The 144179-nt window shown below is 44.0% G+C and overlaps 7 protein-coding genes and 1 pseudogene across 12 annotated transcripts in view; 5 read left to right on the plus strand and 3 right to left on the minus strand.

Annotated features, from left to right (window-relative positions):
• The window catches only part of LOC148507996 (uncharacterized), a 31301-nt pseudogene extending 26206 nt beyond the window's left edge, over positions 1–5095 (minus strand).
• Positions 5096–13091: 7996 nt separating this feature from the next.
• On the plus strand, positions 13092–22898 carry LOC148507997 (uncharacterized). Of its 4 annotated transcripts, none has more exons than XM_088445120.1 (5): positions 13092–13183; positions 14681–14834; positions 15037–15225; positions 16535–16661; positions 20884–22898. In XM_088445120.1, exons 1-5 carry the CDS (start codon positions 13167–13169, stop codon positions 21891–21893), a joined length of 1497 nt encoding a protein of 498 aa, XP_088301246.1. In that variant the 5' UTR covers positions 13092–13166; the 3' UTR covers positions 21894–22898. The 4 variants fall into 4 exon arrangements, with proteins under 4 accessions (XP_088301246.1, XP_088301249.1, XP_088301247.1 ...); XM_088445123.1 differs by lacking the exon at positions 13092–13183 and adding an exon at positions 13241–13306; XM_088445121.1 differs by lacking the exon at positions 13092–13183 and adding an exon at positions 13254–13389.
• A 6113-nt stretch (positions 22899–29011) lies between these two features.
• On the plus strand, positions 29012–40681 carry LOC148507998 (uncharacterized). The gene is made up of 2 exons (XM_088445058.1): positions 29012–29043; positions 38408–40681. Exon 2 carries the CDS (start codon positions 38552–38554, stop codon positions 40679–40681), a length of 2130 nt encoding a protein of 709 aa, XP_088301184.1. The 5' UTR covers positions 29012–29043; positions 38408–38551.
• A 2037-nt stretch (positions 40682–42718) lies between these two features.
• LOC148507999 (uncharacterized) lies at positions 42719–51605 on the plus strand. Its single transcript, XM_088445096.1, has 5 exons — positions 42719–42800; positions 43542–43659; positions 44335–44517; positions 44948–45008; positions 49604–51605. Exons 2-5 carry the CDS (start codon positions 43582–43584, stop codon positions 51196–51198), a joined length of 1917 nt encoding a protein of 638 aa, XP_088301222.1. The 5' UTR covers positions 42719–42800; positions 43542–43581; the 3' UTR covers positions 51199–51605.
• A 4247-nt stretch (positions 51606–55852) lies between these two features.
• On the plus strand, positions 55853–63300 carry LOC148508000 (uncharacterized). 2 transcript variants are annotated; one of them, XM_088445115.1, is made up of 5 exons: positions 55853–55899; positions 57129–57246; positions 58076–58255; positions 59172–59253; positions 61652–63300. In XM_088445115.1, exons 2-5 carry the CDS (start codon positions 57169–57171, stop codon positions 62977–62979), a joined length of 1668 nt encoding a protein of 555 aa, XP_088301241.1. In that variant the 5' UTR covers positions 55853–55899; positions 57129–57168; the 3' UTR covers positions 62980–63300. The 2 variants fall into 2 exon arrangements, with proteins under 2 accessions (XP_088301241.1, XP_088301240.1); XM_088445114.1 differs by having other exon boundaries at positions 55874–56003.
• A 5297-nt stretch (positions 63301–68597) lies between these two features.
• LOC148508001 (oocyte zinc finger protein XlCOF7.1-like) lies at positions 68598–80506 on the plus strand. Of its 2 annotated transcripts, none has more exons than XM_088445124.1 (5): positions 68598–68671; positions 70411–70603; positions 75651–75818; positions 75901–75982; positions 77602–80506. In XM_088445124.1, exons 2-5 carry the CDS (start codon positions 70454–70456, stop codon positions 78681–78683), a joined length of 1482 nt encoding a protein of 493 aa, XP_088301250.1. In that variant the 5' UTR covers positions 68598–68671; positions 70411–70453; the 3' UTR covers positions 78684–80506. The 2 variants fall into 2 exon arrangements, with proteins under 2 accessions (XP_088301250.1, XP_088301251.1); XM_088445125.1 differs by lacking the exon at positions 68598–68671 and adding an exon at positions 68696–68778.
• Positions 80507–93540: 13034 nt separating this feature from the next.
• On the minus strand, positions 93541–126642 carry LOC148508002 (uncharacterized). The gene is made up of 4 exons (XM_088445149.1): positions 126560–126642; positions 121196–121395; positions 101826–103312; positions 93541–96044 (listed from the first exon to the last, which is right to left on the minus strand). Exons 3-4 carry the CDS (start codon positions 103195–103197, stop codon positions 94048–94050), a joined length of 3369 nt encoding a protein of 1122 aa, XP_088301275.1. The 5' UTR covers positions 103198–103312; positions 121196–121395; positions 126560–126642; the 3' UTR covers positions 93541–94047.
• A 12577-nt stretch (positions 126643–139219) lies between these two features.
• The window catches only part of LOC148508003 (uncharacterized), a 10172-nt gene continuing 5212 nt past the window's right edge, over positions 139220–144179 (minus strand). Inside the window, exon 3 of the mRNA XM_088445140.1 lies at positions 139220–142568. Within this exon, the coding sequence (XP_088301266.1) occupies positions 141595–142568 (974 nt within the window). The 3' untranslated portion in view covers positions 139220–141594. The remainder of the gene's footprint in view (positions 142569–144179) is intronic.

Genomic DNA, 144179 nt, shown 5'->3' on the forward strand with positions numbered 1-144179 from the left:
GGGACCGAGACAGCAATTGAATTATAGGGAACACTCTGCGGGTATTATCAGAGGCTTGTCGATCCAAGACAAAACCAACCTGATCAGGATGTATAAGCTGTGGGAGAAAGGGGGAAATTAGATTTGCTATAAGCCGGGCAAATACTTTGACATCCGTATTTAATAACGCTATTGGTCTATAGTTCTTAACATCTGAAAGATCTTTACCCAGTTTAGGAATAGTAACTATTTGGGATTCCAAAAGCTCAACAGGAAGATTGCCTAGTTTAGTTGCTTCGGTAAAAAGATTTACTAGGATAGGAGCTAGAACAGCAGAAAGAGAAGTATAAAAGGTGTTAATAAAACCATCGGGACCTGGAGCTTTGCCCTTAGGGAGATTTTTAATAACATATTCAACTTCATCAAGAGTCCAAGAGGCATTTATTGAGACACGAAACACTTAAGATTCTTAAAAACAACAAAAATGTCAAGAAAGTTATTGGACTCAGACATTGTTACTTATAAAAAATAAATAGAAGCTATACTGTATAGCTGGCTGAGTGTAAGCCAGTTATTTAATGCAATGAAACCTGGCAGCGTCACAGAGGGGCTCACACACACAGATACTGGGCTTTGTTCAGAGTTGGACCTAATGCTGAAGTTTATGCGGTTGAGCGATTATCGGTGGTCTGCGCATTCGATGTTCAATCTCCATTGTCGCTCGCAGAAAGGTTTTATTCGCAAGGTGATAACAGGCAGAGACCGTTTGTGGGCGGCAGCGTGTGGGGTAGTGACAGGCATGTTGCGACCATTTTTGTGGGACATGTCTCAGCCTGTGGCTGCGATCCCGTATGGCGTGAAAATGGCTCCAGTATCTCAGTTTCCGCAGCCTTTCTTTGCATCCATAAGGTTACTCAGAAGTCCGATAATCTACTGATCTGCAACTAATGCCACGTCTTTCTACACAGTCGCTTGGATTTACCACCGGCAGAGATATTTGCATATTTTCGCACAGCCGCTGAGTACAAATTCGCAGCTGCAGCAGCAATAGTGTCCATCGCTGAATCAGGCCACTATCACTAGTTACAGAGTTCTAGAACTTCAACATTTCTTACTAATGGTGCATACACACGGTCAGATTTTTCTTCAGATCTGAACGATAACGATTTTAAAAATCATTCATATCTGAAGGAAAATCTGACATATCTGACATGTTTGTCAGATGAACGATGCGCGTTCCCCCTTGTCAGATAACGATATCTGACATCTGATGTGTTTGCGGTGAGATTTGGACGATTCCATTCATTTAAATGCAGTCAAAAATCGTTCGTAGTTCAAATTGTTCATCAAATCGTTCATCTGACAAATCTGACCGTGTGTATGGACCTTTAGCCTCAGTATATTGTACTACACAATCCAGCTTCTGACCATATGCAGTGGATCTGAGGGTCCGTCCTGGTGATATTGTGGCTCGCTCCCAGGTCCATACTAAGGGCCTGATTCAGACGCATTCGCTAGCAAGCGATTGCTCGGAGCGAGCAATGTTTTGCAATGTACGCATGCGTATAATTCGTAGTGCGCGTGCGCAAGCCAGTATTTGCGAGGGGAAATAGACCGCTTGTAGTACAAAGACTGAGCGCTACTTTGAGTGACAGCGCCGTTTGTGGGTGGTAACAGGGGAAGGTGCTTGTGAAGAGGGGAGTGGTGCTGTGGATGCAGGCATGTCTGGCCGTCATAATGGAGATTTGTGGGTGTGCATAATTAGCAAAGAAGCGTCAGAGTATACGTCACTTGGTTGTTTTTTACACTGAACTGGTCGCATTGCTTGCGGGTGGGTAGAGTCTACCACAAGTGCTGCGATTCCGATGGTCCTCGATGTACCAATGTTTACACACACTTCCTGGAGATGACGTGCGCTAGTGGGCGTCTCTAGACACGCTATTGGGCGTATATTTACACAAAGTGATCGCTCGCCAAGACATAGTGGGCGTTCTTATGACTTGTACTGCGAGCGGAAGCCTTGACGTCACTTAGCCAAATTTGCATACGCCGGGAGGGAGCGATCGCATCTAGCGAACGGGTCTGAATCAGGCCTAAAGTGTCAACAGTCCCGTTCACCCCGTCTGATGAGACCGATGTCTCTACCCAGCGGGGAGCAGTGTCCGTCAGACACGTGCAGTAACCGGAGCTCCCATGTCTTCTCTACGTGCTGTGGGAGAGTGGGTGGTGATAAGCTGAGCTTTGTATCCGCTTGTTATTACCGCAGTGTAGCGGGGTGATGAAATGTACAATCACACTACAAGCTTCCTTCCTGGATCTCTGTATTAGATGGCAATATGCAAAGTAGAGGATGTGAAAAGCAGTCTTCCTTCATTCTAACGCGTTTCTTTACGCCCTGGTAATTTCATCAGAGGAATCAGTATGACAATCAGATACAGGGCCTGAGTCAGGGTTACACTCACATCCGTCTGTGTATGGATCTCATGATTGTTAGCGGTCTGAGCATACGTAGGGCCAACATGCACAACTTACAGCTAATACGGGCAATTCATAGTCAATGCATCTCGGTCTGATCCCCACTTGCAACTGGGTGGGTGTAACTGGGTGATAACAGCATTCGCACATAGGGCAAGTGTTCCGTGGGCATGCAGGCAAAACATTTGGGCTATGAGTGGATGGATGTCCTGCACTAGGGATAGGACTGGTACAAATGCGTATAGATGGGCCAGTGCGGTCACAATGATCCGGCCGACTCTGAAAACCGACGGAGATCTGCATTTATTTCTGATCAGTCTCATTACGTACAACATTGGATCAGGACCACAATGCTTCTGGGTCAGCCCCAGTACAGTTACATACGTGGGGTAGAATACATGTGACTAATGATAGTGAGCTTTGTACACAATACAGTGCCATGTGCAGTAAGCGGGCATTGCCAGCATCTGATATTATGTTGCTTTGTAGTCTATGCCTTAAAGCTATTACAGCAGTGGTTCCCAAACTTTCCTGAATCACGGCGCCCTAGAGTACCAGCATTTATGTCACACCAGCCCTAGGCCAAAAGTTTCTTATTGAGAGATTCAGCAACAAGGATTAAATTAAGTAAATTGTACTGACCAGACATCCTTAGGTTAGTTAACTGGTGGTGGACAGGGCGGTGCTTAGGTTTGCCCACATATTTTGATTGGCAGACACCAACCCCTGCAAGTTCAATTCAGCACCCCAGGGTGCCCTGGCACCCAGTTTGGGAATTACTGTATTACAGAAAGCCTCTAGCCTTACAAAGTACCTTTGTTTCTGGGGAAGCATGGCCTATCAGTAATGTACATTGTCTAGTAACAAACATATTATATAAGCTCCTAAAACTATGATTAACACTACAAAGAGCATATTCATTATGTACTCATTCTATGTATAGTTTCAGCTACTATTACTCACCAATTGGTGTACAGAAGTCTAACAGAAAACCATCTCAGTAATGTGTATTTCATGGTAATGCCTACAGTCAGTATAGTAATATTATAGCAACTATTACCACCAATTATAACTGCCTGTAGCCAGAGCTAGCACAAGACCTGTATCCAGTGGCGGGCTTGGCCGGGGGGCAGGGTGCCATGTGCCCCCCGGGACCCAGCGTCATGCGGGCCGCGGGCAGTCTGTGTCACTGTGACACAGACTGCACCGCATGTGTAGCGCTGACCGGACGGAGTTCGGTCAGTGCTACACAGCACAAACACACAGCCGCCGGAACCGGCAGCTGTGTGTTTGCTGTAATCAGCAGCCGCTGAGAGTCTGTCAGACTCTCATCGGCTGCTGCTGCTCCCACTGCGGGAGCCATCTTCCAGCTCCCGCAATGGGTAATGGGAGAGACATCGTCATGACGACGTCTCTCCCATAATGCAAAGCGGCCGGAGGAGCTGGTAGAAGCGTCGGGACCAGGAGCGGGAGTTTCATCTAAGTGTTTTTTTTATTTTTTATTAAGTCTCTCTCTACTGGGGGGGGGGGGAACTACTACTACTGGGGGCACTACAAGGGGGGGAGCTACTACTGGGGGCACTACAAAGGGGGGGGACTACTACTACTGGGGGCACTACAAACGGGGGAGTACTACTACTGGGGGAACTACTACTACTGGGGGCACTACAAGGGGGGGGACTACTACTACTGGGGGCACTACAAGGGGGGGGACTACTACTACTGGGGGCACTACAAGGGGGGGCTACTACTGGGGGCAGTACAAGGGGGTAATACTACTACTGGGGGCACTACAAGGGGGGACTACTACTAGGGGCACTACAAGGGGAGGGGACTACTACTAGGGGCACTGCATAGGGGGAGGGGACTACTACTAGGGGCACTACATAGGGGGAGGGGACTACCACTGGGGGCACTGCATCGAGGGCACTACATGGGGGGAGGGGACTACCACTTGGGGCGATTCTGGGGGCTCTGTATAAAGGGCAATACTGGGGGTACTGCATAGGGGGGAGACTACAACTGGGGCCACTATTTAAGGGGCATTGCATAAGGGTTACCACTATTGGGGGCACTGCATGGGGAGTGGACTGCTACTGGGGGCACTATAAAAGGGGCACTGCATAGGGGGGTACCACTATTGGGGCACTATATAAGGGGCTTACTACTGGGGGCACAAGGGGCACTGCACAGGGGGGACCACTACTGGGGGCACTATATAAGGGGCTTACTACTGGGGGCACAAGGGGCACTGCATAGGGGGGGATCACTACTGGGGGCACTACTGGAGGCCTGCATAAGGGTGTTCTCTCCTGTGGCACACGGGGGCACTGCATATGGGCACTGCGACAGGGGGTTGCCCCTAATCTTTATTTTTACCTTACATTAATCCCATATGGACCCGCCTCCTCCCTGAAACACTTGAGGGGGGCGGCGCCGTAGCACGCACGTTCTTCGGGCATCCTGGCTACACGCTACTCCTCTGCCAGGGCCGCCTGCATGCATTTGCCCCCCAGGCTTGTATCCATCAGCCATCGGGAGCCAGGAACTAACACCGTGCCTGTATCCATCACCTACCTCAAGCCAAGAACTAGCACAGTGCCTGTATCCATCACCTACCTGCAGTGTCGGACTGGGGCATGAAGGGCCCACCAGGAAAATACAGTGTAGAGGCCTATGCTTAAGGGGTGTCGCCAGCCACCAGAGAGGGGTGTGGCTAGCCACCACAGACACTTGGCTAACCAATAGGGAAATCTTTGTGTAGTTTCTATAGAAAGGAACCAAGCTCCCATGTTGATCAGTGGTATTACTCCACCAGGTAACTGACCATCTAATAGAGTAACAATGTATGATTTGAGGTCTGGAACCTGACACCTAGAGGACACCTCCCCAGTCAGGGACTCCCTCACCTCCCCAGTCAGGTCCCTGTGTTAGTAATAGAGATAATAGTGATGTCACTGTGACACTCCCAGACTCCCTCACCTCCCCAGTCAGGTCCCTGTGTTAGTAATAGAGATAATACTGATGTCCCTGTGACACTCCCAGACTCCCTCACCTCCCCAGTCAGGTCTCTGTGTTAGTAATAGTTGTGTTAGTAGTGAATCTTATGTCTCTCCTATTGACAGTACTAACAACCAATATAAAGTGTATCTTATAGAAACATACAGGGGAACCAAATGGAATATGAACCTGATTCACGGTTATGCGCATTGCGCAACTCACAAAAAAAGGAGCAATTTGCCCCTGGAACAAGCCATGTCGCAATGCAACTAGGCCAACTGCATCTCATTTATTTCTTTTTGCATTCATGGAAAATACCAGCTGCTTTTGTATATAATGAACAAATACTGGGCAGCTTTGTTTTTGTGCTGAACTCTAGAATTAAGCTACGACACTCCCCAATTATAATCTCTCTGCACATATTCATTCTGCCCCACCTGAGTGCAATATCGTTTTATCAAGGTGCAAATTGCTCTTTTTTTTTTTTACTTACTTCTAACTCTGGATCATGTACTATACTGTACAGTAGTTTATGCGGGTAGCAGATGCAGGGTTAGGATTAGTGTATGCAGGAAGTGGGTGAAGGGTTAGGGATAGTGTGCGGGTAATGGGTGCAGGGTTAGGGATAGTGTAGTGTGTGTGGAGAGCGGGTGCAGGGTAGACGGTAGTGTGTGCGGGGAGCGTGGGCAGGGTTAGGGGTAGTTTAGTGTAGTATTTGCGGGGAGAAGGTGTAGGGTTAGTGTAGTGTGTGCCGGGAGAAGGTGTAAGGTTAGTGTAGTGTGTGCGGGGAGAGGGTGTAGGGTTAGAGTAGTGTGTGTGGGGAGAGGGTGCAGGGTTAGTGTAGTGTGTGCGGGGAGAGGGTGTAGGGTTAGTGTAGTGTGTGCGGGGAGAAGTTGCAGGGTTAGTGTAGTGTGTGCGGGGAGAGGGTTTAGGGTTAGTGTAGTGTGTGCGGGGAGAGGGTGTAGGGTTAGTGTAGTGTGTGCGGGGAGAAGGTGCAGGGATAGTGTAATGTGTGTGTGCAGGGAGAAGTTGCAGGGTTAGTGTAGTGTGTGCTTAGTGTGCCGGGAGAGGGTGCAGGGTTAGTGTAGTGTGTGCGGGGAGAGGGTGTAGGGTTAGTGTAGTGTGTGCGGGGAGAGGGTGTAGGGTTAGTGTAGTGTGTGCAGGGAGAAGGTGCAGGGTTAGTGTAATGTGTGCGGGGAGAGGGTGTAGGGTTAGTGTAGTGTGCCGGGAGAAGGTGTAAGGTTAGTGTAGTGTGTGCGGGGAGAGGGTGTAGGGTTAGAGTAGTGTGTGTGGGGAGAGGGTGCAGGGTTAGTGTAGTGTGTGCGGGGAGAGGGTGTAGGGTTAGTTAGTGTGTGCGGGGAGAAGTTGCAGGGTTAGTGTAGTGTGTGCGGGGAGAGGGTTTAGGGTTAGTGTAGTGTGTGCGGGGAGAGGGTGTAGGGTTAGTGTAGTGTGTGCGGGGAGAAGGTGCAGGGATAGTGTAATGTGTGTGTGCAGGGAGAAGTTGCAGGGTTAGTGTAGTGTGTGCTTAGTGTGCTGGGAGAAGATGCAGGGTCAGTGTAGTGTGTGCGGGGAGAGGGTGTAGGGTTAGTGTAGTGTGTGCGGGGAGAGGGTGTAGGGTTAGTGTAGTGTGTGCGGGGAGAAGGTGCAGGGTTAGTGTAATGTGTGCGGGGAGAGGGTGTAGGGTTAGTGTAGTGTGCCGGGAGAAGATGCAGGGTCAGTGTAGTGTGTGCGGGGAGAGGGTGTAGGGTTAGTGTAGTGTGTGCGGGGAGAGGGTGTAGGGTTAGTGTAGTGTGTGGGGAGAAGGTGCAGGGTTAGTGTAGTGTGTGCGGGGAGAGGGTGTAGGGTTAGTGTAGTGTGTGCGGGAAGAGGGTGTAGGGTTAGTGTAGTGTGTGCGGGGAGAAGTTGCAGGGTTAGTGTAGTGTGTGCGGGGAGAGGGTTTAGGGTTAGTGTAGTGTGTGCGGGGAGAGGGTGTAGGGTTAGTGTAGTGTGTGCGGGGAGAAGGTGCAGGGATAGTGTAATGTGTGTGTGCAGGGAGAAGTTGCAGGGTTAGTGTAGTGTGTGCTTAGTGTGCCGGGAGAAGATGCAGGGTCAGTGTAGTGTGTGCGGGGAGAGGGTGTAGGGTTAGTGTAGTGTGTGCGGGGAGAGGGTGTAGGGTTAGTGTAGTGTGTGCGGGGAGAAGGTGCAGGGTTAGTGTAATGTGTGCGGGGAGAGGGTGTAGGGTTAGTGTAGTGTGCCGGGAGAAGATGCAGGGTCAGTGTAGTGTGTGCGGGGAGAGGGTGTAGGGTTAGTGTAGTGTGTGCGGGGAGAGGGTGTAGGGTTAGTGTAGTGTGCGGGGAGAAGGTGCAGGGTTAGTGTAGTGTGTGCGGGGAGAGGGTGTAGGGTTAGTGTAGTGTGTGCGGGAAGAGGGTGTAGGGTTAGTGTAGTGTGTGCGGGGAGAAGTTGCAGGGTTAGTGTAGTGTGTGCTTAGTGTGCTGGGAGAGGGTGCAGGGTTAGTGTAGTGTGTGCGGGGAGAAGGTGCAGGGATAGTGTAATGTGTGCGGGGAGAGGGTGTAGGGTTAGTGTAGTGTGTGCGGGGAGAGGGTGTAGGGTTAGTGTAGTGTGTGTTTAGTGTGCGGGGAGAGGGTGTAGGGTTAGTGTAGTGTGCGGGGAGAAGGTGCAGGGTTAGTGTAGTGTGTGCGGGGAGAAGGTGCAGGGTTAGTGTAGTGTGTGCGGGGAGAGGGTGCAGGGTTAGTGTAATGTGTGCGGGGAGAAGGTGCAGGGTTAGTGTAGTGTGTGCGGGGAGAGGGTGCAGGGTTAGTGTAATGTGTGCGGGGAGAAGGTGCAGGGTTAGTGTAGTGTGTGCGGGGAGAGGGTGTAGGGTTAGTGTAGTGTGTGCGGGGAGAGGGTGCAGGGTTAGTGTAATGTGTGCGGGGAGTGGGTGCAGGGTTAGAGTAATGTGTGCGGGGAGAGGGTGCAGGGTTAGTGTAGTGTGCGGGGAGAGGGTGTAGGGTTAGTGTAGTGTGTGCTGGGAGAAGGTGCAGGGTTAGTGTAGTGTGTGCGGGGAGAAGGTGTAGGGTTAGTGTAGTGTGTGCGGGGAGAGGGTGCAGGGTTAGTGTAATGTGTGCGGGGAGTGGGTGCAGGGTTAGTGTAATGTGTGCGGGGAGAGGGTGTAGGGTTAGTGCAGTGTGTGCGGGGAGAGGGTGTAGGGTTAGTGTAATGTGTGCGGGGAGAGGGTGTAGGGTTAGTGTAGTGTGTGCGGGAAGAGGGTGTAGGGTTAGTGTAGTGTGTGCGGGGAGAGGGTGCAGGGTTAGTGTAGTGTGTGCGGGGAGAGGGTGTAGGGTTAGTGAAGTGTGTGCGGGGAGAGGGTGCAGGGTTAGTGTAATGTGTGCGGGGAGAGGGTGTAGGGTTAGTGCAGTGTGTGCGGGGAACGTGTGCAGGGTTAGTGCAGTGTGTGCAGGTAGAGGGTGTAGGGTTAGTGCAGTGTGTGCTGGGAGAGGGTGCAGGGTTAGTGCAGTGTGTGCTGGGAGAGGGTGCAGGGTTAGTGTAGTGTGTGCTGGGAGAGGGTGCAGGGTTAGTGTAGTGTGTGCGGGGAGAAGGTGCAGGGTTAGTGCAGTGTGTGCGGGGAGAGGGTGTAGGGTTAGTGTAGTGTGTGCGGGGAGAGGGTGTAGGGTTAGTGTAGTGTGTGCGGGGAGAGGGTGTAGGGTTAGTGTAGTGTGTGCAGGGAGAAGGTGTAGGGTTAGTGTAGTGTGTGTGCGGGGAGAAGGTGTAGGGTTAGTGTAGTGTGTGCGGGGAGAAGGTGTAGAGTTAGTGTAGTGTGTGCTGGGAGAGGGTGTAGGGTTAGTGTAGTGTGTGCGGGGAGAAGGTGAAGGCTTAGTGTAGTGTGTGCGGGGAGAAGATGCAGGGTTAGTGTAGTGTGCCGGGAGAAGATGCAGGGTTAGTGTAGTGTGTGCAGGGAGAGGGTGCAGTGTTAGTGTAGTGTGTGCTGGGAGAGGGTGCAGGGTTAGTGCAGTGTGTGCAGGTAGAGGGTGCAGGGTTAGTGTAGTGTGTGCTGGGAGAGGGTGCAGGGTTAGTGCAGTGTGTGCTGGGAGAGAGTGCAGGGTTAGTGCAGTGTGTGCTGGGAGAGGGTGCAGGGTTAGTGCAGTGTGTGCTGGGAGAGGGTGTAGGGTTAGTGTAGTGTGTGCGGGGAGAGGGTGCAGGGTTAGTGTAGTGTCTGCAGGGAGAGGGTGCAGGGTTAGTGTAGTGTGTGCGGGAAGAGGGTGTAGGGTTAATGTAGTGTGTGCGGGGAGAGGGTGCAGGGTTAGTGTAGTGTGTGCGGGGAGAGGGTGTAGGGTTAGTGTAGTGTGTGCGGGGAGAGGGTGCAGGGTTAGTGCAGTGTGTGCGGGGAGAGGGTGTAGGGTTAGTGCAGTGTGTGCGGGGAACGCGTGCAGGGTTAGTGCAGTGTGTGCAGGTAGAGGGTGTAGGGTCAGTGTAGTGTGTGCGGGGAGAGGGTGCAGGGTTAGTGTAGTGTGTGCGGGGTTAGTGTAGTGTGTGCGGGGAGAGGGTGTGGGGTTAGTGTAGTGTGTGCAGGAAGAAGGTGTAGGGTTAGTGTAGTGTGTGCGGGGAGAAGGTGTAGGGTTAGTGTAGTGTGTGCGGGGAGAAGGTGTAGGGTTAGTGTAGTGTGTGCTGGGAGAGGGTGCAGGGTTAGTGTAGTGTGTGCGGGGAGAGGGTGTAGGGTTAGTGTAGTGTGTGCGGGGAGAAGATGTAGGGTTAGTGTAGTGTGTGCGGGGAGAGGGTGTAGGGTTAGTGTAGTGTGTGCGGGGAGAGGGTGCAGGGTTAGTGTAGTGGTGTGTGCGGGGAGAGGGTGCAGGGTTAGTGTAGTGTGTGCGGGGAGAGGGTGTAAGGTTAGTGTAGTGTGTGCGGGGAGAAGGTGTAGGCTTAGTGTAGTGTGTGCGGCGAGAAGATGCAGGGTTAGTGTAGTGTGCCGGGAGAAGATGCAGGGTTAGTGTAGTGTGTGCAGGTAGAGGGTGCAGGGTAAGCGATAGTGTAGGTAGTGTGCGGGGAACGTGTGCAGGTTTAGGGGTAGTGTAGTTTAGTGTAGTGTGTGCAGGTAGAGGGTGCAGGGTTAGTGCAGTGTGTGCTGGGAGAGGGTGCAGGGTTAGTGCAGTGTGTGCAGGTAGAGGGTGCAGGGTTAGTGTAGTGTGTGCTGGGAGAGGGTGCAGGGTTAGTGCAGTGTGTGCAGGTAGAGGGTGCAGGGTTAGTGTAGTGTGTGCAGGGTTAGTGCAGTGTGTGCAGGTAGAGGGTGCAGGGTAAGCGATAGTGTAGGTAGTGTGCGGGGAACGTGTGCAGGTTTAGGGGTAGTGTAGTTTAGTGTAGTGTGTGCAGGTAGAGGGTGCAGGGTTAGTGCAGTGTGTGCTGGGAGAGGGTGCAGGGTTAGTGCAGTGTGTGCAGGTAGAGGGTGCAGGGTTAGTGTAGTGTGTGCTGGGAGAGGGTGCAGGGTTAGTGCAGTGTGTGCAGGTAGAGGGTGCAGTGTTAGTGTAGTGTGTGCTGGGAGAGGGTGCAGGGTTAGTGCAGTGTGTGCAGGTAGAGGGTGCAGGGTAAGCGATAGTGTAGGTAGTGTGCGGGGAACGTGTGCAGGTTTAGGGGTAGTGTAGTTTAGTGCAGTGTGTGCAGGTAGAGGGTGCAGGGTTAGTGCAGTGTGTGCTGGGAGAGGGTGCAGGGTTAGTGCAGTGTGTGCTGGGAGAGGGTGCAGGGTTAGTGCAGTGTGTGCTGGGAGAGGGTGCAGGGTTAGTGCAGTGTGTGCAGGTAGTGGGTGCAGTGTTAGTGTAGTGTGTGCTGGGAGAGGGTGCAGGGTTAGTGCAGTATGTGCAGGTAGAGGGTGCAGGGTTAGTGCAGTGTGTGCTGGGAGAGGGTGCAGGGTTAGTGTAGTGTGTGCTGGGAGAGGGTGCAGGGTTAGTGCAGTGTGTGCTGGGAGAGGGTGCAGGGTTAGTGTAGTGTGTGCTGGGAGAGGGTGCAGGGTTTTTGCAGTGTGTGCTGGGAGAGGGTGCAGGGTTAGTGTAGTGTGTGCTGGGAGAGGGTGCAGGGTTAGTGCAGTGTGTGCAGGTAGTGGGTGCAGTGTTAGTGTAGTGTGTGCTGGGAGAGGGTGCAGGGTTAGTGCAGTATGTGCAGGTAGAGGGTGCAGGGTTAGTGCAGTGTGTGCTGGGAGAGGGTGCAGGGTTAGTGCATTGTGTGCTGGGAGAGGGTGCAGGTTTAGTGCAGTGTGTGCTGGGAGAGGGTGCAGAGTTAGTGCAGTGTGTGCTGGGAGAGGGTGCAGGGTTAGTGCAGTGTGTGCTGGGAGAGGGTGCAGGGTTAGTGCAGTGTATCCTGGGAGAGGGTGCACGGTTAGTGAAGTGAGGCCCTGATTCAGAGCCGGACGCTCTGACAGAGCGCTCGCCCTGAATCAGGGCCGTCCCTCTTAATTTTTAGAGCGGCCTGTTGGCCGCTCGTATAGCTGTGGGTGACCACCCACAGCTATAGCGAGCGGCCAGGAAGATGGTCGCAATGGTCAAGACCATCGGGCTTGCGACGAGACCCTTGTGGGTCTCGTTGCCGCAAGCCCCAGGAGAGCCGAAAGCTCTCCCACTGACATCACTTATGATGTCAGTGGGGCCGGCCCCAGATGGTAGGCGTTCCCATGGGAACGCCTCCATCTGGGCAGCCACGCCCCCGCCCCGCCCACCAAAGGGGGCGTGCTGTCACTCAACATCAACAGCACGCCCAATTTGGTATGAGACCCGAAGCGACGGTTTGCCCGTCCCTATACGGGCCTCGCGCATGCGCACAACGCCGGGTCCGTCGTTGTGCGCATGCGCACTGGGCCACCATCGACCCGCTTGCGAGCACATAGCGCTCGTGAGCGGTTCTGAATCAGGCCCTTTGTGCGGATAGAGGGTGCAGGATTAGTGCAGTGTTTGTGGGGAGCAGGTGCAAATATAGGGGTACAGGTTCTCCCATATCCAATATGCTTGAGTCCAGGTGTATTTTGGATATTGGAATATTTGCACACCATAATGAAATAACTTGGGAAAGGGACCCAAATCTAAACACAGAATATATTTATGTTTCATATACACCTTATACCAAAGCCTGAAGGTCATTTTATAGAATATTTTTAATAATTTTGAGGCTTTAACAAAGTTTGCATACATTGAACCATCGAAAAGCAAAGGTTTCACTATCTCAGTTAATCTAAAAAAATAATCCTTATTTCAGAATATTTCGATATGGGAGACTCAACCTGTAGTGGGGTGCCACCTACACCTCCACAGAGATAGAGGTAGGTGTCTAACAAACAAGTGCCCTCCCTGTCACACCAGGGTAACAGAGGCAGAGGAATGCCAGGGCATGCTGGCATCAGGTCATGGACTTCAGGGGCTGGTAGCCTGTGGTGGCTCTCAAGATTTTGTGGAACTACAAGTCTCATAATAACCTGGCAGTCTAGTAACGCCCTGTCTAGCCATATCCACCTAGCTGTTCTGGAACTACAGATTCCTGCATGCCCAAGTCTAGCCTGCGACTTGTAGTTCACCAGAGAAGACGCAGTCACGCAGAGCCCATGGAGAGCCTCTCCCACCTGTTGGGTCATGTGACACACACTCTTTAAATAGAGAATTGGGGCGGGGGAGAGGGAGGGTTGGAACGCAAACTCCGGGAGAGAGGAGTCGCCGCCATGTTTGTGACGTCCAGCGCTCATACATTCCTATGTGGTAGACGGGAAGATGGCGGCCGCCTTGGAGTGAGTACAGGTGTAAGGAAGTATATGCTGTTAGTTATGATGAGAATAATGATTCCGGGTGGCTGATGATTTCCGCTCCTTGTGTCTGCTGGCCGGTGATCGGGGGGAGAAGAGACGCTGCAGGTCAGTGTGTGCGTCACCAGGACCCTCTGCGGTCTGTGAGGTGTGTAATCCTGACCAGCAGAGTCCTGGGCTCATTAGACACGGTAAGGCCTGTGACCTGCTGACATGGGGGCCTTCCAGCTACTGTCATGGATTCTCCAGAGCCCTGCCTCTCTTTGCTGACATGGGACATCCCCAGCCCCCCCTCCTCATCACACATGTGATGCCCCCAGCTGATATGGGGTCTCTGGTTTCCCCCTCCTGCTGATCTGGCACCTCACCAGTTGCTGACAAGGGGTCTTCGCAGTACCATACCCTCCTGCTGATATTTAAGTATCCCCAGTACTTCATACCCCTCTGTTTACATAGTAACCCCCAGTCCCCTGGAACCCACAGCTGATCTATCACCCCAGACCCACCTCTTCTGTTGACTTGGTATCACCCCAGTCTCCAATTTCCCCTCCGCTGATATATATGCCCCTTCATTCCCCCCTCCCTCCAACTTCCCCACCTTTGCTAACATAGCAACTGTCACCCTCTCCCTCCTCCTCTCCCTCTCCTACTGTTGACATGGGTCCCTCTCCCCTCCTTCCCTAACCCTCTGCTGTTGTAGAACTACAAATCCCAGCATGCCCTGCCACAGTTTTGCTATTTGGCCATGCTAAAACTGGTGCAATGCATGCTGGGAATTGTAGTTAAACAACATCTGGAGGGTCTGCATATTGCCCACCCCTGCCCTACAGCCTGGTGCACCAGGCAGACCTAAGTCAAGGTTACTGTTACTGTACAACATAAACTATGTGGGGGTCTCTTTGAAATAAGATATAATTTATTTTAAAAAAATAAATGATTGGGTGTGCACACATTACAAAAATTGGCATGCAAAAACATGGTTTATGGTAACAGCAGCCAAAACATTGGGGCTGCTCACACATCTACGGAACTAGTTCCTATACTCTTGACATCAGTTATCCAGGGAGCTGGAGAGTGATCGGTTGTGGATCAGTCACCACTGTTTATTCGATGATTACAGTGTGCACTGGGAAGAATGAGTACAGGCTGATCGGTAGAGCTATTTAATGTATAAAGCGCCAACATATCCGACTATACTGTAAGAATGATTAAAACAGAAGAATAATGAGATATGGTAAGTCTGTCCAAGCTTGAAATGTATGAATGCTCCCATCTATTCCACTTCATGTCCATATGTATCCAATTTTGAAGTAGGCAGATTAGAAGAGCCTAACCAGAGTGTTGGAATCAGAGTATTGATAGTAGGCTTCTGTCGCACTTGTGGGAACATTGTGGTGTTACACACATTTATATGGAACAATGTTCATTCGTCCAAATTGTATTGTATTTTCTATTCCATTCATGTATTTTCTGTTGCTACAGGTGGAAGAAACAAAAGTGTAGTAGACTTCAGATACCTCAAGGGGAAACATCATATACGGGTGGTCCCAATAACTTACTGAGGATGGATAAGGGTCAGATTCCTGAGAGGATATTAAACCTCACCCTGGAGATCATCTACCTGCTAACTGGGGAGGTGAGGAAGTGTCACAGTGACATCACTCTTATCTCTATTACTAACACAGGGACCTGACTGGGGAGGTGAGGGAGTCTGGTAACTTCAACGTATTTATATTGCAGTGAGTGGATGTACTTGCATCCAGAAAATAGAGATGTTTTTAATTACGCTGTCTGTTTCTTTGCACAGTTTATATTTACTAGTGTTTTTCAATACGTAGGATTATATTGTTGTGAAGAAATTTGGTGACAGTATCACACCGAGCAATTGTCCCCGTGTATCAGGAGGACTGAGCAGGACCCAGAGCCCCATCATGGCGCCTCCACCTCACTCACTGATGCATGAGAGACACAATGACCAGAAGATCCTGGAACTCACCAACAAGATCATTCAGCTGCTGACTGGAGAGGTGACTGCTGGGAATGGGACATTATACAGTAACACCAGGGGATGTGTCTGGGTGATGACTGGAGAGGTGACTGCTGGGAATGGGACATTATACAGTAACACCAGGGGATGTGTCTGGGTGATGACGGGAGAGGTGACTGCTGGGAATGGGACATTATACAGTAACACCAGGGGATGTGTCTGGGTGATGACTGGAGAGGTGACTGCTGGGAATGGGACATTATACAGTAACACCAGGGGATGTGTCTGGGTGATGACTGGAGAGGTGACTGCTGGGAATGGGACATTATACAGTAACACCAGGGGATGTGTCTGGTTGATGACTGGAGAGGTGACTGCTGGGAATGGGACATTATACAGTAACACCAGGGGATGTGTCTGGGTGGTGACTGCTGGGAATGGGACATTATACAGTAACACCAGGGGATGTGTCTGGGTGGTGACTGCTGGGAATGGGACATTATACAGTAACACCAGGGGATGTGTCTGGGTGATGACTGGAGAGGTGACTGCTGGGAATGGGACATTATACAGTAACACCAGGGGATGTGTCTGGGTGATGACTGGAGAGGTGACTGCTGGGAATGGGACATTATACAGTAACACCAGGGGATGTGTCTGGGTGATGACTGGAGAGGTGACTGCTGGGAATGGGACATTATACAGTAACACCAGGGAATGTGTCTGGGTGATGACTGGAGAGGTGACTGCTGGGAATGGGACATTATACAGTAACACCAGGGGATGTGTCTGGGTGATGACTGGAGAGGTGACTGCTGGGAATGGGACATTACACAGTAACACCAGGGGATGTGTCTGGGTGATGACTGGAGAGGTGACTGTTGGGAATGGGGCATTATACAGTAACACTAGGGGATGTGTCTGGGTGATGACTGGAGAGGTGACTGCTGGGAATGGGACATTATACAGTAACACCAGGGGATGTGTCTGGGTGATGACTGGAGAGGTGACTGCTGGGAATGGGACATTATACAGTAACACCAGGGGATGTGTCTGGGTGATGACTGGAGAGGTGACTGCTGGGCATGGGACATTACACAGTAACACCAGGGGATGTGTCTGGGTGATGACTGGAGAGGGGACTGCTGGGAATGGGACATTATACAGTAACACCAGGGGATGTGTCTGGGTGATGACTGGAGAGGTGACTGCTGGGAATGGGACATTACACAGTAACACCAGGGGATGTGTCTGGGTGATGACTGGAGAGGTGACTGGCGGGAATGGGACATTATACAGTAACACCAGGGAATGTGTCTGGGTGATGACTGTATCATTGTGTGCGTCAGGTTCCCAAGGGAAATGAAGATGTCACTCTAAACTTTTCCATGGAGGAGTGGGAGCGATTAGGAAGAGACACCATTAATCATATGGATGACATGATGATGGATAATCACAAGACTCTGAGATCACTGGGTAAGACAGGATGTAATTATTAGTCATGTGCATGGATTTATTTGTTGTCTTCATTGTCTCCATGTTCTATTTAATGCAATAATCTGAATATTTAGCATACATACCTAATTAGATACCTGTGTGTACAGGGAAGGGAAACCCACAACATAGAATCACATGGAGCATTAGATACACGCCCACAACACACCCACAAGTCAGGGTGGTTACGCGCGATCACATTGTCACCGCCTAGTTCCCGCCACATCCTGGAGAAACAGATGTGGCCATGTTGAGTCCAACTCAACAATGCATAAATTTGTTGTTTGGCAGAATTCACAGTTTGCATCCGTGGTCAGATATCCGCCTGTATCTGATTCAATTAGCTGTGGGATAACTGCCTGCAGCTATTCAATGGCTGCCCGCCGGAAGCCCACAAGTAACCCGGAGGGTGCACTTTGTGGTATATCCAATTAGGTGCGAGGTAAAAAAAACCTTGTGCCCAATTTTGGATTAAAGCAAGTATGCGCGCTTCCGATACCCGTGGTATTTAATTAAGAAACAAACTGGTCGCAGGGTTATCAGTGCGTGCGTGTAAAAAAAAAAAAAAAATACAGAAAATACTTACATGTCCAGGGGTCTCTGCGTCTCCTGGTGGCCTCCCTTCCATCTTGTCACTGGGGAGGGGGCTGTTGGGAGTCCCGGGGGCTGCTTGGAGGCTGCAGGGGTGCTGGGAGGTGCTAGGGCTGCTGGGAGATGTAGTTCTCCCAGCGTCCGTTACGTTTTTGTATTGCTAGAACTCTGTCTGTGGCTTCCTGCTGCCTCCATTCCCTTTCCAATATCCATCACTAATCTGTGCTGCTGGGGACCCTGCTCCTTTCACTAGATAACTCTGGGCCTGATTCTGACCACTGCGCTCGCAACCGGGTCGATGGTGGGCCAGTGCGCATGCGCACGACGGAGCCGGCTCCGTCGTGCGCATGCGCGAAACCCGGATAGCGACGGGCACTCCGTCGCTCCGGGTCTCGCAACAAAGGGGGCGAGCTGTCGATGTTGAGTGACAGCTCGCCCCCTTTGGTGGGCAGGCCAGGGGAGTGGCTGCCCAAACGGAGGCGTTCCCATGTGAACGCCTCCGTTTGGGGGCTGCCCCACTGACATCACGAGTGATATCAGTGGGAGAGATTTCGGCTCTGTTAGAGCCGAAGTCTCTCCTGGGGCTTGCGGCCACGAGACCCTATCACAAGGGTCTCGTTGCAAGCCCGATGGTCGCAATGGTCTTGACCATCGCGACCATCTTCCTGGCCGCTCGCTATAGCCGTGGGTGGTCTGTCAGAGCGTCCGGCTCTGAATCAGGTCCTCTGTCTTTAGTTTCCTACTAACCCCATTCACTTCCTCACATCACTAATCTGTGCTGGGGGACCCTGCTCATTGCACTCATTTAAAAAACACAGAAATGGAGCGCTAACTCAAATAAAGGCTCAATCAGTGCACTTGAGTAAGGATAATAATAAACAATTTAATATATCAGTGATAGACATAAAAGACAAAAACTAAAAATAAGAATATTAAATTGAAATTAATTACAGGATTATAAAGACCCAGAAAAAAACAAAAATGGATGGATGAAAATAAAACAAAATAAAAACAAAAAATAACATACACTTGTAAAAATCAATACAAATATGTGGAATTGAAATTAAAAACCACTAGTTTCCCATTCATGGTGGAATCGAACCTGTGTAACCTTAAATATCAGATCTGTATTGGTATGAAACACTGTTGCCAGTTCATGTCAATAATTATGAAACACTGTTGCCGGTTTGTACTAATAGTGTCCTGGAATAGATGTATTAGGGTAATTAAACATCCTCTAGTTTGGCATGAACACTTCTGAACATCGAATAACTGGTTGTATTTAGATGCATGCAGTGGCCAGTGATAAGGTACCAGTCTTTTTGCACAGGGACCTCTATGATAAAAAGCACTAGTCTGTGTTTTACAAGGGAGGTGAGTAACAATGTCCCAATATGACACAGCTGTTAAGTCTTCTCTCAGAAATGAGTCACCTCAGAGGGCTCGGCTGTGCAGCAGGAAGCAGGTGGGGGAGGCTTCACGCGTTTCTCGGCAATTGCCGTCTCCTCAAAAGCAGTCCTTTTTATATATGGAATTTTGGACTTTCCTCTGCAGGTGACATAGGATCACACATTGCTATATCCCTTTTGTCACAGTTGGATAACAGGGCAGTGGGATATTGTCTGTCAGGGAACTGGAGCAATAGCAACATAAAATGGTATATGTATCCAACAGTGTAGGCCTGATGAAGTGGAAGAGCGTGGGTGGCAACGTATAAGATGCAAGCGTAGACTCTCCCACAGGGGCATATCTATAATGGGTGCGGGGAACACGGGCCCCTGGGTCCAGGGGGGTCTTGCAACGAATACCCTGCACCCGTAATATTACTTACCTCTCCGGAGTCCCACGTTGGCGCTGGGGTCTGGCGCTGTAAAATGACTGGAAAATGTCCGCGACCGCCATTTTCCCATCGTTTGCGCATGCGCAGTACAGGGAAAATGGCCGTCGCGGCCATTTTCTCGGTGACCTGTGCAAACATCATAGACTCTGGGCACACTCTAGCGCCCAGAGTCTATAACTCCGGCGCTGGGCCGCACAGCTCAGTGCGCTGCCGGGCGCAGAGGAGGGGGGGCTCGTGTCGGAGACTGCACACGGGCCCCCTCCTCTCTAGAAACGCCCCTGCTCTCTCATCTATGTAACATGCGGGCTGAGCCTGGACAGCCCTATCTTGAAGGCTAATTAAGTTAAACAGCACCACAAAATTTTACCTACCTGTGTAATAGTAGGCTGTAGCTAATAGACCACAGCAGATCACCTGTATAATACCTCTTTTCCACCAGAAACTCTCGTCCGACCTGGGCTCTCAGACATGGTTCCAACCCAGGTCAGACACCGTTTACACAGCACCATCGATCTGGGTTATTCTCAGGTCAGCTCTGTTCACACTGAACCTGGGTCTGCCCTGCTAAACTTGTGAGGTCATAAAAAGTGGGAGGTGACTGCACCACAACCACCAATCGGCTAATTTTAGGCATGACCCAGGTCGGATAACCCGGGTTGCGCCGTTTACACTGCACCATTACCCGGGTCCATCCTGGGTCCAACCCTGGTAGCTACCTGGGTTGGATTGTCGGGTCACTTGACCTGGGATATTTTTCAGGGACCCTTTTACACTGCGCTATGACCTGGGTAGACCCAGCAAAAACCTAGGCTTTTGCTCTGGTTTAAAAGGGGTATTACTTATCTGGAGGAAGGTTTGGACAGGGTAATCGTTTGAGTTGACTCTTGGTTCTTTATCAGCGGAGGGAAAACTAAAACAATGTAAACCACATTTTAAACCCTAATTTTCTTGATTTTCTTGAGTTCATTAATGCTCGGATATACTTCCAGTGTCACATGACTTGAGCTAAAGTGCGTTGGACGTAGGTTTCTATGGTATATTTACTAAAGTGCGGGTTTATAGAAGTGTGAGATGTTACCCATAGCAACCAACCAGATTCTACTTATTTATCTAGCACTTTCTAGAAGATAATAGCTAGAATCTGATTTTTTACTATGGGCAACATCTCCACTTCTATAAACCCGCACCTTGGTAAATATACCCCCTAAACTCTGTCCTCGAGGCACCATAACGGTCCGGGTTGTAAGGATAACTATGCTTTGGCACAGGTGACTTCATTAATACCTCAGTCAGTTTGATTTAACCATGTGTGCTCAGCCATGGATATCCTTTAAAACCTGGACTGGTAAGATGCCTTGAGGATCGAGTTTGGGAATCAAGGGCATAAGAAATGCAGTAGTTCTTTGTTAACTGCAACTGACTCCTTTTTTGGAGGTAGCCATTTTGTAGCTTTCCCGTTATTGAGAGATGGGTACATCAGAGGCGCAAACAGAACGCCTCAGTGGTGCCACTAGGAGCTTGGCAATCGATTGTATTGCATTGAATATTTTTTTCAGTTCACAAAATGGCTGCCCTCGCTGTTTGTCACCACAGAATTTTGTTTAGCGTATTTTATCCTCCTGTCCTAGACCCTGCTTGTTAGGAAAAGCTAATGAGATCGAGCACATGAGGTTGAGGTATTGGCCACAAGCCGTGTTTCCGCTAGAAGATTGCAGCGCCTCTTTGAGCTTCTATTTTTATGTACTGTAACTATTGTTGTTGTGTCTTTGTCAGATTTCAGTGGGTCCCTCGATGCAGGAGCTTCCGAAACTAAAAGCATTGTTGATATCAACCAAGGTGGACAGTGTGCAACGATCTGTAAGCCTAGAAAGAGGAAGGGGCAGCCGGTGAGATACGTAGCAGAGAATTCCGGCTCCAGTGAAGATAGAGGAAACCTCACGGACTCTGACACCCGTACGGAGCACACGCAGACAGAATGCAGCACCGCTTACATTAAGAAGGAATACGGCAAGATTTACACGCGCTCGGAGCACACTCAGACCGACTTTACGTTGCCCCGCGTTAAAGGAGAACCAGCAGTAGACGGCGCTAAAGATCCACAGGCAGACTTTACGCGTATTGATTACGATTCGATATTTGTCAGCAATTCGGCCTCTACGCCCCCAGAAACCACCAGGAAGCTGTACGACTGCACTCTGTGCGGTAAAACGTTCACCAGCAAGTCGGGAATTGTCAAACATCGGCGAATGCACTCCGGCAGGGTGGTGACCTGTGCCGACTGCGGTAAAGAGTTCACCTGCAACTCTGAGCTAGTAGCGCACCAGAGGACGCACACCGGGGAGAAACCGTTTCCCTGTTCTTCCTGCGGAAAGTGTTTTTCAACCAACACAAATCTGGTGGCGCACCAGAGAATTCATACCGGGGAGAAGCCGTACTCCTGCACCGAGTGCGGGAAATGTTTTACCAGCAGCTCGGACCTCGTCAAGCACCAAATAATTCACACCGGGGAGAAACCGTTTTGTTGTTCAGACTGTGGGAAAGGTTTCACCAGCAAATCGAATCTGGTTAAACACCAGAGGATCCACACCGGGGAAAAGCCCTTCCTGTGCTCCGAATGCGGCAAGGGCTTCGCTATTAAATCCAATCTGATCAAACACCAGGTCGTTCACACCGGTGAAAAACCGTATCCTTGCCCCGAGTGTGGCAAATGTTTTTCCAATCAGTCTAACGTCTCGAAACACCAGAGGATTCACTACGGGGCAAAGAGGTTACTTGTGGAATAAATAGAGATCCGGTGCAATCTCCTTTTTCATGTCGGTGGTCGGTTATTGGGGGGGCATCTCTTCTTACAATTCTTTATCAAAGGTGTGAAAATGCAAATAACATTTTCCCTAATAATGAAATGTCACAGTATTGTACTGTAGTTTATCCTGGGCTGATATTATACAATATCCACATTTTATTTTAATTTTTTTTAAAAACACCAGTGATGTGCTATATATGAATCATCTGACGGCTTTAATTCCTGATTAGAGGCTTGTGTTTTTATAGGATTAACCTGGGAAATAAGTTATATGTTGCCTTTTGTCGCATGTACTGTGGTAAGTGGACATAAGGACTTTAGGCCCCCCCAAAACAGCCCCTGACATTTGGACGAATACAAATCCTGTTGAAGTTTATAAACTTTCCTTCTAAAACGCTAAGGATTGCTCCTAATAAAGACTAAGGAAGCAGTGCTGTGCATTCAGTCATAAAATACACGACTCCCACCTTTCACGGACAAATACAAGCGCTTTCCTCCATGTCTGTGTTTGCAGACAATCGTGGCCATTACTGTGTGAAATCATGTGATATTCTACTACTGCTGCTGCCACCTCCGTCACTTCAGTGGATGTAATTTCAAGTGGTGTTACCTGAGAAATTGGCATCTGATTCTACTTTCCAGCTGTTAGTGTAATCTCTCCCGTAAACTAACTTACGACGACACTGGTTGCCTTGTAATTTTTGCGCCTTATGGCAGAAGATCGCCATAAATGTCGGAACACTTCATTGATCACCTTTAACCTGGTATCTGGACATTAGAAAGGTCCTGACCTCAAATCATGTAAAGTATAATACAGGCTTCTAGTGAATTTTAAAGTTGGTGTGATCTTTCCATCTCTCTGTCTGTATTATCTGAAACAAGCAACTTAACCCATACTTGTACAATTTCAATATTATTGAGCCTTCTACAGAATGCCAATTCCGCCGCGTGCGACATGCAAAAATAAATCATGCATGAACTATTATTTCTTCATGTAATTCCCAATATTCCTATTCTCTGCACAGGTTTTAAATTCATACCGTATGTTACATTTTGGTACAAATCTGGTAAGGAGACTTGTAGCTGTATATGTCCGCTTGACGTTGGTCAGCCACTCACTGGCAATTCTGCAGACTCAGCTTGGTCCAATGGTCTCTGCTGAAAGTAGCTGCACCCGTTATCTCACTGATATACCATGTATTACACATTATGCAACCACGTCCCAGTATGTTTGATTTTAAATTTAAGACCTTGTGTGTCTGGTGCGGAATTGAACGTACGCCTGTTGTGTGTTTTCGCACTGCGTATGCCCAAAAGCTGGGCATATGCAAGAATGGGCGATGAAGATCCCTCTATGCGTTTCGACAAGGTGCTAATGTTCACTGTGAGCTTACAGGGCCCCTGAGGCCGCCAATGGTTGATCTCTGCTCTCCCCTCTGCAGATAAGACAGGTCTGGTTAAAACGCATTGTAGTAGTGTCAGAGCACCTCTCCTGTGACTGGCCAGGAAGGAGCTTTGACAACACCTGGGCAGCGAGCTTGGCGTAGTGGTTAGCGTTACTGCCTCACAGCACTGAGGCCATGAGTTCAATTCCCATCTATGTGGAGTTTGGATGTTCTCACCGTGCTTGTTTGGGTTTCCTCCGAGTGCTACGGTTTCTTCCCACACTGCAAAAACTTACTGTTAGGTTATTTGTCTGATGACACAAAAAAAATAAAAATAACCGTAGTGTGTTAGTGTGTGTGTGTGTGTGTGTGTGTGTGTGTGTGTGTGTATACATGTGATAGGGAGTATAGATTGTAAGCTCCACTGGGGCAGGGGCTGATGTGAATGATTAAAATATTCTCTGTAAAGCGCTGCGAAATAGATGTGCATAAGCACAGCTGCCATTTTTAATGAGGCTGGCGGCTGTAGGGGCGATGACAGCGGCACTGGAATACTGAAGCCTTTAGGCAACTTTTTTTTTTTTTTTTTGTTCCGCTCTTTTTGTTATATCTTCTAGGGGTCAATTTGCTAAGCAGTGTTAGGAGACAGAGTGAAAAGTGATAAGGTGCCAGCCAATCAGCTCCTAACTGTTATCTCACAGGCTGTGTTTGAAAAATGACAGTTGGGAGCTGATTGGCTGGCACCTTATCACTTTTCACTCTGTCTCCCAACACTGCTTAGTAAATAGACCCCCGAGTCTGTTAGAGCGCCCCCTCCTGCTGCTGCTGCATACTTTTTGTTACATGGTCAAAAACTGAGCAAATGAACCAATAAAGTGTGTGTGTGTTACACAGTTGTATAACTTGTATGTTATCGCACAGTTTTGTTATCCTAGCTGAGGTAATGTGGCTTATACCCCTTTTACACCAGAGTTAAAACCTGGGTTATTGCAGGGTTAACCCAGGTAGCTCCTTGGTGTAAAAGGAGAGAGGGTTGGATTCCCGGGTGGGCAATTCAAACCAGGTACCTTGCAGGGTTTAACATTGGAATATCCCGTGAAACCCTGCAGTGTAAACGGCGTGATCCGGGTCACGGTGACCTGGATAGTGCCGCATGCCTGCCGGCTTCAGTGGCGCTTGGAGATGACGTCATTCACAAGCGTCCACTTCAACGCCGGAAAAGCTGGGTCTCTGCAGACTCGGCGCCAACTCAGGAATATCCTGGATCGGCACCGGGGAAATTCCGGGTCTGATCCGGATTGGAACCCTGTTCCAGCCTCCGGGTCAGACCCGGAATTTCGGTATAAAAGCAGTATTATGTTCTGGAGATCCAACATGGAGCCTCAGGACAATGATGACTCCTAGTAATTAAAAGATTGTGTAGGAACCCGGATAAATATAAATTAGTGTGAATATGCATAAATACATTTTATCACACTATGAGCCGTATTCAGTTTGAGCCGAGACGCTTTAAGTTAACGCCTCCCGAACTTAATGCCGACTTCGTCTGTTTTGGAGGCGGAAAAGTATTGCGCGCGTGCCCGCTTTACCCTGTATTCAATTTGAAAGTACGCATAGACGGGACCCGGCGATACTGTAACAGGCGGAAAGTACTGTCAGTTTTGGGGAAATCAGTCTGACACCCCCCAAATGATGCTCTGACATGGGGGTTCACTATGGTACCCCCCGATTTGGCTTGCTGTAGGTATTTGGGGTTTTTAAATGGGCTCAATTGCTGCTAAATAGCATTTTTCTATACCAGATGCAGAATAGTATTCAGGATATATTTTCCAGAAAATAAGTTATCCCAGCAAATTTGGGGTACTTGAAAATGGGGGTCAGTATATTTAAAGTTGAAAAATCCACCTGTCGCAAGCACCTGCAATAAAAAAAAACACTTGGGGCATACTAGGGACCCCCCCAGAGTCAAGTTCGCTAGTTTAAGTTTGTACCCCAACATTTTTTTTTTTGCCCCTTTTTTCAAAGTACATTTTTGGGGTGTCCTTAAGTTTGTTTTTTTTTTTTTACACAGATTACCTTTGGGGGACTGTCTGAAGGCCGCACCCCAAAACCCCAATTCTGCACTTTTTTCCGCCTCCCATTCAGCCTATTACATTGCATTCGGAAAGTCTTTCAAATTGAATACGGGGTAAAACCAAAACAGGCGATAATGACGTCATCGGCGGAAACTTAACGCGGATCCGGACTTAACGCTTCAAATTGAATACGGGCCTAAATATGCTGTATTTTGTCCTCTATTCGAGCAGGAATGAGCTTAATTTCTCTGGAACTGTGTGAGCTAATATATATTTGTGTGTAAAGAGCCTAATGTAGAGCCGCAGGCTCGCGGACCGGTCTCCCTGGTTTGCGCGCTGCGCTTGCTCTGTAACGCAGTGTCCGCCTCTATGGTCAGTTTGGAGCCATACACAACGCTGTGGCATCTCCACTTGCAGCTGGGTGGTATTTAGGCATTTGGCATGTAGGCTAAGCATAGTGAGGGCGTGCTGACGGAAATGCGGCCTATTCCCAGTTGTGCGTACTCAGAGATCAGTCTGATTGCAGATGGGTCTCCTGCATCAGGGATAGACCTGGGGCAAGTGCGCATTGAGCCTGATGGCGGTTATGAACCTAAAGATATGGGCAATGGCTGAGCCGTGGCATAGATGCATGCATGGACATTTGCATGTGAGCCCCCATACATCAGCAATCGATTGTGGCAATTCTGCAATGTATGGGTCCCACGGATCGCAGATTGCAACCAAAAAGTGATTGGAATTGTTAAATCAGATTGTCCAACATGTTGGATGTTACAGATGGATGGGGGTTGTAGATTGCTAGTGTATGGCCATGATCAGCAGATTTGCAGGCCATTACTAGTAAAATGGCAGATCTGTATTTGCTGCAATCGATCTGCAAATCACTGAAAAAGATCTGTATTGTATGGGCGCAGATTGCTAGATTGGGAAATCCGAAGATTGGGCAATAAATCTGCAAATTGTTCAATTGTGGTTTTCAGATTGTTGATGTATGGGGGGGAGCCTTAAGTCTGTGTAATGGGTATGCAGTCGGGAAGCCGGCGGACCTAATCCCGACAGCCGGCTTCCTGACTGCTTAATCCCGGCGAGGGTTAAATGACAGGCGTCTAAATCTAGACCGGCATCCCTATCGAAGGGACGCCGAGCGCGGATGGCTGCGTGGGGGGGAGGGTTAGGTTTAGTGTTCCCGGGGGGGATTTAGGGTCAGGCACCCCCCCGGGAGGTTAGGTTTAGGCTAGGGTAAGGGGGGGTTAGCGTTAGGCACCCCCGGTGGGGACTTAGGGTTAGGCACCTCCCCCGGGGGACTTGGGTTTAGGCGGCGGGAAAGGGGGGGTTAGGGTTAGGCACTGGGTGGGAAGGTTAGGGTTAGGCACACCCCTAAGGGAGGGTTAGGACTAGGGGGTAGAATTAGGTTAGACAATACTTACCTTGGACGATCGGGATTTCCTCCTCTGCCGGGATGCCGCTGTCAGGATTCCAACCGCCGGGCATGGGTCTGGTGTTAAATCATACCGATTCCGTGCAGACAGTATATACTGGAAACTGTGTCTGTATACAGTTAGAGAGGCAAAACTGGAAAGGGAAGGGGCTGGTTAGTGTAGGGTGGGCACAGATGGAATGTTTGGGCACCTTGTGTATACAATGCAGTGCTGGCAGCATCAGAAGGTAAAGCAGAAGTGCCGATACCAGTAGGGGGGAGCCGCAAAACAGGGCAGTGCCTCTTACCCTAGGCAAAACCAGCATAATGCTGCTGGAAGTAGTAAGGCTCTGCCCACATCCCCTGCTTGGTGAGTCCGGGGTTATAGATGTTGTACAATGTAGATTACAGCATTTTTACATGGAGGACTATAGGTACCTACAGTCCCTGGCAGCTATAAAGTGCTCTTCTGTGCTCATGCTTGTAGTTCTACACGTGCCTGTTTGTCCACAGCTGCTAGAGCATGCTGATACTTGTAGTACTTCAACCTCAACTAATTTTATGTTTCAGATGGCAATCCATAGGTTAAAAGTATGTGTATATAAATGTATGTATGTCTATATATACCTCGGCCCTCACCACATTCCCTGCACCCAAAGTATACTTATCTTGCTTTGGTAAGTGGGTCCCTTCTCTACGGCGCCATCTTCTCAGTGACGTCTTCGGGACAGATGGCGCTGCGCAGTGATTGCAAAGACTCATTGTGCCAGAGCCTTTTCACTCTCTAGTGCACATGTGCCATCTTCCTGAATATCACTTAGGACTATGGCGGAGGAGAAGGAGGAACCCACTTGCCGGAGCACGGTAAAATGCCTGGTTCGGGGCCATTGATTAGTTTAGAAAGTGTGGTTAAATGCCAGTGCTAGGCATGTAATGGTGGCAGCAAATATGGGACCATCCGATGCCACCCTTTGGATGGCGATCTCTACTGTGGGGAGTGCATCACCATCCACTCACAATATTGGCAGGGTGCAACGCAGACAAATCACAAAGCATACGTACACTGGAAGAAGAGGTGTAGTCAGTGGATACAAAGTCTTCTCCCCCCCACCAAGATGAATGAGACCTTAAACAGGGTCTGCAATGACAGCAATAAAACAAAGTGGAAAACGAGGAATATAACTGAGGTTTGGGGCAGTATTCAGATTGAAGCGAAAACTTGTTATGAGTTTGATGACGTCATTTTCGCCTGTTTGCATTATCCCCGTATTCAATTTCAAAGACTTTTCGCTGGTGCGAAAAGTCTTTGTTAAAAAACGGGGATAACTTCTCACCATGTTTTACATGGCGAAAAAAAGTGCAGAATTGGGGTTTAGGGGTGCAGGCTTAAAAAAAAAATAGCCTGCACCCCTGGGAATGGCCCCTAAAAATAATCTGTGTAAAAAAAAATATATATGGGGGCCAAAATCCTAAAGTAGCTATATAGATTCCAGAGGGGTCTCCATGTATGCGGCAGGTGTTTTCTTCATTGCGGGTGGTAGCGGCAGGTGCATTTTAAGAATTTTAAAAAGTCACTTTAGGGACTTAAAAATATTCTTGCACCCGTTTTAAATGTACCCCAAATTTGATGGCCATCGTTATTTTTTTTAAAAAAAACTAAATGCTATTCTTCATCACTTCCTTACAGGCGCAAAAAAACGCCTGCTGACGCTATTTTAGAACCCCTAATTAGCTTCAGCAGTGAAAAACGGGGGTACCCATAGTGATCCCCCATGACAAGACATCTTCAGAGGGGTCCTAGGAAGAATTCCCGTAAATTCACGATTTTTTTTTTTCGATACTTACCTTTCCGCCGGCTCCCGTTTTCGCTGGATCCTAATTGAATTCGGGGATAAAGTGGGCGTGCGTCCAATACTTTATCCCTGCAAAACCTCTGATGTGGAGCGAAAAGTCCAGCCCGTACTTTTCGCTCCCAAATTGAATATGGCCCTTGGACTGGAAAGCGTATTCAATAAAACTAATACTATGTATTGTACAGTCTGCTGCTGCCACCTGCTGGTGACCATCGCTCATAGCGCATGCTGCAAGGGATCTCTACTAGTGCACTCACCCCCCCCCCCTTCAGGACTGCGCAGTGCATGCTGGGAGGCTATTGTGAAGATAGACAGGTTTCAGCAACCCGGAAGTGGAATGGAAATCTTCTGTAACTTCTGCTCGGTATCTTTATCAAGAAGGGAAGGGAAGGATGCTGAAGTCAGTACTAAATCAGATTTATTATCTCGCCTGTATTACATGGGAGCTGTTATTATATAGAGTATACCTGTATTATTACATGGGTATTGTTCTATATTACATATAAAAGATTATTAATAGGGGTTGTTAATATATATATATAACATATTATATAAAACATTATAATATGGGACCTGTTATTATATATTACACTGATAGTATTACATGGAAACTGTTCTACCATAGTTCATAGATCATTATTTGAGATCTGTTGTCATAGATTTCACAGATTATTATATGGGATATTTTATTATATATTGCAGTAAGATTATTAAATGGAAAAAAAATTATATGGTACAAAGACAAATTACAGATGCCGTTATCTTTCACACAGGCCATTACTTGGAGGTATTATATATTGTACAGAGATTGTAACATGAAAGATAACAAATATTACATCAAGATTATTACATAGAATCTGTTATATATTGTATAACACAGAATAGTACGTTGGAGCTGTTATTTTATATTATACTTATGCCGGCCATACACTGTGCAATTTTCTGTTGTTAAGATATGTTGTACGATTTCCCATGAAATTCTACATGCGATGTGGTCAAAATGGTGTATGATCGTTACAATCATGCGATCCCCATATGCATATGTATCACACTGTACATGATAGATCGCAATCTTACGGTTTTGCCGTAAGATCTACGATCCAGCTCTAAGACGGCGGGGACGCGCATCAGCATCGTAAATGGACACAAACAACACACGATGTGCACGATTGATAGTTACGATCGATCGCAATCGTACACATCGTGCAAAAAATTGCATCGTGTATGGGCTGCTTAAGATTATTACATGGGACCTACTGTTATGTATTAAGGTGCAAACACACGGTCAGATATGTCAGATGAACGATTTGCAAACAATTGAACGATTTCAGCCTGTATTAAAATGAATGGAATCGTCCAAATCTGACTGCAAACACATCAGATGTCCGAAATCGTTATCGTTCAGATCTGAAGAAAAATCTGACTGTGTATGCACCATTACACAGAGATTAATACACAGGAGTTGTTAGATATCTCATAGAACGGTCATTATATGTTTAGGAGATTATTGTCATATGTTTAGAATATTATTACATCAGAGCTGCTGTGATATACACAAATTATTAGATCTGCTATTACATAGATATTATTACATTAGAGCACTTATAGATTACACAGTGGTTATTACATGACAGTTGGTATTGTGTATTACACTAAGATTATTACACAAGAGCTGCTGTTATGTTTTACATAGAGATTTTTACATGAGAGCTGTCATGAACTGTTGTTTTATATTACACTGAGATCATTACATGGGAGCAGTTAACACACACACACACACACACAAAAAAAACTGGGGTTATATAACAGATTATGGGGGAATCCGGTCAAAATACCGACAGTCGAAATGCTGGTGCCGGCATCCCAATGGTAAGTCATACTAACCAAAATTCTGGCTGCCAGGTCGGTGCAGCAGAGGGTGTTTGGGGCAGCTTAAGTGGGCGGTGCAAGGGCATGCCAGCATTGTAAAACAGGGGGTGGTGCTATATTGACACAATTCAGCATGAATCGCGTCATCACCCAATGGACCACCCACTTTCGCTCGCGAAGTGGGTGAGGGTGCGGGAGGAGGGCATCGGGAGCAGCGGCCATTCTTGGAGGCTTGCCTACTCTTGCGGGGGGCGGGAGCGTCACCTGATGTTCGGGAGGCTTCCGGCAGTCCCAGGAGAGCAGGCAAGTATTCGGTAAGTACTAGGGTTAGGCACTAGGGGGAGGGTGTTAAGGCACGTGCATGACTCTTTGTATAGTCCAGCTACAGCCTTGAGAGCTGGAATTCTTGGCTGGATGTGGCCGTATAACAGCTTTGTGAGCTGGAGGAAGACTTGGGTTGTTGGGCCTAAAGGCCGTAGATGATGAAGCAACGTTTGGGCCGTGCCGCAACCTTGAGGGCTGGTATCACTTGGCTAGTTGTGGCCAGAGGGCCGTGCCGCAACCTTGAGGGCTGGAATAATTTGGCTGGATGCAGCCAGTGGGCTGTAGAATATGAAGCGGCCTTTAGGCCGTGTGGCAGCCTTGAGGGCTGGTATAACTTGGCCAGATGCAGCCCGTGGGCTGTTCAATATGAAGCAGCCACTGGGCTGTGTGAGTGCCGGAGCAACTTGGTTAGATGCGGCAGAAGCCGGAAATAACAGAAGCAAAGTCACTGGTGTAGGAGCGCAGGACTGCGCACTGATGTTGCTGGAATGCGGCCTGTGCCTCCGGGTTGACACAAACGGCAGAACAACAATATACCATAAGAGACGAGACAAAGCCAGAACCGGAAACACGAAAACTCTATCACCAGCATCGGAGTGAAGGGCTGGCTGTAACTTAACAGATACAAGGTCCAATCAGAGGAAGCCCTGCAAGCCTCCCTAATGACAGACCAGTGTGCAGCTGGCCTGTGCAGCAGCTGATACTGCACACAGGCACAGAAAAAAAAGAGATTTGCCCCCCAGCACACTGCAGCAAAAACAATGCTTAAATCCTACATGATAATAGATATTTAGAGGTATTAGTTACACACATTTGCAAATATATGAATAAGCGCCAGGCCAATCGTCAAGGCACCTCTATACTGGCGTCCCTAGCATTAGGGGGTTCACATCCGAGAAGCAAGGCACCCCAACATTTTTACTAATACATCTCCCCCATAGTATTTATATTGGAAAACAAGAAATGTCTAGGAGCTGTTATATATGTAATGTGTGATTGACTAGAGCAGTGGTTCCCAAACTGTGCGCCGTGGCACCCTGGGATGCCTCGGGACACTTGCAGGGGTGCCTCAGCTTGGTGGTCTAGAACAGAATCTAATTATTTATGGTCAATGTAATGTAAATATGTGGACAAACAGAAGCTCAAACCTATCCACCACCACATAACTGACCCTAAGGATGACAGGTCAGCACAATTTACTTAATAATTTTTGTATCTGAATTTCTCATTAACAAACTTTTGGCCTAGAGGTGCCATGAAAACAATCCTGATACTCTAGGGAGCCGTGATTCAAAAAAAGTTTGAGAACCACTGGACTATTGACTAGGAGGAGTTATCCTATGCATGTTAGGTGTGATTTATTAGAGACTATCTAGGAGATGTTGCTATTATTTAACTGTTAGGTGTGATTGACTATAGAATATATTCTGTATATTAGTATTAAAATAGAAGCGAATATCATATACATTTAAGGTGTAATTCATTAATATATTATATTAAATAGAGAATATTATCTAGGAGCTGTTATTATATACTTTGTTTGGTATGATTGGCCACAGAATATATTACTATATTTATATTACTAGCTGTTTTCCCCTGGCACTGGCTGTTTCTTCCTCTCTCTCTTCATTGGTCCTCTCTCTATTTCCCCTCCTCTCTCTTCCCCTCTTACTCCATTTATCTCTTCACCAACTCTCTCTTCTCTTTATCCCTATGACACTCTTTCTACTCTCTCTTGCCTCCTTTCATCCGACCTCCTGCCTTGCTCTACCCCCCTTTCTCTCTTTCCTGACCCTCTGTGTCTGCTTATGTGTTTCTCTCCATCCCTACTGTTTTTCTTCTTTCCCCTCTTTTTTTAATATCTCCTCCACTGCAGACCCATCTTCAGTTCTTAGAGTTGTTGCCACGCCGATCAGACATTGACTGTGATGTGTGCTGTGCACTCCACCTCGTTTTAAGCACGCTCGTATGTGTGAATTATTTTTAAACTATATGGAAGGCTAGTGTAAATATTTTGCATTTGTTTGGGGGGTGATAGAGCGGGGTACAGGGTGATCAGAGTGTGTTTAGTGCTGGCTACACACTGGCCAACATATTGGCTGTTCAATATGAAGGGGAGTATTTAGAGGGACACGGATCTGTACAAGAATCAGAGGTTGAGAATCACCATCCCCCAAGGTCACTGTTGTGAAGACATCTGGTGAGTTTGTGACTCCCAGCAACACTGTGTACCACGAGTCGAGTTAGCGTTGGCCATCAACCATTGAGGCTAGCTGATGATTGTCCGTGGTTTTACCATCAATGACTGAGGGCTGAAAACTCTATAACCCTCTGTATTGCACATGCACGACTGTGCTCTTCTTCCTCTGCACATGCATGGTGACTGACCATCAATGGTTCAACCATTGATGATTTCTGCTGATGGTTACTATTGATAGTTACAACATCTATGCAACTCAGGCCTCCGCTCACTCACTGATACATTTATTAAATGATTAAGCTATCAAAGAACGCCTTGTGGAGACCTGTAACCAAGGAACACATAGAGGTAGTTGGATAGTCTAAGATATCTAAAGCTCGAAACTCTTCTGCAGGACTTATGGCACATACTCACTGAATGATATGCTCCATGAGCGATATCGTTCAGTGTGTCCCCCGACATTGAGCCTACACAATTAACAATATCGTTCAGTGGTGGCACTCTCCCTCATCCCAGAACCTGCACAACCTGACGATATCATCAGGTTGGACAGCAAGTTCGGGCGATGAGCGACATCGTCAACAACCAGCGGAATCGCGCATCGCTGGTCGTTGACAACATAAACACTGGCCGATATAATGAATTACTGAAAGATAATGATATCGTTATTGTTCAAAATATCGGCCAGTGTATACGTGGCTTTATGTAACAAATTTTTCTTGGGACGTCATTTTTGATTATTCTTGAATTCCGCCATAGACAGAATTTCATTGTATCTTCCATAGTGGAGAAATGTTCTATTTATAATTGTTATTTTTTTATATATATATATATATATATATATATATATAATTAAAAAAAATATATATTATTTTATTTTTCTTTCAATCTTTAGGAATGTAATATTTAAAAAATAAAATTACTCTTGAGAAATGTAATATTTATATATTAATATTTATATATTTTTAAATATAATATTTTATTTATCTGTGCCACACCAAATGCTTTTTTTGTGTGATCCCGGAAGCTTTGTAGGGTTTTCTGATTTAGAAAAATTATTGTTTATCTCCCATACGCCATTCTATTCTTAGCTTCAATAAACTGTCGGCCTTCTTTATTTTCACACTGTTTCCAATTTGCTAAGTGTCTTTGTAATAGAAATCTGAAGTACTTAATCCACATTCTTTTGATGTCATAGAATCGCTGTACTGAAGGGCACTTTACATTTTTTATTATATGAAAGGCGTCCGTATCTATTTTTTTTTTTATATATTAACGAGACCTCTTCTCGAGCTGGTTCTGGATTTGTTTTTGTACAAAAAAGTTATTTTTTGTCAACTATCTGCATCTTCTCTCAAAACATTTTGATCAGGCCAAGCAGTCAACCAAGTTGTGTGTATGTGCGAGTCATTAATGGTGATTAATGGTAGTCTTCCTCTGGCACCTTTGACCACAAGAAATAGTCCATCATCCCGGGTTAGCCGTTGTAATGCTCTTTCCGTTGTCCAAAATCTCCTTAATGAAGCTTCCCTTCTTGACTTTATTAGACATTGGTGATCTAATTTATCCAACTGACTTTTCTCATTGTCAACATGGTAAAATTGTCCTGCAATATTTTCATTGAAATTGTCTAAAGGCTGTAAAAACAACATAAAAAGCTTTTTCTTGAACAAAAAGAAACTCTCAACCTCAACAATATCCATGGACCATTTCTGTTGATAATTATCATATCTTTGGCTGCTCTCAAAACAGTCCGAAACTCTTTGATTCCTTCGGGAACGTGTCCCCAGCATTCTCTGCAAGCAATAATGTGATGTATAATCATCATCGAATCACAGTACCTGATTCAGACATGGACGCAATACCGATATTTATGCAGTTAAGTGATTATTGGCAGTCCGAGCGTGCCTCGGAGTCACACTGCGCATGCGTCAAGTGTCATTACCGATGTCACTTGCCGTGAGAATTTATTCGCAAGTTGATTGTCATTGCAACAGGGAGGTGTTGACTCAAACGCAAGTGTGTCGAGACCGTTTAAGGGGGGGGTCTCTGCACGGCGTCTCAGTTTTGGTGGCCATTTTGCACGACCATAATGTTACTCAGAGGTCCAATTATTGAGTGATCTGCAGCCGAGTCTCTGTACCCAGATGCTTTGATTTCCGAAGCCTTTGGTGGACGTCTCAATACAAATCCTGTCAGCTGCGACATTTGTATATTTTCCCACAACCGCTGCGTGCAAATTTGCAGCTGTGGCAGCATCAGCCTCAATCTCTAAATCAAGCCCGCAGGACGGTGTTTTGGGCTGATGTAGAGATACAGGCATCTAGTGCCCATCAATTAGGGAACGATGTCACAGTCACAAGGGGACTCTTCTCAAACTAAGCCTGTGTCAATGAAAGAGAACACTGAGGGAGCGTGGAGAAGAGTGTGCATATCTATGTGTACTTTAGATAAGTCATATCACTTTGAAGCCATTGGAAAGTCAACTTGGAAACTGGCATCACTTAGGTTCTAACTCAATGGATTATTGATATAACATTGTATTGAAATTCCGATGAAAATATTGGCCAGTATAGACAAGCCCTACATCCCCTCCCTCATCTGTTGTAGGGCCAATATAATACTTACTGTCAGCTAGACAGCTAGCAGTGTTGCCTTCTGTTATCGGTAAATGACAGCTTTCTGGGGAGGGGGCATGAAATGGAATTGGCCACCTTTTTGTTACGGAGCACCAAATGTTTTTGGAACCAATGCATAACAAAAAATAGGAAAATGTATTGATATAAGGAATGTAGTGGTTAAATTAGTGAAAGAATCAACAACCGGGTTTTTGATGTTTGGGGGGGGGGGGGGGGGAGTAGTTTTAGAGGTGACCTAATTCTTGTCTACAGATATATTCAAGGACACTGCAAGATTTCTATGAACCGCTTTTAAACACCAAGGACTATGCATATGATCGATACTACTGGCGGAATGGATGCATCTCTGGGAGGTGGTTGGGCCCTAACATCATTAATTGGAATATACTGCTATGCTCTGCCTTGACAGCAAGGGATTGTGTGACTTTGGTAGCATTCAGTTGGGTTGGGGCACTCAGCAAGCGTTGCCCATTGTTCATTTAGGAGTTAGTTGGACATACAAGGTCTAGACATAGAGGATAGGGGGGAAGTTCTACCATTATAGGCTGACGACAGGTTCCTGTTCCTCATAGATACATGCTAGTTTTTAAATGCCCTGATACAAGCGTTTGATTATAAGACCTGATAACTGCCCGAATCTCTCAATCAGACAATGCTTAACAATTTTCTGATTAAGGCTTTGCCGATCTTCTCACAACAACGCATCTTGTAGTGGACCCTTGCATTCATGTACTTGGACATAGGGTGATCTAATAATCTGATCAATTATATATGGCATACATTTTTCCCTTTCATTATCTTAGACTTGAAGTGTATGCAATACATACTTGCCAACCCTCCCTCATTGTCAGGGAGACTCCCTGAAATAGTAGTAATCTCCCTGAAGAGTCTACCAATCTCCCTCATTTCACCTTACCCCCATTACGACACTTATATAAAAGAAAAACAGAGATATATATACATTCAAAATGGGATCATTAGTATAATTTCCCTGCATTGGTTATAAGGCACAATGATCCCTATGGTTACATGTATTTTCTGAGAAGTATCAGTGTGTTTTCATGAATAAGTAGATCTTACTAACTGCTTTGGGGCTCATTTACATGTGGATGTAAGTCAATTTTAGGACACGCCTCTCAGATATAGCAGTACACGCCCACTTTACCGCCACGCTCACAGGTGGTGCTTTCACAATCTCCCTGAAATGCTTTTTCAAAAGTAGGCAAGTATGATGCAATATAATAGTTATTATTTAACAATGACTGGTAGAATTAATCTAGGTCTCTCAAATCTGAGTGCAAACAAATCTATAATTACATTAAGCACCTTCAGAAGACCCAGGCTATCTTGGAGGCTGCCTTAACCTAATTTTAAGCTGCTTTAACAAGTAGTGCACCTTTGAGAATGAATGAGGGTAACGCCATACATATTATCCTAGTGGGCAGGCAAGTGGATACCGTACACCAGTACAGGCATTGATGGTGGTAGAGCTAAGAAAACCGATGAGTCTCTCATACTGCCGCTGTCCTTATATGGAATACATCACAACTAATGTGGGAAGGGACGCCTGTTTACCTGGAACTCTGCTGTAGTGTACTGTAAAACATATTAAATGATCAAAAGAAGTGGGGCAGTTGCATGTGTTGGATCGATAAAAAGTCCTTTGATGATTTTCATACCAAGCTTGGAATCCCAGGGTGCGACTTCGGCAATGGTTTGGTGCCACATTTGGAGGAAGGGTGGGTTGAAGCCTTTGAAACTGGGGCTAAATAAAATAAACTTTGTTAGTTATGCTTTATTGATCTATAAAATGGATAGGGGTAACTTGTCATGGATACAATCAGAGAGGGAAGATGATTTTGGTGCCTCTCGGATGGAGAGTTGTCTTGTATCCTAGGGGGTTGTGGGTTCATTATGGCACTTGTGGCAATGTCCAGCAGTACAGATTTTTGTGATCGCTGTGCTGAATTGTGTACGTAGGACCTATACTTTTGTGAAAAGCCTGGTGGAATTGCTGGAAGAAGTATTTAAAACATTATATTCTTTTGTGTATAACCCAATGCTTTATTCTGTTTTTTGGGCTGCTCCTCCACATGAGGATCTAGGGCCTCATTCAGAGATGGACGCTAATGCGATCGCAGTTGCTATTCTGCGAATATATGCTAATAATTCCAAAGCTTCATAGCCCACTGCTGCCTTCTCCTCTGCGCCCTGCGTCGTGTACTAGCGCTAAGGTGTGACCTGTCTCAAATACAGCGGCTCTCCTGACACGCAGAGAGTTCTTGTGCTGCCTAGGAGATTGCAATGGATAATGTATGCACGCCCATATAACGGCGTTTAAACAGTAAGACACACCTTCATTTTTTTTAGCCATCCCCCCATTACCTCACCCCAAATGGTGATTTTTCTGTCACTGACTTTGCAAATGGATCCTCTGTGCAGGGGTAATCGCAAAACAATCGCTATGCAGGCGCAATGGCAAACATTCGCTCGATCTGCATAAAAATCGCCATTGCGTAAATCTCTACATCAGGACTCAAGCCGGTTTGCCCAGTCTGTCATATGACTTCTTTGTGCTAAATAGTTACGAGACCTTTACGCATACTTTGTAATTGTTTTACTTTTATGTTGTGGGTGCTTGTCTTTTTGGCTTATGTTGTCCTGCCTTTTTCTCGATAATAAGAATAATAAAAACAGTTGACTAGTCTAATCAGTCTAACCTTTTTCCGCAGATACACTGGTGTAGTGATGTTGAATGGAGAATTCTGGTACTCTACCACCTCATAATGTCCGATAAATGCAGATGAAGATATTATCAGACTGATGAAGTAAAGTATTTATTGAAGACTAAAACTAAAAATCCAGCTACTCATATTATGGCGGAACCATTCTTGAGTGATGGAGGAAACCTCACACACACTGACATATATACACCCACAGATCATATACAGTATACATCTTCTCTTACTAAGGAGGAGTCAGTCTCATGTGATGGAAGAGACCTCACACACACTGACACTCCAAGACCCACAGATCATACACAGAATACATCTACTCATATTAAGGGGGAATCAGTCTCATGTGATGGAGGAGACCTCACAGACACTGACATTTATACTCCCACATATCATACACAGTATACATCTACTCATAGTAAGGAGGAATCAGTCTCATGTGATGGAGGAGACCTCATAGACACTGACATTTATACTCCCACAGATCATACACAGTATACATCTGCTCATAGTAAGGAGGAATCAGTCTCATGTGATGGAGGAGACCTCATAGACACTGACATTTATACTCCCACAGATCATACACAGTATACATCTACTCATATTAAGGAGGAATCAGTCTCATGTGATGGAGGAGACCTCACACACACTGACATTTATACTCCCACATATCATACACAGTATACATCTACTCATAGTAAGGAGGAATCAGTCTCATGTGATGGAGGAGACCTCATAGACACTGACATTTATACTCCCACAGATCATACACAGTATACATCTGCTCATAGTAAGGAGGAATCAGTCTCATGTGATGGAGGAGACCTCATAGACACTGACATTTATACTCCCACAGATCATACACAGTATACATCTACTCATAGTAAGGAGGAATCAGTCTCATGGGATGGAGGAAACCTCACAGGCACTGACTTATATACACCCACATATAATACACAGTATACATCTCATGATAAGGAGGAATCTGTTCCATATGATGGCAAGAATCTCACAGACACTTACATTTGTAAACCTATTAAAGAAGATGACATTGAATATACAACTGTTTGTATTAAGGAGGAATCTATTCTGCTTGAAGAAAAAAATCTTAATCAAGTATGCAGTGGACAGCATAACACAAGCTTAACATTTGCTGATCAGCAGATAATAAACACAGGAGTGACACCATACAATTTTTCTGAAAGTGCAGATAGTTTTGAACCAAAGGAATATCACGGTGACAATTTTCAATATAATACACACGAGCGGCCATTTTCATGCTCTGAATGTGGGAAATGTTTCACACAGAAAATACATCTTGCGCGACACCAGATAACTCACACAGGAGAGAAGCAATATATATGCCCTGATTGCGGAAAAAATTTCCGCCAAAAAAATGACCTGAAGAGACATTCAGTAACCCACTCGGGGGAGAAGCCATTTTGTTGCACACTATGTGGGAAACGTTTTAACAACAAGTCATACCTTTCCAATCATCAGAAAAGCCACACGGGAGAGAAGCCATTTTCCTGTTCGGAATGCGGCAAATGTTTTACCAACCGCTCAAATTTTTCAAAGCACCTTAAAGTACACACGGGAGACAAGAAAATCTCTTGCCCTGAATGTGGGAAATTCTTTATTCAAAAAAGCCATCTTTATGAGCACATGAACAGTCACACGGGGGAGCGACCGTTTTCGTGCTCTGTGTGTGGTAAAAGTTTTACGCGAAAGCCTCATCTGGTGCGACACCAGACAATTCACACAGGAGAGAAGCCGTATTCCTGCTCGGAGTGTGGGAGACATTTCAGGCATAGCAATGCTCTGAAGCGGCATTCAATGTCTCACGCGGCTGAAAAGCCATTTCCTTGTTCTTTGTGTGACGATTGTTTTGACAGTAACTCTGATCTCTGCAGGCATCTCGCGGAACATTCTGGAGAGCTGCCGTTTTCCTGCTCTGAGTGTGGGAAATTCTTTCCACAACAGACATTGCTCACGCAGCATCAGGCCATTCACGCGGGGGAGAAGCCGTATTCCTGCTCGGAATGTGGGAAATGCTTTCGGAGGAAAGATGTACTGATGCTTCATTTGCGCTCTCACACGGGAGAGAAGCCATTTTCTTGCTCTGATTGTGGGAAGTGCTTCACCGCCGGCTCCAGTCTTTCCAAACATCGCAGGATACACACGGGAGAAAAGCCGTTTCAGTGCTCCAAATGCGGGGAACGCTTTAGATATAAACAAAGTATGAAAAGCCACATAAAAGTTCATGAATAAAAAAAAATTAGTAATATAAACGACTTTGTGTATTTCGCAGATACCCAGTGGAAAATAGACTTGGGGGTAAATGTAATAGCCTGCGTGATGCAGGCATTGGCGAGTTTGCCCGATGTTTTAAAGGGGCAATCATTTAAAAGGCAAAAACAACCTTTTAAATGATTGCCCCTTTAAAACATCAGGCAGACCCGCCGGATCTTGCAGATGACTGCATCTCGCAGGCTATTACATTTACACCTTGGTTGGAAGCAACACATTATCATAGAAACTTGTAGATTGAGGACTAGTTTGAATAATCGTGACATGTACTATTGCTCATTAATTCAGTTATGGTAACTGTCCCTGAATATGGATTTTGGAATATGTTCTATCAGTGCTTTTTGAGCAACGAAAAAAAAAAATATTTTTTTTCAAGAAAATATATTTTTAACACATTAAGAAAAGGATTATCACATTTACAGTGTAATCCAGTGACATTTGTTGTAATATTCAGTGATATAAGCTAATAAAATGTGTAACGCTTAGCTATAACGGCATAGAGAATGTTTTCTGATAGGCCGTGACCATTAAAGTGCACCTGTCATATAGACCGTGGAGGTAATTCATTAAAATGCGCTGGATTCACACTGTCAAATGTGTTTAAGTTTTTCACATGTGTAGGCTGGGCATCCACTATACAATTTTCTGTCGGATATCTGTCCAATCTGGCTGGTTGGAATGAAAACCTGGTAATGTATGGGAGCAAATGACAATCGTCCATTTGCTCACAAACACTGGAAAATAGCCAAGAATGTGGTTACCCACAGCTTACCGAGCGGCCAGGAGACCGGCTTTAAAAAAAAAAAGTGGCCGCCCTCATTCAGAGCGAGCGCTCGCTTTTTGCGAGCGGCTCTGAATGTGAGGTCCATAGTCCATTTAAAACAGAATGCAGCTTCCCATCAAGGGTTTTATCACCAAAACCCAGAAACAGATATGTCCAGGAAAAGAACAGGAGCGCAGATTGTAATAAAAAAATGAGAGCTATCGTAAGAACTTTTCCTTTGTTATCTCTCTTTCTACGAAGTCCATAGGGTGCACAGGGTGACCCTGGGGTATAGGTGATGATGGGAGTCATCCGGGCACCACGCAGTTAATTTTTCTTCCCAGAATGTACTGGGTCTCCCTCCTATACCCCGCCCCCGGGCCAGAGGCACCTCAGTTTCGTTGGGTGCCCAGCCGGAGTCAGGTCACTGAACGCGGTGGGGCTGTTCCAGCCCCTGAAGATCCTTAATTTCTTCTGAGCAGACAGCACGGACAGTCCAGAGGATGTCCGTGCTGCCACTCCGTCACCCCACCGGCGCTGAGACTGATCCGGGGATCTCGGCGGGCTTCCGGGGTCTTAGCTAGCAGGGACCCTGGAGGATACCTGGACTGTGACCGGACGCTACGGGGACTAAGGTAAGGGGCTGCCCGACTCCTGAGGTCTGCAGGAAGAGACCTCCTGCAGTGCTGCGCGGCGCTCCAGTAACACCGAGGAAGATCCCTGCTCTCCACCCACCTCCTAGAGGAAAAGGTATGCGCTCCGGGGGAGGAGGCGGCAGTGCAGCACAGGGCGCACTGCCATCCTGAGACAGCGCTGATGCTAATATTCCTATCAATTCACTAGGAGGACCTGCAGTCTGTGTAGCTGTGCATGCTGGATCTTGTAGTGCATTAACTAAGCTGAGATACACTGGAACTTGCTCTTATTCGCAGTGGAAGCAATCAATGAGAAGCACCTAGTTGCAAGAATTATACAGTAATAACTGTATAATGGCTGCTGTACCCAATGTAAGCAACAGCAGGGTCCACCTTAATTTTCATATCATCCAATAGTCCACGCAGGAGGGTAAAAACACGCATGGAACGCACACACAGGAAGTGGGGCAAAGAAAAGTTAGGTGGATCGCAGAACGCGGAAGTCATGCAGGTGAAACGCAGAATGCGATAGTCATGCAGGTGGAACGCACAGTGCGGAAGAAATGTAGGTGAAACGCAGAACGCGGAAGCCCTGCAGGTGAAACGCACGCCCGGGAAGGGAAGTGTGAATAATTATTTCCGGAGTAACGTTGCTTTTAATGTGTCCCCCTGTGTTATACTGGTGAGATGATATGATCAAGTAGCATTCTATGATTTATAAGAATTTTATGGGATGTTACATAATTATATAATCATGACATATTAGTAATTCTATAGCCATGGATTATATACTGATGGGAATATAATGTTTATCAGTAGCTCTGTGGTCATGGGTTGCATTATTTGCAAGAATACAGATTATAGGATGCTATATTTGTGCTTCCATAGTCATGGTAACAATATTGATAACAGATTGTAAACAGAAATATAGATCATGGACTTTATATCAGTAATTCTATAGTAATGGGTTGTACAGTAGTAATATGATTACAAATTATGCAGATTTATATGATATAGTCTTGGATTATATAATGGTTTGAAAATTATATTAAACAGTCTGGATTGTATATTGGTAGGAACACAGGTTTTGGGATGTTATAATATTAATCCTATATTTTCGGTTTATATGTCGGGTGAAATACAGATTATGGGATGTTATTTTGATATTTTTATATTGATTAATGTTTTATTGGTGGGCATATGTGTTGTTGGATGTTATATTATGAATCCAATGATCATGGATTGTACATTGGTAGGAAGGAACACAAATTATTGCCTGCTGTATTATTATATAGTTTGCATTGTATGAGTTGTGTATTCAGTCTATTGTGTCATCCTAGATTGTTGTTGGTGCAAATATATGAAATATGTCTGTAAATAAAATTGTATGTTTAGTTTACCTCTTTGGCCATTTCATATTTAGGTTGGTCTTCTGAAAATATCTTCTGACTGAGTCACGGAGGATGGAGAGGGACGGGAATTGCAGGACTGAGAGGATATTAAACCTCACCCTGGAGATCATCTACCTGCTGACTGGAGAGGTGAGGGAATCTGGGAGTGTCACAGTGACATCACTATTATCTCTATTACTAACACAGGGGCCTGACTGGGGAGGTGAGGGAGTCTGGGAGTGTCACAGTGACATCACTCTTATCTTTATTACTAACACAGGGACCTGACTGGGGAGGTGAGGGAGTCTGGGAGTGTCACAGTGACATCACTCTTATCTCTATTACTAACACAGGGACCTGACTGGGGAGGTGAGTGAGTCTGAGAGTGTCACAGTGACATCACTATTATCTCTGTTACTAACACATGGACCTGACTGGGGAAGTGAGTGAGTCTGGGAGTATCACAGTGACATCATTCTTATATCTATTACTAACACAGGGGCCTGACTGGGGCGATGAGGGAGTCTGGGAGTGTCACAGTGACATCACTCTTATCTCTATTACTAACACAGGGACCTGACTGGGGAGGTGAGGGAGTCTGGGAGTGTCACAGTGATATCACTATTCTCTTTACTACTAACACAGGGACCTCACTGAGGATTGGATTGAGCCCTATTTCTTTGAATGTTCTGAGGGAACAAATTCAATTATAGTTTTGGTGTATAGAGATCCTCTGGGATGATGTTTTGTACCTGATGACTTGTTTGTATGTGCGGTGTTGGTCTTTGTGCCCTGTGTTATTTATTATTATCTCTTTATACCTAGGATTATATTGTTTCGAAAAAATCTGGTCAGATTATTACACCCAGCAGCCATCCGCAAAGACTGAGCAGGACCCAGAGCCCCATCACGGTGCCTCCACCTCACTCACCACTGATACATGAGAGAGGCAATGACCAGAAGATCCTGGAACTTGCCAACAAGATCATTCAGCTGCTGACTGGAGAGGTGACTGCTGGGAATGAGACATTATACAGTAACACCAGGGGATGTGTCTGGGTGGTGACTGCTGGGAATGGGACATTATACAGTAACACCAGGGGATGTGTCTGGGTGATGACTGCTGGGAATGGGACATTATACAGTAACACCAGGGGATGTGTCTGGGTGATGACTGGAGAGGTGACTGCTGGGAATGGGACATTATACAGTAACACCAGGGGATGTGTCTGGGTGATGACTGGAGAGGTGACTGCTGGGAATGGGACATTATACAGTAACACCAGGGGATGTGTCTGGGTGATGACTGGAGAGGTGACTGCTGGGAATGGGACATTATACAGTAACACCAGGGGATGTGTCTGGGTGGTGACTGTATCATTGTGTGTGTCCGGTTCCTATAAGGTGTCAGGTTGTCACTGTTTGTCTCTCTATATAGGAGGAGCTGGGACTATATGAAGATATAACAATGAAGACTAACCAGACCTATGTATTGCTGGGTAAGTGGAAGTTTAATTAATGATTGTGAATAGAATAGGTTGATCTATATCATGAAGACTCTCATCTTTGTGCAACCATCACCCTTTTCTGAATTAAAAATTGTAAACTGAATACAACACAACCCCTGTTCAGTGCGAATCTCCTAAATATAGGGCTATCTCTCATTACTGACATATAGGGATTCCAATCCCCAAATAATTTTGTAATCCCAGGATTTGGATGAAGAGAAAAAGGGGTAATAAAAGCATTATATTCTTACATTTATTTTTATTTCCTCTCAAGCTCTATCTTCCCTGTCATCCATCTCTTTCCTCCTGTCTTCTCTGCCATCCATCTCCCCCTCCTGTCCTCTATAACATCCATATCCTCTCTTTCTCTTGTCCTCTCTGCCATCCATCTCCTCTTTCCTGTCCTCTCTGCTGTCTATTTCATCTCTCCTATCCTCTCTACCATTCATCTCCTCTCTCTTGTCCTCTCTGCCATCCATCTCCTCTCTCCTGTCCTCTCTGCCATCCATCTCCCCACTCCTATCCTCTCTGCCATCCATCTCCCCACTCCTGTCCTCTCTGCCATCCATCTCCTCTCTCCTGTCCTCTCTGCCATCCATCTCCTCTCTCCTGTGCTCTCTGCCATCCATCTCCTCTCTCCTATCCTCTCTGCCATCCATCTTCTCTCTCCTCTCTGCCATCCATCTCCTCTCTCCTATCCTCTCTGCCATCCATCTTCTCTCTCCTCTCTGCCATCCATCTCCTCTCTCCTATCCTCTCTGCCATCCATCTCCTCTCTTCTGTCCTCTCTGCCATCCATCTCCTCTCTCCTGTCCTCTCTGCCATCCATCTCCTCTCTCCTATCCTCTCTGCCATCCATCTTCTCTCTCCTGCCTTCTCTGCCATCCATCTCCTCTCTCCTGCCTTCTCTGCCATCCATCTCCTCTCTCCTGTCCTCTCTGCCATCCATCTCCTCTCTCCTGCCTTCTCTGCCATCCATCTCCTCTCTCCTGCCTTCTCTGCCATCCATCTCCTCTCTCCTGCCTTCTCTGCCATCCATCTCCTCTCTCCTATCATCTCTGCCATCCATCTCCCATCTCCTGCCTTCTCTGCCATCCATCTCCCCTCTCCTGTCCTCTCTACCATCCATCTCCTCTCTCCTGTCCTCTCTACCATCCATCTCCTCTCTCCTGTCCTCTCTGCCATCCATCTTCTCTCTCCTGCCTTCTGTGCCATCCATCTTCTCTCTCCTGTCCTCTCTGCCATCCATCTTCTCTCTCCTGCCTTCTCTGTCATCCATCTCCTCTCTCCTATCCTCTCTGCCATCCATCTCCTCTCTCCTATCCTCTCTGCCATCCATCTCCTCTCTCCTATCCTCTCTGCCATCCATCTTCTCTCTCCTGCCTTCTCTGCCATCCATCTCCCCTCTCCTGTCCTTTCTACCATCCATCTCCTCTCTCCTATTCTCTCTGCCATCCATCTCCTCTCTCCTATCCTCTCTGCCATCCATCTTCTCTCTCCTGCCTTCTCTGCCATCCATCTCCCCTCTCCTGTCCTTTCTACCATCCATCTCCCCTCTCCTGTCCTTTCTACCATCCATCTCCTCTCTCCTATCCTCTCTGCCATCCATCTCCTCTCTCCTATCCTCTCTGCCATCCATCTTCTCTCTCCTGCCTTCTCTGCCATCCATCTCCTCTCTCCTGTCCTCTCTGCCATCCATCTCCTCTCTCCTATCCTCTCTGCCATCCATCTCCTCTCTCCTATCCTCTCTGCCATCCATCTTCTCTCTCCTGCCTTCTCTGCCATCCATCTTCTCTCTCCTGCCTTCTCTGCCATCCATCTCCTCTCTCCTGTCCTCTCTGCCATCCATCTTCTCTCTCCTGCCTTCTCTGCCTTCCATCTCCCCTCTCCTGTCCTCTCTGCCATCCATCTCCCCTCTCCTCTCTGCCATCCATCTCCTCCCTCCTATCCTCTCTACCATCCGTCTCCTCTCTCCTGTCCTCTCTGCCATCCATCTCCCCTCTCCTGTCCTCTCTGCCATCCATCTCCCCTCTCCTGTCCTCTCTGCCATCCATCTTCTCTCTCCTGCCTTCTCTGCCATCCATCTTCTCTCTCCTGCCTTCTCTGCCATCCATTTCCCCTCTCCTGCCTTCTCTGCCATCCATTTCCCCTCTCCTGTCCTCTCTGCCATCCATCTCCCCTCTCCTGTCCTCTCTGCCATCCATCTCCCCTCTCCTGTCCTCTCTGCCATCCATCTCCTCCCTTCTATCCTCTCTACCATCCGTCTCCTCTCTCCTGTCCTCTCTGCCATCCGTCTCCTCTCTCCTGTCCTCTCTGCCATCCATCTTCTCTCTACTGCCTTCTCTGCCATCCATCTCCCCTCTCCTGTCCTCTCTGCCATCCATCTCCCCTCTCCTGTCCTCTCTGCCATCCATCTCCTCCCTCCTATCCTCTCTACCATCCGTCTCCCCTCTCCTGTCCTCTCTGCCAGTCATCTCCCCCTCTTGTCCTCTCTGCCAGCCAGCTGCAGTAGAAAAACTGGAGTCCTGTTGTTGCGGCTCCTCTCAGTCACTGATTGGCTGGGAGCGCGCCACGCAATGATTGAGAGCTGCTGCATTATTGGACTCTATCTATTCTACGGAAAGCTGGGAGAACTTGAGATTGGAATCCCTACTCACATAGCACAGGAAGAGCTGCATTCCCTCTCCGGAACACCACATGCCCTGGAGAATGTGCAGGTATGGTATAGCAGCCTGTTTATCTGCTTGCGCTCACTTTCTCTAGTGCTAGTGGAATTCATTTTAATTAAGTTCATTTAAACATTCCTGTACTGAAATTCAAATAGCAGAACATTTTAGAAACAAAAATTAACTTAAAAACCAACTATATGATTTTTAGGTTTTATTGCTGAAACCATTTTAACAGACTTGGAAGCAGAACATTAGCTAGACTGCCTTTCCCCATACTGCACAGTTAGGTTATTCCCATCTATTTCCATTTATTGGGTATGCATCTCCCCTACCTCAGAGCGGAGCTGTGATCAATTTCCACCCTGGATAAAAACCAGCAGTTACCTAAACCTTTGTCAGCCTGGCTCCCTCACTCATATCCCCTGACATTCCCACCATTAGCTTGAGTGGTTCCACCATCCAGACTGAAGAGTCATATTCTCCTTCTGTCACAATCTACTCTCTTGAACCTCCTCTCTCGGCTACTTTCTGTGGTGGCCACTTCCACTAACTCATCGTGGTGGCTGCTGCCTTATTCCTGTTTTCTCCTGTCCTTTGTTAAGTTTCTGTTTTTTTAACACTCCATCCCCTCTTTCAGACCATCACCTTTTCACCTGAAATCTCTCCTCTACAGCCTTGCAGTCTATCTCAGCCAAATTCTTCACATATCCATAGCTATATCGCGTTACTTTTCAACTATTTCCCGCCTCTCGGCAACAACTTCTCTCCCTATTTTCTACCTTCTCTCCTGATGTGGCTGTACCAAAATCGTATTCATATTCTTGAAGCAACCGTCGATCAAGTGGTTTCAGCTGCTACGTCCTCCCAGCATTGTCCACAGCCTCAGCCTACTAAGGAAAAGCCGTGCTCTCAGAAACTCTCCTGAAAAATGTAGGTTGTTGGCAAACGTTTTGTAATTCTAATGAACGGCTGACGCCGAGCTGTCATCCTTCACTCAGTATCATCTATTCTTCCCCTCATCCAACTGGTCTACAAATTCTGATACCTCCAGCACGTATTACAAACTACACCTACCAAAATGCTCGGGACATTGTCAAACTAATATACGTCGTTTCTCATCTCTATCCAGTCTTCAAGCCCGCAACACCTCTTTGATACATTTTGTTCTCAACCCTTCCAAACCACCCCTTCCTACTTCCACCAATGCCCAAGATCTTGCTTCCTACTTTGTGGATAAGATTGTCAAGATCCAACATGAAATGGTGTCCTGTTCCCCAGATAAGCTGCTCCATTCCCTTCCTGCGATCTCTGTCCCTTCTCTTCATTTGGTCCCTCAAATTAAGTTGAATTCTCATGGTAATTGCTCCTATTCTGACCTAAATTCTCTCTCGGATTTCCATCCCATCACCCATGCCCCTCCAAGCTTCTGGAGAAGGCTTACCTGTGCTCCCCTCAGATATTTCCTTTTATACAACAAACTATTAGATTCTTAGTAGGCAGCCTTTTGGTTCCAACGTTCTAGACACCCTGCTCTAAGGCGGTCAATGATGTCATCGCTGGTGACTCTAAATGTACTTGCTTCATATTCTCCTGGACTTGTCTATTGCATTTACACTGTCAGCCACTCACTTCTCTTACATATACTGCATACCCTAGGTCTTCAGGACTGAGCTTTATCCTTTTGCTGGCCAGACATAATCTGGGTAGATTTGTCTTCTAAATTGGTGTTCTTCATGTCTGTCATCATGTAATGTCTAGTTACATTTTCCATAAGACAATCACTTAATATGACTTTTTTGCCATTAGCAGGAGAAATTGTCTATTTTGTTTTAATTGTGTTATTCTCCTTCCTTTTTGTTTTAAATTTTTGATATATAAAACGAATAAAATCCTGTTATCCTTTGATCTCTCCAACAGATTTATCGGAGAACTGCAATAAACCTGTACAGTTCAATGCTCCCATTTCCAATATTAAAGAGGAATCAGTCTCATGTGATGGAGGAGACCTCACAAACACTGACATGTATACACCTACTCATATTAAGGAGGAATCAGTCTCATGTGATGGAGGAAATCTCACAGGCACCGACATCTATACCCCCACAGATCATACACAGTATACATCTACTCATATTAAGGAGGAATCAGTCTCGTGTGATGGTGGAGACCTCACAGGCACTGACAGGTATACACACACAAATCATACACAGTATACATCTACTCAAATTGAGGAGGAATCAGTCTCATGTGATGGACGAAACCTCACACACACTGACATATATACACCCACATCTCATACACAGCATACATTTACTCGTATTAAGGAGGAACCAGTCTCATGTGATGGAGGAGACCTCACACACACTGACATGTATACACCCACAGATCATACACAGTATACATCTACTCATATTAAGGAGGAATCGGTCTCATGTGATGGAGGAGAACTCACACACACTGACATGTATACACCTACATATCATACACAATATACATCTACTCATATTAAGGAGGAATCAGTCTCATGTGATGGAGGAAACCTCACACACACTGACATGTATACACCCACAGATCATAATACACTTGAGCGCACATTTTCATGCTCTGAATGTGGTAAATGTTTCCCTCAGAAAATACATCTTGCGCAGCACCAGATAACTCACACAGGAGAAAAGCGTTATTCTTGCTCGAAATGCAGGAAACTTTTTACACAGAAAATCCATCTTGTGCGACATCTGACAATTCACACAGGAGAAAAACCGAATTTGTGTTCTGAATGTGGAAAATATTTTAGACAAATGAAAGATCTGGAACGACATTTACTAATCCACACAGGAGAGAAGCCATTTTGTTGCACAGAATGTGGGAAATGTTTTAACAACAAAGCGTATCTGTCCACTCATCAGAAAACTCACACGGGAGAGAAGCCATTTTCTTGTCTGGAATGTGGCAAAAGTTTTGCAAACCGCGCATATTTTTCAATGCATCTTAAAGTACACGCAGGAGACAAAAAATATTCCTGTCCCGAATGCGGAAAATGTTTTATTCAAAAATGCCGTCTTAATGAGCATTTGAACAGTCACACGGGGGAGCGACCATTTCCGTGCTCTGTGTGTGGGAGAGGTTTTACACGGAAATCTCACCTTTCCCGACACCAGACAATTCACACAGGAGAGAAGCCGTATTCTTGCTCCGATTGTGGGAGATGTTTCAGGCATAGCAATGCGCTGAAGCAGCACTTAATGTCTCACACGGGTGAAAAGTCATTTCCTTGTTCTTTGTGTGGGAAATGTTTTCACCGTAGGACAGAACTCCGCAAACATATTAAGGAACACACAGGGAAGAACCCATATTCTTGCTCTGAATGTGGGAAATGTTTTCCTCAGCTGTCGTGGCTCACCCGACATCAGACCATACACACTGGGGAGAGGCCGTACTCATGCACAGAATGTGGTAAGTGTTTTCGCAGGAAAGACGTTTTGATCCGTCACTCACGCTCTCACACAGGATAGAAGCCATTTTCTGAGTGTAGGAAATGGCTGTCCGCCGAGTCCAGTCTTTCGAAACATGACAGAAGGCACACGGGAGAAAAACCATTTGACTGCTTCAGATGTGTGGAAAGTTTTAGATCTAAGTAAAGTCCCAAGAGTCACTTAAAAATTCATTTATGAAAAAGAAAACAGTAATAAGTACTTCACGAGTTTCACCGACCTCTTAAAGGTAATTAACATGGCGGCTGAAAACAAATGATCATGGAAACTTTTTAGATTGATGACCAGTTTGTGTAAATGTGGAATTCAGCCACCCCCCTAACCCCAAGCTTTGCAAAGATATTGCTCCCCCGTTGTCTGATTTTCAAACTGTTTAATAAACTGTTAATGCTTTGGAAGTTTGTGTGGCACATATGGAAAATGTTTGCTTAATCAGAAGCAATTTTCAAAGACAAAAAATATATTTTTCACTCGTTATCCAGTGTAGTAATCTCCAGTGATGTCAGCCAATAAAATGCGTTGTAATTGGTTACAATTGCACGTACAAAAAGTTGACTGGAGACAAATGAAGTCTACCTGTCACATACAGACAGTGGAGGTATATAATAAGCCGCAAATGTTTTTCCTTTGCAAACTCCTTTCTGCTTTTTCCTTTGGCTGTATTTTAGTTATAGCATGTTATTTTGACAGACACAACAGAGGTCAGTTACATATGTCTTAATACATGGATAGTGAATCTGTTATGATGGTGGTATACATTAATAGCCTTTGAGTTGCAGAGTCACGAGATTTCAGCAATTTAGCTGCTATATGTAACAAAATGGCAACTTTTTGAAAAACTATCCTACCTGGTATTGCATGTTTTTTAAAAATATGCACTTTAAATATAGCTGCAAAATTGTCTAAACATTGTGGCTGTTGGAATCACAGGTTATTACATATAACTCGTAGTGATAATCCACTAGGGGAGACCTGCTAGAAATGGACTTAAGGCGGTGGTAGGACATGATCACCCTTCAAAAATATTTTTGTTGCAAAATCTTAAAAGTTCTGAAAGTCCATAGTTATCTGTCTCTTACTGATGATCCAATATGGCCGTAGTGGAATAAAGCACTAGATAATTCTTGTTGATATTAATTATAGAAACCTTGAGAGGTCCACAAAAGTAATGAAGAAATAGAGGTTTTACACATAGAGACATAGTCATAGAAAGACAGAATTAGCAATTAATAAAAACTGGACTACGAAATCTTCTGCAGATAAGGCACTTTAAGACATTGTATAACATAAGCGAAGAACAGTTGAAGTAGAACATCCCATATTCAAGATAGGTGGAGAGCACGATAGCAAATCAGCTAGAGATGACGTTTACAGTTGTAACTTTAATGAAAGTTGGTAATCTTTTGGCTTAGAATGGGAAGAGTTGGGGATGGGTCATGGCGTGGCATGATTGAGATCCAAGAGGACCAACAAACGAAGAACCAAGCAAGTTCCGGTTGTTAGTTTTAATTCTGTGATGGAATCCTTAATACATTATACCGGGTTTTAATGTGAATGGGAGACGAGTGTTAAAGAAGGAAGTATAGGGGGTAAATTTACTAACGTGAGAGTTTTTAGAAGTGGAGACGTTGCACGTGGCAACCAATCAGATTCTATTTAACATTTAACTAGCACCTTCTAGAAGATGATAGCTATAATCTGATTGGTTGCTATGGGCAACATCTCCACCTATTTATTTATTTATTAACAGTTTCTCATATAGCGCAGCATATTCCGTTGCGCTTTACACCTCTAAAAAACTCTCAATTTAGTAAATTTACCCCTAGGTCTCCCAAATTTTAGTAAATATTTTGGAGGAGTTGGGTAGTTTACTGGCCGTAAACTATATTTGTTATCTATGCCTAATTCTAGAAAGAAAAGTTTGGCTTGGAGGAGCCATAGGTTGTCTACAACTTTCTGGCAGGTAGCAGATTAAATTATAGTTTGTTGTGATCTTAAGAAACAAATGGAATTGTAAGTAGCAGGAGGAAGATGAGATTGTTGATATCTAGATAGAATGCTGACAATTTTGGGCTAGTCCACCATTTGTGGAGGAACAAGCCTTCTGCTGTTCAGCATCTGTCCGGGATATCTGGATTGGGTGTATGCAATCTTGTTGCTACATTGCACGAATGAAACAGCGATATATATATATATATATATATATATATATATATATATATATATATTATTATATTTACAGAGTGCATTCTCACTTCTTCCCAGTCTACATCATCCAGATGCTTCCCAAGGTCCAGATGTGCCCGAAGACTGGAATTTTAAGTGTGGCATATGATGGGGTGGGTCGGAAGGCCAAGGGAGACATAGGCAGGTAGAGAGTGAACTATGTTCAAGCTCTCTTCCTCCACCAGTGTCCGTGTTCTAGCAGGCTTCGAATTACTACATGAAATGAATTGAACAACTGCAATAATGCTTAATGTTAGTTAAGCCCTGTGCCTCTGCCCTGCACAGAAGTCAAAGGATAAAGAAAATAAAATATTCAGACAAATGGTTAGGGAAGTAGGAATTGAACCAGGAGAGACCTGAGCTACAAAATCCAATAAAATGAGGGGGGGATGCAGAGTGATCAGTTATGTCAAAATCCTTATGGTCCTGTTTGTGGCCTCGATCACAACATGTGTAAGGGACCCATGTATCACCCAATGGTAAAACAACTTGAAACATGGGACAGATAAGGAAGACAGCCCTCCCCCTTAGTATGGGCCCAATAGCATCTGCACCTATGGTACAGTACTTACTCTTCTGGTGTTGCAGTGTGCATGTGAATTTGGGTGAAGGGGGTAGTATAAGGTAAGGTGAGGCTGAAGGTTTTGATTGGAGGATTGATGGGCTTCTAATACTTGAGAAGAAAAAGAAACGGGAAAACTTAAGGCAAATGAAGAATTCACCCCAGTGAGTGGGGTATAAAGTCCACTGGGAGAGACTAAAAAAAGTACTAAGCAAAATAATTTTTCTGGCAGCAGAGATAACGGGGTTATCAATGGGAAAGTTGAAATAGCCTGGTATGAAAGTAGATAGAGCAAAGCATAGGAAATAAGTGAGGGGACAGCAACATGTGGGTGGAGTGGAGGTAATGGACGGTGTAGACTTTGTGGAAAGAGTTACAGGTGTACTGCTCAGAAGGTGCTCTATGGAGAGAGTAGGCTGACTACTACAGCACCTTACCTCCATGTGTATGAGTAAGGGCGAATCTCCTGCAGATCTGCATGGGAGGTGTTGACAGAGGTGGTATACTATGTAATGGCAAGGAGCTTTAGGGATTTATAAATGAATAGTCCATACGTACATGCAAGTGGACAGTGTGCAGGACCATGCATAGGTGCAGACAGGCAATGAGGGAAGTAGAGTGTAGAGAGAAATAGGGCACTGGAGGTTGGATATATGTTTTGTGAACATAAGGAAAATAGAGAAGATGCATTGAATAGTTCCATGATGGAGTGATGGGGGAGATGTGGATTAGTTGTGATAAGTACTGAGCGTGATGGAGCAGGCACGCTATAATGTGAGTATATGTTCTTCCAGTAATGTACAATTAGTAGCTGGTGTGTCGCAGTTGACAAGATCAGAAGACACAGGACCAGCCAATGAGGTTGTAGGATCAGGATACAGGACATGGTTAGGGGGTAACCATACGCCGGTCACATTGCTGGACATAATACCACGGCTGGGCATATTACCGCTGCTCAACATTTTGGCATTGTTATTACAGGCAGGCCTATTCTGTATTATATCACAACTGCCGGCCACTAAACTACTTCTGGGCATATTACCGGCCACATGGATGTTGCTGGACGCATTATTAGGTATTATTACTGCGGCTGGGCATCGTCCCACGGGATACATACGCCTTGTTGACAGTCGATATGGGAGATTGCCGACAGGGTTGTAATGTGTCCAATAACTTGAAACAATATGGAAAATGTCCAGGGCTTCCGATTTTTTTTTATATAACAACTGTAGGCCCCCTATAATGGATTTGCACACTGTATAATGACAGACCGCTGTTATATGTCATTGGTCTAATTCAGGAGATCTGCAATATCATGGTCTGGTCACACTGACTGAATACACCTAGTATATTAATAAAACAGAAAAAAAATAAAAGCCAACTGAGTGTGCACTCCAGACCAACTTTGGCCACCACATGGCTGCCCCCTCTATATAAAGTAAACACGCTGATAACGTCAAGGTACAAAAACTGAAGGGGATCTATTCACTTCAATAGAAACATGGGAGTTGCACTCTATCCTGTGTGTTGTAATAATACATTGGTTAGACTGAGACTTTACTGGAACTTGCTCTTATTCACAATGGGAACAATCAATGAGACAAACACGGTTGTAAGGATTACATAGTAATAGCCCACTATACATAACAGCAGCCTCCTCTGTACTTTGTATCATCCCAGGGGTCCACTCCACACAGGAGAGTAAACACGCGTGGAACGCATTCACAAAAAGCGGGGGACCGTAAAAGTCTTGGTGAAACGCACAACGCGGAAGTCATGCAGCTGCAACGCACAACGAGGAAGTTAGGCACGTGGAACGCACAACGCGGAAGTCATGCAGGTGGAACGCACAGACAGGAAATGGTGACCTATTATTTCCGGAGTAACATTGCAATTAAATGTCACTGAGTTATACTGAAGATGATGTGGTCCAAGTAGGATTCTATGATTTATAAGAAGATGATTGAATGTCTATAAATAGAAATACAGATTATTAAGAGACGTATTAGCAATTCTACAGCCATAGGATTGTATAATGGTAGGAATACAAATGATACCATGTTTATCAGTAACTCTGTGGTCATGGGTTGCATTATTTGTAGGAATCCAGATTATGGGATGCTAAATTTGTGCTTCCATAGTCATGGTAGCAATATTGTTAATAGATTGTTATATAATGCTTTAGTCATAGACTATATGTAAACAGGAGTATGGTTCATGAAATTTGTATCAGCAACTCTACAGTGATGGATTGTATATTAATCTGAATACAGATTATGTGGATTTATATTAATTTTACAGTCTTTGATTATATTATGGTTTAAATATAGACAGAATGTTATATAGTCTGGATTGTATATCGGTAGGAACACAGGTAATGGGATGTTATATTATGATATAAATATATATATATATATATATATATATATATATATATATATATATATAATGAATCCTATATTCATGAATTGTACATTGGTAGGAATACAAATTATTATGTTCTAAATTAGATTATTTTATAGTTTGGATTTTATTAAAGTTGGGTATTAAGCCTCCGATGATTAAGTATTGAACTCGCAGCGGGGGATAGATTACACTGGAGCAATTCATCATTGCTCCGCTGCGGGGACAGCTGCTCCGAAAATCAGCTGTCCCCTCGGTTAGCTCCTCTCCGTCGGCCTGAAGTCACGCATGTGCACAGCTGCTGGGGAGTCCATGAGAAGGCGTCGGGGGGATCTGCTCGGAATATTGCGCTTGTTTTCATGAGCAAACTCAAGAAAACATTCAGCTTTCAGAGTTTGCAGGATATCAGGGGGTCCTATCGGACCCCTGATGATGAATGGCCCGGTAACTAAAACATGCTGAAAGTAGCGTTTCCGCATGGTTACCAGGCCATTTATCGTTTGATGAATAGGCCCCGAAGTCTTTGTCCAAAATTTAATATACTAGTATTACGTCATCTTGGATTATTGTTGGTGCAGATTGTTTTATAATTTAATATACTAGTATTATGTCATCTTGGATTATTGTTGGTGCAGATTGTTTTATAATTTAATATACTAGTATTATGTCATCTTGGATTATTGTTGGTGCAGATTGTTTTATATGTGTCTGTGAATAAATTTGAATGTACATTTTCCCTCTTTGACCATTTAATATTTAGGTTGGTATTCTGAATATATCATCTGGCTGAGTCACGGAGGATGGAGAGGAGCAGGATTTGCAGGACTGAGAGGATATTAAACCTCACCCTGGAGATCATCTACCTGCTGACTGGAGAGGTGAGGGAGTGTCACAGTGACATCACTCTTATCTCTATTACTAACACAGGGACCTGACTGGGGAGGTGAGGGAGTCTGGGAGTGTCACAGTGACATCACTCTTATCTCTATTACTAACACAGGGACCTGACTGGGGAGGTGAGGGAGTCTGGGAGTGTCACAGTGACATCACTCTTATCTCTATTACTAACACAGGGACCTGACTGGAGAGGTGAGGGAGTCTAGGAGTCACAGTGACATCACTCTTATCTCTATTACTAACACAGGTACCTGACTGGAGAGGTGAGGGAGTCTGGGAGTGTCACAGTGACATCACTCTTATCTCTATTACTAACACAGGGACCTGACTGGGGAGGTGAGGGAGTCTAGGAGTCACAGTGACATCACTCTTATCTCTATTACTAACACAGGGACCTGACTGGGGAGGTGAGGGAGTCTAGGAGTCACAGTGACATCACTCTTATCTCTATTACTAACACAGGGACATGACTGGGGAGGTGAGGGAGTCTGGGAGTGTCACAGTGACATCACTCTTATCTCTATTACTAACACAGGGATCTGACTGGGGAGGTGAGGGAGTCTGGGAGTGTCACAGTGACATCACTGTTATCTTTATTACTAACACAGGGATCTGACTGGGGAGGTTAGGAAGGCTGGGAGTGTCACAGTGACATCAATTCTATATCTTTTAATAAAGCAGAATATTAATATCAGAAATTCTGAGGGAACAGATTTAATTAGTTAGATGTGCTATACCTGATGATATGTTTGTATGTCTGGTGTTGTTCTCTGGGCACTATATTTTTTATTAATGTCTCCTTATACGTAGGATTATATTGTTTCGAAAAAATCTGGTCAAAGAATAACACCCAGCAGCCATTCCCGAGGATTGAGAAGAACCCAGAACCCCACCACGTTGCCTCCACCTCACTCACTGATATATGAGAGACACAATGAACAGAAGATCCTGGAACTCACCAACAAGATCATTCAGCTGCTGACTGGAGAGGTGACTGCTGGGAATGGGGCATTATACAGTAACACCAGGGGCTGTGTCTGGGTGATGACTGGAGAGGTGACTGCTGGGAATGGGACATTATACAGTAACACCAGGGTCTGTGTCTGGGTGATGACTGGAGAGGTGACTGCTGGGAATGGAACATCATACAGTAACACCAGGGGCTGTGTCTGGGTGATGACTGGAGAGGTGACTGCTGGGAATGGGACATTATACAGTAGCACCAGGGGATGTGTCTGGGTGATGACTGGAGAGGTGACTGCTGGGAATAGGACATTATACAGTAACAGCAGGGGATGTGTCTGGGTGATGACTGGAGAGGTGACTGCTGGGAATGGGACATTATACAGTAACACCAGGGGCTGTGTCTGGGTGATGACTGGAGAGGTGACTGCTGGGAATGGGACATTATACAGTAACACCAGGGGATGTGTCTGGGTGATGACTGGAGAGGTGACTGCTGGGAATGGGACATTATACAGTAACACCAGGGGATGTGTCTGGGTGATGACTGGAGAGGTGACTGCTGGGAATGGGACATTATACAGTAACACCAGGGGATGTGTCTGGGTGATGACTGGAGAGGTGATTGCTGGGAATGGCACATTATACAGTAACACCAGGGGATGTGTCTGGGTGATGACTGGAGAGGTGACTGCTGGGAATGGCACATTATACAGTAACACCAGGGGATGTGTCTGGGTGATGACTGGAGAGGTGACTGCTGGGAATGGGACATTATACAGTAACACCAGGGGATGTGTCTGGGTGATGACTGGAAAGGTGACTGCTGGGAATGGGACATTATACAGTAACACCAGGGGATGTGTCTGGGTGATGCCTGTATCATTGTGTGTGTGAGGTTCCTATAAAGTGTGAGGATGTCACTGTCTATGTCTCTATATAGGAGGAGCTGGAGTATCTTGAAGGACACGAGGGATTGTATAAAGATATAACAATGAAGACTAACCAGACCTATGTATCGCTGGGTATGTGGAAGTTTAATGATTGTGAATAGAATAGGTTGGTCTATATCATGAAGATTCTCATCTTTGTACATCCATCACCGTTTTCTGAAATAAAAATTGTATATTGAATACAACACAACCCCTGCACAGTGCAGATCTCCTAAATACACAGGGCTGTCTCTCATTACTGATATATGGGGATTCCAATCCACAAATATATTTCCCCAAATATATTTGTAATCCCAGGATTTTTATGATTACCGTGCTCCAATCTCTGGATCCGGGGATTAATTTCGGGATTGGGTAAAAGGGGTAATAAAAGCATTATATTTTTAATTGTAATAATACAAAATCAAATCCGGGTACAATAATGTTTAAATAAACGATAACTACTAATAATCTCCTTAGTTATCAATGCTGCTCCTAGAAGAATAAATTCTGTATTTACACCAGTTTAAAAAAATAAAATCAACATTTATTCCTTACAGATAGCTGCATATAATAAATCACCATAAATTAAACCAATAAACAAATGAAGTTAATACATATATAATAAAATACGACACCAGTAGAACTGAGTGTAGTGATGGTGCTTTATTGCTCAGTAGTCTCAATGCTCAGAAATGTATACTTAGTTAATCCTGGAGGAATCCGGGTATTACAGAACAGCTCTTGGACCTTCTGTATACTACACTACAATAGCAGCTGCAGCACTGTGATAAAACCATCATCCAAGAACACTTCACAGGAGTAATTGATCTCTATAGAGCAGGGGTGTGCAATAAGCAGCCCTGCAGCTGCTGTTAAACTACACATCCCAGCATGCCCTGCAACAGTTTTAGCATGACCAAATGGCAAAACTTTGGCAGGGCATGCTGGGAGGTGTAGTTCAACAACAGCTGGGGAGCCGCTTATTGCCCACCCTTGCTATAGAGTGTATGTCACTCATATCAGATGGGGAGTATATCAGCACATCGTTCTTTTCCACACACTGCTAAGCACTGATTAGTTATTTGGAACAGTTCTATGAGACCACACAGGGTCAGATCGAAGGGTGTCTCATAGTGTGGAGGGAAGCACTTGCTTAGAATTCCGACCAGTATGACTGTAGCTATCACGGCTGCTTGTATAATAATAGTCTATTCAGCGCAACCACAGTTAGCTTCTTTGTGTAAGCCGCTCACCGGGAGTATGCCACTGACTTCCGATCCTCATTAGTCCAGGCCCACGGTGCAGAACAGATGTATCCTTCTGACAGTTTCCGGCAGAGTTACAATATTCTGGGTAGACACTCTGGGCCTAATTCAGACCCGCTCGCGAGCGCAGGACGCTCGCAAGCGGGTCGATGGTGCCCTAATGCGCATGCGCATGACGGAGGGAGCTCCGTCGTGCGCATGCGCGAGACCCGCATAGCGACAGCCAAGCTGTCGCTATGGGTCTTGCACCAAAGGGGGCGTGCTGTCGATGGTGACTGACAGCACGCCCCCTTTGGTGGGCGTGCCGGGGGCGTGGCTGCCAGACGGAGGCGTTCCCGTGGGAACGCCTACCGTCTGGGTCCGGCCCCACAGACATCACTAGTGATGTCAGTGGGAGTGATTTTGGCTCTGATAGAGCCAAAATCACTCCAGGGCTTGCGGCAGCGAGACCCTACCGCAGGGTCTCGTCGCAAGCCCGATGGTCGCGATGGTCTTGACCATCGCCATGGACGCTCGCTATAGCTGTGGGTGGTCACCTACAGCTCTGCGAGCGTCCATGAGGCCGCTCCAAGTTGAGGTAGGAGGGCCCTGATTCAGAGCGAGCGCTCTGGTCAGAGCGTCCGGCTCTGAATCAGGCCCTCTTTCCCTTATAATTCCCTTATGTCTTCTATTTGTTAAAATGTTATTATCAGGACCAGGCAAATAGTCTTTATATTATGCTTGTAAGGCAGTATGTTCTCACCAGTGACAGGAGACACAAAGAGATGCCATCCAGTGTAAGACCTTGTGGTAATCCAGATCAAAAGTGCACCAATGGTAGGGAAACAATCTACGTGTTTCACTGCCTCTCCTGGACTTGGCTGCTGCATTTGACACTGTCAACAAATCACTTCTCTTACAAGTGCTGCATTACCTAGGTCTTCAGGACTGTTCTGGTCAGACATAATCTAGGTAGGTTTCCCTTCTACATTGGTGTTCTTCATGTCTGTGATCATGTAATGTATAGGTACAAACCTATTTATGAACTTCTCTGACCAAACTAGTATGTTCTTCCATTGCAGCAGCCTCATTTCCTGTAAGACATTCCTTTCCAGAGACTCTATTGCCATTAGCAGGACACATTCTGTATTTTTTTAAAATATTGTTTTTCTGTGTCCTTATTGGTTTTAGTTTAAATTTTAGTTAGCGAATAAAACCCTGTTATTCTTTTATCCTTCTAACAGTTTTATCGGAGACCTGCAGTAAAGAGGAATCAGTCTCATATGATGGAGGAGACCTCACACACACTGACATGTATACACCCACATATCATACACAGCATACATCTACTCATAGTAAGGAGGAATCAGTCTCATGTGATGGAGGAACCCTCACAGACACTGACATATATACACCCACATATCATACACAGTATACATCCACTCATATTAAGGAGGAATCAGTCTCATGTAATGGAGAAGACCTCACAGACACTGACATGTATACACCCACATATCATACACAGTATACATCTACTCATATTAAGGAGGAATCAGTCTCATGTGATGGAGGAGACCTCACACACACTGACATGTATACACCCACAGATCATACACAGTATACATCTACTCATAGTAAGGAGGAATCAGTCTCATGTGATGGAGGAGACATCACACACACTGACATGTACACACCCACATATCATACACAGTATACATCCACTCATATTAAGGAGGAATCAGTCTCATGTAATGGAGAAGACCTCACAGACACTGACATTTATACACCCACATATCATACACAGTATACATCTACTCATACTAAGGAGGAATTAGTCTCATGTAATGGAGAAGACCTCACACACACTGACATGTATACACCCACATATCATACACAGTATACATCTACTCATATTAAGGAGGAATCAGTCTCATGTGATGCAGGAGACCTCACAGACACTGACATATGTACACCCACATATCATACACCGTATACATCTAACAGTAAGGAGGAATCAGTCTCATGTGATGAAAATTCCACAAACCAAAGAATACTACCTCAGAAGAAGTTGCATTCAAACCAACAATATGGAACACAAGGTAATGCTGGAAAACTCCACAGAAACTGGAGATTGAGTCCAGGAGAGAAGCCGTATATTTGCTCTAAATGTGGAAAAACATTTTTCCGGGAGCACGATTTGAATGACCATTTGAAAACTCACCTGGGGGAGAAACCATTTACTTGTTTGGAGTGTGGAAAAACTTTTCGCCAAAAGACAGATTTCACAAACCACCTTAGAGTTCACACGGGAGAAAAACCATTTCCGTGCATTGACTGTGGAAAGCAATTCACGACCAAGTCGGGTCTTTCCAAGCACTTGAGAATCCACACAGGAGAGCGGCCATTTTGTTGCTCCGTGTGTGGAAAACGTTTTGTACAAAAGACCTCTTTGAATAAACACTTCCGTATACACACAGGAGAAAAACCCTACTCTTGCTCAGAATGTGGTAAGAGTTTTGCAGAGAAATCAAATGTTGTAAAACATTTAAAAATTCACAGACGAAAAATATAATTTTAATGGTAGTAACTAAAAAGGCAGTGTGTATTATTTTTCCAAATAAAAGTTTGTGGATGTCAAGTTGTAATAAAAATTGCAAGGAAACTCATCTGTCCAGTTTTCACAATTGTGCAACTTACAAAATTTAAAGTCCACCTTTTTTCAGGTTTTTTTGGAAGGGGGCATGGGTATGCCTCCCGAATTTGGTCACGCTCCCCACCATTACCCGGGCCCTGTTGATCTCTTTTCCATATTCCAAATTGTCCATAGAGAATCAATAAACATAATAAAAATAAAATTTTGCAAAGCTGTTTAGTGAGTCAATTATTATGGCTCCGCTCATCAAGGTTGCTAAAGGAGGTGGATCTAGGGGCCTGATTCAGAGCCGAACGCTCTGACCAGAGCGCTCGCTCTGAAACAGGGCCCTCCTACCTCAATTTGGAGCGGCCTCATGGACGCTAGCATAGCTGTGGGTTACCACCCACAGTTTTAGCGAGCGTCCATGATGATGGTCGCGATGGTCAAGACCATCGCGACCATCGGGCTTGCGACGAGACCCTGCGGTAGGGTCTCGCTGCCGCAAGCCCTGGAGTGATTTTGGCTCTATCAGAGCCAAAATCACTCCCACTGACATCACTAGTGATGTCAGTGGGGCCGGACCCAGACGGTAGGCGTTCCCATGGGAACGCCTCCGTCTGGCAGCTACGCCCCCGGCACGCCCACCAAAGGGGGCGTGCTGTCACTCACCATCGACAGCACGCCCCCTTTGGTGCGAGACCCCGAGCGACGGATTCCCCGTCGCTCGCCGGTTCTTGCGCATGGGCACGACGGAGCTCCCTCCATCGTGCGCATGCGCACTTAGGCACCATCGACCCGCTTGCGAGCATACAGCGCTCGCAAGCGGGTCAGAATCAGGCCCTAAGTCTCTTAAATCCAATATATGAAAGGGATATATGCTGTATTAGACTCGTGACATCTGTAGCTATAACAATAAAAGATATCTCAGTCTTTGAATGGTCACTGCAGTCAATTGAATGTAATGCCTGTTTAGATCACTCCATATTAGTAGTGGTACTGGGCACATATAAATGTTAGTATGTCTCCACTTAGGAAGATCCAGGCGTCCCCCTACAAGCTGGCGAGGGGGAAGGGGAGATGGAGACTAAATCTCCAGCGGGTGACTCAGCGAGGCTGATACCTGTCAGGTTATTTTTCTGTCAGCCGTGGCAAAATCTCAGCCTCAACCTCACCACCACTGTCAGTCCAGTAGCGCACCGTCTACCCGTCTCTCGGGAGTTTCTCAGTACAGGCAAGTAAGTCAGAGTCGCCAAGATATCCCACGGGGTCCTAGCCTCTGACCAGTTTCGCTCCTCAATCGGGGGCTTTATCAAAGAAAACACAAATACCACAATGCAGACAGCAATGCTTAATACACGTGGTGCAGGACGGTACACTAGAGCCTACCTTCACTATATTGGTCTGGGCTACAGATTACTTAAGTGATCCGCAAGGAGCCATATTCTAGCTTGTAAGAGAAGGTGGTCGGAGCACCCCTGAGTGTACTTGCCAACTCTCCGATTGTCAGGGAGACTCCCTGAAATAGTTACAATCTCCCTGTCTCCCTGAAGAGTCTAGCTATCTCCCTGATTGCACCTTACCCCCATTATGAAGCTGTTATGTAAACAAAAAAAAAAGATATATACATTGAAATGGGATAATTAGTATCATTAGTATTTCCCTGCATTGGGTATAAGGCACAATGGGGTGGTTGTATTATAGCGGCACTTACCGTGCCGCTATAACGCTTCCCGCTTCGCCTCATTACCGAGGCGAAGCAGGAAGCACTGCCGATGAGATGTATAAACATCTCATCGGCCGGAGAGGGGGAGCGTTAACTCCCCCCTCCGGCGCTACCCGCTAGAGACAGCAGCGCATCAGCCTAGTGCTGATGCGCTGTGTCTCTTCCCGGCCGGCTCCACTGAGCATGCGCAGGATCTCGCAAGTATCGCGAGATCCCCGCGTGCAGCCTGGAGCCGACAGCAGGGACAGCGCTGTCCCTGCTGTGGAGATAGGGCAGCGCCAGGTTGTAGCTGTCGATAACGACAGCTACAGCCGGCCGAACTGTTATACGTTATGACCGTTCATACATGGCCCTGCCGTCGGCGCTGCTATCTTGTAGATAGCAGCGCTGATAATGACAGGGGCGCATAGCACAATGGGCCTGATTCAGAGCCGGACGCAATTAGCGCTCGCTCGTCCAGAAAATAGGGGTGGCTATTCAAATGAACCGTTCGCTGTTTGCGGTCTGTTCACGCCTCTAGGTCTGAACGAGCGAACAAAACTTGCGGTCGTTTTTTGGGAAACTACGCCCCCTGGCCGCTCGCATCCTACATCATGTCCGCTATTTATTAGATTAATCGAGTACATCGACCAGCGTATGAACTGCTCGCTATTCTTGTGGTTGGTTTTTGCTACCACAATTTTGCGAGCAGCGCCCCTGTCATTTACCGCCCAGACCCCCGATCATACATCGGGGAGAAGCGGTATCAGCGCACATAACGTGCGCTGATACCGCTTCTGGGCTTCGTACATCTAACCCACTGATCCCTATGGCTACATGTATTTTCTGAAAATTATCAGTGTGTTTACATCAACAAGTAGATCTTACTAACTGTTTTGGGGCTCGTTTACAATTGGATGTAAATAATGTTATGACACGCCTCTCAGGCGGAGCAGTACACCCCCACTGTAACGTGCGCTCATAGGTCTTACTTTCACAATCTCCCTGAAATGCTTTATCAAAAGTAGGCAAGTAAGAAGTATGACTAGTGTTAATTACAGTGTGACATGGCATGCTTGTAGAAAACAGTACAGTGCAAAACAAATGAATCACAGTATGAGTCATACTTGCCTACTTTTGAAAATGCTTTTCAGGGAGATTGTGAAAGTAACACCTATGAGCGTGGAGGTAAAGTGGGCGTGTACTACTACATCTGAGAGGCGTGTCATAAAATTGATTTAAATCCAAATGTAAATGAGCCCCAAAGGAGTTACTAAGATCTACTTGTTGATGAAAACACACTGATACTTTTCAGACAATGCATGTAGCCATAGGGATCATTGGGCCTGATTCAGAGGCACTCGTAAGCGGCCTCTCGTTCGCTCCGAGCGATGTTTGCCCAACTGCGCATGCGTACGGATCGTTATACGCATGCGCGAACCAGTCAGTGCGGCCGAAATTCATGTGCTCGCAAAATAGCGAATGCCTGATAATTTGAGTGACAGAATGAGGCGTATGTGGGTGGTAACAGGGGAAGGTGCTTGAAAACGGGGTGTGGAGATCAGAACGCAGGCATGCTTAAAGGTCAAAATGGGCGTTTTATGGGTGTGCATAATTAAAACAGCAGCGTCATTGACCACGTCACTGGGTTATTTTATAGCCAGAACTGCTCGCAAAATTGTGGTAGCAAAAACCAACCACAAGAATAGCGAGCAGTTCATACGCTGGTCGATGTACTCGATTAATCTAATAAATAGCGGACATGACGTAGGATGTGAGCGGCCAGGGGGCGTAGTTTCCCAAAAAACGACCGCAAGTTTTGTTCGCTCGTTCAGACCTAGAGGCGTGAACAGACCGCAAACAGCGAACGGTTCATTTGAATAGCCACCCCTATTTTCTGGACGAGCGAGCGCTAATTGCGTCCGGCTCGGAATCAGGCCCATTGTGCCTTATACCCAATGCAGGGAAATGATACTAATGATCACATTTGAATGTATATATCTTTGGGGGGTTTATATTTGAAAGCTTCATAATGGGGGTAAGGTGCCATCAGGGAGATTGCTACTATTTCAGGGAGTCTCCCTGACAATGAGGTAGAGTTGGCAAATATGGTATATAAACTTGGTTAATGTCTGCTGCTGTACCAGTGTGCTAATACGACTGGGATGTGTGTAACACTACTAGGATCTGGAGGATAATGTAAATAGGGTTATGCTTGGCCAAGGGTAGCAAACATGCAAAACTCCAGCTGCCATGGAACTACATATTTTAAAGTGCCACGTCTGGACTCCCCTTGTGCATGCAAAAAGGGTGTGTGGCCTAGCACTAGGGAGGCCATGTCCCCTGGTGTATGACTTTTTGGGTGTCTGACCGCGTGTGATGCCACCGTTTATGTTATACTGGGGGCTTGCCCATCAGTTCAGGAGCTGCAGGGCAGCCCCAGCCTCTCCCTTCACAGTGTTGTCGACCACACCTTATGCTGAGCAGTGTGTGACACAGTCCTCCCCCCCCCCAATCTCCCCTCTACCCGCAGGACACTGCTGCCCGTAGGTAGGACAGCGGGACAGTGCCAAAAACGTGGGACAGTTGGGAGGTGTGCCTTCCACAGATTTGCATGTCTTCAAACAATGACCCCGTCAACCAAGTACAAATGATCTGCTCCTGGACTGTCCTCATAACGTATGATTGTTGTCACGTGCTAAAAACGTTTCTTGTGGATTAATCAGTTTAAAACAGGTGACTGAGAAAACCAGGAGCAAAGTATTTTGTACCTGGTGGAAGGGGTCATGTTGGGAGGGTCTGGATCTGCTGTTGGAGCATGGTAAAACTGTGGCAGGGCACATACTTGCTGACTCCCCAGCAACGGCCGGGAGGCTCACGAAAATCGGGTGGCGCTACCAGTCGCCTGCAAGGGAGGGCAAGTTTTCCAGGCTGGCCACCACAGTAGAAAAATCAATCCCACCCTCCTGGCAGCCACCCACTTAACAACTGAAAGTCTGCATTCCAGGGGGGACCGATGGTGCTGCCATGCCCCCTGCACCACCATTGTTGCTGCCACGCCCCTGCAGTGCCAACCCAGAAAGTCGGCATGTATGGTTCCACAGTAGCTGGAGTGACAAACATTGCCTACCCGTTTAGACTAGGGATGGACATCGATGAATGATTTTTGCCAACCATCAGTGTTTTTCTTGTGATGGTAGTGTTTTTACCATTCGATGGCAGCATTCTGATGTTTGCTGCCACCAAATGGTAATTATTCGATGGTGTTGTGATGTTTTTTTTTTTTTTTTAATGCTGAGAGCTGCATTGTTGCTGGCTGCAGCTCTCAGCATTGGGCATCTTGCCCTGCCTCCGATCCCACCCCGTCTCGTCCCCTGCCAGCCCTGAAAAAGGGCTATTGCAAATTGCCAAAAGACCCTCCTAGATTAAAAAAAATATATATTCAAAGTAATAGTTTTTTTATCTAATACTTTTGATGCGATGGTTAATTACCATCGAATCGAAAATTTTGACGGTAGAAGCCCAGCTATCATTTGGTGGCTTTCCGATGTCCATCCCTAGTTTAGACTATAGTGAACAAGTAATCAATACATTGCAGATCTCATGATCATTAGCCTATACTACTGTATTAATTTCTCTCCCTCCCCCTCCCCATTACTACAGACATTTAGGGCCCTCATGTGGCCCTAGAAATTACATAGAGCAGGTTTAACAGACTTTTTAAACGAGACTTTTTAAAAGGTTATTAAAGACACCCGGAAGTCCAAGGTGAAACGCACATTGAAACGCACAACGCGGAAGCAACGGTGAAACGCACACCCAGGACATCAATTGGAACGCATAGACCGGAAGTGGAGAGTAACCGTTCCGGGTGCCAACTTCCGCTCGTTGTCTGTGCTATTAAAGAGAGCAGAGGAGGTGCTGCAGGTGAGAGCCGGGTATTACCGGCAACTACAGGTGATAATGTCACAGGGTGGGGGCTGGAAGTGACTGACACCAGGGGGCGCATGCCATTGGGGGCCAGTGCTGTGCTGGTGGGTAAACACAGCAGGAGACTGAATTAAAATAGCCATATAACTCTGTAATCACAACACTGTATTCCTGTTATGCAGGACACACCACAATGTGATGAAATAATAAGAGGCTGTGGTTGCAGCTGCTTTCAGGAGCTAGACTAAAAATGCAAGCCGTTGGTCATGTGTTCCAGCCTTCCAGGGGTCAGTAAATTTACTGATGGTGCATTGTGGAAACCGAAGATAGGCAATTCAACGTGTCAAATAGCAGCCAATCAGGAATCGGCCTTGAACAGTCCAACTTAAGTCGCATCTGTTGCTATGGGTTACATTACACCTTTCCTCTTGGCGCCATGCTCGTAAATGAGACCCCATAGCCATCTATAGAAATATTGTTCCCATTGACATTAAGACTGTAAATGAAATGAACCTGTTATTGCTCTTAAATGTACCTGATAGATTGGCTGTAAAATTGTACACCATATTCTGGTTACGAAGTCAATAGGATGTGCAAAGAAGTTCTTAACATGAAATGATTTTCTGCTTAGATAGTTTTTATGGCCGATCGCTGCTTATGATAAGATGTGGCGGAAAAGCTGGCAGTTTAGGATAAAAACAGGTATAGTACCATGAAGGACGATCCCGAATACACATCTCCAACATCAGGAGGCGTTCTTCTACGTCACAGCTCTTTGTGAAAGCCACCCAAGAAAGATCATGACACAGCAATTGGCTTTTAGTGCTCACAGATGATTATTAACTTTTATAAAGCGCTGATGTGCAATGAGAGGGATCATGATACAAAGAAGTACCGTACATTGACATGAAAGAGTATGTACATAAGGTGTTGGTAGGGAAAGAGTGTGTGACCTCTGTAAAGCAGCGGCATTATCAGCCACCAGTAATACGATAGGCTTTCAGTACAGTTACCGGAGTTGGGGGACGTTTGGACTGAGGAGACACGGTGGCAAGATGAACCATTCCTTGTAGAAATCAACAGTCATCTGCTGGAAACCATAACTGTTCTTCATTATTCATCTTAACTGACCCTCCTTGCTGTTGTGGTACTGGGGCAGGCTTTGGCTCTTGTACTGAATGTACACCCTAGTGGTCATCCACCACCCCCTAGTAGCTGTGTAGCCCAGTGTATGTCCTCAAGTACCACCAACAGGTCATGTTTTGTGGATTTCTTTAATCATGTGCACAGGTGAGCTAACCTATTATGCTGGGTCAGTAATTGTCCCACCTGGTTCCACAGACAGAAATCCAGAAAACATGACCTGCTGGTAAAACTTGAGGGTTGAGGTCGAGAACCACTGGTATAAACAAACCTACATTATTCTCTGTGTGATGACACTCCTAGGTAGCACCTTGTCATTTACCATTGCCTTTACAAATGTGTTGTTGCTTTATATTTGCTAGAAAATGATTATGTGGCAGGTAGGGCACAGAGCTGACCTAGAGTGCAGCCATCTCCACATACCAACATAACCTTGCTTGTATTTAAAACATGCATAGTGTACAGGGTACTATAAAGCGTAAAGGTATTTGCTGGTGCTATATAAGTACCTGGTCATAAGTAAATACTTGCTACTAACTTGATTGATCCTCTTTCACTTTTGTTTGTTCTTTCTGATTCTTATTTCTCCGTAGAGTAATAAAAACGTCAGAGACAAATAGGCTGGGACGGTACCAGATGTCCTCTAGTCTGGAAAAGCAGTTACGAATCAGAGAGTCCCCTATGGAGGACTCGGCTGTCTCCGTAATGAATGAAGAGGACTTGGGTCAGATTTCTGGAAGTATCCTTAGACTAACCCTGGAGATCATCCACACGGTCACTGGAGGGGTGAGAGAACTGCCTATACACTATTGATGAGGTGGTTGTGATTCTGTGTTCTCATTGTCGGCTAGAAGTCCATGTTGGACAGGGTTATGCAGATCCCACCAGTAAACTAATGGTACAAAATAAGATATTTCCCCTTTGTATACCCTTGGATAGACCATAATCTTCAACATGGACCTATTTATGTGGATAGCAAAATAATTTTGCCATGGTTTCTGTATCAGACATTCTAAAGGGTGGGGTGAAGCCCAATGGAAAATCTGTTAAAGGCAAGCCAATGAGTTTCTCAGTATGTTTCCCATGTACATAGTTTGCTGAATACTAGACTAATAAATTGACCTTTGTGGCAACAATAAATGGTGGTTATGTAGTGTTCATTTTAGTCCCCTGCACAAGGCACAACCCCTGCAGTTCCTCTTTCCTTTCTGGGGTGTCGCTCTGTGTTCTGGTGCTTCTAGCACACTCTGGTCTATATCTCAGCAGTTTGTTGAATCATCTGAGTGTGCTAGAAGCACCAGAGCAACACCCCAGGCAGGAAAGAGTAACTGCACAGGTTGTGAAAGGTGCAAGGTGCTAAAAATAAAATCGAATTATGCAGCGAATCTAGAAAAATCCACTGATTATGTGCAGAATCTACGAGATGAGAGATATGCATGTAAGGATAGACCACCCCAGAAGATGGCTGATTAGGTGCAAAATCTAGAAGAAGTGGTTGATTGTGTGGAGGATCTAGAAGAAATGGAGATGTATGCATTCAAATATAGTCCACCACAGGAGTAGGCTCCTTATTATTTGAAGAATCTAGTGGAATGGGAGGTGTATTCTGAGTTTCAGAGGGAGAATGAAGGAAAGGCAATTGCTTACATGCAGTTACCTAAGGAACAGGAGAGGGGTTCGTTTGTGACATTGAGGCACTTATCAGATTGTAATGTAGTCAGGAGCCTGATGGTCAGAATGGTCACAATATCGACAACGGCATCCCAACGGTTACAATCCCGACAGATTCCAACGGTGACTATTAGGGTTAGGCACTAGCGGGGATGATTAGGGTTAGGCTGTGGAAGGGAATGATTAGGGTTAGAATTGGGTTTAAAATATTACCAAAATCCATTTGGATTTTGACCGTTGGGATGCTGCTGTCGATATTCTGACCGTCTGCATTGTGACTGTCGAGATCCCGTACCCAGCCTGTCAGATTAAGCACAGTGCAGTCACACCGTCTATTTTACAGGTTAGTGTATGCCTTGATGGTTGGATACATACAGGTAGTGGTGAGCGAAAGGGGGATGCTCAGTACAGTTACAGTTGACTCTCCTGTTTGGTTCTCTTCCTAGTAACTGTAAAGTAACACAGCTGGCAGAACATTCCCATAGTCCAGAGGTTCCCAAACTCCGCCATTGCAGTCCACGTGTTAAGGATATCCATGTTTGAGCACAGGTGGCTTAATTAGTACCTCAGTCAATTATTTTAACCATTTGGACTCAAGCATGGATATCCTTAAAAACTGGAAAGTAAGGGGGGAGTTTGGGAACCTCCGCCATAGTCTATGCAGTAGATAAGTCCATAATTTCATAATGAAAACTTTCTACATGAAAACTCAATCGGGCTGCTGCTCATGTTTTATGTTAGCCGCCCAGACTGCCACCTCTTTGTCCTGCTATTTTTTTCCGACCCTTAGATGTTGGTAATAGGAAGGTCTTTTGCCCCCTAAAGCACTGGAATGCCGACTCCACTCTCTCTCTTTTTCTCTCTCTCTCATTTTTTTTCTTTTTAATTCTTTAAATATGGTACTTTGCGCCATTCGAAACCGAGGGGATCTGGATAAATGAACCCATGCATAAGATGTAAAGCTCTGCGGAAAAAGTAACAAAAAACAGGCAAATTGTTAGGAGAGTCTTGCATTCGGCAAAGATTAATTCACCGGTCTATGCGTCTATCAATTAATTATGAAAATGGTGTGATTGGCGTTAAACTTTCCATGAAAGGACAAGTATGACCATAGCATTGGCTTACCCTCTACTACAACCCTGGGTAAAACAAAAAAAAAATGTTTTTCAAAAGCATGAAGAAAAAGAGAGGTAATGATAGGTGTAGCAGGAGAAAGGAGATGTTTGAGTTTAAGGTAGGACGTCCATGAGATGGGCTAATGTTTGCTGAGATAATGTGTATTGGTAAAAGAGATCAGGAAACATAGACATTTTAGGTTGATTGTAAAGGAAGTGCATGAAGGGGAAAAGTTTGGGTTCTGGTCGAGGAGATTTGAAGATGGGAAGTGCTGCTCCTCAGGTAAAGGTGAGGGCTATTCAGGCAGATTAAGTAGGGATGCGATGAAGGGGAGAAGTGTGGCCGAGATGTTAAAACTCTCTTTGTTAGTGAGAAGAGCAACCAGGAGAAGTTGAATTATGGGAGATCAGGTGGGCTGCTCATGGTTGTATTAATTAAAATGTGAGATTCTAGGTAAGAAAAAAAACCATGAGAAGAAGAATATGTGAGAAAAAAAGATATGAGAGCAGGAGAAATGCAAATGTTTGGGTAGAGGCAAGAGAGAGCAGGTGAAATGCAGGTGTTTAGGTAGAGGCAAGAGAAATGCAGATGTTTGGGTAGAGGCAAGAGAGAGCAGGAGAACTGCAGATGTTTGGGTAGAGGCAAGAGAGAGCAGGAGAACTGCAGATGTTTGGGTAGAGGCAAGAGAGCAGGAGAAATACAAATGTTTGGGTAGAGAGCAGGAGATATGCATATGTTTGGGTAAAGACAAAAGAGAGCAGGGGACATGCAGATGTTTGGGTAAAGGCAAGAGAGAGCAGGAGAAATGCAGGTGTTTGGGTAGAGACGAGAGCAGGAGAGATGCAATTGTTTGGGTAAAGGCAAAAAGAGAGCAGGGGAAAATGCAGATGTTTGGGTAGAGACGAAAGAGCAGGAGAAATGCAGATGTTTGGGTAGAGGCAAGAGAGAGCAGGAGAAATGCAGATGTGGGTAGAGACAAGAGAGCAAGTGAAATGCAGATGTTTGGGTAGAGACAAAAAAGAGCAGGAGACATGCAGATGTTTGAGTAGAGGCAAGAGAGAGCAGGAGAAATGCAGGTGTTTGGGTAGAGACAAAAGAGCAGGAGAAATGCAATTGTTTGGGTAAAGGCAAGAAGGGAGCAGGAGAAATGCAGATGTTTGGGTAGAGGCAAGAGAGAGGTTGTCAAATGCAGATGTTTGGGTAGAGGCAAGAGAGAGCAGGAGAAATGCAGATGTTTGGGTAAAGACAAGAGAAAGGAGAAATGCAGATGTTTGGGTTGAAACAAGAGAGACCAGGTGAAATGCAGATGTTTGGGTACAAACACGAGAGCAGGAGAAATGCAAATGTTTGGGTAAAGGCAAGAGAGAGCAGGAGAAATGCAGATGTTTGGGAAGAGGTAAGCCAGTGTAGGTGAAATGCAGATGTTTGGGTAGAAGCAAAAGAGAGGAGAGATGCAGATGTTTGGTAAAGGCAAGAGAGAGCAGTAGAAATGCAGATGTTTAGGTAGGGGCAAGAGAGCAGAAGAAATGCAGATATGTGGGTAAAGACAAGAGAGCAGGAGAAATGCAGATGTTCGGGTAGAGTCAAGAGTGCAGGGTGAATGCAGATGTTTGGGTAGAAGCAAGAGAGCAGGGGAAATGCAGATGTTAGGGTAGAGGCAAGCGAGTGCAGGGGAAATGCAGATGTTTGGGTATAAGCAAGAGAGAAGGAGAAATGCAGATGTTTGGGTAGAGGCAAGAGAGCAGGAGAAATGCAATTTTTTGGGTAGAGATGAGAGTGCAGGTGAAATGCAGATGTTTGGGTAGAGACAGAGCTGAAGAAATGCAAATGTTTGGGTAGAGAGAAGAGAGAGCAGGAGAAATGCAGATATTTGGGTAGAGACAATAGAGAGCAGGTGAAATGCAGCTGTTTGGGTAGAGGCAAGAGAGAGCAGGAGAAATTCAGATGTTTGGGTAGAGACGAGAGAGAGCAGTAGAAATGCAGATGTTTGGGTGAAGTCGAGAGAGCAGGAGAAATGCAAATGTTTGGGTAGAGAGAAGAGAGAGCAGGAGAAATGCAGATATTTGGGTAGAGACAATAGAGAGCAGGTGAAATGCAGATGTTTGGGTAGAGGCAAGAGAGAGCAGTAGAAATGCAGATGTTTGGGTGAAGTCGAGAGAGCAGGAGAAATGCAAATGTTTGGGTAGAGACCAGAGAGAGCAGGTGAAATGCAGATGTTTGGGTAGAGGCAAGAGAGAGCAGGTAGAAATGCAGACATGTGGGTAGAGGTAAGAGAGAGCTAGAGAAATGCAGATGTTTGGGTAGAGGCAAGAGAGCAGGAGAAATGCAGATGTTTGGGTAGAGGCAAGAGAGCAGGAGAAATGCAGATGTTTGGGTAGAGGCGAGAGAGAGCAGGAGAATGACATATATTTGAATAAAACCTTGGAAAATTAAGATGTTTGGATAAATGGGAAAATAGCTGAAGAAATGAAGAAGCGTGGGTTGAGGAGAGGGAAACATTTCGATGCCCTGGTAGACTGATAATATTGCTTGAGGGACATGCTGAGGAGGGTGGTGTAAGCATGAAGATTGCAGATTTGCTCAGGTAGTGGGAGTGGTATTACTTTAGGAGAAAGTGAGATGTTCTGCTAGGGACAAGTACATACATAAGCACATGTAGGAACGGATTGGGGTTAGGAGGAATGAGATGTTTGGAGATGTCAATGTAAGGGAAGGAATGGCTAGCAGAAGGACTGTTCAGAAATGTAACAAGGATATTTTGTGATCCCCAGCTTCTGGCAGTACCTTCATTAATCCTGGTTTATTATTTTTTTCCTGTTCGGTCCTATTAAAAAACTTTTACCAAGTGAAGGGGAAGATCTTTGGGTTTTACGGTAGAAATATTATCATTTAGGCGGTTCAGAGAAAAGAAGCTCTGTTTGGAAAGGGTCCATCCAGGTAGTGGACACATTATGCATAAAAAAGTGGAGACCTTTAATTTCAGTGAGTGCAGAGACCACAGCAATTTTTTATGTGTGAGAAGTCAGTGGTTTCTCTCAATTTGTAGGACTATGTTATTGTGAGGAAATCGGGGGATGAAAAGATCTCAGCAGGCAAGAGCAGGATCCAGCGCTCCATGACGGTGCCTCCACCTCACTCAATGATGAACAAGAGAGACCATGACCAGAAGATCCTGGAACTCACCAACAAGATCATTCATCTGCTGACTGTAGAGGTGACTACTGGGAATGGGACATTATACAGTAACACCAGGGGATGTGTCTTGATGATGATGACTATCATTGTGTGTGTGTCAGGTGGCTGTTGGTTCTTCTGATGAGTGGGAACATCTAGATGGACATGATCTTCATGAAAGTTCTCAACGTCTAAAATTAATGGGTAAGCATAGATTATCTCAAGGTTTCCTTTCTCGATTCCCTCACTTGTTGTAAAGCTATTCTTACACTGATACCAATAATATACATAAATATGAAATACATCTGATGTGTGAATTAACCCTACAGCTGGAAACTGAGGCATGGTTGGGTATCCCCTCCAAGACTACTGACTCCCATACACCAGCGACCGATTGCCACGATTCTGCGATCCTGAGATGCCGGGTTGCAGGATCGGTGAAATCCAACATGTTGCATTTCACTGATTTGCCGATCACGATCAAAATCCGACGGATCACGGAACATCGATGGCCGCTGGTCGGCATTTCCGACCGGCGGATTGGTGTTTCCGATCCAGTCGCAGGATCACTCAACCTGTCGGTAGGTGTACACTGTGTGTTGGAGTTTGCAACCAGGACCTGTTTACTTATCTATCACTAGAACATCGTGCAGAATGTAGGGATACCTTCACCATTGCATTTTATATGTGTGTCCATTTGTTAGATAAGCGGTCTTACGCTTATATTTACTTTAACTAGAAAACAATTTGGTAATCTATATAAAAAAATGGAATAGCAGCTGAGTAAAAAAGGGTACAGTGTATAGTGGATGCCCAGCTTTACATTGTAAATGAAATGTACACCGAATGGACGTTTTCTAATTTTATATTTAGCTCATTACTAATTAAGGAAGACTGCACCATCAGATATATTGTGATTGCATTATTGTGGTTTTAAACAGACTGGGAAACATTGACCTTACATACCGGTATAACACATTTGACCCCATTGTCATCGCCGCAGAAGAAATTTGTTGTACTTTACGTTTGTTGAGAGGTTCATTGGGAAGCCCCTATCTCCTCATTGGCTGCAGGCTTAAGCTGGGCATCCACTATACAATTTTCTGTCAGATATCTGTCCAATCTGGCTGGTTGGAATGAAAACCTGGTAATGTATGGGAGCAAATGACAGTCGATCATATGGTTTTAAACGCTGAATAAAGGACCAAAAAATTGTTTAAATTTGTGTGTTATAACCGATTTGTCTGAACAACCATTTTTGGCTATTTTCCAGTGTTTGTGAGCAAATGGACGATTGTCGTTTGCTCCCATACATTACCAGGTTTTCATTCCAACCAGCCAGATTGGACAGATGTCTGACAGAAAATTGTATAGTGGATGCCCAGCTTTAGGGGTCTAATTCCACTGGATGCCAGCTGCTTAGTTTTTTTTTTCAGCTACTGTGTATCTGGCACCAAGCCTGGTGAATGGCTGGTTCTACTTGTCAAAGTGCCAGAAGCCTTCTGGTGGGAATTCCAGCTTTCTGCGACTAACAGTCCTGCCTTTCAGAAACATTAGATGCCTTGATGGGAAGTGTTGTTGTCTTTGATAGTGGGATCATGCTACTGCTCTGCCGCTAATATTTTTGATGAACCCTTGTTGGAATGAGATATGTTTTTGGTGCAGGCCTTATGTTCTTGGCACATATAGCTTAAGATCATGGATAGATAAACCATTCGTCTTCTTGTTTCAAGAACTTTAACTCTTATACCTGAAAGCTATGCCTGTTTCTAATTAAATAACTTTCAGTTGGTGTTTTACCGTTTTTTGTTTGGTTCCAACAGGTTCCGGTCTGAGAAACGCTCGCTGTATCAAACAAGAGCAAGAAGTCAACTACAAACAGAACCTAAACAGTTTTCGGAGAAAAGTCAAAGATGTGGCCGTTCAAACCTATTCCGAGTTTAAAGGAGTCTCAGTCTCCGATGAAGATGGAATTCTTCCGGACACTTGTTCCCCCGCTGAGCAGTCGCAGTACATTACCACCCGTATCAAAGAGGAGCTGATGTCCGATGAAGAAGGAAACCTCACAGACACCTCTACGCCGACAGATAATGCACAGATAGATTATATTATTACTTACATTAAGGAAGAAGATGAGTCATGTGATGAGGAAAACCTAACCGATACCGAAGTGTACAGCCCTAGGGAGTATTCCTCGATCTGCAAGAGAGCAGGTGAGAAGAACATGACGGTGATGTACACCGGAACGGATAAGAAGGCCGGCAAGTCGGCTTCTACTTCTCACCGCCAATTCCTAGAAGACACCAAACTGATGCACAGCTTCGCCAAATGCGAGAAGTGTTTCACCTGTAACAAACACCAGAGGATCCAGATCAGAGAAAAGCCCTTCGCCTGCTCCACCTGCGGGAAGTTCTTCACCACCAACTCCAACCTTGTGACTCACCAGAGAATCCACACCGGGGAGAAGCCGTTTTCTTGCTCGGAATGTGGGAAGTGTTTCACTAGCAGCTCGGACCTCGTCAAACACAAGATCATTCACACCGGGGAGAAGCCGTTCCCTTGTTCCCTGTGCGGAAAATGTTTCACCAACAAGTCGAACCTTATTAAACACCAGAGGATCCACACTGGGGAGAGGCCATATTCCTGCCCGGAGTGCGGGAAGAGGTTCACCAGTACGTCCCATCTGGTCACACACCGTAGGACTCACACGGGGGAGAAGCCATACCCTTGCCCGGTTTGTAGCAAGTTTTTTAGCAGTAAGTCTCATTTAGTCGAGCATCAGAGGATTCACACAGGAGAGAAGCCATTTACTTGCAATGAATGTGGGAAGTGTTTTACACAAAAGAGTAATCTGAATAATCATTTCCGAATTCACTCCAGAGAAAAAAATGTTACGTATCACTAGATGCGAGGACGTTTGCTTGCTGCATGGTTGACCACTGGCTTCACAAGTCCAGCTGTACAATGTAGGCATGGGAGCACCGTAGTAGATTACACTCTATTTTGCCTACCAATTATTCAAATGTATGGCATTCAAAATGGCTGCTTCAACAATTACTTGGATATCTAAACAATTTCGACTCTACTAGACTTGACTGCAGACTGGGTGGCTTGACATTGACTCTCGAACTTGGGCGGCCTAGAGTTGAGCACAGACCCGAAAGACTGAATGGACTCTTAGACCTGAGCCGCTTGAATTGAGTGCCAACCCGGTGGCTTGAAGAGAACTCTTGGTCACCGAACCCAGTAGCTGTGCAGCCTTAAAATAAGTTAATGGTCTTAAGCTATTTTATATCATATTTTATTCATTTTTTTCTGGGTTTTATTGAAGTTACTATAACTTTACACTATAAAGGGATAGAGGAAAACTTGTTACTGGAAAATATTTATTAGACTATAGGGACACTAAAGATCTTGATGGGACTACGTAACGAGAAAACAGATTTTCTTAAACTGTAAGTGGTATATAGCTGTCACTGTATAATGCACACAGGCTATAAACTGGACATTTAAATTTAGCTCATAAACTGGTCTATAGAACGCAAAGTTCAGTATTGTTTCTATATTGTGTAAAACCTATTTAAATATCCCCTGCAATGATGAGAAAGCTTCTTTCTTTTCCTTTTTGAATACGTTCTATAGTGTTCATTCTAGAACCCTGCACCTGTCATAACGAGTGCAGTTTGTCTTTCCTGCCTGGGGTGTTGCTCTCTGCTCTGGTGCTTCTAGCACATTCAGCTGATGCCACACACTGCTGAGCTACAGACCAGAGTTAACTCGAAGCACCAGAGCAGGAAAGAGGAACTGCACTGACTGGTTGTGACAGGTGCAGGGTGCTAGAATGAACACTACGTTCTATTTACAATCTATTGTCCATGCAGATAACCTTGATTCATATTTACACGCCAGTCTGTTTTGCGGACAGACCTTGTGATTGTACTCATAGCCAAGCATACGCAAATACGGGTGATCCAAAGTTGTACACATATCAGCGGCATCTTCGCTTGCAGCTGAGATGGTTGTAGGTGGGTGGCAACCGGTTTGCACATAGGATAAGTCTTCTGAGGGCATGGTGTGGGCTCATGAACGGAATTGAGCATTATTCATGGGTGAGCGTAGACAGAGATCAGATGGACCTCTTGCACCAAGGATAGGGTTGGGACAACGCTGATAGTAATGACAGCTAGGGGAGGGATGGGACTGCACGGCCACACAATAGCGACAAACTCCACATACAGGCGCTGATCGCTTTTATTTCCGAGCATGCAATGCCGCCATCTTGCGTGAGACCGTGAGTGTTTTTATTCCTTTCCGTGGCACAAAGCTGCTGGCTATTTTAATTGCCACACTTTTTTTTTTTTGATGACTTGTCCTTCACAGACTGACCACTTGGAGGCGATACTGAGTATAAAGGAATTTCTCAGCCCTTCTGCTCTCAGAAACCCTTCCTATAAGTACGTCCTTCCTGAAAAGAGTGGAAATATTATGCAGCCACCTCCCAGAGTGATAATGGGGGGGATGTACTAAACCAAGGAGAGTGATAAAATGGAGAGTACCAACCAATCAGCTCCTAACTGTCACGTTACAGGCTGTGGGCTTGATTCAGACCCGTGCGCTCGCGACTGGGTCGATGGTGGGCCAGTGCGCATGCGCACGACGGAGTCGGCTCCATCGTGCGCATGCGGGTGACCCGGATAGCAACAGGCACTCAGTCGCTCCGGGTCTCGCAACAAAGGGGGCGTGCTGTTGATGTTGAGTGACAGCACGCCCCCTTTGGTGGGCGGGCCGGGGGAGTGGCTGCCCAAACGGAGGCGTTCCCATGTGGACGCCTCCGTTTGGGGGCGGCCCCACTGACATCACGAGTGATGTCAGTGGGAGAGATTTCGGCTCTGTTAGAGCCGAAATCTCTCTGGGGCTTACGGCCACGAGACCCTACCACAAGGGTCTCGTCGCAAGCCCGATGGTCTTGACCATCTTCCTGTCCGCTCGCTATAGCTGTGGGTGGTCACCCACAGCTATGCGAGCGGCCAGGAGGCCGTTCAAAACAACCAGAAGGCCGGCCCTGATTCAGAGCGAGCGCTCTGTCAGAGTGTCCGGCTCTGAATCGGCCTGTGTTCAAAAAATGACAGGAACTGATTGGTTGGTAGTTTATCGCGCTCCACTTTATCACTCTCCAAGACCGCTTGAGACATCTCCCCCTACGTATCTTTCTTCTGTTACTGTTCCCCCTTATCCTCTAAGTGAACTGAGCTTTAATAAACATTTTGATACTATTGACATAATGTTTGGAAAAAATTGACTGTAGGGCGAAGACATTTATGTGGCAACTGCCGGGTTATTTAGGTCAGTAGGAGCTAAGAGTGGATTGCAGTCTGTTTGAAAATTAGGAAAACCCTCTTTATTGCCTATGTTTCAACTGCTCCGGATTATGGGTATCAAAAGGGGGCGGAGCTAACATGGAGGCGAGTGGAGCTTCATAAAAATGTGGTCTTAGGTTGGGGGTGGGGCTTATTTTGTCCTGCTTTTGCTTTTATACATGTTGAGGAGGTATGGTATTATAATAAGGACATTGCGTGGATAGCTAGTCATTATAAAGCATGAATGCATGTTTGATAATGGCTGATCAGCCAATTCCGGCCGCCACGTGTTGTCATGTTTAATGACGTAAAAAAGGGGTCTTAAAGGTCTATCTGCCTGAGTGCTGTACTTTTTTTTTTGTCTCCTATACTTTAATTTGTGCTGCTCACAATTTCAAAGTTATTTGTTATGTGGTGCAAATAGTATCTAGGGGCTGGCCAGCCCCCATCTTACATCTGTTGTCGGTGGGATTTCATATTGTGCTGGTCATTGGCAGATATCCAAACGTCCACTGGTGACTCGCTTCCGCAGGGAGAGTAGTAGATGGGAGAGACAGTGTGGAATGACCAGCTCAGAAGCTTGATATACGCATAGTAATAGCAACACTGACACCCAGTGAGGAGGCATATCAGTGAGTCGCTATATAATGACTCATAATAATTCCATGCAGCTCAGTCTCCAAGAGACCTCTTTATTGCATACAGAAGAAGAGTCTATAATAAATTCTATAATCACATGTGCTGATTCCACTACTGAAGCTTGCCTCAACTTTAGTGGTTGTCTGGTGCTATTCCACAGTGTAATGGCCACGTAAGTATGATGCATAAGTCAACGTAACTCGTGTTCTACACTAATGAACCGCTATCTGGACCTTTCCCATAATTGCATGACACAGTGTGGCACCTCCACGTCACATGACAAACTTTATACGCCTCACAGAAAATAAAGGCGAAGCCTCCTTTTTAAAACCCCAAACCTCCCAGGTATAAAGTGTCAGCTTTGTTCTTGGCTTACCTAGAACACTTCCACTGCCTCTGAGGTTCCAAGACTAACTAACTCTTCTACTTAGACATGTCACAGAGGAGCCCTTACCAGGATTAAATATGGCTGCTTTCCAATTGTTATTGTCTGTCCCAGTGATCGAAGTGGGAATTTTGAAGTGAGGGTATAGAAAGTCTAAGGTTGGACTTATGTGTGTGCTGGGGAAAGGGGCGTGGCCACTCTTAAGACATGCCCCTTTTTCATCAGTGTAGTGTACCACACCATATTACCCATTATGCCACGCAATATACAATGCCCACAGTAGTAGTGTCCCCTACACAATACCCACAGTAGTAGTGTCCCCTATACAATGTCCACAGTAGTAGTTCCCTTTATGCAATGTCCACAGTAGTAGTGCCCCCTATACAATGCCCACAGTAGTAGCGCCACTTGTAATAGTGCCCCCTATACAAAGCCCACAGTAGTAGTTCCCTTTATGCAATGTCCACAGTAGTAGTGCCCCCAATACAATGCCCACAGTAGTAGCGCCACTTGTAATAGTGCCTCCTATACAAAGCCCACAGTAGTAGTTCCCTTTATGCAATGTCCACAGTAATGCCCCCTATACATTGCCCACAGTGGTAGCGCCACTTGTAATAGTGTCCCCTATACAATGCCCACAGTAGTAGTTCCCTTTATGCAATGTCCACAATAGTAGTGCCCCCTATACAATGCACACAGTAGTAGTGCACCCTATACATTGCCCACAGTAGTAGCGCCACTTGTAATAGTGCCCCCTATACAATGCCCACAGTAGTGTCCCTTATACATTGCCCACAGAAGTAGTGCCCCTTGTAGTAATACCCCCAATACATTGCCCACAGTAGTAGTGCCCCTGTACACTGTCCACAGTAGTAGTAGTGCCCCTTACACATAAAGACACGCAGACTCACACAAACAGTACTTACCTGAAGCCCCACTCCTGTGCCCGCCGTTGTCCGACCGCTCCTCCCACTCGGCACAGTGGGAGAGACGTCATGGTCTCTCCCAACACCCCGCTGCAGGAGCCGGAAGGTGGAGCTCAGGAGTGAGTTCCATCCTCCAGCTGCAGGGAGGGAGCCACCGGGTGATTGTGTTACCAGTGGGCGCGCGGTATATGGAGAAGGCAGCGTCGGCTCCTCTCCAGCCCGGCTGAGCACATTTAACCAACTTTTTCATCAGACCAGGCAACTTCGCCCTGAATGATTTTCTGATGTCACAGAAGAAGGAGGGTGCTGTCCGCTGACTTCTGGATATTAAAAAAATAAATAAAAATTAAATAATTTAAAAAAACGTTTGGGGGTCCCCCCACTATTTAACCAGCACTGGCACTTTTAGACCAATGTTGGGTCCCACAAAATAGGGAAAAACTATGTGAGCTCCCCCCTAATTTTAAGGTAACCAGCACTGGGCTTTGCCAACCCGGTCTGATGAAACCACAGTTGGAGTACCTGCAGTGATGGGGTCCCCCCGCCATGATTCCAATTCAGGCTAGTTGGCACCAGGGATAGTTTTCCCAAGGGAGGAGGAGGGGGGTGTTCTGGCCCACAGAAATCTGTGTGGGCTCCCTCATGTTTATAACCAGCCCTGGTGCCAATGGCAGTAGTTAAAAGGAAGGGGGAAAAAATATTGTCATTGGGGGACTCCCATCATGGTGCAGTTGCTGGGACAAGCTGGCACTTTGAGAACCACAAGTGGCACCTTGCCCTGGTACCAGGGCCAGCTGGGACCTGTAGTTCACCATGGGAAAATGGAAAGTGGCAGCTTGCCCTCGTACCAGTGCCAGCTGGGACCTGTAGTTTGCCAAGTGAAAATGGAAATAAAAACACTGACGCAGCCTAAAAAAAAATGATTTAATAAATAAAACACATAGACATGTTTACTTTCATTCTTGTTTTATTCAGCTTACCTGGTCCTATCGTCCCGCTGTGCTCCACAGTGATACCTGTACATAAAAAAGGGACCAGGTTGTTTACAGTCCCCCAAAATAGAGAAAATAGTTTAGTCCGGAACTACTTGCCTATCTTTAACATGGGCTGACCTGAAGTGACCTGGGGTTTCCACATAATTTCAGGGTAACAAGCTCTGTTTTTTCCTTTTTTTTTAAGAATCTTTTTTTTAGATTAAATTTTTTTTTACATTCAGATGTAGGTGGTCAGTGTACACCTAAATTACATGCTGCCCCCCCAACTGCTGTGGAACTCCACTCCCAGCATGCCCTGCCACAGTTTTTGCATGCCCTAATAGCAAAACTGTGGCATGGCCTGCTGGGATGTATAGTGTCATAGTAGCGAGAGCACTGCATGTTGAAGACTCCTGCTGTATGCCTACCTGTGTAATCGGGATCATTCAGTTGTTTCGGGGATGGGGGGGGGGGGTTAGTTGCCAAAATAAAACATTATTTATTTACACTAACACTTAAGTCATTCAATACATTGCTGGTAACTGTAGATCCAAAACAGCCATAGTTATTTATTTCCAACAGTGAACAGTGTAGTGAGTTCCTGACCAATGACAAGTTCATAGTAATGGTCACTAGATGGCGCTGTTGCATCAAGAAATTACTTGCCTTGAAAATACAAAGCTCCACTGATAAAGTATGAACAGAAGATCGGGAACAGCAGCCCAGAAGTGGACTTTAAAGTGAAATGTGCTACAGGAATAGAGGAACTGGTTTAATTCACATTAAATGTGTATTATTCTTACCCCTACTCCTGTGACTTTTATATGTGAGGGTCTGGTTATTAAATGCATTTTTTTTCCAGACGAAATGTGGTTTGTAATGAATTGATCAGGTGCCATTCCTGTAGTAATTATCACGGGTAATTGCATATATCAATAACATTCAGCACATCAAGCGACATATTCAGATGTATTCTGGTGATATAAACAGATCCTATTTACCGAACTGGTTCGGTATAGGCGTGGCAACCTAGATGTTATCTTTTTTCGCTGGCTCAGGGGCAAACGCAGGATAATTAAAGGGGGGGTTTCCAAATCCCCAATCTCAGAAAAAAAGCAAAAAAAAGAAACAAATTATATTTAATACTAATATATATATACACATACATACACACACGCCTGCAAACAGTAAAGCATCCTGAGACCATTCATGTGTGGGGTTGCTTCTCAGCCATGGGAGTGGGCTCACTCACAATTTTGCCTAAGAACACAGCCATGAATAAAGAATGGTACCAAAACATCCTCCAAGAGCAACTTCTCCCAACCATCCAAGAACAGTTTGGTGACGTACAATGCCTTTTCCAGCATGATGGAGCACCTTGCCATAAGGCAAAAGTGATAACTAAGTGGCTCAGGGAACAAAACATCGACATTTTGGGTCCATGGGCAGGAAACTCCCCAGACCTTAATCCCATTAAGAACTTGTGGTCAATCCTCAAGAGGTGAGTGGTCAAACAAAAACCCACAAATTCTGACAAACTCCAAGCATTGATTAGGCAAGAATGGGGCGGCCATCAGTCAGGATGTGGCCCAGAAGTTGAGTGACAGCATGCCAGGGCGAATTGCAGAGGTCTTGAAAAAGAAGGAACAACACTGCAAATATTGTCTCTGCATAAACTTAATGTAATTGTCAATAAAAGCCTTTACAACTTATGAAATGCTTGTAATGTTACTTCAGTATACCATAGTAACATCTGACAGTATACCATAGTAACATCTGACAAAAAGGTCTAATAACACTGACGTAGCAAACTCTGTGAAAACCAATACTTGTGTCATTCTCAAAACTTTTGGCCACGGCTATATATATATATATATATATATATATATTACATACATATACATACCAAGGCTAGTGATGTATTGGAAAGGCACCCTTGAAGCATTCATAAGCAATCACTCTAGTAACCATCAAGGTTTTAAAAAAGGTTAACTCACCATTATGACTGTCTGGGCTGTGGAGAGCTCCACAGCGTGTGTAGAAGGGGATGGTTTTGAACGTTCAAAAATGTGAGTGCAAAGAGAGGGTTCCCTGCCTCAACTGAAGGGCTAATTTTCCGACAGTCCGTTCGGAAGGAGGTTTGGGCTGTCGGTGTGTGTGTGCGCGCCGAGAGGGTTTCTAGGTACTCAGAAACCCCCCATGCATGCGCTACTGTTGCTGCAGCAACTTTATCCAACAGTAACCAGTTTCCAGAGATAAGCGGTTAGGTTTTGGCTCGGAACTTCCCGACAAGTTGGGATCTCAGAATGAGACAAAGCGTCATATTACACCGACATTACGGCACAGATGTCCGTGAAATATGATTTTTTTTTTTTGTCTCGTTTTGAGATTTGAACTTGGTGGGAAGATCCGAGCCAAAACAGAACACCTCATCTCTATAAGGCTAAATTGTGAATAAAAGTTGCGGCATCAAGATCTGGAAAGGGCGGGTGGGCGGGCATTCACAAGAATTGACAGTATACTTGTATATACCAAGTTTGTGCGTGATAGAGCTATGAACAAGCGTCCAAAATGATTGGAGATTTTCTCATAAGTGACAATCTGTGTGTGCCACAACTACGATGAGCGGTCTGTAAAAACACATGCACATAAAAGTATTTAAAAGTTATTCTTCAATTCAATGTCTAAAAGCTAATAGGAAACGGTTGGGTACACACAACTGATGTGCTAGATATATTGGTCTGTTGATGAAAATATAAACACATATATAGAGATTAAGTATATATTGAAGTTTTTGATGATACTCGGCTTAGTTGATCAACACATGACAAACATTCAGTCCAGTGCATCCCAATACTGGAATGTTGATGGTCATAGCGAGATTCCCATGTTATGTCAGCGGCTCCAGCACCATTATAGCTGTAGACTGTCATATAAATTCTGGACACTATCATTCTGTATTCCAGTCCACAGATCAAGCAACAGGTCATATGACAGCTAGGGCTTTCATAGGCTAAACTTGGCGCAGTCTCTCCCAAGATGCATCTCTGTCAAACAAACAGACTGCCCTATATGGTAATGATCAGCTATAACTATATTTAAGTAGCACCGTAACTGTGCCGCCTATGTCTGCCAAGCGCATTATGTCATGATGTTTTGCAGAGGAGTAGGGGCCAACCGGAAAAAGAGCAATGCCCGGAGCATCCTCAGGATGATCCGGGGGGCTGTATAGGCTGCGGTTTCCATGTCTGGAGCGCCCAGTGGACGCTCCGGGCGGAACGGTAACAGCGATTCTGGCTATTATGGTGCACCGTTTCAGGCACCCTGCTAGCCAGATGCAGGGACCGTGCTGCCCACAGGGACCTGCTTTCTGTATGGCAGCACAGCTCACACACCCCTAGTTACGGCCTTGTAACTAAGCAATGGTTTTAGAGCATATAGTATAGGAAATCAGTTAAAAGAAACAATCTTACTCTTGTTGATCGCGCCCAAAGTATGTGCTATATTTATTCTGCACCCACCTCCTGGATATACCTGTAGAAACTTAGGGGTATATTTACTAAAGTGAGAGTTTTTAGAAGTGGAGATGTTGCCCATAGCAACCAATCAGATTCTAGCTGTTATCTTCTAGAAGGTGCTAGATAAATGTTAAGTAGAATCTGGTTGCTATGGGCAACATCTCCACTTCTAATAACTCTCACTTTAGTAAATATACCCCTTTGACACATTGTATACTGTTTTAAATCACTTTTTATCACATTTGCACATACCTATATCCCAGAGGGACTGGTAGCACTATGTCGGGTACAGTCCAATTTACACTGATTAACGAGTTGACTTGGGATGATCCACAAACACCAAAAAGCCTTACAGAGCCTAAATCCTACAATTACAGGAACACTTCAAGTAGCACAGCTCATCCATGCCCTGCTATGGGGCCATATGTTATCACAGTTTATGTATTTTCCTTGTGAACAAAGGCACAGGAACTGCATGTGCCCTATAACAACACAGGGAGCCTGGACGATATTATCAATATAACAGAGTGCACAAGGTTTGTCCTTTGGATCAGGGCCAGAAAAAGCTACATTAAGGGTTATTTCCACTTTCTAAATCACAGTGTTAAAAGATGAATCCCACTTTATTATATGGTTGGGGTCTCTCTCCTTTGGGAGGAGGGGGGGGGTTTGCCTTGTACAAAAGGAGGTTCCATATTCTGAGCCGGCAGCATAATGTTGGGCTCCACTAGCTGCTGGGGTCTTTAGATTGCAAAGTCACAGTGCCATAACTCCAGGAATATTAGGAACAATGACGTCAGCAGAATGGGTCGGTGGTGTCGTGATCTAGTGAGACGTGAGCTCATCATTACGCTCCTTTGCTACATATCGTGCCAGCCTTTGTGGAGACCAATTTTAATTTGTACAGAGGAATTGGTTCCATTGCCCTGTTGACGAGTTTGGGAAAGGATTCTACTTTTTAAAAAAGTGGCTTAAAGAATGTGTCCGTACATTGTAGTCATTGTATCTGTCTGCAGTTTACTCCACCCACTGTGCTTATGTACAGTACTAAGGGGGAATTCTTCAAAGCTTCTAAAGCGTTTAAGGGGATGTGCTGTCTATAAGGTCTAAGTTTCCAAACCACAGATTGCAAACCGACTACAAACCGACGGCCAATCTGCCCAAATATTAAACTACCAACCGACAGATGTGTTTTAGACAAAGCACTTCCTAACAATTTCTCACATGTAAGTACACCTTTCCTTTGAGCTTTGTTATTGCAAAACTAAAATACAGTAATGTTTCCTCATATAGGACAGGTGCTTGATGATATCTACACGGGCAATTTTTAAAGAATACAATTGAAACATTCATCAAAATAAACTTTACTCCACCTGTTGGAATACATTGTGTGAAACATTGCACAAAACCACTATGCCACATTTGGTGTATCATTACAAAATATATTGTTTGTCTTGTTAATTTTTTTTTCCGCAGAACCAATAAATTTTGGCAAGTATGCTTTAAACTCAGACAAGACTGCTTTCCGAAATCGCAGTAACACCAAACTTCTCTAATACCCCCTTTCAGATCGACGACCCTGGTATAGAGCAGGGTTGTGGACCAGGGACTTCGACCCGGTAATTTGCATTCACACATAGCTAAAACCCGGGTCGAGGAGCATTTACGTTGGTTTTGTCATCTGTTTTCATTGGAAGTATCAAAACCGACTGACATCGCCATCTGTTTTAAAATTACACTGAAAACCGACTGATAGTGAATACGCAATACATGCCGTCTATAATCAATGCAAAACCAAGTTAGTAAATGTACCACTTAGAATCTCCACTTGTCACCTTTGGAAGGTTAGATAAATCTTCCATTGGTCAACTGTAAATCTAGCAGTTGGATCATCGGCCATGTTTGGTTCCATCGAACAAATCTAGTACTTTCTAAATGTGTCCCCAATCACGTACAGACAGTTTACTGCAATTGTCTTAGTCAGTATCTAGAACAATTGCTCTATAGGGAAATCATTAAAATCTGACTTTTTGTAGAAAAGGTTTATGAAGTCATGATTTCATGCAACGAGCGTTTAGCGCAAACCTTACATATACTCACTGGTATTTAGGAAATCAGTAAATTAAATAAGTGCTGGAGGGGATTAATCCCCATGTTGTGGTGCCATTTTCAAAGACTGTTGGTGTCTGGCACCATGTATAATGCATACATTTTAAATTTGTGCCTCAGCCCCGGCAAATGCGGCTCCGAACTTGCAGAAGTCCTGGCACTGAGAGGGGGCAGAGGTGCCGACACCAGCATGACCACACATATCCAGTAGTAAGCAGTTCCAGTTGGTTGCAGGAGCTTGGGAGAAGAGGTTCCAGATGGAGGTGTAGGAGTTACTCACCGACAACGTAGCAGGAGGAATCAGTAACAGGCAGTTACTGACGGAAAGATGGAATTTCTAGGATGGTAAAGTAAGGCCACTCAGGTTGCTCAAGGACGAGTGACCTCCTCTATGTACAACAATATCGCCTGTTGGAGTGAGGTCACCCGGTAACACCAGCGATCAGACATTCGCCTTGATTTGGGGGGGTTCATCATAAGTTCTCACAGTCCAGTGATCCTTTTCTCTCTCATGTTACATCTTTCCTATTCCATACAGGCAGCTGTTTTGTGTCAATAGCCCTGAAATGGCGATGAGAACTGACCGGTACCGCGGTTGTCCTGGTTACATATGCTCTAAACAGAAATATCGCAGAGAAGCACCAGCGATAGCGGCCAATGACTATACAGGACGATAGCCATCACCGGATGTGGTGCTTAATCAGTAGGGAAAAAGTGAAACCCTATTTCTGGCAAGAGCAGCTGTTTTGCCTGGATTAAGGACTCAAATTGATAAATAGGCCCCTAAGTGAACAAGATTCATATGGCGACGCACAACACATTTAAGGAATGTCACCATTCCGGTCCTGTGGACCTTAAACGTATAGGCATTTACTAGAGGAGGTGATCCTTATTTATTTATTACCAGTTATTGATATAGCGCACACATATTCCACATCGCTTTACGGAGAATATTTGGCCATTCACATCAGTCCCTGCCCCAGTGGAGCTTACACTCTATATTCCCTATCACATGATCACACACATACACATAGGGTTAATTTGTGCTGGGAGCCAATTAACCTACCAGTATATTTTTGGAGTGTGGGAAGAAACCGGAGCATCCGGAGGAAACCCACGCAAGCACAGGGAGAGAATATACAAACTCAACACAGGTAGGGCCGTGGTGGGAATTGAACTCATGACCTCAGTGCTGTGAGGCAGTAATGCTAACCATTACACTGCCTTATGAAAGATCCTAGCAGAGAGATTCTTATAAGTTAATAATTTTCATGCTCTTAAAGATTTTGTTTTAAGTAGGAAAACTGAATTTACAATATATCCTTTTTGTAATTGTAGGAAGTATTAATTACGGAGCCACGTACCATGAATTGTGTTATATATATGTGTGTGTTTTCATTTACATTAATATTGTATATTAATAGGGTCAAGGATATTTGATTATATATGGATGAACAATTTACTCTATTATATATAATATAGCAAAATCATTTATGGGATTTAAATAGACAATTCTATAAATAGCACAATTTCTAAATTAATGAATATTTATTTTCAAATATCTAAAAATATATGGTAAGTTTAAGAACAAAATAATTGTCAGCAACAGTCTGGGTTCAACTTATTTAAAAAACAAAATTAAATGTAACTATTATCAAAACAAATAGTACTGAAATAATGTTTATTTTGACGATATATATTTAGATAGCAAAATTAGTTTGACCCATTGTGTTTAGTTTATTAGTTTAGACATATTTTGATTACTTTATAGTTAGATATAGTCATTTGATTATACTGGGATTATTATCATTTGTTATTCCCAATCGCAAATAAAAGATTTTGAATGTAATTTTTGGTAATATAAGAATTAATTTCAGGCATGTGATCAGTTCTTAAATCCCCCCTTCTAAGTGACAGCTTAATCCCTTGGGGGTATTTTACTCATCCTGCTGTTACTTATTTTAGCAGACAAGAAGTGAGGCGCCATCAAGTGGGATTGCAGTGCTTGACAGTGACATCATAATCAAGCTCCATACACCTATTGCATCATACTTATTATATTAGTATATACTTGAGGCATACTTATTATTTTAATATGACTGTTAATTATCCACAGAGATTCTCTTTGGAAATATGTTCAGAATAGCCTTTTCCGTTCCCTGTGGTCTCCTGGGTATACAATACTGCAGTGGTTCTCAAACTCAGTCCTCAGGACCCCACACAGTTCATGTTTTCAAGGTCACTAAGCAAGTGCACAGGTGTAGTCATTACTCACTGACACATTTTTGAAAGTTCCACAGGTGGAGCTAATTATTTCAACTGTGATTTTGTGAGGAGACCTGTAAATATGTACTGTTTGGGGTCCTGAGGGTCGAGTTTGAGAACCTGTGCCATACTGTTTATTTCCTTGCGTTTAATGCCCATTAGGGTGGTCCAAAAAATAAAACATTCAAATTTTCTTTCTCCACAAGGTTAAATTATTTTATACATTTTCCAAACAAACAATATTGAGGGGTCAGCCCTATATTGAACTTTTCTAGACTCAGATCTGTGTCCTCAGATAGTTGAAAATGTCGAGGAAAATCAGGTAGCTGTGGACGTTTCAGATTTTTTACCATTTTTGTCTTTGGTTTTCGTAGACACTCGATTGTCAAAATATGCTAAAGCTACTAAGTGTTCAGAAAGAAATCGGAGGTGTCTGGTATAAGCAATGTAAGCTCTCTTACCAATTGTTACATCAGGGTAGATTTTTAGGAGACTTAAGAGCTCAATGTCATTATATTGTGCTCTAATTCCCAATGGAGCTTCATTCCAATACTTTACATAAACCAGACTTACAAACAAAAATCAAATTCACCATGTTGTTTGCTTCTCTGGGTGTTAACTGCAACTGATTTCGAAATGGACATACTTTCAGAGCGTAAATACCTCGACCCATCCATCGAGAGTGGTGAGTAGGACCAGGAGCTCGAAAGGTTTCCCTGCTATTTCCACCACCAAGAAACAAAAGAGATAAATGCAAAAGCTCTCGACAATCGTCTCTTGGTTGCTGTTTTTCCAGTGCATTTGGTAAATATGCTAACATTTCCTGTCGTAATCTGTTTAATACAGAATCTTGGAAGAGGGCAATATCCACTGCACTATAAAGTTTTTAGCTATACTTCTCCATTCTTTCTGAAAGCGGTTGAAAATTCAAACTTCTAGACCTCCAGTAGAACCGAATGTACATGAGAAGACATTTGAAAGCATAATCTCCATTTGTGTCAGCTTCCAGAAAGAAAAACTGCAACCTACAAAGCTAAAATTTGGTACGCAAGTTACTACATTATAATAGACAAAAATAGTCTATGTGGAGGCATGATTCAAGCATCTTTGTTTTTGACCATTTTAAAGTGGACCACCCTAATGCCCATGTTATCAGGGACTAACCTAGTAGGGGCATGTGTAATGTTATGTTTGATAAACACTTCTGACAGAATCTTGCACAAACGCAGTCAGAGCCCCGCCCCCTTCAAGCTCTCACTGGCTGCCTGACTCCTGGCTACAGCCTCTCTTTTCCCCCCAGTGCTATTTTGATGCACAAGACTGTATTTAGCGGATTTTTTTTTTGTATTCTTGTCTGATAAGTAGAAATAGAAAAAATAATACTAGAAAAAGCTCTCTCTTCAAACAACTGTGTACATAACATGTAAGCATAGCAATTACCTTTATACCAATTCCAAAACCAGCTAAACAAGGACCTGATGGAGCGCAAAAAATACCTTTTTTTCAAATATAATAAAGCTTTATTAATGTTACCCAAGCACAGTAATGTTGATTTAACACAATTATTAAATCAAATTTATAGTGTGCAGTTAGATTGTTTTATATTAATAATAATAAAGTACATATTTCACAGGCATTTGCCAAAATATGTTACAAACATATATTTGTTTTTTTTAAAAAAAAGTAAATACAAAACGATTTGAATAGTTTCTCCCCCCCCCCCACCTAAAATGTCATTATTTAACCTACTTCCTTCTCCTTTATACAGCATGACTTCTGTATAAGATCTTGATTTTAGGGTCCGTTGCTGGAAACCTTGCACATTACTAATGCCCATCGTGCATTGGCAGATCTACTGCTGTTGCAGGTGTGCAGCCGATAGTGGCCCGGACGTGACGGAGTGCCAACAGAAGCTGCAGCCCTTGCAAAATCAGTACTTCAGATACTACCTATACCCCGTAAGATCTGGGAGCATGTATGGTGAGTCCCAAACGGAGGAGCAGAGAGGAAGCTACAGGAAGACAGACTTTCTGCAGGACCCCCCAGAAATGCTCACTGTTCGCTAATTCTATGAATTTCCTGCATACATTCAGTCATTACTGATCCTCATCAGATATATTACCTTCATGGATTTTTAAATGCTCTTTTAGCTGACTTTTATAAGGAAAGTGTTTAGCGCATTCGGGGCACGAAAGCTGCCTCCTGACTGTGTGAATCTTCCGATGTATGTTGAAGTTGGACTTGGTTGTAAATCCTTTATTGCAGTCAGCACAGGTATAAGGTTTCTCTCCTGTGTGGACCCTCTGGTGGATTATCAGATGGTTCTTCTGCTTGAAACTGCTGCCACACTCCGAACACTCAAATGGCTTCTCAGTGGCGTGGATTTTCCTGTGGTTTATAAGACCAGAACCCGTGCTAAAGTGCTTGCCACAATCGGAGCATACAAATGGCTTCTCTCCAGTGTGGATTCTTAGATGCTTCACAAGTTCACCATGCCGAATGAAACACTTCCCACAGTCGGAGCAGACGTAAGGTTTTTCGTCCACGTGGCATCGCTGGTGTCTGAGAAGAACTGCATTGTGGGTAAAGCTTTTCCCACAGTCAGTGCAAGAAAATGGTTTCTCCAATGCGTGAAATCTCTGATGCTTCACAAATTTGTGATGATCGAGGAACCACCTCCCGCAGTCGGAGCATGTCAACGTTTTGTCCCCCTCATGCTTTCGTTGGTGGCTGATTAGGTTGTCTTTTCTAGAAAAACACTTACCACAGTCTGAGCAAGGATGGGGTTTAGTTCCTGTGTGAACTCTCATGTGCTCTGCAAGGTTTGATTTATTGGAGAATTGTTTCCCACACTCAGGACATGCAAATGGCTTCTCCCCAGTGTGGATTCTCCGATGGATTACCAGTTGAGAGTTGCAGAAAAAGTGTTTGTTGCATTCAGAGCAGTACAGGTGTTTATCAATTTTGTGGACTTTTCGGTGAGCCAACAGGTCACTCTTAAAAGAAAACTTGGCTCCGCACTTCGAACAAGTTGATTTTCTTGCTTTCGGAGGATCTCGGGTGGATTTGTCAATTTTGTGGGACTGGATCTGATGGACCAATAAGTCTGACTGGGACAAGAACTGTTCCCAGCAAATTGAACAAGTTGGCTTTTTTCCTTTGTGGGCTTCCCGGTGTTTTACAAGATTCCCGTGGTTATTGAAACTTCTCTGGCACACTGGGCATGTGTACATTGTCTTAGCGCTTTGAGAAGATGGAGCTGTGAATTTAATATACTTGCTCCCTTGTGCTAATTGTGGGGGCTTCATTATTTCTTGGCCATTTCCATTCCCTTCAATATATTCCCCAGTAAATGTAAAAGCATAGATGTCATTTTCAAAGAGATTTCCTCCATCACACGAGATTGATTCCTCCTTAATATCAGTAGATTTATACTGTGTGTGATCTGTAGGTATATAAACATTAGTGCCTGCCCAAGTTGCTCCTTCACGTGACACAGATTCCTCCTTAATATGAGATGTATATTGTGTACGATCTGTGGGTGTGTAAATGTCAGTGAGGGCTCCTCCATCACATGAGATTGGTTCCTCCTTAATATGAGTAGATGTATACTGTGCATGATCTGTGGGTGTATACATGTCAGTGACTGTGGAGCTTCCTCTTTCACATGAGACTGATTCCACCTTAATATGATTAGATGTATATTGTGTATGATCTGTGGGTGTATAAATGTCAGTGTCTGTGAGGTTCCCTCCATCACATAAAAGGGATTCCTCCTTCATATGAGTAGATGTATATTGTGTATGATATACGTGTGTATAAATGTCAGTGCTTGTGAGGATTCCTCCTTCACACAAGACTGAGTCTTCTTTGACAGGAGTAGATATACAATGGTTGTTGCCTGTGAGATTCCTTTCTTTGAGTGAGACAGAGTCTTCATTAATATTCTTCTCAACATTTGACAGGTCAGGTTTATGTTTTGTTGAGTATATTATTTCTTGAGTATTTTTATTTGACCTATAATTTTCATTAGCAGGATCCAAAGCAATAGTAGAAATGTCCAGTTTTCCATTTGAGTTATTATTTGAAAAATCTGTTAAAAAAATTAAAAAACAACACACGATTAATCAAAATGCACACTTCAGAAGAAAAAAGTACTATATTGCCATTATAATTTTCCTGTTGTCTTATATCAGATATCCATAGATTTTTTTCAAAACATTCAACTGAAAATGTCACATCTGACTTAAAATAACCAATACTGACTTAGGTAGATGAAATTAAAACTTGATTGACTTCTTCCTCTTAAAACATTTTTTAAAATTCAATTATGGATTGTTCTTGCCTAATTTCAGGGGCAACAATAACCGTTTTCTGTCTCAATTGTCGTTAAATGAATTGCATGAAAAAACACTGCCATTTATGATGTATTTCCTGCCAAGTTGCCCCACATCCTCTGGATTAATCACTCACACCAGTAAACTCTAGGACTGAGATTGACAGTTTATCAGTGGCCTTGCACGATTCAAGGAAATAATTGCACCAAAAAAAAATTATAAAGCATATATAACAATTCACACCAAACAGCAAGTATAGAGCAAGTACCTACGCACACACTGTTAGTATAGTGAATGGCTATGGCAATTTTGTGGACATCTGACAGTTCTATGGCTCTTCTTGAACCCCTGAAAATCCTGTGTTCTGGAATAATCATATTTATACTGTATAATGTAGCAAGAATTAATATTTCTATTGAGCACAAGTGTACCATCTAAATGAGGTTCTCATCTAGAGTTGTGATATACCCATATTTGAATACACTAGAACCCTTCAAAATGCAAATCTTTATTAGATAGAGTGAAGTAGATCTCTCCTGAGAATGAAATCAGAACAGTATTTAACACGTTTCACAAAAAAAACTTTGCTTCATCAGAAAATGTGTTGAAATTACAATATTCTTTTTAGATGGTAGATTGCAATCAAGCCTCTATAAATTGAAAAGGTTTGATTCACACCACTTCAGTTTTAATGTATGATGGTAATAGAAGGTGGCTTTGAACATGGATGTGTATAGTTAAAAGGTATCGGCTGGTATGGCTTACCATGGACCGGAGCCACTACACACTACACAGTGTTCTGTGACTGTCACATCATAAATATTTAGTGTCCAGACAGTAGTTAAGATAATGCACAGTGGTATGTATGTCACACCAAGCAATTTCAAGAAAGGAAACAAAATAATTCAGCAAAATTGTAAAACAGTGGGGATTTTATCCAAGTTAGGTAAACAAAGTCATGAAACGCGTTTGTATAAAATCTGTAGTAACGTTTAACTTGATGTTTGTTTATTGATACTGTTCACAAGTTTTGATAATCTAACAATTTACTTGGATAAGTGAGGATTTTGAATACATTTGCAACTAATGCATTATATTTGATTTAATATGTGTAATGGTTGAAGAGTTATACCATGAAATAATTTGCAGGATAAAAAAAAGTTGAAAAAAAGACATAACATTTATATACAAATATTAAACACTAGTAAAGGAAATGTGAAGGTGGGATGGGCACTAGTACTCATAATAATAAACAATAAGGACACATTAGAGGGATTCATAAAAAAAATAACACCAAGGGAAAATGGAAGGGGCTTAAAAATGTAGCCTATTCCATAAAAAAAATGTTAAGATAATTATTGGTAAATTGGTGCGGGTATATTAATGGGCATAACTACAGCTCCTTTATTAAAGATAATCCATAATTAATTCATTGTTCAACTTTTTGAAAATATATTTATTTTTACTATGCTTCTGGCAAAAAACAAAACAAATGATTTCTGAATGTAAAACCCTCTGTTTTTATAGACAAGCCATTTCAACAGTATAGTAAAAGAGTTTGAAATCTGCTGCACAAAATGTAGTGAGTGTGATAAATTAAACACAAACACGCTTTAATTTAATGCGCTCCACCTATTTTAGAAAGGTTTACAGAGAAACAGGACCAGCACACTTTACGGAGAATCGTGTTTTGCCATTTTTAAACTCAGTTTGACTCGAGTGATTTTAGGCTTCTGCAACACTCAAAATTACCAAGAATCGTGTTTTGCTGAGTGTGTTTTCCGATGGTGTATGTGATCAAGATTTCTCACCTGAGTTTGCAGTGTCTGACCGCAGCCAAACACTCCCGAACATGCAGCCTGCACATATCAGTGAGATATGTGAAGGCTGCTTGTGTCTTTTTAATATGAAAAAAGGGTTTATTTTAAAAAAAAATGACATCCCCTCCCACCACAAAAAGAAGCATAAACAGCCCCGGGTGTCTCAACCAGTCTTGGTTCCTAAAAATATGGGGGAAAAAAATTGCGTAGGGTTCCTCCTATTTTTAAAACCAGCAGCAAACAAATTATTTTGGGGGGAGGGGGGGACCCTACGTCATTAAAAAACAAAACACTTCATACTATCTGTAGATGCAGAAAAATACACAGATCACACTGATCTTTTTTTTTCAGCAGAACACGCAGCTCAGGCGGTGGTCTATTTGAAACTTCTATTTAGGTCTGAGTTTGCTACAATTACACCCATGATTGTAAACACGATTCTTGACAAATTCCCCAAGTTGTATACTTTTCAGTGAAAGTGCTTTCGAGCTTGGCCGATGGTGTATTTAATCGTGTTTGCAATCTCACACGAGTTTTTCAGTGTACATAGAGAAATATCTCCCAAACTCACCAGAGTTGTAAATTTGCGAGTTGAAAAAAATGCCTAAACTCACCCGAGATTTCAATCTCTACCAAAACACGATTCTTAGTTAATTTACCCCTTAGAGAGGTCTGACTGTTCAAACTACTGGGTGTGTGGCAAATTTTACAACAAACACAAATGCCCAATAAACCAAAAATTTGACAACATACTTAAATTTCCAAAAATAAACAAAAAAACTTTTTGAATAGATATTTACTTTTACTATGCTTCTGGCAAAAAAATAAACCAAAAATATTTCTGAATGGAAAAGCCATTTTAGCATTATCGTAGAGAGTTTGAAATCTGCTGTAAAAAATGTATTGAATGACAAAATCGTACCTTAAAAATCTTTCCATCCTTTTTTTGTAAAAAAAATGACTACATATAATTTATTTTTTATTGCACATACATACAGTATACATACATACAGAGATATATATATATATATATATATATATATATATATATATATATCTCGAATGGCTGCACTCAGAAAAAATTACTCTCAGTCAGGTATGTGAACCAACGTTTCAATACTCAGTGGCGGTATTTCCGTCAGGGTGCAAGTGAACAAAGAACAAACAATGCTTACCTATATAGGTGCAAGACCGTCCATGTCTCTGCCCGCCGTCTTGCACCTATATAGGTAAGCATTGTTTGTTCTTTGTTCACTCGCACCCTGACTGAGAGTAATTTTTTCTGAGTGCTGCCGTTCGATATCTACATTTGGGTTGTCTGTTGATTTGGATTTTCCTTTGGAGGGCACCAGTTTGTGTATTTCAGGCTACATTTAACCCATTGAGAAGTGCCGCTTCTAAGAAATTGCTATATATCACCCACATAAAAACAGAACAGCACACTTAGGGGTATATTTTATATATAAAAAGTGTGGGAGATATTGCCCATAGCAACCAATCAGATTCTAGCTATTATCTTCTAGTAGGTGCCAGATGAATGTTAAGTAAAATCTGATTTTTTTTCTCCACTTCTAAAAACCTACACTTTAGTAAATATACCCTATAGTGAGATCTGCCTGTTCAACCTGCTGGGTGTGTAGCAAATTGACCACAAACGTAAATGCTCGAATTACGCAGGTGCCTCAATGTCCAGACTGAGCATCAAAACCAATATTTCCTATTGTCTTATATATACAGACATATACAGTTAAAAATCTACATTATTTCCATACACTCTGTTCAACCTTCACTCGAATCATGGTTTCATGGAATCACAAGTGTTAATTTCGGACAAGTGTCACCAGCTTCATGTCTGACAAGGTGACTTAGCTTTTACGTATACATGAGATATAGGGATGTTATAAACCCTACAGTAGATAAGTAATGTATCACATTTTTAGTGCTAAGCTTGGAAAAATAAAAGATTTTTATTATGATGCCAATACGAGGCCTTAGGGCCTGATTCAGAGCCGGACGCTCTGACCAGAGCGCTCGCTCTGAAACAGGGCCCTCCTCCATTGAAATGGAGCGTCCTCCTGGACGCTCGTATAGCTGTGGGTGACCACCCACAGCATATACGAGCGTCCAAAAAGATGGTCGCGATGGTCTTGACCATCGGACTTGCGACGGAAACCCTGTGGTAGGGTTTCCCAGCCACAAGCCCTGGAGTGATTTTGGCTCTATCAGAGCCAAAATCACTCCCACTGACATCACTAGTGATGTCAGTGGGGCCGGCTTCAGACGGTAGGCGTTCCCATGGGAACGCCTCCGTCTGGCAGGCATGCCCACCAAAGGGGGGCGTGCTGTCAGTCACCATCGACAGCACGCCCCCTTTGGTGCGAGACCCGGAGCGACAGCTTGGCTGTCGCAGTCCGGGTCTCGCGCATGCGCACGACGGAGCTCCCTCCGTCGTGCGCATGCGCAGTGGGGAACATCGACCCACTTGCGAGAGTACTGCCGCTTGCGAGTGGGTCTGAATGACCCCCTTAATGTACTGTATGCATTATTCTTGCTTTTTCTAGAACTCCTCTCTATTTAACAAAACAATATTATACATCTTCTTTACAACTACCTTCACTGAGCATATTAATATATATTAATGACATTTGAAATGTATATACATTATATAATACACACTAATATATATATATATATATATATATATATATATATATATATATATATAATATATTATATATACATACATACACACACACATATATATATATGTACACACATACACATTTGAAGAATTGGAAAAATACTAATCTAAACCTGAACCCACAGAAACACAGACACACAATGGCACAAAGGTAGATTAATTTTAAGACTGCAGTTGCCCCAAACTTAAGCTACTGTACATTGCTTATCGTTCTTTTCCTTTTACTAATTCAGTCTCATCCCTCTTAGCTGATTTTTTAACATTTTGTGCTGAAGACCCTTCACTGTAACATTTCACTGGTTATTTTTAAGTGTAAAATCACAATAAAAAACAGGACACGTCTTGCATAACAAATAAAACTTTTATTGAAGTCACAGAAAATCTTCATCAATATTTGCAGATTGAAAGGATCAACCGACGCAAGTGACTCAAATTGGTCTACACTGATAAATATGAATATTTATTAATCATACATTTTTTGTTGTGATAATTTTAATTGTAACTATAATAACAAGATCATAGGAGCATGGAAATATGATCAGCGAAAAGTAATAAATTGAGTGCCAAGTAATAAACAAAACGAAAAAAAAAAAGTTCCACAATTTTTTTTAGACTGATAGTATATAAACGGCATAAAAAAGTTGAAGATTTTTGAAAGAATAACGGTTACTGCGGGTCATCGGAGTGACTTTGCAAATGTTCTATTAATTTACTTTTGTAAGGGAAATGTTTACCACATTCGGGGCAGGAAAGCTGCCTCCTAACCGTGTGAATTCTCTGATGTATATTAAAGTTTGACTTTGTAGTGAACCCTTTACCGCATTCAGAACAAGTATAAGGCTTCTCTACCGTGTGGACTCGCTGATGTCGAATGAGGTTGTTTTTCTGCTTGAAGCTATTGCCACACTGAGAACATGTAAAGGGCTTTTCTGTGGTATGGATTTTCTTGTGGTTGATAAGGCCTGATCCGGTGCTAAAACATTTCCCACATTCGGCACAGGCAAAAGGCTTCTCGCCGGTGTGAGTTCTCTGATGCTTGACTAGCTCACCCTGTCTAAGAAAACATTTATCACACTGAGGGCAATTGAACGGTTTCTCGTCCACGTGAGTCCGTTCGTGTCTAAGGAGCAGAGCTTTATGAGTGAAACGTTTCCCACAAAGAGCACAGCAGAATGGCTTCTCCAACGTATGAAATTTCTGATGTCGAACAAATTTGTGCTCATCGACAAAACACCTTCCACATTGAGAACAGGTGAACGTTACATCTCCCTGGTGAATCCTCTGGTGATTAACGAGGTTATCCTTTCGAGCGTAAGACTTTCCACAAACCGTGCAACAGAACTGTTTCGGCCCGGTGTGAACCCTCATGTGTTCAGCAAGGTTTGATTTATTGGAAAACCGTTTATGGCAATCGGAACATGCAAATGGCTTCTCTCCAGTGTGTATTCTCTGATGGATGACCAGATGAGAGTTGCTAGCAAACATTTTATCACATTCAGAGCAGTACAAACTTCTGCTTGCTCTGTGGGTTCTTATGTGCGCTGAGAGATCGGTTTTATTGCAGAAGTCAGCCCCACACTCTGAGCAAGTCATCGTCTTCCCTTTGTGCGTTTCTCGGTGTCTTACAAGATTACCATGATTGTTGAAACTCCTCTTACAAACAGGGCAAGTGTACATGGTCTTTGTTATTTGGAGAGATGACGAAGCAGATATGTCTTGTGGGGGCTTGTTTTTTGCTTGGGGTTTACCAATGCCTTCAATATACTCGCCAGTAATCGTAAAAGAATAGATGTCGGTGTCCATGAGGTTTAGTTTTTTACAAGAGACCAATTCTTCCTCACTAGGAGTCAAAGTATGTGTGGATGTGTGAATGTCGGTGTCTGTGATGTCATCATGCGAGACTGATTCCTCCTTTATATAAGATGTATATTGTGCCTGATCTGTGGGTGTATAACTGTCAGTGTCTGTGAGATTTCCTCCATCACATGAGATGGATTCCTCCTTAATATGAGATGTTTGCCGTGTATGACCTGTGGTTGTATAAATGTCAGTGATTGTGAGGTTTCCTCTTTCACCTGAGAAGGACTCTTCCTTGACATTAGCAGACGTGTATTGTGTATGATCTGTGGGTGTATGGCTAAAGTCTGTGACATTTTCTTCTTCACATGAGTCCGATTCCTCCTTAATATGAGATGTGTATTCTGTATGATCTCTGGTTGTATACAAATCAGTGCCTTTGAGGTTTCCTCTTTCACATGAGACTGATTCCTCTTTAACATGATCTGCTGAATAACACTGCATATTCATCACGGCTGTGGTGATATTAAAGTCACTTAAATCCTCATGTGACGTTGGCTCCCTCGTCATGTGTTTCAAACAGGTGCTCATTTGTATTGTGTTACTTCCTTGGAGTATTTAACAAAAGGTATAATCTTCTCGTAAGCATTCGGATGTAGAAATATGGGTACTGAATCCTCCGGATCATTCGCGGCCTCTCAAAGACCTGTTCAAAAGAAATACAAAGTAAGTTCTTAGCTTTTACCAACTCCATTTCCCTAAATCTTAACTTCCAAAATGGGTTTAAAAATTAAATAAATGTTTTACATTGAGAATTCTTTATGCTTTCCATTTTGTCAGCTGCCAGTGTGGCTGCTCATCTGCCCGGCCTCGCAATCCTTGTTTTATTGACGGAAAAAAAAAGCACATTTTACAATAAACAGCACATTTAATTACAGAGTATTAAAAAAATACCAGTAGCGCTAAATAAGAACAATATAGCAATTATGACATATTATGAAGATAATCTTGTGAAAAAAACAGTGGCCGTGCCACAAAAGGTATTGGGTAGCTAAAGACTTCCAGTTTACCGTGACTAGTTTCCTAATTGCTTCCTAGTTCAGTCTTCATGAAACCCTTCTATAAATTATGGCATCAACTGAATGAGGTCCCTTCCCTTGACCAGCTCCAGCTCCCTGAAGCCTATATCCTTCAGAATTTTAGTGTTTGCTTGCATAGAAAGGGGATTCAATCTAAGTGTTCCTCAAAAGTGCTTTAATTTGGCCCCCAATAGCTACCAGCTTCATGTAAAGTGGTCGGAAGATAAAATATACTATATCCCTAATTGCTTATTAAAGTTCAGTAAACTATATGGGGATATCTATAGAATTCAATTGCAGATTTGTTAAACATAAAAACAAGTAACTCATGTTTTCCACTGATGTAAAAAGAAATATCAACCACAGACACAAAGGACACTGCGCCTCTTGTTCCAAACTATTGGACTTTACTAGGCTAGTGTTCCCGCTAGGCTGTTTCGGCAGTGCGCTGTATCGTGCCTGATTTTAAAAGGCCAAAAATGTGCCCTTATGGAGGCACCCCGGTGCCTCGCTAATCACAGCCAGACACTGCCTCCTGTGGGCCGCAGTGTTCCATGGAGGGGAAACATTAGGGGGGCGGGTGGGAGCAGTGAGCAGACGGTGACTAGATGCAAAGCACATGCGCACGACATCTATTCAGAGAGCAGGGAGAGCTTGGAGGCAGCCCAGTATCTCCATGAGTGCTGGGCACAACCCCTAAAATGATGAAAGGGGGGGGGGGTGCCGTGAGGCCATGTTCCTCCACCGAGAGGCCTTGCCCACATTTTCGGGACATACAGATGTGCCCTCTATCTTGATCAGTTCCCTGTCCGATCAAGAAGCTAGAATGAACACTATAAGCTATAACATTTGAAATATGTTCATTGTTCTTGTTTCACTGGACAAGTAGCTTTCCAGTATGGCTTTAGTAGAATGCACTTTAGAAAGATCCCACCCTACTACCTTTCTGTAAATGGTCTTCTTTTACCCTACAGTACCTTGCCCACAAGCTACATTGGGTACTAACATCCATTCGCTGTCTGGGGATGTTTCCTTGGTTCTTCTCCTACTTTTGGTCACCTTGTATGCCATGACGATGACGCCTCTTCATCCATAACTTTGTTTTCAAGGGAGTATTCAAAATTGGTCAATTCTCTTATTTGTAGTCACTTCCAGTCGGTGACCTTGTCATTTCATTTGGATTTCACAAACACCTTCCTTGATGTGAACTGGTCAATATCCCGATAGTCTGGATGATGGCACCGGAATCCTGACACCTGTCAGAATCCCTGCGCTGGTATTCCGACATTAAGTACTGCGGTTAGAGGGAGGGTTAGGTACTAGGGGGATGGTTAATCTTAGGCACTAAGGGGGAGGTTAGGTTCAGGCACCGGGGAGGGAGGGTTAGGGTAGGAAGAGGGTGAGGGTTAGGATGATAACCGACAAGTGTCGGTATCCTTAGCCTGTCGGGATGCTGGCATCAGGATTCTGACCGACAGGATCCCGAGCTCCGGCATCCCGTACCCAACTCCTTTAGATGTAGGAAACACTCAAATACTGAATATTTGTCCACTCCAGACCATTTTTACAGAAACAATCCTCTGAGATTTCTTCCTGGATTATTGATACCGTTTAAATTAATCAAAAATGTGGCTCATACAATGGGCACACATGAAGACAGACCAAACTGCTCCATGCTAGCTGTTAAAGGGTCTGGGCCAGATAACTGGAATTGTACAAGGGTGCTTACATTTCCAGGACTAATAATGATTCCAAACATGTGACTATGAGGAGGGGGAAGGGAAATGCCAAACTTGTTTTCCAGAATAGAATATTAAACGCGATCAGAATGGCAAATTTTTTTTTTTAACTGTCATGGAACCTGCGTGCAAGCTGTGGCCATTGATAAACCAAAGGCCACATTGATAAACCAAACTGTACCCTGTGTGGCCAGCTAAAGTATTTCTTCTACAAGACCAAAGCCATACAGTCATAAATCGTAACTGGTCACAGGCAACTTCAAACAAGGATCAAGACCGTCGCCAATTTTATTTTTCAATAATCCCACACTGCTCTCCAATCATATGGTCTATTCTGGTTATAAAAACAACATACACAAGAAGTTAGTTTTAACATACATTCTGCATTAGGTGCACCAAGGGGACCCTGAGAGGTCTGCGCTCTGGTCTTTTAAGAGCTTGATCTGTAACAAGAGGCCCTAAGACAAATTTTGCTGTGGAGACTGGTCTTAAAAGCAAAATAAAAAGGCATATTATTATGGCAGGTTATATAAATAAAATTAAGTCATTTTTATTTAAAATACTTTTACGGATTCTCAATGGAGGCACTGAATAAAAGAGGTTATTTGACTAACTTTGATAGCCAGTATTAGAAGTGTTATATATAAAGTGCATCCGGAAAGTATTCACAGCGCTTCACTTTTTCCACATTTTGTTATGTTACAGCCTTATTCCAAAATGGAATAATTTTTTTTCCTCAATATTCTACAAACAATGCCCCATAATGACAACGTGTAAAAAGTTTGAGATTTTTGCAAATTTAATTAAAAAAATAAAAATAAATCACATGTACATAAGTATTCACAGCCTGTTCTCAATAATTTGTTGATGCACCTTTGGCAGCAATTACAGCCTCAAGTCTTTTTGAATATAATGCCACAAGCTTGGCACACCTATCTTTGGGCAGTTTCGCCCATTCCTCTTTGCAGCACCTCTCAAGCTCCCTCAGGTTGGATGGGAAGAGTCGGTGCACAGCCATTTTCAAATCTCTCCAGAGATGTTCAATCGGATTCAAGTCTGGGTCACTCAAGGGCATTCACAGAGTTGTCCTGAAGCCACTCCTTTGATATCTTGGCTGTGTGCTTAGGGTTGTTGCCCTGCTGAAAGATAAACAGTCGCCCCAGTAAGAGGTCAAGAGCGCTCTGGAGCAGGTTTTCATCCAGGATGTCTCTGTACATTGCTGCATTCATCTTTCCCTCTATCCTGACTAGTCTCAAAGTTCCAGCCACAGAAAAACATTCCCACAGCACAATGCTGCCACCACCATGCTTCACTGTAGAGATGGTATTGGCCTGGTGATGAGCGGTGCCTGGTTTCCTCCAAACATAACGCCTGGCATTCACGCCAAACTTTGTCTCATCATGGTCTGAGAGTCCTTCAGGTGCATTTTGGCAAACTCCAGGCGGGCTGCCATGTGCTTTTTACTAAGGAATGGCTTCCGTCTGGCCAATGTACCATACAGGCCTGATTGGTGGATTGCTGCAGAGATGGTTGTCCTTCTGGAAGGTTCTCCTCTCTCCACAGAGGAATGCTGTAGCTCTGACAGAGTGACCATCGGGTTCTTGCTCACCTCCCTGACTGGGGCCCTTCTCCCCCGATCGCTCAGTTTAGATGGCCGGCCAACACTAGGAAGGGTCCTGGTGGTTCCGAACTTCTTCCATTTATGCATGTTGGAGGCCACTGTGCTCATTGGGACCTTCAAAAGCAGCAGATATTTTTCTGTACCCTTCCCCAGATTTGTGCCTTGAGAGAATTCTGTCTCAGAGGTCTACAGACAATTCCTTGGACTTCATCCTTGGTTTGTGCTCTGACATGCACTGTCAAGTGTGGGACCTTATAGAGACACGTGTATGCCTTTCAAAATCATGTCCAATCAACTGAATTTACCACAGGTGGACTCCAATTAAGCTGTAGGAACATCTCAAGGATGATCAGTGGAAACAGGATGCACCTGAGCTCAAATTTGAGCTTCATGGCAAAGGCTGTGAATACTTATGTACATTGTTTTTTTTAATTAAATTTGCAAAAATCTCAAAAAAACTTTTTTGTACTTCATTTTTATTAATTTGGCCACAAGCTGGTTGCTTTAGTAATGTCACTTGCCGCTAGAGAAGTGATCCGCTGCATCATTATTTTACCGATACAACACCATCCACTGTGCACAGACAGCGGGAAAACCCTCCCGCTATTCCTGGACCAGACTATATATCTCGTCACTACAAGAGCCGTGGCCTGAGAAGGAATAGGTATGGTATAAGCTGCCACGTTAAGGGAAGAGCCGGGCATTGCCCAATTGCGGTGTATGCTATGGGTTATTGCCATTATATGCATTCTTATGACTTAACGCTTTCCTTTTTTGTACACAACACATACGTCAATAGCTGTATTTACGCGACTAATGTTATAATAGACTTGAGACTGATGACAATGTATTAACATACGTAATTATGGTGGAAAAAAAATAAAAGATACCTGAAAGTAGAAGTTAACCCAATATAAAACCGATAGTATGCCTTGTACACTCACCTTTTCATAAAAGCTTATGAACCCTCCTCAATACTCAGCTCCTCTGACCACCCACCTACCTGTGCTCCGTGTTCACCCTCTTGTTACGCCCTTTGCTGATCATTTTAAAGAAGCGGTTTCATAATATTCGATCTAACCAAACTTATCTAACTGATAATATCAGTGACAGTTCTCTTCCTCACCAACCCTTTTAGAACGTCAGGATTGAAAAATAAATAAACACCCTTCCGGAAACATAAACTGATTAATACATTGGCTTTGAACTGGTGTGAGTTTTTTTTTAAATGAAACTCTTATTAATACAAAAAGGGTTTGTATTGAAAGTGCCCATGCTGGCACAGCATCATCTTATATATAAAATTAATTGGTCTGTTTGTTTGTATGTCCGGTTGTGCATTCGGATACCCCTGCAGCGATTGGGATAAAACCTGGCCAAGTTTTAGGGGGGTTGAGGTCCCGGTCGGACCTCCCTTTTGTGGACGCTGGGCAGCACTTTGACCCGGGAGCCTGTTCTGGGCTTTCCACTGGATGGATTTGGCTGGAAACTTCACAGAGGGGTGGCAATTTGTCTGGGATGCCTAATGGAGTGGTTGGGGGTCCTGGTCGGACCTCACGGCAGAGTGCGCCGGGCAGAACTTTCCTCATGGGTGTGTTGGACGAGCTGCTAATTATTTTTAAAATGTTGACAGTTACATCCAACATCCATTGATAGCTTAGTGACTTGAAGATTTAAACCCGGGCAATGCCGGGTACTTCAGCTAGTTAGTTATAACAAACCAAATTACTATTTCTTCTCTATACCCTGATAATAGTGAGATTGTTTTTCTAAAAGTCGCAACCTATATGCTAGGAGCTAATTGTGAACTCCTACTAAACACAAAGCAAAATCAATTAGTCTGGTGCAGTAGGGACCAATAATGTCTAAAACTGGTGGCTTTAGTCTTAATCTTAAAAAAAAAAAAAAAAAAAGTGTGAATTAATTACAATAATATGTAATTGCTAGTTTCATCCATCCCCTTGTTTACTAGCATGCGACGGACTGTGCAAGCTCTGAGATGCCCACTTTCAATGCCCATGGACAGTGCCACTCCACCGGTGGTTGTAAACACTCCACCATTGGCGCACTATCGCATGCAAGTTTGACACTTACGACAGTCTATGGGCTGCTTAGTGATCTCTTCTTAAATCCCTCTGGATATGGCTTCTGTGGCTGCGGCACTGCATATGGGATCGCAGCTGCATTCACTGACATGCCGGTGACACTCCCATGAGACAGCCATTTTTGCTTACACTTCAGGCCAGCTCCCAGTCACTGCCCATGGTTGTGCGCTTAATTGGACTTCATAGTTGGCCTTTATATAACCCGTTTGCCATTTGACCTCTACGGGCCGTATTCAATTAGGTACGAAAAGCAGTTTTCTGCGAAAAAGTATCGTGAGTGACGTCATTTCGCCATGCGATTAGTTTTCTCCGTATTCAATTCCGGCGAAACTTAATGCAATGGAACCTGCGAAAAAGTTTCGCCTATGAATAGGGGTCTAAAAAAAAGTGCAGAATTGGGGTTTTGGGGTGCAAACCTTGGAAAAAAAAACCTGCACCCTAGGGACAGTCCTCCAAAGGTAAACTGCATCGAAAAAAGACTTTAGATCTCCCCAAAAAAGTACAAAGTTGGGGGACAAATACTTCACTTTAGCAACTTTAAAATATGCTAGCACCCATTTTCATGTACCCCAAATTTGCTGGGACTACTTATTTCCTGCAAAAAACACTGCTAAGTGCTATTCTTCACCACTTTTGCAAAGACGCTAATTAGTAGCTATTAAGAGTATTTAAGTACCCCAAATACCTTCAGTAGGCCTATTCGGGGGGTATCTATAGTGATCCCCAATGTCAGTGCATCTTTTGGGGGGTGTCAGGCTGATTTCCCCAAATCTGACAGTACTTTTCACATGTTACAGTTTTGCCGGGTCCCGTTTTTGCTGATTTCTAATTGAATATGGTGATAACCAGGACGCGCGCAATACTTTTTCGCATGGAAAACCAGCGATGATGGCGAAAAATCTGCCATGCGAAAAGTACGGGGGGCTTTTCGCACCTAATTGCATACGCCCCTAAGAGTAATTGAAGAAGAGGATGGTATCATTAAGGTGTAAAAAGGGCTATAGGTAATGGTCAACATACCGTGACAGATTCCAGACTAGTGAATATATTTCAGCAAAAATAGGGCGACCTGTAGGATTGTTGAGATTTTTAGGACTCTTGAATAACTGATAAATAAATTGGTATAATCGGGTATTCAACAAATAGAAATGACATTTCCCTGATGTTAAGACAGTATCTAAATAATCCCTTCACCTCTTCACTGTCACAGATATAGTTCTACTCTCGAGAATCAACTGGTAGAGTTAAGTGATATTCTCATGGCCCATAGCCCCCTGGATTTAGCTGGTCCTATGCTCCTACCTTCGTCTGAACTCTTGGGAAGTATGTTCTTGTTCTCAATTCTCCCGGACATAATGATTTCATTCAATGCGGGTAGGATTCTAAATTGTTCAACATCTGAGGTCTCAGGAACAGGAGCGGTCTACGCAACTACTTGTAGTCTGTACTAGGTGGAAAGCAGTATTTAAAATATCCAAGCAACTTATTCCACAGTGTTTCCAATATTGAGATATATCATTAGGAGTACTATCATAAAAAAAGACAGTGTAGAGTAGGTTCTTTTATACATCTGAATATTTTTTATGTTATTAAATTGTATTTTTAGTGTCAATTTCCTTTTGCACTTGTGCAAAACAATAAAAAAAAAATCCCTCTGGTATCGCTGCCCTAGCTTACAAGCTAAAATGTATCTTGGAGTCCCAAACACCTGCTTGAGATGTAATATAGCGGAATGAACTCCTTTACACATTTGGTGGGAGTGTTCCCTCATCCGGCCCTTTTGGAGTACGGTGATAGAAACAGCCAGTCTCATTCTCCAGGAAGATTTGCCCTTGTGTCCTAGTTTTTGGTTACTACGTCATTGTATAGGAATGTGGGTGAGGCACATGGACACAAGAATAGTTGTCAGCTAGGTCGCTTCCCTACATTGGTATGGAAGGCATTTTTTGAGTTCTAGTGTTATATAACTACTATACGGTAGTGTTATTTTCAACCCTGGGACAGAGGTCTTTTTCTTTTCGTCTCTTTCTTTTTTTTGCTCCTTCTATTCATTACTTTTGGTTCTTCGAAAGTTTAGATTTTTTTGCATTTATAAAAATACTAACCGAATGATAGGATTGGTTTATGGTCCAGCAGATGTCATACTTGCTCTGTTGAATTGTTGTATATGTTAGGCTTTGTTTCATCATCCTTATCATTTTATTATATTGATCTTTTTTTTCTTCTCTTATGACATGCTGTGCTAACTGTATTTTGTGTTAGTATTCAATAAAATTAATTTGCAAAAAAATAAAAAATTACATGTGAGGCCACCTGCTTGGAGCAAATAATAACCCTTTTTATCAATAGTTTCTTACAGTGGTTACATTAAGGTAATCCTGACTGATTTGTTACACGACAAGTCATGCTGTCCGGCTGGTCTTTCTTACCAGTGTTTTCCTTATGGCTTGGTCATGCTTCTCTAGCTAGAAATAAAAAAATTGTTGGTGCCAGATGGGTTGCTTTGAGGATCTCATAAATTGATGCTGTCCTGAGATTTTCACACAAAAAGCTCCACCCATGTCAGTTAATAACAGAAAATAAAGGTTAGAGTGGTTACAGGCTACCAAAACTGGACAATTGAAGATCGAGAAAACGTTGCCTGGTCTGACAAACCTCAATTTCTTCTGTAACATGCAGATTGTAGGGTTAGAATTTGACGAAACAAGAATCCATTCTGCATGGTGTTGATGGTTCAGGCTGTGGTGGTGTATTTGTGAGGAATGTGGCTTCTTGGCATACATTGGACTCCTTAATAACAACTGATCATCATTAAAATGCCACAGATTACCTGAGTATTATAGCCTTATATTCTATGTACATCCCTTTATGGCTAAAATCTATCCATCTTCTAATGGCTACTTCCAGCAGAATAATGCGCCGTGTCACAAAGCACACATCATCTCATGTGGTTTCCATGATCGTGGCAATGAGTTCAGTCTCCAATGGTCTCCGCAGTCACCAGACTTCGAGCAAATTGAGCACCTTTGGGATGTGGTTGAGCAGGACCTTTGGACCATAAATGTGCTTCTGAGAAATCTGCAGCAACTGTGTGATGCTATCATGTCACCATGGATTAGCATCGCTAAGAAATGCCTCTAGCACCTTCCTGAATCCATGCCATGAGGGATTTAGGCTGTTCTGGAGGTACTACACAGTACTAGAAAGGTGCACCAAATAAAGTGGCCACTAATATAAATAAATATATATCATATATATGTGTGTGTGTCTTAAATTTTGTTAGGAAATTTAATTATACCTCTTTTTATATTCTTTTGCATTATAGTATAAGTTGCTCACTGCTGTGTTTTTTAGGTTTGAATCTGAGAAGGTGACCATTATGCTTAGTAAAAGTATATTGGGTAACACGCACTGGACTTACCTGGGACTGGTGCGCTGTCTTCGGGACTCTGGAAGCATACTAGGCATCTTCTCTGGGCACCACCAATGCTTCTTCAATCTTCTTCCTTAGGGTGCGAGCAACAGCATGCCCGCAGACTGTCAAATTTGGTCATGTGACTGCATCGGCCAATAGCTAGTCTTATCATTCAATAGGCGGCCAGTGCACTTAGGGCCAGAACTTCAGTGTGCATCAGCCTGTCTGCTAATTTCTAGGCTCAGTATTACTAGTTAGAACATCTCCTGGTGCAGCCCTGCCTCATTATCCCAATCACACAATACTCTGGTGCTCTAGTGTCTAATACCTCTCTTCAGGTACCTCGTACCTCACTAAAGTCTGCAAAATTCTTACATCCCATATCTAATCAGCACTGGTCATGCCAGTACCATGTCACTACCAAACGTTTCCTTACAGTCACATGGGGTTCTGCCACTTGTGTGGTGTTGGCAGAAAGCCGATACTTCCTTGTGGGGTCCCTGCAGTATACCTGCACCAGGTTAGTCTCTGTGCACCCGAGGTGAGTAGTGTCAAACCAGCACAGCCTGTACTTGATCCAGTATATCCCCATGGATTTCTGACATTGTGTAAGGTTCCCAGCCTAGTTTCTTTGTCCATTTTGTTTATAGTCCTATTACCTTATAACTTCTTTCTGTTTTATACTCACAACGTCTGACTCAGATTCGCCGAAAAAGGGTTTTTCAGAATCTTATCCATCACCAGGAAGTCCTAATCTTCCTTTAAGGAAGGGGTGGGCAATAAGTGCCCCCCCAGATGTTGTAAAACTACACATCCCAGCACTCCCTGCCACAGTTTTGCTATTCGGCCATGCTAAAAATGTAATGCAATGCATGCTGGGATTTGTAGTTCAACAACAGCCGAAGGGTCCGCTTATTGCTTACCCCTGCTTTATGGACTATAATTGTGTCTGCACGGATATGATCTGCACTTTAGGTCTCTCTCATCACAACCTCTCCTGGTCGCCGTCCCGCTCGGGTCCAGTGTTCAGGGGAGAGCTGTATTTTCCGGCGCTTGGTGATGACATCATCGCCAAGCCCCGGCACTGCACCCGGGTGCCGTATGAACGGCGTCGACTCGGGATATTCCCGGGTCGATGCTGCAATGGAAATGGGGTAAATTCCGGGTCTTTCCCGGCTTGGACCTGTGTTCCAAATCCCGGGTCAGACCTGGGATTTTTGGTGGAAAAGGGTTATTATACACAATTTAGGAGGCGTTACTCTTGCGGGTGATGGAAGGCAGGTTCAACAATATGCACTTCTGATTGGCTGATGTCATATTATGAACTTTTATACATGAAGTGCCACTATGAGACGCGGCAATTTGCATGGAAAGGATCACAAATAAATAACATGCAATGAAATTAAAGAGGGAAGAGCTAGTGCTGCCCAAATAAGCTTACAATACAAATAGTATACACATCTGGCAGCTGAATGACAACTGTAGCTGGTGGAGAAAGTGTCCATGGACTCTAAAGGCAGAAGCATAATCAGTTACCAGTATTAATGCTACCACCATTGGCGAGTGGCATTTCCCACTCGTGTGGTAAAACTGGCATGAGCAGAAACGTTGGTAGGTGGTGACATGAAAGTTGAATTCGTATTCGTGAAAGACCTTATAGCTTTTTGTCTGGTGTTTTCCTTTGGTATCATGTAGTCTTCATTCTAGCACCCTGCGTCTGTCACAACCTGTGCAGTTCCTCTTTCCTGCCTGGGGCGTCGCTCTCTGCTCTGGTGGTTCTAGCACACTCTGGTCTGTATATCAGAAGTCTGTTGCATCAGCTGAGTGTTCTAGAAGCACCAGAGCAGAGCGCAACACCCCAGACAGGAAAGAGGAACTGCACAGGTTGTGACAGGTGCAGGGTGCTAGAATGACACTACATCATGGTCAGGCTACAGAGCCAGGGCGAAGACAACTTGACCACCCCATGTCAGCAGACGTTGTGGCAGCAGCTGCCATCTCCAAGGAGGCTTCGGAGATCTCCAAAAGCTGAATTCTCTACCAGAAAATAAGTACCAGCACAATGTATAGCATGTATCAGTCACATGCAGGCTCTCTGGAACTACACTGCTGCTTACTGTTCCTGATGTCCTAATATATTTTTAATACTATTAAAGGGTTATTTATGTGTTGTAGCACCAATCGCACAGAATATATACATTGTACAGGAAATATCCCTATTATATCAGATTGAACTTATGTTAGTTAGTATCATTAGGTAGTGCGACAACGGACAAAAAAATAATATATATATATCAGAATATCAGGAGAGAGAAAAAGATTTGTCTTCTGTGGTGCCCATAAAAATATAAAACCTAACTTATATTTAGTTCATTTAATATGTGATAATATTAAAACCAGAAAAATAAAAAGAAAATATAGAATATGTGAAAACAAGAGTGAATAACTGATTAAAAGATGATATGCATTGACTGCCTGCTCCTATATTTGTTTTTAAATGTTTGTCTCAAGAAAAGTGGTGTTGTGTGTCTTTGCTACAAATAGGGGGATGTAGTTCAAATACCGGTGGGCGGGATTCCGGCCGCCGATATACCGACGCTGGAATCCCGACCGGCAGCAATATGCAGGCGCCGCCATCCCGAATGGGATCAGGATACCGGCGTCGGCATACTGAATGTCGGAATTTCGAACATCCACGCCGGTGAGTATGTAGTTACCCGGGGTTGGGGGTGGGGGGGGTTAGGATTAGGCATCCCCGGGGGGACTTAGGGTTAGGCACTGCCGGGAGGAGGTTAGGGTAAGGCACCCCCCCAGCAAACTCATGTTTAGGGTGTGGGCACGACCAGGGGGAGGTTAGGGTAAGGCACCACCCAGGGATGTTAGGGTTAGGCACCACTAAGGGAGGGTTAGGGTACTTACCTCTCGTGTCGGGATCTTCACAGTTCCAGCGTCAGAAGTGGGCTACAGAAATATAGTTATATAGATGTTGAATAAATGATAGGGAAAGTAGAAATTCCTCCTATTATTACTCAAGGGCAATAGAGTTGTCAATACAAATTGTAGTGTGCATTAACCAAAAAGGTAAATTACTCAATTAGTAATTGATATAATTTCGCGTGCACGAATAGCTCTTTTATTTCATATAACCACATATGTGAAGGAAATTAATAGAAATTGAATACATATAGTTGTAACTTGCACACCCTAATATGGTCTCATAATGACCCCTTCTATCCAAAGTAACCCACAAAACTGTAGGTAGGAGGGAGGAGGGGGGGGATTTGCACTCAGAACACTGTGGTTAGTACTACAGGTTGAGTCTCCCAAATCCAAAATGCCTGGGACCGGGGGCACTTTGGATATCAGAATATTCCGTCTTTTGGAATATTTGTATACCATAAGGAAAAATCTAGGGAATGGGACCCAAATCTACACACAGAATGTATTTATGTATTATATACACCTTAATACACACAGCCTGCAGGTAATTTTATACTTTATTTTTAATAATTTTGTGCCTTAAACAAAGTTTATGTACATTGAACCATCAAAAAGCAAAGGTTTCACTATCTCAGTCAAGCTAAAAATATTCCGTATTTTGGAATATTCCGTATTTCGGAATATTTGGATATGGAAGACTCAACCTGTAGTGTGGCACTGCAATAGTTAGCCATCCATGTACTGGATATATACCTAGAAATCATTCTAATGTCACTAGAAGCTCTATAATGTTGGTTGTTATTGTTACCATGGCCACTACAATACGGAATGACATTGTGGTTTGTTTAGGAAAACCTTACTATGCACCATGATAGACAGCAGCACAAACTAACTTTAGAGGATCATTATATAGATATTAATGTACTGAGGGCTTTTTCGCAGTATAAAGTAATCGGTGGAAGACACTCCAGCTTAAAAATCATATCAGAGATACTTATTTACATAACCTATAATTACTGGCGAAATGTCAACATTATCTACACATATGACAATAAATCAACAAAATAGTGGTCATATAATAACATCGCATTATTAGATGACCTGAGATCATCGAGCAGGAAAATGGTGCTGTAGGTAATCTACTGTACAGGCACAAATGAAATAACTAACAAGGGTAGTCCTAGTAAGGATAACATAACGTGAAAATATATTATAGCATTATATCATGGGCATAATAAACCAGAGTCCCGGCCTGATGATATAAAGGCACACTAAAAAGATGAATTTGGTGAAAGTATTGGGAGCACATATACAAACACGTATACAAACCCTTAACCTCTTCAACACCAGATCAATGTTATTAGTTTCGGTTTGTCAGCAAATCACATCTTTATTTCTTAATCTAATCAAAAGGCATTAGTTTTTTTTCTCTGCTCAAAAATAATACAAGAAAAAAAAACAACACACAAAATAGTTTTGCTCCGTAATTCCTGCCATGGTTTAGAGACTTCAAGCACTTCCCAGAGAGTCACTCTATACTGTATTTGTCTCATTTTCTCAACTACATGGTGGATGCACCCACCAGCTATCATTGACCACTGGCTTACAGAGATGGCCAGGTATGAAAAAGCAGAAATCTGTCATCTTTAGTACGAGATTGAAAAATTCTACATTTAATTACTGGGTCCATGTAAAAAAAAATAAAAATAAAAATAAAAACATCTCTCATACATAATTTATAGTCACTAAAGGCATATAACGTGACTCTACTAATGGGGATAAAATAATATGTAAATACCTGCTTGTACTATACACTTTTTTTAGTAAAAATTCTAATACCTGTTATCTATGTTACATTCTGACATCGGACACTGTAACTGGGTACACATTAGACGATATCTTCAACAATAAGGCCGATTACGGCGAATTGGAACAACAAATCGGTCATATCGTCCAGTGTGTACGCAAGATGCCAATGTGCGCTCCAGCCGGTCGTCCATCACATCCTCAGATCTTTTGTACATGCAGAAAGATCTGAGGAGGTCTCTAGCGATGCCATGCTGCTGAATGCAGCATGGCCCCCTCTACCCCCCCACGTCTCTCCTGGCATTGGCAAGTGTGTACGCACCCCTGCCGGGTCCGTCGCGAACGAGGTCAGTACATAGTCTAGTGTGTAATGGCCTTTAACACCCCCGCGTCTACCTCCTTCTCAGGTCTAGGTTACTAAATTGCAGCATTAATCATGCCTCTGCTATTGGCCGTGGCATTACAGGAGTCGGGCACATATTGAGGAATTGGGGCAGTGCAGACGACTTATTGCATCCTGCATACCCCCTAAGGTCGCAGGCTGGAGGCTAAAGCTGGGTACACACGTAAAGATTTTCTGTCCAACCATCCAACTAGTTGATTGGTTGGAATGAAAATCTGGTAACGTATGGGAGTAACTGATGATCAGCAATTTGCTCCTAAATGCCAGAAAACAGATGAAAATGGTCGTCAGAAAAGTTTGTTAAATGTTTGATCTAAACAATTTGTTCAAACAACAGTTTTTGTCTATTTTCCGGCATTTGGGAGCAAATTGCTGATTGTCATTTGCTTTCATACCCAGGGGCGTATCTACCCATTGGCCAGGATGGCACTCGCCAGGGGCGCCGTCTGGCAGTGCCACCAGCAGCCAAGGGGTGGACAAGTCCCCCGGCCCCACAAGTGTAGGGCAGACCGCAGTGATAGCGGTCTGCCCTACTTTACAAACATGCAGCCGCCAGCAGCGGCTGTGTGTTTGTAATAGCAGCCAGACAGACTCATTTGCTGCTGCGTCGTCCGCGGAGGGAGCCGGCTGGAGCTCACTAATGAGCTACGTGTGCTGGCTCCCCCCACAGCATGTGATGGGAGGGACGTCATGACGTATGACGTCTCTCCCATGCAGGAGAAGAGCGGGCGGGCGTCAGGAGCGGGGATCAGGTAAGTTGTATTTTTTTTTTCTTTGTGTGTGTGTGTGTGTGTGTGTGTGTAGGGGGGGGGGCACTGAAATAGGGGGTGGCTGCTACTGGGGGCAATTTATGGCGGGGTGCCCGCTACTGGGGGCTCTGTATAGGGGTGGCCACTACTGGGGGCACTCTATTGGGGTGGCCACTACTGGGGGCACTGAAATAGGGGGTGGCCGCTACTGGGGGCACTTTATGGGGTGTTCCTGCTACTGGGGGCTGTGTATAGGGGCGGCCACTACTGGGGGCACTGTATAGGGGTGGCCACTACTGGGGGTAATTTAGGGGGGTGGCCACTAATGGGGGCAATTTAGGGGGGGTTGCCACTACTGGTGGCACTGTATAGGGGGGACTACTACTGGGGGCACTGTATAGGGGGGACTACTACTGGGGTCAATGAAGCATAGGGGGGACTACAACTGGGGTCTACTACTGGGGTCAATGAAGCATAGGGGGGACTACAACTGGGGTCTACTACTGGGGGCCCTGTATAGGGGGGACTACTGGGGGCAATGCAGCATAGGGGAATTGCTACTGGAGGGTTACTACTGAGGGCACTGCATGGGGGGGGGGTGCCAGTCCATTACATTGCCAGGGGCGCTTGGATCCCTAGATACACCCCTGTTCATACCTTACCAGATTTTCATTCCAGCCAATCAACTAGTTGGATGGTTGGACAGATAATCTTTACGTGTGTATGCAGCTTAAGAGTAAAAAAAAGGGATGAGTTTCAATGACTGGATGTTGCCTTTAGAAAATTCTTGTCATACGAAAGTCACCATGTATTAACGCAGAACTATAGTCCAGGTTACTCAGGATTACTGGTTTACATTCCCTACCTAGCACAGTCCAACAAATAGTACACATTTAAAAACAATTAACTGAACATCTTTAGTCCCTCTGCAGTGATTTATGAGACATAATGTTGGACCTTATTAATGGTTCTAAAACTGCACCAGAAACCATGAAGGCTAATAATAGCTTAGTCTGCGTTCTGATTAATTTTAGAATAAAAAATATCGGGATTAATTTTTATAAATTAGAGTGAGATTTGTAAATCCATTATAACGTTTTTTTTTTAGATTTACTTAACTTTTACAAATATTTTACTGAAAATAAGACCTAAAGAAATATATGTTACAATATATTAAGGCTAATAAATATAATTTTAAATGCCACAAAACAGTACGCAAATAAAAAAAAACTATGAAAAAAATTTAATTCTTTGGTAATAAAATATATTATAATGCTGGTGTTCTGTGCTGAAAACTAGTACTCCTGTATTAAAATAAAATAATCTCATAGTTCCATGAACCCCATAAAACTATTTAGAATGCAGGCCAGTCCTTTGTATACTCATGACTTATATAATTAATATAATATAATAATAAAAATATATTTCACAGTAAGGGGTATTTGACCCAGACTCCATTTTACCTTCTGGAAAACCGATGCAATTTTTGTATACCCTATTCATTGCCTACTTAGTTCAGATTTTAGTTTATTTTTATTTGCATCGAGCCAAGTTATGTCTGGCGATAACCCAATCAGTTTGTGTTGGACTAGAAAAGGCCAATTTAAATACATGATTTTTTTTATAGCCAAATATTACATATTAATTGCTGTAATAATTGTAGATTGTAAGCTTGCGAGCAGGGCCCTCTTACCTCTTCGTCTCTCAGTTATAACCCAGTCTAATTTTATAACGGTTTTGTTTCCAATTGTAAAGCGCAATGGAATATGCTGGAGCTATATAAGTAACTTAATAATAATAATTGTAAGGTTTTTGCTTAATTATAGGTCCATATTCTAAACTATGCTTTTCTATATTTTAGCTGAGAGAGAAAGAAGAGAAATTTGACAGCATTATAGTGGGTTACCATATAGAGCAGGGTTTCCAAACCTCGGTCCTCAAGGCACACTAACAGTCCAGGTTTTAGTGATATCCATGCTTGAGCAGAGATAGTTAAATCAAAATAACTGAGGTACTAATTAAGACACCTGTGTTTAAGTATGGTTATCCTTAAAACCTGGACTGTTAGTGTGCCTTGAGGACTGTGGTTGGGAACCTCTGATATGGAGGGTCCCTTCTGCTGATGGGAAAGCAATGTAAAGGTCATTACAATCTTATATTAGATATTTTAAAGTCACTGATGAAGTTTCATCTGAGATAAGGAAGATTACATTATACTCAACATTCTCATAGCAAATTACAGATCTGTCCTCATACACTATTGCCGCAGTTGCGTCAAACAGCCCTCCTCGGCGCGCCAGGTCCCGTGCATGCAACTCTGTTTGCACCGAGTGTCTTTTTCACTCGAATTTGATCTTCAACACTTGTACATCTGTGTGCGACTGAGTCAGATACAGACTCAGTCGCACACAGATATACAAGCTTTGCAGATCAGATTAATCAGTGCAGTCTCGCAAAGCGTTTTTTTTGCATCGCGTTGCAACCAAGACGCAGATTCAAGTGAAAAAGATGCAAGAAACATGCTACACCACTTGGCACAGATCACTTGTGCAAGGTGTCTTGCGTTGCATGGAATATTGAGGCTATGTGTATAAGGACAGATCTGTATTACTAACCTACGAAACGCGTTAGAATACTCCAGTTACTAGCCTGTAGTGAGATGGCAGGAAAAGTGCTTTAAAATAAATAAGAAAAGTTGATCAGAAAAAGGCAGTAAAGAAATCTCCTCTTACCCGATGACGTGAGGATCTGGTGATTCTGCATTCTCAATCCTTGTACAGACCCCTGTGTCTTTCTAAATACCCCCACTCCCCTTCATGTATCAGGATTGATAGTGATTGGCCTCCAGATCCTGATCTAACCTCCGGACACAATGGGACATCTGTTGGGGGATGGGATCACACTCACCAGACGTCTTCCCATCAATATATTCCTGTGTATTGAGAGACATCAATATTAAACAGAGAAGTTGTTTAAAGAGCATTCAATACAAAAAATTAAAAAAAATCCACCTGGGAATCCAACCCTGTTCCACCGTTCTGAAGCACGAATCGGGAAGGAAACAAACCAATCCCATGATTCTCCTGCATGGAATTTAAATGTAATGTGATCTGACACACATGGGGGTTATTTACATGGTTCAAGGGGCATCTCCAGACTGTGAGCCACAGGGCATCAAGATCTTAAAGGTCTCCTAAAAAGTAGAGTCCCGACTATGCGCCTCTGTGGTTCAGTTGGTTTGTGCTAGGGCGTTAGGGATAGAAGTATAATAAAATGCATTGGTTACATTTCAACAACGTTGACATTACATCAGTGTCGACAAGCATAATGTAATAAAGACCAGCGCTAATTAACAAAAAAAAAAATAAGAACAGTTTCAATAATAAAAAAACAAAACAATATAATTTATTCTTTATATTATATGGTTTTATTATTGACACCGTCCTTAATAATTTTTAATGTTAATTAGTGCTGGTCTTTATTACATTGAATTGATTTAGTTTATAGGGACTGACAATCCCTTCCCCAGCTGCTTCCTTGACAGTGCGTCAGCCAATATATATATATACACGTATCGACAAGCTTAATGTCTACTTTATAAACATGTCGACACACTCAATGTCTACATAACAACCACGTTGACATTCTTTTATCTACCTAATGAATGTCAACATAATATACTCCTCCCCTCGTCTATGGCACATGCTGCCCTATAGAGATCCAGAATTACAGAACACAGTGGCCCTTATAACGTCCCTAAACTGGGCTCTCTATCCCCCTGGACATTCATACCCGGCGATGACGACTCAGATGCTGTCTAGATCAGAGGGAATGGGATTGAAATGCTGGCGGCTGTGTAACCGCCGGATCAAATCCCGACAGCGTTAGCCTGACAGTAGGAGATCCTGACAGCGGCAGGGAAGTGATCTAACCCTCTCCTCTCCTCCCCCCAACCCTCCCTTAGGGGTGCCTAACCCTAAACTCCCGGGGTGGTGCCTAGCACTAACCTCCCACCCGAGGGTGCCTAACCCCCTCCCCCCCTTGCCTCTGACTAACCCTAACCTTTCCCTGGGGGTGCCTAACCTCTTCATAGACAAAAAGTATTATCCTGCACCTGTGTATTCAACTACATAAATTTGAATCAGCAATAGGGGTGACTAGTAGCTTGGGGGAAGCCCAGCACCTCTGTAAGTGCTTGACACGCTCCCAAGTGTGATGAATTGGGGGTGTGTCACAAGGACACGCCCCCTCCTAGAGTGACCACACTCCCTTTTCGGGAGCTCCCTCCTGGCAACCCCAGCGCCCTGTCCTGCCTGCTTTCTAGCAGGGACACTATATATTATACAGTAATGACAGTGATATGCCAGTTATAATATGCTTGAATATGTATTATTTATATAGCAAAAAAAATTACACTGATAACAGGAATAGACCCATCGTTCCTTTTATTGTACACAGAACCAACCATATATATCTCTTACCATGAATTATACTGTAATGACATCAGTGGCTGGGTCCACCTACCCGCCACATGAAAATAAGATGTAATAACTTATTGCAGGGTTTCCCAAACCCAGTCCTCAAGGCACCCCCTAACAGTCAAGGAAAATCCATGCTTAGGCACAGGTGACTTAACTGGCACCTTAGTCCATTTCATTTCATCTTCTGTGCAGCATGGATATCCTTAAAATCTGGACTGTTAAGGTGCCTTGAAGACTGTGTACTCAGCCGACCCACGATGCAACGGACGACATATTGTGCGGTCGGTACAAACTGCACAATCTGGTGAACGACCGCACGATATGTTGTTCACCAGCCGCATCCAAATGCATGCGGTCGTTCATCACATTGATAGATTGACCAGCATGTACATGTTAATGTGATAAACGACCCTGCAGGAACACGCACGGGACAACGTCATGCGTACACACTTGCCGATGTCGACGATATGACCGGCCGAACCGCCGGATCAGGAGACATATCGTCTAATGTGTACCCTCCTTTAGAAAAGAGTAGCAATTATTTGTGAAACGGATGAAGTTATTGTGTTTACATCCCCTGATAGCAACTATTAATACTTGTATGTATGTAATATCATTGTGTTGTCATGAAGAGAGGTCCTGTTTGGGGTTTGGATTAAAATAACTACAGTATTTAGATAAGCAGTCAATAGGTTGACACCAAATGGTCAACAGGCAATAGGTCGATAGGGTAAAATCATTGATATGGTCAAAAGGTCGGCACGAAGATAGAAGGTCGACACATGGTTTTTTGTTGTTACTATTTTAACCCTAATCTTCACCCTAACCCTCCCCTGGTGCCTAACCCTAACTGTCCCCTTTTGCAGCCTTACCCTCCGCCAAGTACCTAACCCTAAAAATCATGAAAAACCACGTGTCAACCATTGCGTGTCGATATTATCACCATGTCGTCCAATTGACCCTGTCGATCTAAGCCCATGTCAAATTTTTAACTGTCGACAATCTGGTGTCGACCTATTGGCTACGAGCAGAAATGTGCGCTCCGTGGCTGTACGTGCATGAACAGAGCACCAATTTAATTGCTCCGTTGTGCGCCCGGCACGGACAACCGCGGGCGCAAACAATTGAATTCATCCTTTGGTCTGCTTATTGCAACTTTCATGAGTGTCATTATGCAGATCCTGACTGTATGTTTTGCTATTCGGTCATCAATTGCATCCATGCACACCTTTATTCTATTCCCTGTATGTCATTTCTGTATCACATAGCGATGAGAACCCTGCGGAGCCTTATAGACAAACTTTAATGATAACAAACAAAAATTACACTGATAACAGAAATGCACCAATCAATCCTTCCTATAATACATATAGAGCCTAATTCAGTACTGATCACAACTGCAATCGCGCACGGATCGCAGCTGCAAAAATATGCTAATACTTGCCACAGCACAGTCATCATAGGGACGCCCACTGCTGCTGTTTTACGTGTCCAACCTCGCTTTTCTGCACTCAAGCTGCATATGCAATCGTATTGGCTAATTCATGCACGCCCATGCAACAGCGATCAAACAGACAGACACGCCTGCATTTTTTTTTACCACTCCCCAGTCGCCACCCCCAAACGCTGACAGTCTGTCACTCACGTTGCGATGGATTCATTTCTGCGTCCGTAATATATATATGTCACCAGGTCTGACAATACAGAGGACAGTGATTACACTGATATCACGACTAGAGAACAGACCATACTTGCCTACTTTTGAAAAAGCATTTCAGGGAGATTGTAAAAGCACCACGTATGAGCACAGTGGTAAAGTGGGCGTGTACTGTTACATCTGAGAGGCGTGTCCTAAACCTGACTTACATCCAAATACAAATTACCCCAAAGCAGTCAGTAAGGGGTGAGGTATAAGAGATAGACAGTAATTAGACAATGTCTAGATAGACACCAGATGTTAGACAGTTAATAGACAAGGATAAAAGTTCGACACAGACAAAAGTCAGACACACTAAAGTTAGACATGTAAAACGTTCGACAGGTACAAAAGGTCGACAGGGTCAAAAGTTCGACATGAAAATAGTCGACACAAAAATGGTCAACATATTTTTTTTTTTTTAGCCCTAATCTTCACCCTAACCCTCCCCTTGGTGCCTAACCGTCTGTTTAAGTGCCTAACCCTAACCGTGGTGGTAAGTGCCTAACCCTAACAGTGACCCTACAGTAAGTGCCTAACCCTAAAAAAAAAGTTTTTTTTTTTAAATGTGTTGACCATTTTTGTGTCAATCATTTTCAAGTCGAGCTTTTGTACCTGTCGAACGTTGTACACGTCTTACTTTAGTGTGTCTGACTTTTGTCTGTGTCGAACTTTTATTCTCGTCTGACTATTAACTGTCTAACATCTGGTGTCTATCTAGACATTGTCTAACTAATTACTGTCTATCTATAGTCCGGAACCCATCAGTAAGATCTACTTGTTGATGAAAACACTGATACTTTTCAGACAAATAGGGATAGCCATAAGGATCATTGTGTCTTATAACCAATGCAGGGAAATGATACTAATGGTCTCTGTTATATATCAGCTACATAATGGGGGTAAGGTGCAATCAGGGAGATTGTAATGGCCCCCATACACGGGCGATAAAGCAGGCAATCCGACTGAATGGTGCGATCTGCCTACTATATCGCACCGTGTATGGCCCTGCTATCGGGCCGAGCGCGGTCGTACATCGCATCCTCTGATCTGTCTGCAGGACGAAGAGATCAGGGGATGTGATGTGCGATCCCACTGTTTGCTATGCGGGTGAGACAGGGGGGAGCTGGCATATCGGGCAGTCAACCACCCGATAGCAATGTGTGTGTGGACCGCCCGATATGTCGGACGATGAATCCCCTGTCCCTTCGCACGATGCAATCACACAGTGTATGGGAGCCTTTAGACTCTTCAGGGAAACAGGTAGATTGCTACTATTTCGGAGAGGTGGCAAATTTGGAATAGACCACAAGTTCTCAAACTTGGTCCTCAGAACCCCAAACAGTGCATGTTTTCCAGGTCTCCTCACAGAATCGCAAGTGAAATAATTAGCTCCACCTGTGGATCTTTTAAAATGTGTCAGTGAGTAATGACTACACCTGTGCACCTGCCAGAAGACCTGGAAAATGTGACCTGTGTGGAGTCCTGAGGACCGAGTATGACCAATCCCTTTTATAATTAAGTTAATAATACAATCATCTAATCCAAATTTCTGAACATTACAAGAACAAAATCAGCCGGTCATCTGCTTTGCATTAATATAATATGCAATAGAGATATAATATACAATATGAATAACTGCTATTATATAATATATAACAATATAAGGAATAGTCCCTTCTATAATATATTTGTATCATATACAATAATAACAATATCAGGAATAGACCCCACTATGATGTAATATAATATATAGTATTAACAATGATATGACACAGGGCATCCTATTAGTTGATACCTTGTGTACATACCCTGCAGTAATACCACTGATGTCATGAACAGACCCTCCCATAATACATGTATATAATATACAATAATAAAATAATAACACTTGTAATAAGAGTTAACCCCTTTCTCACCAGGATTTGAAAGGAATATATCGGGATATATGGGACACCTCAGCCGCACTGTCCCCCTATTGTTTAATGAGAGGCCTGGACCGGACCGGAAATAGTTATACCGCTGTCATCTACATCCCGATTTGCGTTCCACGGCGTTTCCGGGTTCTGCGTTCCACAGCGCTAAGACTTCCGGCTCCTGCGTTCCTCCTGACTGCGGGATATGCGTTCCTCTCTGCATTCCTCCTGACTTTGCTTTTTGATCGCCAGATGCTGCATTCCAGGCACCTTGCTGATGGTGTACTGGGGGGCAGCCCCACTCTAGACTGAGCGTCTCGATTCAGCCCAGCTGCCTTCCCTCTATATTAATAAATCCCATTTTGCTACATCAGACCAGCACTATTTGCCCGTGAGAGCTAAATGCTACAAACAAGATGGTATAAAAGTCCTTAGTAAGGCAAGAATATAAAATATTTACAATATGTGACTGAATAGTTCCCAACTGTGGTCTGTAAAAATAAGATGCACAGTGATTTTTATTTTTTTTGCACAAAGAAAAACAAGCTAGTCACCTACAATTACACATTCTGTAGTAGCTTCCATTCTCTGGGTATGTTTTCAAATCTCTATTTCATCTCTCTCTCTCAGGGCCTGATTCAGACCCGGTCGCAAGTGCTGAGCGCTCGCAACCAGGTCGATGGTGGCCCACAGCGCATGCGCACGACGGAGCTGGCTCCGTCGTGCGCATGCGCGAGACCCGGCTAACGACGGGCACTCCGTCTCTCCGGGTCCCTTTGGAGGGCGGGCCGGGGGGGTGGCTGCCCAAACGGAGGCGTTCCCGAGGGAACGCTTGCCATTTGGGGGCGGCCCCACTGACATCACAAGTGATGTCAGTGGACAGCTTCTGGCTCTGTTAGAGCCGAAAGCTCTCTGGGGCAAGGGTCTCGTCGCAAGCCCGATGGTCTTGACCATCGCGACTATCATCCTGGCCCTCGCAATAGCTGTGGGTGGTCACCCACAGCTATGCGAGCAGCCAAGAGGCCGCTCCAACAAAAAAAAAAAGCCTGGGCCTGTCAGAGCGAGCGGCTCTGAATCAGGCCCACAGTCCCGCCCCCTCCCTATGGACCCGCAATTTTCTCGGAAAATCTCCCCATCCTGCCCACTTCATTAGGAAGTGGGCTTGATGCGGGAGATTTGCCTACTTTTTCGGGGGTTACCCAAAAAATCAGGAGACTCCCGCGACTCCCAGGAGAGTGGGCAAGTATGATCAATCTATCTGTTTATACCTCTTCTATCTATCTCATCTATCTATCTATCTACCATATCTATCTATCTATCTATCTATCTATCTATCTATCTATCTATCTATCTATCTATCTATCTCTATCTATCTATCTATCTATCTATCTATCTATCTATCTATCTATCTATCTATCTCATATCTATCTATCCCATATCTATCACCTATCTATCTATCTATCTATCCCGTGTCTATCTATCCATCTATCTATCCCATGTCTATCTATCTCATATCTATCTATCCCATATCTATCTATCTCATATATCTATCTATCCCATATCTATCCCATATCTATCTATCTATCCCATAGCTATCTATCCCATATCTATCTCATATCTATCTATCTCATATCTATCTATCTATCTATCTATCTCATATCTCTCTATCTCATATCTATCTATCTATCTCATATCTATCTATCTCATGCAGGGCCGGCTCTAGGGGTGTTCGACCAGTGCGGTCGAACAGGGGCGCCACCCATAGAGGGCGCGCCCCTCCCCAACATCCCGATTTCAGCGAGATTGTAACTACTGAAACAAATAATCTTCAACTACCCAATATACCAGCTTTTCATATCTCTCCCCCTCTCTCTCTCGCTCTTGTAAATACTAGTGTAATTAGCAGTGAAAACTGAAATTGTAACTACTGAAACAACATAATCTTTAGTTACCCAATATACCAGCTTTGCTATATATTAATTTTCATCATTCTCTTTATCCTTTATTTACATGGAACCACAAGTGTTCCGCAGTGCCTTACAAAATACGTAAACAAATAAGTGAACAAGAAACCAGTAACTTACAGTTGATTACAATGCAGCACAAGGACAAGGTTTATATACATTGCTGCATTAGCGATCATAACACTCAAATAAGCAACAGGGTGTAAGTGGCCAAATGTTAGGTGCCCATGTATGAGTAAGGAGAACCAGAAAAGGGTAAAGAGCCCTGCTCACGAGCGCTTACATGCTAAAGGGGAGGGGCAGACAAACTGGTGTGACACAGATAGGGTAGACATTGAGGAAGGAACATGTAGCAGGATAGGATGAGAGCTGGAAGGCTTTGATGACGTAGTGGGTCTTGAGAGCCTATTTAAAGATTTGTAGAGAGGTGGATTGTCTGATGGGCAGAGGGAGAGAGATCCAGAGGTAGGAAGCAGCATGGGCAAAATCTTGGAGGCGGAGTGGGAGGAAGTAATCAGTTGGCAGGAGGGGTGGCATGCCGATATCCTGAAACTCCCCAAATCGAGGCAGATAAGAAAGGACACGATGGCTTTATTCACTAGTACGCTTTACAATTTTAAATACAAATGTGTTGTGGAAAACAAAAAGTCATGATGGCTACTGCACGCCAAGGGCCATGCCCGGGATTGCAGGGGGACAATTCATAGGGCCTGATTCTGTGTCGGTTGCAGTGGAGTAATGTTTTTCATCTGCGTATGCTTCTGTGTGCTGATGTTGGACGTACAGAGTGGCAGTATAGATTTGGATGCACGGTAGCAGAAATGTGAGGGGTGTTTCTGGATGGTGACTGGGAGGTAACGTGGGTGGTTAAAAAGACCCATGGAGATGTTGCGTCTTATGAGAGTGTCGCAGGCGTACAGAGATGCTCAACCGCTCACATAAGAGGCCATGCTGACAGAGAAACTGCACCTTCTTAGGGGCGGTGTAATAGTGTTCATTCTAGCACCCTGAACCTGTCACAACCCGTGCAGTTCCTCTTCCTGCCTGGGGTGTCACTCTCTACTCTGGTGCTTATACCACACTACAATAATCACAGAAACATTTTTTTTATCCTGCACAGGATTATATCAGAAATATTAAATCTTAGTAGTCACAAAATCAAGAACCAACGATGGATGAAGTATACGGGCATAGATCCCACAATAGTGATTGTTGGTGGTGCTCCCCAAGGTCAACAGCAATGTAATCTGACACACTTGGGGTATTCTTATAGGGAAACTAAGAGAAGAGCCCTATACAGGAAAAACCCTTTGTGGGGGGCAAAACTTCAAAGAAAAATACAAACTTGTATGTGAAAATGAAAGATAATTAAAACGTAACTTTTAATCTATACCCATAAAATTCAAAAATAATTAGACACATTTTGCACAGTGAACATTCTTTACAAAAAAAACTCACACTTATGAGTTAAAAAAATAAAGAAAGTGTGAATATATTATACACTTATGTGTGAACAAACAACCTTGTTTATAAATACTATGTGTGAACAAACAACTTTGTTTATAAATACTGGTTATACTAACCAGTATTTTTAAACAAGGTTGTTTGTTTACACATAAGTGTATAATATATTCACACTTTCTTTATTTTTTTAACTCATAAGTGTGAGTTTTTTTATAAATAATGTTCACTGTGCAAAATGTGTCTAATTATTTTTGAAGGAATGGGTATGAAATACCGCTGGCCGCATGATTCCCGTCAGCGGCAGCCCGACAGGAGCAGAGTGCAACGCAGCGGAAGCCCGACAGCGCTGGAAATCCTGATCGTGGATAGGTAAGTATCCACTAACCTAACCCCCCTAACCCTAATCCCCCCACTAAGTGCCTAACCCTAACCACCCCCTTCCCCGCTACCTAAACCTAAGTCCCCCGGGGGGTGCCTAACCCTAACCCTCCCTCCCCCTAGCCTAACCCTAACCCTCCCGGGGGGGTGCCTAACCCTAAGTTCCCCCCGGTAGCCCTAAACCTAACCCTCCCCCCCCGCGGCTGTCCGCTCGCGGCGCCCGGCATCACTACGATCGTGATGCCGGGCGCCAGTCTCCCGGCATCGGGGAAATGCGGGCGTCTACATCTAGACGCCCGGCATTTCACCCTTGCCGGGATAAGACAGTCGGGAAGCCGGCTGCCGGTATATAGGCAGTCGGCTTCCCGATTGCTTCCAATTTTTGAACACAACAATACACTGCTGAGCTACAGACCACAGTGTGCTAAAAGCACGAGAGCAGAGAGCGACACCCCAGGTAGGAAAGAGGAACTGCACGGGTTGTGACAGGAGCAGCATGCTAGAATGAACATTATGCAAAGTTCCTTCTAAAGCGGCACCAAGTGATATTTCAGTGTCTACGGACACTGACAGTAGGGTTCTCAGTCTCAGTGAATCCATATGCTGGCTGGATATACAGTTCATAGAGCAGCCTATACACTCTTCAATGAAAATATATATATGTCCCTTCAAAGGAAAGATGACACACCCAGGGACTTCCACCTCATATTAGCATAAACACTGTCCCTTTGAATGACCACCCAGGGGACCATGTTCCACAACCCCCTCCATGCTATGGAAAATTGTCAGCTCTGAGGACTCAATCCAAATGAAGAGCAGTCCATCTTATTCTGCCCTGTTCAAGGGATACAGATGTTATGAACTAGGTGTTATATTTTCTGTAATTTGTATACCTTTTGATTGTCAATAGCACTTTTGAATGTAATGTATGTTTTTTTTTAAATCAAATATCCTGCACCTTTTTAGATGAAATCTAAAATTGAATAAGTTGTGTCCTTTTTACTGTAACAAATCCAATGATCCTTTATGAAGATACATTTTGCTTGACTGTATTAACCCTTTGAATGCTCCTAAAAAAAGAGCCCAGGGTGTGCTAATGGCCATATGTGTATAGCTAAGTGTTTTGCAATCATACAGCTTTAAATACAAGAGGTGATGACAGCTTTAAGGACCTTATTCAGAGGCGGCCGTACGGTCTACGACCACACGGCCGCCTCGATGTTTGGCCAGTGCGCATGCGCACGAGGGACCGGTTCCCTCGTGCGCATGCGTGAGACCCGCTATGACCGACAGCGATGGTCGTAGCGGGTCTCTTTCCAAAGGGGGCGAGCTGTCGATGTTGATTGACAGCTTGCCCTGTTTGGAAGGCAGGCCGGGGGGGTGGCAGCCCAAACGGAGGCGTTCCCATGGGAACACCTATCGTTTGGGGGAGGCCCCACTGACATCACTAGTGATGTCAGTGGAGAGCTTCCGGCTCTGACAGAGCCAGAAGCTCTCCGGGGCTTACAACAAGTGAGACCCTACCCTAGGGTCTCGTCGTAAGCCCCGATGGTCGCGATGGTCTCTGACCATCACGACCATCACCCGAGCGGTCGTTAGAGCTGTGGGTGTAAACCCACAGCCTAACGACCGCAACAGAGGCGGGCGGTCAGGATGCAAGTGGCCGCCCAGTTTCTGAGCAACCGCTTGCATCCTCCGACCGCCTCTGAATAAGTGTGTATAGATGTGAGAGACCTGCTTTTGGGTGTCTTTCAGCCAAATCTGTAACCTGTGTGCAAGGTGAGGGATACATTGGGTGCTGTAACTGCGGGAAGTAACATCCACCTCACTTCCCAGACATTTCATTTAATGGATCCCATACCTGTAGTTGTAAACAATTATTTTGGGTGCTGAGGGTGCATAATTTAGACAGAACCCTGGACAAAAAGTCCAGCCTGTTTGTGAAGGCAAATACATGTTGTATTTTTTTTTTTCAAATTGTCGCCTACTGTAATTTATGTTTCAAATTATATTGCAAGTACCATTTTGTTGTTTGGTACTTGCTGAGTTGCTAATATTGTTTGGAAAATATAGAAAATGTTGTGTGAAGCAATGTGTGTTTTATACGTTTTATTTTCTTGTTGTTTGTGCCTCGCTCCTCTCCCCTGGATCTCTGACTATTTTTTGTTATCAAAGTCGTTTTTTTCCCCCTGACTCTCCCTACTCGCTGGGATGGGGAGATGGGAATTGACGTGTTCATCTTTTTTTGCATATCTACCCTCGGCTAGGTATTGGCTAATATAGATGTAAATTTTCCTTCAGTAACTAATTCTTCTGCCGGATAGCATTTTAAAATTCTTACCTGGAACGTGGGTGGCCTTAACTCCCATGTCAAGCGTAAAAGGGTGATAACGCATTTAAAATGATTTTGGCCCTAAATTATTTTTCTTCAAGAAACGCACTGGGTGGAGGGAAGAGGTTCTTCTCTTAGAGCCCCCTGGTTGGACCAGTGTGTCTCAGCCGATTTCCATAGAAAAGCTAGAGGGGTGGCAATATTATTTGACAAAAAGCTTCATTATACTCTCCTGAATTCAATGGCAGACCCTAATGGCCGTTGTTTGATTCTTGATGTGGAAATATGGGGTTCCAAATACACATTGGTAAATGTTTATGCCCCCAATCTAGCTACTTCTGACTTCTTGCAGGACTTAACCAATCTTTTATTACAACGTACTAATTTACCTCTTATTTTGGGGGGGGGATTTAAATTCAGTGGATGACCCCATTTTGGACAAAAGGCCTCCACCACGCCATACTGGCTCTGCCTTATGGAAACAAGTTCAAATGATGAGATCCACTCTCCAGCTTACGGATATCTGGCGACTCCTAAATCCTACAGATAGATGTTTTACATTTTATTCTGGAGTCCATCATTCCTGGTCCAGGATCGATACTATTTTGATAGCTGACTCCCTGGTAACTCAGGTTAAGCATACCGATATTCATAGCATATTAGTCTCCGATCACGCCCCAGTTTCCTTTATACTCGAAAGGTCAATACAATCAGGCAATTCTAGATCATGCTCGTGTCCAAGATTTTGCCCGTGCAGCCCCCCTCCACTGGAATGAACTTCCTCGCTCGATCAGGCTCTCCCCGACCTTGCAGAGCTTCAAACGTGCACTGAAAACCCACCTGTTCACCAAAGCATACCCTTCCACCACATAACCATGTTACCAGGTCTCTGTGCCTCCCGCCTCAGCCATCTCTACCTTGCCTACTTCCTGCACTCAGGTCCCCCTCTACACACCCATGCCTCATGTCATCTGTCTGTCTCCCCTCTCCCCTAGATTGTAAGCTCCTAGGAGCAGGGTCCTCCTCCCCACTGTCTCACAGCCTTCTTCTCTAGCACTTCTATGACAGCCTTCACCTTCAGAGCTGTACTGTGTATGGAGAATTGTGTTGCTAATTGTTACTTGTGTTCTGTTTATATTTTGGTTACTGTATTGTAATGTAATTTTCTGTGTACCCTTTACTGTATGTACGGCGCTGCGGACCACTTGTGGCGCCCTATAAATAAAATTTAATAATAATAATAATAATAATAATAATCTTGTCGCTTTCCCAGTTATCTTTATCAATCTGATGACTTTCATAGATTCTAACTAATAATTGGTCAAATTATCTAGATGACAACTTGGATTACTGGGATAGACCAACCATATTTTGGGGTGCAGCCAAAACTGTTCTTCGCGGCCAAATAATAGAGTATGAAACTAGACAGAAAAAGAGATCGGCTGCAACCTATTGCTCTTTGCATGATTCATTGACCAAAGCCCTCCAAACGCATTTGACCTCTCCTAATGAGGAATCTCTACAATTATATATCCAAGCTAAGCAATTATTGAATGATTATTTATTATCGCAAGCCAAACGAGACTTAAGTTTTTCCCGATTTAAATACTATAGGTGGGGGAACAGGGCTTCGACGCCTTTTGGCAAATATGTCCAGAAAACAAACAGCTCGTCGTTTTGTTACAGCCATTAAACATCATCATACTGGAGAACTTCTTATCGATTCTTCAGCTATGTTAAATCATTTTGAATCTTACTATACAGAACTGTACTCTAATCTTCCCTTTGATGAGGTAGTCCATGCCCAAATATTGAGGGACGCTAACCTGCCTCCTATTACCCAGTCTCAATCTGAATCTTTAGCCAGAGTTATAACTCTTGAGGAAATCAATATGGCCATTTCAAAACTTCATATTAATAAATCCCCAGGTCCGGATGGTCTTTCTAATGAATTTTATAAAATTCTCCAGCCACTTATTGCTCCCACCTTGTTGGAACTCTTTAATGATATCATACAACATCATACCCCTTTTCAGCACTTTAACACTGCCCACACAATTTTAATCCCTAAACCCAACCAAGACTCTCAGTTGGTAGGCTCTTATAGGTCTATTATGTTACTGAACACGGATATTAAATTGCTAGCAAAAATTCTTGCCGATAGACTTCAAGCCTTTCTTCCCCAGGCTCTGTCATGTCATCAACTTGGATTTGTCCACAACAAACATTCTGTCAAAGGGGTTCGAGCAGCAATTGCTGCGGTCATTGCATCTTCTCATTCACCTAATTCTCAAAACATATTGCTGAGTGTCGACACCACCAAAGCGTTCGATACTGTGCTTTGGCCGCACTTATTTCTAGTATTGCAACATAGGAATTTCCATCCGGACTTTATTAAGATTATTCAATATTTATATTCGTCTCCTTCCACCTCCCTGCTGCTTAATGGCAATTGCAGCAACCCCATTGTTATGCACCGAGGAACACGCCAGGGATGCCCCCTGTCCCCACTTTTATTTAATTTGGCTATTGACCCCCTTTTACGTTTATTACAGGATGACACCCAGTTTCAAGGGATTCAGATTGGACGTAGAACAATTAAGTTGACAGCTTTTGCCGATTACATTTTATTGTATGTATCTAAACCCGCTGACTCTCTACCACACATTTTTCAAATTTTGACGTCTTTTGGTGCCGTTTCGGGATTTTGTGTTAACTGGTCCAAATCGGAGGTGCTTCGACTGTGCTCAGGTAATTTTCTTAGGAGGGTTACTGGCACTATGCCATTGACTTGGAAATCTGACCATATCACATATTTGGGAATACGGATTCTTAGGAGGCCTGGACTCTTATATAATCTTAACTTTACCAATGTTATTCAAAAAATCGCTGGGGCGTTGGAGAGTTGGAAATCTCTTTCTTTGTCTTACTTGGGGAGGGCCACTTCGGTCAAGATGGTGTCATTCCCTCGTCTTATGTATTTTATTCAGGCCTTACCAGCTGTGCTTTCAACCAAAGACATCCAATATATTTGGGATCAGTTAGTGGATAACTGAAGACTTTCTAAGAGTGTGTTGGGCTAAATCTTAGCGATGGAAGAACTGTGCAATTAATAGTGGGTGGTTTTAGTTATTTCTACACTGACCATATGGTTTTATTTTGAATTAACCCTTTCACAGCCACACATCATGCAGGCCTAGATGGGGCTTGTGGTGACAAAGATGGGTAATAAGGATCTTATATGTCAATAAAGCTTCTCTGTGGAAATATACACGTAGCGGCCAGTTTATTAGGTATGCATGTAAACCTATTTGTTAATACACATATCTAATCAGCCAATCGTGTGGCAGCAAGACATGCAGACAGGGCCAAGAGATTCAGTTGTTGTTCAGGCCAAATACCAGAGATGGAAAAAATGTGGTCTAAGTGACTTTGACCATGGAATGATTGTTGGACCGGATTTGGATAGCACATAAACTGCTGTAACATGTGGTTATTTGAGTTACTGTCTACTTCTGTCAGCTTGAACCGGTCTGGCTATTTTCCTGTGATCGCTCTCATTAAGAAAGCGTCTTCGCCCACAGAATAGCCCCTTAATTTAAGTTTTTTTAGTTTTGCGCACATGAGGAGGGGGGGGGGGGGTTCAATTTTTACATTCGCCTGGGCTCTAAATACCCTAGTTATGCCACTGTTGCAGCATGAATATGTATCCAATAATATATGGGCACTGAGTGTATGTTCTATAATGAGGCCTATCATCATCATTACTATGTGTATAAGTAATTTGTCTGCGGATCTATTCTGAAAATCTTGATAATAAACTTTGACTTTAACATTCTTTTTTTTGACAGAGTAGAGTTATTGATTTTGAAAATGTAGTTTTATAGAACACGTGTTTGTATCCTGTTTATTTGTGGGCATATTTGACTACTACATGTTATGTGGGCCTTAAGAATGTGGCCCCGATTTCCTGATCCCATCCGCGGTCATCGATCAGGAAACCAGGGAAAAAAAAAACAAGTTTAAAATCCCTGACTCGCCGATCCTGATCCTTTTTTGGTTGGGATGGGGGAATTGACGATTTCCAACATGTTGGATTTCTCCGATCCCGACGGAGCAGGGAATTTGGGGCAATAGTGCCCTAATTTTTCTCCGGTGAGGTCCTCTGGGACCCTGTTCTGTGACCCTGATCAGCAGCTATATGCTCAAAAAGCAGATGACCGGGGTCACAGAGAATGATCCTGGAGTCGCGGGTCGGCGTTCGTGCTAAGAGGGGGTTGGCGTGACAGCAGGCGGCGCTTGCGTGGTCACACTGCAAAAAATACTCTAAAACGTGTGCGAAGAGGATTCTCTTTCTGGCAAGCTCTGTCCCTGCATGCGATATTTGATACATCCTTGTAATGTATTCAAATATCGAATTGGAAATCCTGGCGAATTTCATCACATCCGCAACTGAGTAGCGGATTGTGATAAATAGGGCCCATACATTGCAAATGTATGGGGCTCATTAGGTTTACTGTTTATTTTTAATAGATCTGCAGCCGCTTCAAAGACCACTTATAGTAGAAGGAATGGGTATGAAATACCGGCGGAAGCCCGACAGATGAAGATCCTGATGGACGGTGGTAAGTACCCTATCCCTCCCCTCTCCCCCCCTTAACCCTCTCTTGGTGGTGCCTAATCCTAACCCCCCTTCCCACACCCTAAACTTAACCCTCCCAGAGGAGTACCTAACCCCCCTCCCCGCCAAACCCTCCCAGGGGGGGGGGGGCCTAAACCGGCGGTTCGGGATGCCAACGATGGGATCCTGTTCTCCCTTGGAATATCGGCATTATGCCGGGTGGCGGGATTCCGGCGACGGTATATCAAAGGCTGGCATCCAGTCTGCCGGCAATATACCTACATCCCATAGTAGATGTGCTTTAAAGACCAGCTTCAGCACACTAGAGTGACTACATGAGAAGTTGAAAACAAGGTCTGCGGTGTTGAAGTAGGCATCCCACAGAAACCATACTATTTCTGTAGGTCTTCAAAATGCAGCAGAAGCTCAGTGTAGTTTTTTTGGAACCTAAAATTAAGCGAGAATGTCTCAATTTCCTTATATGAAGTCTCTAGGGACTGCCACACGTTGAAAACCTGGATGTAAAGCAATATCAAGCCCAAGCTATTCCCTAGTCTTCCTCACCACCGGCTCTTACACACAATTAATGACAGTTGTTGAGACTTTGTGACCTATTTCAACATGTGAGGTTGCCCTTTACTTTAGATTCCAAATTAACATTGTGCAAGAGTGGCAGAGCTGGTTTTGCCATCTACATTGGTATGAAATTGGGGAATCAGTATGTAATACCGCCGGCCACATGGTTTTAATCCCGACAGCGGAAGCCCGGCAGGGGTGAAGATCCCAATCGCTAATTTAGGTAAGTACCCCAACCCTCCTTTAGGGGTGCCTAATCCTAACCTCCCCCCTAGTGCCTAACCAACCTCTAAGTGCCTAAAACTAACCCCCCCTTCCCCCGCAGCCTAAACCCAAGTCCCCTGGGGGGGTGCCTAACCCTAACCCCCCCTTCCCCTAGCCTAAACCCAACCTTAAGTCCTCCCCGGGAGCCCTTAACCTAACCCTTTCCCCCCCCCTTGCGGCTGTCTGTGTCTGGGTTACCTTCGTTTGGGATGCTGGGCGTCGGGCTCCCGGCATAGGTCTAATGACAGGAGATTTTGACGCCTGTCATAAGTACCTTGCTGGGATTTGACAGTCGGGAAGCCGGCGGTCGGCATTTCGACCGTTGGCTTCCTGACTACATCCCCAAATTGGGTATGGTCAACTGCATTGTTTTTTGTAGTCCTCTCCTTAAAGTATTTAAGTAAAACAATGTTTTTTATGTCCTATATCTTCATTGCAGATATTACATTCAAACAGATTCTTTAGGATGCATGATCATATGCAAATGTGTTCATTGTCCCCCCATATTTACCTTCCAGGTCAACATCGGGTGGATTCCATACAGATGGCTGACCATGATCGTTAATCTTTTTGGACACATATATGCCGCACTTCGTGGACGATTAAGTCTAAATTTACATAACTGGCCAACAAAATCCCATTACGTAGGGCAAGTTTAGGACCAGTCTTATAATAACCAACACTTGGACAATAGCAAAAAATTTGACCAAACATATGAAAAAGTCTGCCACTTTTCATAGTCCTGACATGATCCAGCTATCTTGTGCTGTGCATGGCAACTTGCTAGTAACAGTTTTACAAATAGGGTTCGCTGATTCTTATGTAAAAAAATCCAAAAACATCAGTAGAGAGAGTATTTTTCTTTTCTTTAAAAAACGATGGACAATGAATGCTTCTTTATAATATTTTTGGTCAACAATTTGTGTGAAAAATGACTGCCTCAATCTCACCTAGGGATTAATGATCCTTTTTATGAGTCTGTTGTGGTTACAACACACATCATGGAATTACAAGCTTCTGTGTAAGAGCTTTAACGCAATAATTGATCAAAACAAAAGTCACGGTGACCACGCTAAATATACAATTTTATCTTTTATTATGCGCAACATTAAGTCTTATCTGAATAGCCGGGTCTATTGTGTATTATTATACAGTCTCAGAGTTACAAATGTACGTAAGACACAAAATAAATCTGTGTTCATAAGCAAACGAAAAAACAAAAATGCTGTCATTTGTCTAGTCAAAAAAGAAACGGCATTCGTTGAAAAACCAACAGAGGACAAGTCCTGAGTTGAAAGAGAAACACCAATCCCAATATTCATATAATACAGCTCTTTTTTGGCAGAATAAATATGATTTTTTTTTAAATGACCCACTAATACACTCCCTGCGGTACGGTGGGGTCAGCTATGAAGGTTAATTCAGCCTTCGTCAGAGAATTGACCTGGTCCGTGCTTACTATGGGGATATAATCGACTCAGGCTGCCCAAGCCAGGTTTTACTGTATATCATGATTATTATAATAGTTTATTTATATGGCGCCACAAGTGTTCCGCAGCGCTTTACAATGTACATAAACAAATAAGTGATCAGTGACCTAGAGTACAATACAATACAATGCAGGACAAGGACATTGATAATATACATTGCTACATTAGCGACCATAACACCAAAATAAGCAACAGAGCATAAGCAGTGTTAGGTGCCCTAGTGGGGAGTAAGAGGGTAGAGGGTCCTGCTCATAAGAGCTTACATTCTAAAGGGGAGGGGCAGACAAACAGACGTGACACAAGTGGGGTAGACAGGGAGGAAGGAGCATGTAGCAGCAAGTTAGGATGAGAGCTGGAAGGCTTTGATGAAGTAGTGGGTCTTGAGAGCCTGTTTGAAGGTTTGTAGAGAGGTGATGGGGAGAGGGAGAGAGTTCCAAAGGTGGGGAGCAGCACAGGCAAAATCTTGGGAGGCAGGAGTGGGAGGAAGTAATCAGTTGGCATGAGAGGCGGCATGCATTTGTTGAACGAAGAACGCGGGCAGGAGAGTGAAGGGAGGTTAGATCAGAAATGTAAATGGGAGAAGATTGGGTGAGGGCTTTGTAAGCGAGAGTGAGAACCTTGAATTGGGTCCTGAAGGGGAAGAGGAGCCAGTGGAGGGTTTGTAAGAGAGGGGAGGCAGATGTAGAGCGTTTGGAGAGAAAGGTGAGCTGAGCAACAGCATTGAGGACAGACTGGAGAGGAGAGAGATGGAGTTTGGAAGGCCAGATAGGAGGTTTACACAGTAGTCCAATCTGGAGATGACCAATGAGTGGATGAGAGTTTTAGTAGCATCATGGATGAGAAAGGGTCTGATCTTGGAAATATTTTTGAGATGGAAAAGACAGGACTGCGAGAGGTTCTGGATATGTGGTTTGAAGGAGAAGGAGGAGTCCAGGATAACTCCAAGACAGAGCACTTTGGGAGGGTGGGAAGATGATAAGCTCAGTCTTATTAAGTTTAAAAAATCGCTGGGACATCCCGGAAGAGATCGCAGAGAGACAGATGTTCATCATGATATCGTACATATGTTATGTGAAATTGCTACTTTGACTTTACACTGAAAATCAATCCAGCAGTAAGGAGGACCAAAATGGTGACTGGCCCACTGTGACCACATCTCCTAGGACATAGTGATGATGAAGACATTTAACTGAATTATAGGTACAACCACAAGGAGCAAGCTGAAGGTTTATGCATGATTAGCTGGTCTCTGGTGAAAATATGTCATGACCCAATCACTGATTTCCCAGTCACACAGACCCTGCTGGTTACAATGTGAAGAAAGGACTTATGGGTAAGAGGTCTGCGGTCAAGTTTCATGAAAAGCCCACCTCTGCCGATAACGTGAAAGATGGAGGGAATGTCACAAAATCCATAAATGGCTTAGGTTGAAGTCAAACCATTTGGACATAAAGTTATATCCTTACTTGGGTAACTGAACAGATTTTAGTCGCAAGCTTCCAAAACTTATTTCAGATCTCAAAGTCAGATACGCCATAAAAAAGATCCTGTTCTCGGAAATCAAAAGTTCGGTTAAAGGGATGTCGCCAAATATCCATTCATTTTTTTTTTTTAAGTTTTTTTTCTCCCCTTATTCCAACAAACAAGGCTGGGATTTACCAAAAAGTGGGAAAAACAAACAGTCACAAACATCACGACATCTTCAACACGCAGAATCCCAAACGTCTTGCCCTGTCATAAGTGATCATTAGTAGCCCAAAGGACCACTAAGTTTGAAACACTAGTTGCTTGATATAAAAGAGCTAAAATAATCATTCACAAATATACATGTTAAAGGTTTCAGCAACTTATCAAGAGTTACGATATTGTAGATGTAGAAAATTGTGATAGTGATATATATTCACGGGTTAATTGTAGCTCTTCTGTATAAGCCTTCTTGTGCTTAAGGCTCACTGGTCCTTTAACATTTTTTCAGTTGTAATAAATACGGGCGGAGGTTTTGGGTGGGATTTTTGGTGTCTGAGAAGTCTTGAGTACTGAGTAAAGTCTTTGCCGCAAACCGAACACAGAAAGAGTTCTTCCACAGGATGAACCCTCCGATGGGCGATGAGCTCAGACTCAACTTTGAAGCATTTCCCGCAGTCGTTGCAAGAAAATTTTCTCTCTCGATTGTGCATCAGCTGGTGGTTAAAAAGGTCATCCGTTTTGGCGAAACCTTTCCCGCATTCCGAGCAGGAATACAGCTTCTCTCCGGAGTGGATCTTCCCATGGGTGACGAGACTTGATCTGGCGTTGAAACACCTTCCGCATTCGGTGCAACAGTACGGCTTTTCCCCGGTGTGGGTTCGGCGATGTATCACAAGTGCGGTGTTGTGCCTGTAGTATTTCCCACACTCGGTGCACGGAAAGAGTTTGGCGATTAACGTATGCATGGGCTCGTGTCGGGCAAAAGCTTCGTTGGTAGCGAACATTTTTTTGCACTTGGAACAGTATGTCGGAGTCAAGACAGAAGTAGATGCTATCTCGGTGTTCGGCTCTCCCAGCTTCCTGCCCCTAGATCCCAAGAGGTGTTTGTTTTGTTCTATAATATAACTGCTGCTTTTACTAAGCTCTGCCATAGAAGATGGTGTGTATAGTGTCTGGGTGTATTGTTTGGGTGCCTGAATGCTTGGGACCTTGAAACGGGCTTCTTCACTGGAGACCACGTCCACCCTATTACGGATAGAAGCATATTTTTTCTCTGTGTGATCTGCGGATGTAAAAACGGAATTAACTTTGAGATTTCCTCGTTCTGATGAGACTGGTTCCACCTTAAGTCGTTTAGATGCGTGCTGCATAGTAACTGTGGATGTGGCTCTATCGGTGTATTTATGGTCTCCTTCATCGCAGGAGACCGGTTCGTCCTTAGCATGAGTAGATAAACCTGTGGAGAAGACAATATTCAGATTATTTTGTAAATTAGCAATTATTAATTACACTGCAAATCTGGCCCTACTTAAACCTTTATGGATGGAAAGCCCTATTGCTGGCAAAAAAAATTTTTTTTTTTTTTTTTCATTTGCGATAGGGTTTTTTTTTTTTTTTGTTCCGCCCAATGGAACGAAGGTTTAAAAGTTTCTGATTGCAATTTTTTTAAAATTTTTTATTAATTTATTTTTAGACTTTTTTTTTTTTACACAAGCATAACTGAGAACTTTAGCTGGCGCATATGCCCATATTCCCAGAAACTGGCCTCTTACCATGCCTGGCCAGTATTGCCGGTGATTTTCTTGATAAATTACCGCAATAAGTGAGTGGACATTCCTGATGGATGCCCTAATACTAAAAGCTAAGAATGAATATATTAACTATGGATCCTTTTTATCATAATATATAAATGACAACAATTTGATTAACCATTTTTATAGTGTTACACAATAGTTATTAATAGAGGTTAAGTTTCCCATATCCAAATATTCCAAAATACGGAATTTTTTGAGCATGACTGAGATAGTTAAACTTTTGCTTTCTCATGGTTCAATGTATACAAACGAAATTATTACATATATTGTATAAAATTACCTTCAGGCTGTATGAATAAGATGTATATGAAACATAAATGAGTTTCATGTATGTACACAAACTTTGTTTGATGCACAAAATTATTACAAATATTGTATAAAATTACCTGCAGGCTATGTGTATAAAACATAAATGTATTCTTTGTTTATATTTGGGTCCCATTCCCAAGATATTTCATTACGGTATGTAATTATTCCAGATATCCAAAATACCCCTGGTCCCAAGCATTTTGGATATGGGACAATCAACCTGTAATATATTTTAAGATTCAATCTGTTTCCAAATTCTGTTACATACATCAAAGAAACATATCCAGAATATGACCATATCTTACACAATACATTGCAAAAACTCTAATTCATGCACTCATCATCTTCCGCATTGATCATTGCAATATTCTCCTTACTGGTCTTCTCCATACAAGACTATGGGGTCTATTTACTAAGCTTTGTTAGGAGATAAAGTGAATGGTGATAAGGTACCAGCCAATCGGCTAACTGCCATTTTTCAAACACAGCCTGTGACATGGCAGTTAGGAGCCGATTGGCTGGTACCTCATCACCGTTTACTTTATCTCCTAACAAAGCTTAGTAAATAGACCCCTTTCACCCCTTCAATCTGTTTTAAAAACAGCGGCTAGCCTGATCTTCCTCTCAAAACGTTCTCCTCCTTCTGCTCTGTCAATCGCTACATTTGCTGCCTGTGTTTTACCAAAACCAATATAAAATGCTTCTTCTAACATACAAGGCTATAAATAAGACTACACCATATCTCTTCTCTTGTCTCAAAATATCTCCCAACTCAACCCCCTCCACTCAGCACAAGATGTACGTGTCTTGTCTGCACTCATTACCTTCTCCCATTTCGGGTTACAGCACCCACTCTGTGGGATGTCCTCCCCCACACTACAAGACTTGCCTCTAGCATCCAAACCTTCAAGTGGTCCCTGAAAAACTGCTTCTTCAGGTAGGCT

Source organism: Taudactylus pleione, unplaced genomic scaffold, assembly GCF_031769625.1.
Source record: "Taudactylus pleione unplaced genomic scaffold, aTauple2 ptg000377l, whole genome shotgun sequence".
NCBI lineage: Eukaryota > Metazoa > Chordata > Amphibia > Anura > Myobatrachidae > Taudactylus > Taudactylus pleione.

Coding starts and splice junctions, on each gene's coding strand:
- LOC148508002 (XM_088445149.1), bottom strand. CDS start 103,197: ATGAGCACCTGTTTGAAACACATGACGAGGGAGCCAACGTCACATGAG. Junction 96,045..101,825: donor GCATCAGAGAACTCACACCG/GCGAGAAGCCTT, acceptor TTTTTTTAACAG/ATTTTTCAAATAATAACTCA.
- LOC148507997 (XM_088445120.1), top strand. Junction 14,835..15,036: donor TCTACCTGCTAACTGGGGAG/GTGAGGAAGTGT, acceptor TTCAATACGTAG/GATTATATTGTTGTGAAGAA. Junction 16,662..20,883: donor CAAGACTCTGAGATCACTGG/GTAAGACAGGAT, acceptor TGTCTTTGTCAG/ATTTCAGTGGGTCCCTCGAT.
- LOC148508001 (XM_088445124.1), top strand. CDS start 70,454: ATGTCCTCTAGTCTGGAAAAGCAGTTACGAATCAGAGAGTCCCCTATG. Junction 70,604..75,650: donor TCCACACGGTCACTGGAGGG/GTGAGAGAACTG, acceptor CTCAATTTGTAG/GACTATGTTATTGTGAGGAA. Junction 75,819..75,900: donor TTCATCTGCTGACTGTAGAG/GTGACTACTGGG, acceptor TGTGTGTGTCAG/GTGGCTGTTGGTTCTTCTGA.
- LOC148508000 (XM_088445115.1), top strand. CDS start 57,169: ATGGAGAGGAGCAGGATTTGCAGGACTGAGAGGATATTAAACCTCACC. Junction 58,256..59,171: donor TTCAGCTGCTGACTGGAGAG/GTGACTGCTGGG, acceptor GTCTCTATATAG/GAGGAGCTGGAGTATCTTGA. Junction 59,254..61,651: donor CCAGACCTATGTATCGCTGG/GTATGTGGAAGT, acceptor TCCTTCTAACAG/TTTTATCGGAGACCTGCAGT.
- LOC148507999 (XM_088445096.1), top strand. CDS start 43,582: ATGGAGAGGGACGGGAATTGCAGGACTGAGAGGATATTAAACCTCACC. Junction 44,518..44,947: donor TTCAGCTGCTGACTGGAGAG/GTGACTGCTGGG, acceptor CTCTCTATATAG/GAGGAGCTGGGACTATATGA. Junction 45,009..49,603: donor CCAGACCTATGTATTGCTGG/GTAAGTGGAAGT, acceptor TCTCTCCAACAG/ATTTATCGGAGAACTGCAAT.
- LOC148507998 (XM_088445058.1), top strand. CDS start 38,552: ATGGCGGAACCATTCTTGAGTGATGGAGGAAACCTCACACACACTGAC.